The following is a 101,632-nucleotide window of genomic DNA, read 5'->3' as shown; positions in this document are numbered from 1 at the left end:
CGACTGTCGGTGATGTGTGTGTCTGTTGTGTGGGGTGGGGTGGGGGGGTGTCTTTCTGGAACTATAAGATGCTCCAGTTCATCTTGCATACTTCCTGCCTTAGCCCTAGAGTCAACCATTTCTCCAAGGAGCCCTGGTTCCTTTTATTGGAGCATGGTATTAGACACCAAGATCTGGGTCCTAGGGATGCGGTTGGGCAAGTGCTTTTAACACACCACTGTCACGCTGTGCTCCAACATTCACTCTCCATTCCAAGCAAACTTTTCTTAGATTTCCCAGAATTCACCTTGACTTTCCCATCTATGACTTTCTCACCTCCAACCCCAGGCCATAAATCCCCGGGGGGCGGGGGGGGGCTAGGCATGCCTAGGGAAGGTGAAGCACCAGGATTGCCAAGCTTGAGGCCCCGGCAACTTCACAAGACTCTGTCTCAAAAAGAACGGCTTGGAGGGTCTAGCTCAGTGCCTCTGGGTTCAATCCTCAGTATCAAAAAAACAAAACAAAACAAAATCCCAGGGTTGTCATGTGCTGCATGGTTCTCCAGCTGGACGTTGCTCTCTTCTCTGACCTCACAGGACAATCTGCAGAGCACCTGTTTCAGCTTACACTTCTCTGCCCCCGTCTTCATTCTCTTGGTTCTGTCTTGCAAGTGGCCAGTGTCTCTGGTCACTGACTCCCCTGAGGTCTCAAACACAGTGATTAGGCATCCATGCCTCCAGAGCTGGTTTGGAACTTTGCAGTACACTCTTGCATCCTGTAACAAAGTTTCAGTTAACAGTGGACAGCACATTTGAAGGTGGCCCCCAAAGTTACCGTGAAACTGAAAAGTCCCTGTTGCCTAGGTCCATGGCAGCCACCTTGAGGTCTTAGCACAGTGCCTCACCAGTGTGCACAACATACACACTTATGCACAGTGCATAATACTTAAACATGAATGGCTGTTACTAGTTTATGTATTTACAGTCCGTTTTTTTTTTTTTTTAGTTGTAGTTGGACACAATACCTTTGTTCCATTCATTTATTTTTATGTGGTGCTGAGAGTCAAACCCAGGGCCCTGCGCATGCTAGGCGAGCGCTCTACCACTGAGCCACAATCCCAGCCCCTACAGTCATTTTTTTTTAATATTTCTTAGTTGTTGATGGACCTTTATTTTACTTATTTGTATGTGGTGCTGAGAATCGAACCCAGTGCCCCACGCATTCCAGGCAAGCGCTCTACCACTAAGCCACAATCCCAGCCTTACAGTCATTTTTAATGGTAATTTTAGAGTGAATTCCTTCTACTTATAAAAAAAAAAAAAGTTTACCTTGGACAGTCTGCCAGGTTATGGTGGCTGTGGCCTCCTGCAGTTTGCATTTGCCATGTCTCCATGACATCATTTCTCTTGAGCTTCATTTACTCCAACTTGTTTTGGCCACCATGGCCCTAGGAATGACAGGATGTAGTGTGTGTGTGTGTGTGTGTGTGTGTGTACATACGTATATCCCACGTGGCCTAGATGTAGTAGACTTTTCCATCTGGACTTGTGGACATACACTCTGTGATGTTCACCCAGTGACAAAGTCCCCTAACACCATGTTTCTCAGAACCTGTTCCCACTGCTACAAAGGCTTGGCTGTATATCACCGCCCCGGGAAACCTGGCAAGACGGAAAAGTCTCAACTGCTCTGTTCTTTCTCCACCGACCTCATGGAAGCACCAGCCCAAGCTGTGCTTCAATGTGTTCCTCTTATAACCCATAAGAGTGCCTGCCTGCTGGGAGTGGCATCATAAGGAATTTAATTCAGGACATGTCAGTTGAAGTGGGAAATACGATGTGTTGCTGTTAATTCTCTAGGATAATCCCAGGTTGACTCGTTCTTTCAAACTATCTATACCTGCCAATGAATGCCATGTTAAGCTATTTTCCATTTTAAATTAAAAGTCTGATATTAAAGAGGAGTTTTGAAAGACGGAGTTGATAAATCTATATAAATAGGCAAATTTATGTAAATTCATATATAAAAAGTAAATTGGAAGAGCACTTCAAGGAACAAGTGTCAAGAGGTTTGGGGCGGGGGGAATCCTACAAATCACCAAGGCAGTTTCCTTAGATTTGGAACAAGTGAAAAGTAACACAGCAACTGATAAAACAAACAAATAAAAAATGGCACCCCTTTTCAGGAGTTAAGATTGTCCTCAGATCCTCTCAAGATAACCTTCCAGGACTTAGGGACAAGAGGGACCTTACGAGTGCTGGTGTATTCTTCAGAGTCCATATTTTAGTAAGCTTTTCCATCACTGTGACCAAAAGACCCGACAAGAATAATGTAAAAGAGGAAAGGTTTATTTGGGCTCATGGCTTCAGAGGTTCAGTCTGTGGTTGGCCACCTCCATAGCTCTGGGTCTCAGTGAGCAGAACATCATGGTGGAGGGACATGGTGGAGGAAAGCAGCTTGGGACATGACAGCCAGGAAGCGGAGAGAAAGCTGTGCTCACCAGGGACAAAATGTGAACCCCAAAGGCCTACCCCCAGTGACCTTCTTCCTCCGGCCACACTCTACCCACCTACATTGCCATCCAGTGAATCTGTCAGTGGATGTTTAGGTGAAAGTTCTCAGATCTACCTGTTTCACCTCGGAACCTTCTTGCATGGTCTCCCACATTCGCTTTGAGGACACCTCGTATCTAAACCAGAACAGTCCAGATTAAGGAAAAGTGTTTCTGACGGCCAAGACACTCTGCTTCCATCTTACGATATCCAAAGGAGACAGCAGAACCTGGTGTGACCCACTGGCATCTGAGGAAATGACTGGAGGCCAGAGGGGATTATTTTTGATAATCGGAGAAATAATTGTCTTCTTTTCCTCTGGCCCAGGATTTGGGTTTTCTCCCTCTTCTGGAGTGTCGCCTCTAATTCTGGATGCCATTTCTACCACAAAGCTGCCCTGTGAGTTAGCTGAGTCTGTCATGATGGCCTGGATGGTGACTGGTTCACACTTGAGACAGTTTCCGTGGGACTGTGAGCACAGTAGATTCCATGACCTGGCTTCCCCCTTTGGGGAGAAGATATGTAGGGGGCAGCGCTGTTCCTCCCCTGACCTTGTTCCTCTGCCCTCAAGCAGGTGTGGTGACTGTGAACGTCAGGGGGAATGGACATGCTGGAGGAGGTGGAGGCTGGTCAGCTGGCTCCTTCCCCTGGGAGGAGTGGCACCTGGGGATGAGCAGGTTCTTGAAGCTACTCTCTCCACCTTGGACCCCTGACCCCTGGTCCTCAATATACCAGTTTGGAAAGGCCTTGCTCAACTCCTGGCCAGAGCTTCTTGGGAACCATCAAGTTCTAATGATGAATGGGCGTCTGTTCTCAGGAGAATGCTCAACTTTATAGAAACAGCCATTTCCTTAGTTATTACCCTGCGTGTCTATGGACTAGTCAGCTGTCCTGAATTGTGTCTATAGAGTGTCCTTATTTTAGGATAGACGAGACTCCTGGAAGTGTGGACGGACGTGGCTGGGCTTGCTGCCCTTTTTCTTTCTCTTGTAACACCCACCTTATGGGTGCTGAAGGAGGGAGAGGCCTCAGCAGGCTGGGTGGAAAGGAATTGTTGAAATCCACCGCAGCCATGAATGCCATCAGCAGGGGGCGCCTCGGTGAGAAGACCACCACGTGAAGAAGTTCAGGGACTGGAAATCTGGGCCATCACTCTGCTGGCACTGATGCGCTCTTTCTGAGAAGAAATTGGGCACAGGGGGAAAAAAAAAAGAGCTATATTCCTGCAGACTTCCTTTGTTTCCCCTCAACTAACGAGGAATGTGAGGGCTCTTTTCTTTCATTTACAAAGAGCTCACATCTGGCTCCCATTTCAGATAACAATTGGCAGCCTGGAGGCAGTGTGTTCTGGAAATCTTAGTGACACTTGGCTTTAGGCCACTCTGCCTGATATAGTCACCTGGGGGAGAGACCCAGAAAAGATGTGGAGGCTTGAGAATGTAGGGCAGTCTCTTGGATCTGCAAGCGGCCAGAATTGGTCCTGTTGGTCTCCAGCTTCTAACAGGCCTCCATCTCTTTGTTCCTGGGGGAAAGTTTCAAGCACAGAATGCCTTCTGAACTTCCAAAACTTGTCTCTTTTTCTCAACTGGTAAACTTTGCCCCTGTTCCATTCTGAACCCACTCGAAAGTTCTCAAAAATAAAAGCACAGCCAGTATATTTGATTTCATAATAATAGCTGACATTTCTGAGCATTTTCTGTGCATTCAGACCCAACATTTGATACACATTTCTTCAGTGAATGCCCACAAAAGACCCTTGAAGCAGGTGTGACTCTCATTCTGCAGATAAGGTTGAGGAAAAACCAAGTAATCCTCCCAAAGCCACATGACTAAGTAAGCGATCAAAAAAGCAAAATTACTGATTAAGTTTGATTTTGTAGCTGGAGATTTTTAAATATCAAGGTTTGCTATGTCTCCCAAATACCCTTAATTCATTAATAAAATGAGATTGGGAAGATGAAATTGTTTTAATTATCTATTATCAGGTAACAAATACCCAAAACTTACTGGATTAAAACACCTACAATTTGTTATTTCTCGTGATGCTGCAGTTGACTAGGAGATAATTCTCTTTTGCATGGTTATGGGTTGGCAGGAAGATCTAAAATGGTCTCACTCCCATGACTGGCAGTTGGTGCTGGTTCCCAATTTGATGGTCAACTGCTGCTGTTGGCTAGAAGTCCCAGTGCTCCTCTGTATGAGCCTCTCTGTTGCTGCCTGGGCTTCCTCACAGCATGGCGACTGAATTCTAAAAAACGAATGTTCCAGAAAGACACGTCCCATTGTGAATGTGCTTATGAAGCATCCTGCTGGAATATACTTATAAGTGACACATCAACCAAAGTGAGTCTCATTGCCGAGTGTTGGGTTCATGTGGGAGACTCTATAAGGGCATGAATCTTAGGAGATGTGGTTCATGGAGGGACACCAAAATAAGCCTCCTACAGGTGACAGGTGCTAATATTTTGTCTCGCTGAAAGCATTCTTTTATTCCCCCACCTCAAGCTAATAGCAAAGCTCACTCATTAACATTTCAAATTGAACTTATGGACCTTTGCACCTCAATTTTGAAACTTCAGTGATGTTCAGATTGTTGAACTAATCAATCATTAATTAGCCAATTCATTTATGAATGTCATATTCCCTGTTTTCAGCTTAGTGAGAAGAACGGAAGAGTGATAGTTGCTAACTATCCTTTGAAGTTAGCCAGTTGGGAAAAGAGCTATCCAGAAAGCCTTTGGGTTTCCTGCACCCCGACCTGCAAATACCTTTGCACCATTCACCATGCTGAGCTGTCAGGATCTCTGTAGCCTCTTCCTCCTCCTCTACCAAAGCATTGTTTCCAGGCAAAGAAGCAACTTGAATCTTCCCAAACATCAAGTGTTCTTGGGCACTTGCTGTCCTTCTTGATGAGAAACTCTTCCCTGCTCTTATCCAGTGGCCTCGGGTCAGCAGGTGGCACACACACTTGGCCTGGCTACTCTTGCTGCAGTCAGCTCCAGGGTCAGCCCTGCAGGACTCCTTCCTAGTGCCCCCTGCTAGGGTGGGTGCCTCTCATCTGGGGTCCGGGCTTCTTACATCCTGCACAGAAATGAGCAGCTCACAGGCTACGTCCTTCCTCACTCTGCAGACTGACTTTCCACCAGGCCAGAACAAGTTGTCAATTCCCTGCCTTTTTAAATGGTGGTAAAATACACACAATAAAATCTACCATTTTATCCTTTTTAGTGTGCAGTCAGTTCTGTGGGGGCATTCACATGGTTGTGCATCCACTACCTACCTATTTCAAAAGCTTTTCAATATCTCAAACAGAGGCTGTTCCCATTATGCAGTGTCTCCCTATTTCCCCTTGTCCTAATCTTTGGGAATCTCTATTCTACTTTCTGTATCTATGAATTTGTCTATTGAGTATATGGACAAACTATTTGCTCTTTTATGACTGACTTTATCCATTTCTGACTGCCAATAATGTCTTCAAGGTTCATCCGGTAGTAGCCTTGTCCGAATTTCCTTCCTTATTAAGAAATGCATATATTCTGTTGTATGAACATACAGCTAGTGAATCTTCCTATCCCCTGCCTTTAGAAGCCCTCAGTCAAAGTTCCATGAGTGAATGAATGAATGATATATGCTTGAGAGGCTGCGGCTTGCCTGGGCTAAAATCACTCAGGCACATTTTTCTTTCTGTGCCTGGCTTATTTCACTTAACACCATGTCTTTCAGTTCCCCAATATTGTCATGAAGGACAGTACTTTCTTCTCTTTAGATGCTGGATTAGAATGCACTATTTACCATTTTGCATAAATACCACATTTTATTCATCCATTCATCTGTGAGATGGATTCAGTATCTTGGCTATTATGAAGAGCACCGCACTGGATCTGGGACTGCAGGTATCGCTCCGACACACTGATTGTGTCTCCTTTGAAGATATATGCTGTTGTATCCCATCAATAATGTGCAAGAGTTCCTTCTTCTCTGCATCTTAACCCAAGAGTTTCCTTTTCTCCGCATCTTAACTAACCCTTGTTATCTTTCGTCTTTCTTTTTTAATAGTCATCCTAATGGTGTGAGTGAGATCATGGTGATCTAATTTGCATATTCTTAATGATTACTGATGCTGAGCATTTTTTCATACACTTGGTCCTTTATGTCTTCTTTTGAGATCTGTTAGGTCCTTTGCTTATTTTTCAATGGGGTTATTATAATTGTGTGTGGATTTTGGTTTTACTATTGAGTTGTTTGAGTTTCTTGCTTATTTTGGATCTTAGCCACTTAGGAGATATATGGTTTGCAATTATTTTCTTCCATTCTGTGGGGGGTCTCCTCATTCTGTTGACTGTTCCCTTTGCTGTGCAGAAACTTCTAAGTCTGATATGATTCCAAGTTAATCTTTTGTTTTTATTGCCTGTTTTTGAGGTCAAATCCCAAGATTCATGGCCAAGATGGATGTCACTGATATTTTCCCCTATATTTGCTAGTAGTGGTTTTACAGCTTTAGGTCTTGTGTGTAAATCTTTAATCCATCTTGAGTTGATTTTTGCATATGGTGTGAGTAATAATCAATCTCATTCTGCATGTGGACATATAGTTTTCTCAGAACCAATTATTGAAGGGTTCTTTCTCCTTTGTGTGCTTTGGCATTATTGTGAAAAATCAAGTGAATATAAAAGCATGAACTTACTTCTTGACTTTCTGTTCTGTTTTCTTGGTCTATATGTCTGTTTTTATGCTTGTACTATGTTGTTTTGATTCCTGTAGCTTTATAGTAGATTTTGAAATTAAATAGTATAATGTTTCTGGCTTTTTTTCTTTTTTGCTCAAGATTGCTTTATACACCTAAGGTCTTTTTGTGTTTCCATTCAAATTGTTTTTATCTGTTTCTGTGGAAAACTGTAATTGAAATTTTGATAGGAATTGTATTGAATTTGTAGAAAATTTTGGTTACTATGGACGTTTTAACAATAGTGATTCTTTGTGTCCATAAATGTGGGATTATTTTTCCATTTATTTGTGTCTTCTTCAATTTCTTTCCTCAATGTTTTATAGTTTTCATTGTAGACTTCTTTCACCTCCGGTTAAACTTATTATTTTTGTAGCTATTGTAAATGAGATTGCTTTCTTAATTTGAAGTTATTATGAATGTACAGAAATGAAAGTGATTTTTATATGTTAATTTTATATCCTACAACTTTACTGAATTTATTTGTTAGCTCTTACAATTTTATGTTCTTACAAGTTTTCTATGTATAAAATCATGTCTGCAAACAGAGACTATTTAACTTCTTTCTGGATTTGGAGGGTTTTTACTTATTTCTCTTACCTAATTGTCTGGTTAGGACATTCAGCGTTAGATTGGACAGAAGTGATTAAAGTGGGCATCCTTGTTTTGTTTTTGATTTTAGAGGAAAAACTTACAACTTTTCACCGATGTGTAAGATGTTAGTGATGGGGTTTGTACCCATGGCCTTTGTTGTGCTGAGGTGCCTTCTGTATCTAATGTATGGAGAGTTTTTATCACGAAAGTATGTTGAATTTTGTCAGATGGCTTTTCTGCATTTCTTGAGATGATCATATGGTTTTTGTCCTTCATTCTGTTACAGTGGTGTGTCAAATCTATTAATTTATTGGTATTAGGCCATCCTTGCATTCCAAGGACAAATTCCACTTGATCATGTGAGTGATTTTTTTAATGTGGTCTTGAGTTCGGTTTGCTACTATTTTATTGAGGATTTTTGCCATTGTGTTCATCAGGGATATTGCCTTTAATTTTCCTTACTTGTCTGGCTTTAGTATCTGAGCAATGTGATCTCATAAAACCAAATGATTTATCTTTTTTTTCCAAAACATATTCTTTTTTTTTTTAAATAAAGAAAAGCATTATCTTTTCCCCTCAAGTCTGGACTCCACCAATGAAATCATGGGTTATGGAGCCAGAAATGTCTGGAGATGTCACTACCAGGCTCCCGGGTGCTTCAGGAATTTTGACAATTCATTTAGTAGACACTTTGCTGTTTCTCCCCTGTGATGTGATTTGCCACATAGCCCATTGACTCTAAGTCAAGAAGGCTAGGAGGTGACTTCAAAACCTCCGCAGGCCTGGTGGGTTGGGATTTCCTGGATGTGACAACTATGGATACTCCAGTCTTCCAGACCTCCACAGATGCCAGAGAAACAGAAATGGAGCAGTGGCAGGTGACCCTGATTCTAGATGCTGGTAGCAGCTCTCACATCTTTAAGGGAGAACCTGCCAACCCTAGAATCATCTGACCTGGAAACGTTTGGCTTCAGGATGCTGAGTGTCGTCTTGGACTTTTCTCTGTATTTATGTAGAACCACGTGTGATGTCTAAGGATTGGATTCTGAGGGATTCCTATAGCACAGGAGGAAAAAAGTACCCAGTTTATCACATGCTGGGTAGTACTGTGCACCTGAGAGCATTTGCTTATTGTTGTGGTTTAGATATAAGGTTTCTCCCAAAAGCTCATTCGTAAAACAACGCAAGAACATTCAGAGTCAGAATTATTGGATTAAGAGAGCTGTAACCTAATCAGTGGCTAAATCCACTGATATGGATTAACCAGTTGGTTACTGCGGGCAGACAGGATGTAGCTGGAGGAGGTGGGTTACTGGGGGCTTGCCTCTATTCTGTCCCTAGTGAACTCTCTCTGCTTCCTGTTGCCGTGTCCTGAGCTGCTTTCCTCTGCCATGACCCTCTGCCATGATGTACTCCTTGACCTTGGGCCCAGAGCTGTGGAGTCAGCTGGCCATGGACTGAACCTCGGAAACTGTGAGCCAAAGTAAACTTCTCCTCCTCTTCGTTGTTCTTGTCAGGTCTTTTGGTCACAGTGGTGAAGCAGCTGACTCACACACTCACTCAGTTCCCCCATGGACCCCATAGGTAGGCAGCCAGCCCTCTTCCTTTTCAGCAAACTGTGCACTAGGCTCCTCTTTAGCTTTGGTTCCTAGAGACATTGGTTTAGGTCAGTGGTTCTTCCCGGGGACCGTGGGTTCACCAGGAAGGGTTCACCTGTGTCCTTGACTCTGGGCCTGTCTCCCAAAGAGTCTGAGTCAGCACATGGTGTGTGCTTGGCTATGCCGAGGTAGAAACTTCTCCTGGGAATGTGGCTGGTTCTTAGCCTGGTAGTCGACACACACACTGTGCAGTTGACACTTAGGAGGCAGCATAAGTAAAGGGGACACTGGTGATGTGTATTTCTGACATCAGATGATGCAGACAAAGAGTAACCATAGGAAGGCAAGAGACCAGTAGTTGGACTTCACCTCTGGGCTGGGCCTCTACCTTGGGAGGATAGAGGCAGAACCCCTGGATGGTGAGTAGAGAGAAGCCAGCGCCCCTCCTAGCGCCCTTTCCTGAAGGAAAACATCCTGCCTGCCTTTTCCAAAGAGCACAGGGAAGCTTTGGCCATAGGGCTCCTTGGACTCCTGTGGGAGTGGAATTTCCAAAATTCCAGCACCTTCCTAGAAGGGTCCTTGCAACTGCCACTGTCTGCCCTGTGCCAGCATCTAGGAGCCAAGGGTGGAGACTCAGCTGCAGGCCAGGTCCTGGAAGGAGTATGTAGAGACCCCACATTTCTTCAGCCTGTCTTTATGAATGGAGAGGAGGGAGGAACGCTGGGGGTGGGGGTGGGGGAGTTAAAATATCTAGAAACACTTCAGGTAAATTTGACAAAATGCTATTTTTTCAAAAGGAAGCAGGATGTCTATATTCACCAAGATGAGCGTCTCATAGCCCTGCAGGATGTCCATAAACACCTCCTTGCGTTCCTTTAACCCAAGGAACTGAAAAGAGACAGAGCTGAACGATTTGCCATATCCCTTCATTTTGAAGGGGAGCAGACAGCAAGTTGTTTCTCGGCCATACTCCAAGACCCAGTGTTTAAATAATACATGGCCACGCGGAGCCAGGGAACAAATGAATTGTTTTCCTAATAACTGCACTTAACTGCCAAAGGGTGAGCTGAGGTGAGCTGCTCTCTCCTCTGGGGCCTGACAGTAGCCCAGAGCTTTCAAATGCAGCCACTGTCTGCCCCAGGCACAGTCAAGAATAAAAAAAACTGTAATTTAAAGCAGCCCAGATCTTATATAAAAACAAGTTCACGGGTAAGCAGCAGTGGTCCTGCTGCCCGAGAAGGAAAACATCCATTTAAATATTTGATTCGTGTCCAAATTCACTCCATCAAAGCCCTGGCCCCCGCAGCAGTCTGCTGACCCATTTGAGAAACAACACGCACATTTCTGGTGTGCTTGAAAAGTAGGCTCCGCGCCCCAGGCCGCCAGAGCCCAAAGCCGTAACTGGCTCTGAGTATCGCGCATCGGGTTACTCCATCCCAGGGTAACACATGGTCAAGTTCAGCTGAAACTGGAGCTGCTCCAAGTGCTGATGTATGCTGGCTTTGGGGCTTCCTGGGTCACACAGCCAAATGGGGCCTGAGGTTGTGAGGGGGATGGGCTGGGAGCTGGGGGCTCCAGGAGAGCCGGGCTCCAGCAGCTTGGCCCCATCCTTCCCCGACTCCTTCAGCCTCCCTCTTCCTTCCTCTCGCTTTCCACTGCTCTCTTTGGATCCTTTGGTGGCAGATATCCTAATGCTTCTGCCAAAACCCAAGGCAGCCAGCGAATCATCAGCTGCAGTTTGCGAAGCCATTCCATTCTGCGGCTGCTATTTTCATTCAGAATTTTCTGGAATCCCAGCTGCCCTTCACCACTCCCCCACCTCCCCGCAGTGGTCTTGCAGGGCACTTGGACCTTTGAGGTCAGCCTATGGGAATGACCTGGGTCCTCTGCCCCATGCGGGAAGGAGGGACTGAGAGAAGAGGCCGGCAGGAAGCCCCCCGGCTTCTGGCACTGCCCACCCTCAGCTACCTGCTTCAGACAGGGGCTGACATCTGTGAACAAGCCAAGTCAGAACAAACGCAAAGTAATGAGACCAACAAATCTCCTGGCTCCCTCCCCTGCCTGCTCCTGGGAGTTGCCCAGTTAGTGTCAGCTGGATGGAACGGTGGGTGGAGAAGATGGCCCCAACTCCTTAACTCTCCTTCAAGGCTTGGGAAAGGTCAGGTTACTTGTACTTCGCAGACGGCTCTGGGAAAAGCTCCTCCTGATGGTTTCTTAAAAACAAACATTTTGCGGATGGAGAACATTAGAGACATTTTGTCTCCAATATTCAAATATGCATGTCGAGGAGGGAAGCAGACGCGGTGGAAGCTGTTCTTTGAAACACTTTGTTTATTTAAATTGTGGTAAAACATACATCATAGAATTGACCATTTTAACCATTTTTTTTTTTAAGAACACAGTTCAGAGGCATTAAATAGAGTCACAGGGCTGGGGGTGTAGCTCAGTGGTAGAGGGCTTGTCTAGCATGCACGAGGCCTGGGTCCAATCCCCAACACTGGGAAAAATATGTGTATATGATGTGTGCGTGTGCGTGTGCGTGTGTGTGTGTGTGTGTGTGTGTGGTCACATGGCTGTGCAGCCATCACTACCATCCATCCTCAGAACTTTCTCATTTTCCAAAACTGAACCTCTGTACCCCTTCCCCTCTTCCCCAGCCCCTGGCAAGCGCCCATGTCTTTGAATTTGACGACTCTTAAGTGCCTCGTCTAAGTGAAAGAAACAATTTTTTTAAATTTAGAAAATGTTTTGTGGCTAGGGAAGGAATACTTTGAACTCACTGAATTGAAATTTCTGTTCCATTAAGTCCTAGGGAGAGACCCTCCGGGGTCCCCCTTTACTCCCACCACCATGACCAGCTTGTTTCTTGTTTTTTTATTTTTTATATTTTTAATTTTATTGATTTATTTATTTATTTATTTTTGTCTCTGAGGCAAGTCACCAGGCCTGAGGGGATAGGAGTTAAATTGTGTTAGAGTCTGAAATAGTCCCTGAGTGGCTGGACCCAGGCTGAGGCCTCCCAGCTAGCAGGGCAGGGGCTCCGGGGGCGTGGGAAAGCACAAGGCTCTGGAGCCTGTACCTCTCACCTTCCCTCGCTCGGTTCTCGTGTCTCTTCGGCCTTTGACCTGTTCCCGTCTCTCCTGAGCAGGAGACTCCTCCGCCCAGCTCCTGTCTGTTGTGGGCCCCCAGCCTGCCCCGATTCCTTCCCTCTCCATCCCCTCCTCCCCCATCTGGCAGCCTGGCTTCATCCCCCTCTTGTTGAGCTCACCGATGACTTCCCAATGGCCAATCCCACTGGTCAGTTGTGGGCTGAATTGTGTCCCCCCGCTCCAGATCCCAGGATTTACTTGTTGAAGTCCTCACTCCCAATACCTCAGAATGTGGCCGTATTTGGAGATGGGCCTTCACAGAGGTGATTAAGGAATGAGAGGATCATTGGGGTGACCCTAATCCAATACAACGGGGTGTCCTCAGAAGAAGAGGAAACTCACACACACACTCAGACCCAGGAGTGACCCTGGGAGGACTCAGAGAGCCGACTCCAAAGCAAGGACAGAGGCCCAGGAGAAACCAACACCGCCATCTTGGGCTTCCCGCCTCCAGAAATGTGATAAAATAGATTTTTTGTTGTTGGAGCCTGTGCTCTTCTGGTACAGCAGCAAACTAACAAACGGCCACCAGACTCTGTCGGGTCCTGTCTTCTTTGTCTTCTCCTGAGCACACACTTTTCAGGGCCCCTGTGTGTCCCATCTTCTGTTCTGAAATCTCCCACCCACCCATCCTCTTCCTCAACCTGTCGGAGGTGCTGCTGGTCCTGAGGGAACCCCTCCTCTCGGGCCACACACACTCCCTGGGTGTCTCTCTCGTTGCCCTGGCACCACCTACACACACAGGACTGTCCCATCTCCCGGAGCCTCAGAGGAATGCATTCAACTGCTCGCTGGAGATTGTCCACAGGCACCTCCAGCCCAGCGGGGTCGGAACAGAACGCCTGGCCCCTTTCCAACACTCCCAGTTTTCCTCCCACTGTCGTCTGTTCCATTTTTGCAAAAGCTACAAACCTGGCCATCGTCACTGACTCCTCTTTCCTTCAACCCTAACCCGTCAAACACCAAGTCCTGCTGATCAGACTTCTAAAGCATTTTTTAAAAAATCCTTTCCATGGTTCCCAGTCACAGATTCTAGCCCATTCTCTAGTATGTGAGGCCCTCAGAGACCTGGCCCCAGATTTCCTCTGCCCTAGACTCCAGCTCCACCTCGAGCACCACCCTGTCTCACGTCTCTGGGACGCTCTCAGCCATGCCCGCTGCTGGGCTGTGTTCTCCTCGTGGGCCTCACCCCCTCAAACTCCCCCTTTTAGACCCAGCTGAGGTATCACCTCTGTGTCGGGCAGCTTTTCGTCACTGTGACCAAAAGATCTGACAAGAAGAGCTAGAGGAGGGAAAGTTTATTTGGGCTCATGGCTTCAGAGGTTCAGTCCACGGTGGACCAACTCCATTGCTTTGGACCTGAGGTGAGTAGAACAACATGGTGGAAGGGCGTGGCGGGGGAAAGCAGCTCTGTTCATGGCAGCTGGGAAGCAGACAAAGGAAGAAGGGGCAGTGGACAGAGAGAGTTCAAGGCTATGTCCCCAGCGATCTACTTCCTCCAGTCATTCCCCATTTGCCCAAGTTAGCACCCACTAATCCACATGAATTAGTTATCCATCAAGTGGATTAATCCACTGAGAGGTTACGGTTCTTACAACTGCATGTTGGGCACCTCACTGAGTGTTATATCTCCTTGTATCCTTACAAAACCCTGTGAGGGAGGTATTTTCTTATCCCCAGCTCACAGATGGGAAAACCGAGGCACAGAGAGGGTAAGCAGCTTGTCCGGGGCCATCGTGTACTGATAGCATCTGTCATAACATCCGTATCATCACTTTGTCTTGTAATCTGCTTTTATAGCCTCCTACCTAAGTGGTCTGAAGGCTTTTAGGTCCCCTCCCCCCAAAAAAATTCATGTCAAAACCTAGTCACCAGTGTAAAAGGAGCATCAGGTGGGGGGGATTGTTAGGAGGTGATTAGGTCGTGAAGTTGGAGACCTCATAAATGCTGGTTTTAGTCAGCTGTCTCATCACTGTGACCAAAAGACCTGACAAGAAAGACTTAGAGGAGGAAAAGTTTATTTTGGCTGAAGGTTTCAGAGGCTCAGCCCATAATACTGGGCCCAGGTGAGGAAGGGCATCACAGAAGAAGGCTGCTGAGGTCTTGGTAACCCGGAAGTAACCCTTAGCGACCCACTTCCTCCAGCGACACCCTACCTGCCTACAATTACCCCCCAGTTAATCCATATCAGTAAATGAGTCCATTCATCAGGTCACACCTCATAATCTAATCACTTCACCTCTGAACCTTCTCGCACTGTCTCACACGTGAACTTCTGGGGGACATCTCAAATCTAAACCATAACAATGCCTTTTCAAAAGGGACCTCAGAGAACTCCCTTGCCCCTTTCATCATGTCAGGATAGAGCAAGAAGGTGCGATCCATGAACCAGAAAGCAGCCCTCACCAGACACCTGGGTCTGCCAGTGACAATCTTGGATTTACAGCTTCCAGACTTGTGAGCAATAAATTTCTATTATTTATAAGCCACCTTGTCTGTGGTGTTTTGTTATAGTAACTCAAGCAGACTAAGTCACTACCCTTAAGAATAGGATATAATACTTAATTTATTTTTGGATCCCCAAGGCTAGCATAAGCAGTACAGAAAGGAGGAGTTGCCATATAGACCTGAACTGGATAGACTGGACCTCGAAACCTCTCACCAGGCCAACCGACCTGTCAAAGTCAAGACACTCTACCTCCCGGCTCAGGCTCCTCCACTGTCCTGCTCTGCCCCAGGTCTGGAGCTCACCCTAGGTAAATGCTTAGTGACAGAGGGTTCATACATATTCAGGTCTGTCTCTGAGAAAGGACCTCTCTCATGCATAAAAAATATCTTTCCTCTGTGCTCTACCAAACTGCAAATCTCTTTAACTGAATGAAGGCTTTCATTCCATAAGTAAAAGTAAAGAGTTGAAAGAAAACGAAGCCAATCCCACATTTCTCTGCTTGACGTACCTCAGTTCCATGGGTCAGTTGGTTGATTTAGAGACCTGCCCTTCTCTTTATCAATTAATCCCAGAACTCACAGCGCTCATTTCTTCCTCTATAGTCATAAAGAATGCCTGAGCCATTGAGAGGTACACATGTAAATGTAGTTATTTCGTGGAAACCAGTCTGATGAAATCTTTCCTGTATTATTATGTGGTGCAAAAAGAACAGGAGAGGGTGTTAGGAGACTGTTTTAGATAAAATGCAGATGCTTCTTGACTTATTGGTTATATCCAGGCAAACCCATCGTACATTGAAAATATCATGTCAAAAATATTCTTACTACTCCTACCCTATCAAACCTCCCAGCTGAGCAACCCAGCACACCACAGACCACTGGCTGTTTCCTCTTATTGCCTAGGAAAAGATCCAAATTCAAAACAAATTTTTTTCCAAATGTATAGCGCTTCCACAGTATCACATAGTTGAAAAAATCATCATTAAGTCATTGTAAATCAGGGGGGTATCTGCTTAGTGCTTCTTAATTGGAAGATCTTTTAAAAATAAACTTTTAAAAACTTGAAGTCGAATATATGGACAGAAAAGCCGTCCGTCCTCAGTACAGCTTGATGAATTGTCTCAGAGGGAACACACCGGGGACCAGACCCTAAATCAAGACATAGAATATTATGGGCTGGGGAGATAGCTCAGTGGTAGAGCACTTTCTAGATGCTCAAGGCACTGGGCTCAACCCCCAGCGCTGGAAAAAAAAAAAAAAAGAATATTACCACCAACACCCATCCTCCTGTTGCCACTGAGTCTCTCAGTGAACTTCTGGGGGGACATCTCATATGTAAACCATAATGATGCCTTTACAAAAGGGACCTCAGAGAACTCCCTTGCCCCTTTTACCATGTCAGGACAGAGCAAGTGTTCTAATGCCGTGTTCAATGCACATCTACCTGGAGTCCTGCAGCACCAACTCTTTTGTATCTGGTTTCTTTAGTTCAACATTGTGGTCATGAGATCCCTCCACCGACCACAGATATTCCATTTTTGTTACCATAAGGATTCTATTTGTAAATACATTACAGTGTGTGTGTCTGTTCTCCTACTGACCCACATATGCGCTATTATGAGGTACCGCTGCGGACATGCTGGGGCACATCCTTAGTGAACATCTGCATTTCTTTCAGGCCTGTGCCTAGGAGTGGGATTTCTGAGTAACAGAGTCGGCTTGGCCTCTGTGGATACTGCCAAAGGTTTTCCCAAGGCGGTCCAGCTGTTTTCTTGTCTCACCAGCAACATTTGAGCACTTAGTTACTTCACACTCATCAACATGTTAATAATGCTTTTAATTTTGGCCATTCGAGTAGATGTGCGTTGATTTCTTACTATTTCTATTTCTTACTATTACTATTTCTTAGTTCCATTTATCTCATGGCTGACAGGGTTCAGAGATTTTTCTCCCACCCTTCTTCCTCCCTGTCTGAGGGGGTGAGGGGGTGAGGGGAGGGAAGGAGAAGCTCCAGAGACTGAACTAGAACAAGATACATTCCATGTTTTTATAATTATGTCAGAATGGATTCTACTGTCATGTACGACTAAAAACAACCAATAAAATAAACACAATACTTTGCCTATTAGGTGTGTTACAGACATATGTCTCTATCTGTGCCTGCTGTGGTTTGACTCCTAAATGTTCCCCATGGCCCACCTGTTAAGGGCTTGGCCCCCCAGGGAGCTTCTCTTGGAAGGTGGTGGAATCTCTTAGAGGAAGGACCTAACTTTTGACAATGCGGATTCAAGAGGACGGATCTGGATGACATGGTGTTATGTTACATAAGCCCTACCCAAAATATTATTTCATTTGTATGAAAAATCTAAACAAATAAAATTCATAGAATCAGGAAAAAAGAGGTTGAGGTCTTTGGGTCATTGGAGCTGGTGAGACCCTGGCACCCTCTTCTCTTTCACTTTTGCTTCTTGGCCAAGAGGCAAGTGGGTTTGCTCCACTCTGTGCCTCTGCCATGATGTGCTGCCTCACCACAGGCCCAAGGCAATGGGAGCCTTCAAAACTGTGAGCCAAAATAAACCTTTTCTCTTTATAAGTTGATTTTTCTTAGGTGTTTGTTATAGGGACATAACGCTGTTTAATACTGTGACTCCCCCCCCTCTTTTTTTTCAAATATTTTTATTAGTTGTTGATGGACCTTATTTTATTTACTCATTTATGTGTGAGAATCGAACCCAGTGCCTCATGCATGCTAGGCAAGCGCTCTACCACTGAGCCACAACCCCAGCACCCCCCTCTCTATTGACAAAAGGAAGTGACTAATTTTGCTATCATCCAAGGTATCAGTATTTTCTTTTGGGGTTAGTGTTCATTTGTGTGTGAAGCTACCTCCTTTGGAGCCTTTAAATCTCCACATCCCTACAAGTCCCACTGTTCTGATCCCTATTGTGTTCTGTGAAAGGAACTAGCACCTTCACAGAAGTGAAGATCTTCTACTTTGTAGAAAAACAGTACCTTCACCATCTGCCAAAGGCAGGACAGCAATGGAGTTGGCCAACCAGGGACAAAACCTCTGAAACATGGGCCCAAATAAACTTCTCCTCCTCTAAGTTGTTCTTGTCCGGTATTTTGGTTACAGCAACAAAAAGCTGATGAACACACTATCCAACATCTGGACACCCTTCTTGCATTAGAAGAAGGTGGTCCTGATGCAGAAGTGGGGCCACCCCTTGAATCCCATAGGTTCAGGTTGTGGAGAAGGGAGGAGTGGGGTGTCCTTGGGCAGGGCCAGGTCAGAGTTGTGATTCTGCAAACAGACTGGGGAGACAGAAGAGCCTGCTTACATGGCCCTGGGCTGCAGGGCTGCAGGAGGTGGGACAGGAGCAGATAGAGCCAGTAGCAGGAGGAGCAGGATAGGAGGAAAGGTTGTAAGGGAGAGAAAGGGGAAGTCTCCTGTGCTGGCAGCTCAGTGTCACGGTGGGGGGGGGGGTGAGATTGCAGCAAGTGGCTCAAACATCTGCACTGGATTCATGACTCCGTGTTTGGTGTCAGAACTGGCTGTCCAGGCTGTTGGGAACTTGCCCAGTACAGGTCATGGGGCAGAGCCAGAGAGCTCGTAGAGGCGGGATCAGGGCTGCCAGGGGAGTGGGGGCTCCAGGTTAGGGCATGGCATAGGAGGAGCCCGCACCAGCTTACCTCCCTCCCTCCCTCCCTCCCTCTCAGAATGGAGAAATTTAAACACATGATAACAAGCTCCTCCTACAAAAAGAAAGTATTTGCCTGCTGGGCTCAGAACTGTATTGTTAGCAGTTTGCAATCCACTTACTGTGACAGAAAGCAGATCAGCATGTTGTTTGGGATGGGACAGGGTGGGGAGGGTCTGTGGGGAGGGATTACCACCAGCAGAAGGAAAACTTTCGGGACTGACAGATACATACACTGTCTTAATTTGGTGACAGTTTCATGGCGGGGCTAGAGGGGGATGTGAAAATTTGCCAAAATTTGTCAAAGGGTACAATTTAAATATGTGCAGTGTTGTCGTGTTGATGACATGTCAACAAAGCTGCTAAAAAGTGTCCCCCTGCCCCTGCAGATCACATGTGTGTGCTTGTGCAAGCTCATGCACTCTGCCATGGAGTGGCCCAAGTCACAGATGAATCACTCACATGCCAGGATCTCCCTCTCCAGACCTGCCCACGTGCAGGAGCCCTGGGTCTTCAAAGTGTCCTGGCCCCGGTTTCAGTGTGGCTGCCGACACCACATCCAGCTCAGTGTCCTAGAGTCTGTGATGGCCCAGACAGAGGACAGAACCTGCCACGGTTCAGAGAAGCACAGACTCTTCACCTGCATCTAATTCCTCCCCACACCCTCGATGCACAGGTGATCTCTGGAGCTTGTGACTTGAACTTCAAAATCGGCAGCACCACCAGGCGATGGAAGAGTCCCTCCATCCTGAGAAAATTGGAAATTGAGAATGAGGAAGGCATGCGTGTGTGTGTGTGTGTGTGTGTGTGTGTGTTTGTGTGTGTGTGTGTGTCTGAGGTGCTGGGGATGGAGCCCAGGGCCTCCTCAGGCTCGGCACACTCTCTGACACGCAGCTGCTCCCCCAGCCTGGAGAGGTGGATATGGAATCATCAAGGGGATAAACCACATCTGAGGGACCCAGCACAGAGCTGGGGGCTTTGTTCTTGGGGTGATAACCACACACTTTTAGGGAACAAAAAGTATACGTATTTTTTTTTTCTCCAAAAGTATGTTTTTGTGATAGTTTCTCAACGCAGAGGTTTCTAAAGCTCTGAGATTATCTCTAGTAATAAAGAAGGGGGTGGGGAACCAACCCAGTGATGACTGACTCAACAGGTTGCTACTTGCAAAACTTCACAGCAAGGTGTAAAAACCAACAGGTCATTGTTCCTTTTACTGAAAAACATGTCTTGGCCTGGGAAGCTGGGCTTCAGAGGTCACTGCCTTGCTGACCCAGGCAGGATGATAAGGTCCTTGCTTAGCATCTGGATGGCCATCTTAAGTGACAGCTGCCATCTTAAGAAAAAGTTCTGCTTTCCTGTCCAAACTCCCTCACACCAACGTCACCCTTAACCGCCCACATTAGGACCCACCCAGCTCTGATCCCTGAGGCTCCCCTATAAAAGTCCAGAACCCCAAGCCTGTTTGGCCTCTCTCCGTCTATGGAGAGATGGCCTCTATTTTTCAGCTCTGACAGATGAACTCTGTGTGTATCTCTGCCTGGTCTCCGTCTCTCATTTCTCACTTACCCGTCCCTCGTTCCTTGCTTTCCCTTCATTTTGGTGTCAAAACCTGGGATCAGGTCCCCCAGTGTGCCTGCTCCCCTCTTTGAGGATCACTGAGTGACCCAGGGCCCCAATCCAAATTCCATTGTGGGACCAGGCCCTCTATTCTGCCAAACGCCCTCTCCGCACCCACCACCAGACATTTCGGGTAAGATCCCTGTCTCCAGTTGACCTAAATGACCTACAGGTCCCAGGAAGTGGCCATCGATCGTCTGGCACTCCCAGGGTTACTGTATGGTCAGGGGGACCCCCCAGCCACAGCTTTCACAGCTACAGCTGGTCCCTACTGTCAACCGGGTTTCTAGGTGGTCTTTTATTTGGGTTTTGAGAAAAAATGTTCTTGGTGAGACCTGGGCCTTGGGTTAATCTCTATGGCTTCTGCCCCTACTTAGTCCCAGGCAGGTGCCTAAGTGCCTCTATGGGCCCTGCCCCCGACGCTTACTCAGCCTCAGTGGAGTGATGACCCCCTGAGTGTAGCCATCCTCTGGACTGGGTGATACTAGAGGCTGGGGACACCCCTCTCTACACTCACCTTCTGCGTCTCACCACGGGCGGCTCCTCATCCCTTCCCTTCCATAGTTCTCTAGGCTCCTCCTGGCTAACCTAGGGTCTCTCTCCTACCTAGACCTAAACCCCCCCAAAACTTATCCACTTGTGCCATCAGCTCTGGCCTCAATCTCCTCCTCTCTCTAAGCCCTCTCGCTCAACTCTTGCTCTCCCGCACAAGTCCTCTTAGCCCTCACCTCCCCTTTCTTTCTAATGAAGGCGCGGCTGCAAGTGTCCCCTCGGCCCCTCCGCCCTTCTCTCCTCCTACCACGGGCTCACGGGCTGCCGCTGCATCCGGCATCTCTGTGTCCTCTACACGAGGTGGCTGAGGTAGATGGTGTAATCCGGGTTCATGTGCCTTTCTCTTTGTCAGACCTTTCACAGATAGAAAAAGGGCTTAGGTCCAATACTTCAAGTCCCGCCACATAAATGCCCATATGGTCTTGTCTAACACCCTCCTGCCTGAGGAGTGCAGGCGAGTTTGGGAGCAACCTAGAAATTATGCCGATGAGGTACATGAGACCTCCCCTGTCCAACCGACTGTCACTGAAGCAGTCCCTGGTCAGGACCCCAGTTGGGATTATAATTCGCCTGGAGGAATAACTAGTGGAAGCCAATTCATTACTTGCCTCATGGCAGGACTTAGAAAGGCCGCCCATAAGGCTATCAATTATGAAAAGCTTCAGGAAATCATCCAAGATAAGAATGAAACCCTTCAGCATTTTTAGACCCCCTGACCAAGGCTTTATTACAATACACTAATCTGGACCCTGAGACTCCAGATGGAAGACAACTACTCATGACCTACTTTTTCTCCCAGAGTTTCCCCAATATTAAGGTGCCTTGAGAGGGGACCCCTAACTCCCCAAGCTGAGGTTCTGGGAGTGGCCTTTAAGATATATAATGGGAGAGATGAGAAGGCCTGGAAGCAGAAATATCAGATGTCACTCAAGCCATCCATCCGGCCTCAGCATCTGTCCAGTTCCACTGGCCTGTGGAAAGGTCCTTTGTGACCGCCCAGACCCCGTTTTAAATGTGGTTAGATGGGTCACTGGGCTCATACATGTACCAAGCATCACAAGCCTCCAGGCCCTTGTCCTAAATGCCATCAGGAAGGACACTGGGCTGTGACTGTCCTTGAACCCATAGTAGCCCATGGACATCCAGCCCTTCTGGTTCCCTTTCCAAGTCTTAGGACTGGCTGCAGAGGATTGATGAGGCCCAGGTCCCCATCACCTGACCACGACCACCACTCTGCGGGAACCCAGGGTAACTCTGCGTATTTCAGGTAGGCCTGTCTCCTTCCTCCTGGACACTGGGGCTACATATTTAGTCCTCAAGGAGTTCCGGGGGCCTGCCACTCATTCTGTGACCTCTGTTGTCGGGGTAGAGGGCAAACCTTACCAGCCCTTGCAAACATCCAGCCTGGTTTGTACCTTTGGCTCTCTAGTTTTCCACCCACTCTTTTTTGGCCATTCCACAGTGCCCTGTGCCCCATATAGGAAGGGACATCCTCACAAAGTTGAGGGGTACACTCTCCTTCTCCCCTCATAGGCTTCCATCCAGACTCGCCTGCCGCTCCCCCAACCCTCACCCTTACCTTAGGACCATCCCCTATTCCGTCTGCCAGTGCCTTCCCATTAGCCCCCTCCGAGGTGGACCCTACTGTCCGGGATGTTTCAAGTCCTGCCATGGCCTCACGCACGAGCCCATTCACATCCCTCTCAAAACTTTTTGCGGAGGAGCCTTGATCACGTTCTCCCATCCGCTTTGCTCTCTCCTCCAGGGATCTGAGCTGCTTTGGGATCCCGGCCTGCGGGCCCAGGAATATGACCACACGCCTTCTCCCACTCATCTAGCACTCTTCTTCTCATCCACACTCTGCCTCATTTGGGTCAGTGACTTCGCCCTTCCTAACCCTGGAGACAGCAGTGACAAGTCTCCTCCAGAACTTAGATCCTGGCCCAGCACCAAGATTCTCGCCCATGCCTTCCCCTTGGCGAGTTCACCCTGGGTCTTGGTTCTCAGCTCCTCAGCAGAGCTCACGAAAGCCCTGGCCAGGCGCCAAGACTCTCTATGGGCAAAGCCTGGGACTAGGAAGTAGCGGGTGACTCCCTTCTCTCAGTCCCAGACTTCAACTCTCCATGGGGACCCCCCAATCCCATCTGACTTACTTCTCGGCCGCCTCCTCGCCCACTTAGCCCCACTCGGTTTGGCTCCTGATCTAGAGGCCCATCGACCAGTTCAACCTTCCAATCTCCATAACTTTTGCGAGTGCTCAGGAAAATGGAAGGAAATCCCTTATGTGCAGACCTTCTCCTTCCTCCATTCTTAAGCCTTCCTTTTGCTCCTCTTGCTCCCAGCCTGGCTTCTCCTTGCCACTAAAGCTCTGGATTCCTCCAGAGACCGGACTTCTAGACAAACAAGGGACCCAGAGCCCTCCTACATTGTAAAACCCTAGGCCGCCATCTTCCTGGCCAAGGCCACACTGAAGTAAGTCAACAATGACAAAGGACAGACTCAGTAGACTTGATAGACAGGCTAAGGCGGGGGGGAGTGTCAATTTAACTTTCCCCTTGGCTACAACACAGAAGAATGACTCCAAAACTTTCTCTCTCCATCTCCCTGATCTCACATACTCATTTCACCTTTACAGGGCTGAAAAACAGGGATTTGCTTTAGGGGTCCTTGGACTCATGCTAGGGCCACCCTTTGCTCCTGTGGCTTATCTATCGAAGGGTCTTGACCCTACTCTTCAGGGATGGGCCCCTTGCCTACGAATGTTGGTCGCAGCCTTAACGAGTCAAGAAACTCACCTTTGGGGCCCCACTTACCATCCTGGCTCCCTGTCACCTAAAGGATCTCCTCACCTACAAGGGCTTACATTCCTTGCCCCCCTGTCGCCTGTTATTTCTACAGGTTTCCCTGGTGGAAGATCCCCGTCTCACTTTCCACACTGCTCACCTTTAAATCCTGCTACCTCCTCCCCGCTGCTCAGGACTCTCCTCCTCTTACCCATTCATGCACTGAAACTCTGGAGGAGTTACTTCCACATCCCTCCCGCGTACAGGAAGGCCCCTGCTCCAGGCAACATGCACATGGTTCACAGAGGGCTTCCTTCCTTCAGGAAGGAGTTGGGCAGGGTATGCTATAGTCTCTCTAACCTCAGTTATGGAAGTGGCTTCCTCCCTAATAATACATCCTATCAGCAGGCGGAACTGGTTGCCCTCACCAGAGCCTTCACTGTGGCCAAGGGAGCCTCCCTCAGCGTCTACACTGACTCCAGATACGCTTTCCGCATACTTCTCCCCAGGGAAGGAACTTCAATTACTAAAGCCCCCTTTATCTCTGATCTCCTTCAGGCCTCAAAGGTTCCCACGGCCATTGGAACTGAGGATGGCAGCTACGCCCCCTTCCCCAGTAGGCACTTCCTTCCTGACCTCTCTCCTTGTCATAGGCCTATTGCCCCCTGCATCATTAGATTTATTCCAGACCAGACTCAAAGGATCTCTAACCAAACTGTGAACCAGCTTCTGTTACAGGATTTTCAACCTCTCACCAGCTTTGGGACATCCAGAGTCAGCATTGCCCAGCACCTCCTGACCACACCATTGCTTCAATGACACCCCGAGCCCCTTACAAGGGTCCAGACAGGGCCCCTTCCCAGCAGTAAGAAACTACAGAAGATTGATCTATGCCCCTGTTCCTTAAGGGGCCCAATAACAAACAAAAAAGGGGAGAATGTGAGGTTCTTGCTTAGCATCTGGACGGCCATCTTAAGTGACAGCTGCCATCTTAAGAAAAAGTTTTGCTTTCCCCCCAAGGGCCTTTCTGAGAAAGGCTCACCACTCCCTCACACCAACCCCCCACCCTTCACTGCCCGCATGAGGACCCGCCCAGCTCTAATCCCTGAGCCTCCCCCATGGAAGTCCTGAACCCCAAGCCTGTCTTGCCTTTGCCTCTCTCTGTCTATGGAGAGATGTCTTGCCCATCTCCCGGTTCCTCGCTTTCCTTCTCCAGGAGGCACGCGGGCCCTGACCGTTTAATCCGCATCTGTCCATCCCTCTGCTGATGGACAGTTGTCGCCCGCAGTCAGCCAAGGTCTTTGGTGAGGGACCAGAGGACAGCAAAAGGCCCCCCAAGCCAGGACCACACTTGGTCAGCACAGCACTCTAACCATCACAGTGTCAGCCAGTTCCCGGGGACAAGGAGAAAGGAACAGAAAAACTGAGCCCCAAAGAAAACATTGGGAAGTTCTCTCCTCTCAAAAACATCCTGCAGTGGCCCTGGGGTGACCAGAGCCCCAAAGAGAGAATTGTTTGCTTCACAGTAAAACCTACCAAGTTCCTACACTGCACCTAAGAGAGAGGACGCTGCTAACACCTAGGCAGCCCACCCAGGCTGCCTCAGGATGGACCAGGAGAAGCTGAGGTCTCTATGTGGGAGGAAGGAGACCCAGGCTGAGGCGCCCATCTCGGGGACATCAGCCAGCTCCCTTTTGGAAGTCTGGATTATGCTTCTTGAGATGGAGGACAAGAGGCACTTAAACAACAGGCGCGTTTTGTAAAAATCAGTTAATTAGTGTGATAGCCAGATGTTCATCACTGTGACCAAAATGCTTGACAAGGACAACTCAGAGAAGGAGAAGTTTATTTGGGGTGCATGGACTCAGAGGTCTCAGTACTCGGCTGACTGACACCTGCCGCAGTCTGGCTGGGCACAAATCACGAGTCACTGAAGCAGGAACAAACTTTATTTCTGAACTCCACCATCACACTCCACACACGCTCCCCGGGAATTCTCCCGAACACCAGGCAGCTCGTCCAGGAACCAGCAACCGGAAATATCCCTCCTCCGGCACTTCCCCAACCAATGGGAACTCTCCGGGAATCCCCGCGAGAGCTCAACTGGAACTCAACGGGAACTCTGCGAGAACTCGGCGAGAACTCGCTGGCGTCACCTCTCAACCACTACTTCTGGCAAAAATGCCATGCGTCATCCCGACTCGGCTGTGGCCCTCAACAGACACCATCGCTGTGGACTTGAAGTAAGGCAGCACATGGCAGAAGGGTTAGCAGAGAAAATCAACTCAAACTCTAGGAAGGAAGGAAGGAAGGAAGGAAGGAAGGAAGGAAGAGAGGGAGGGAGGGAGGGGGGACAAGGAACCAGGGACAGACATAGTCCAAAGGCTTGCCTCCAGTGACCTCCTAGCTGTTGGGTTATAGCCCTGATAATCCAATATTTTCACCTCTGAACATTGCTACGTTACCTGACACATGAGCTCTTTGGGGGGATATTTTTAGACTCAAACCATAATGAATATTTGATAAAAAATTAAAACACCAAAGAAATTTATTTGGTAACAAGTTTCTCAAGGTCATACCCACTAGAGGTAGGCAGTGTCAAGTAAACCAAAAGCTCGGTGTGTTTTCTGTGCATCTGTAACTGCCCCTCACCACCCAAATCACCAAGTAGTTCCTGCCCTGAATGACACTAAGCTTGAATCAGGAGCATATGCATCCAAATGAGTTTCCTTCCTGAGTTTATGGCGGTGAGTAGCAAGGGTTTGTAGATAAAAAAGGGGTCTATGTAAAAATGTATCTAACTTTATCAGAGCTTGATAGTGAAAGTTTGTGATCCTCTTGGGTCATTTCAGCCCTATTTTGTATTTTATTTAGAGACAGGGCCTCACTGAGTTGCTTAGTGCCTTGCTTTAGCTGAGGCTGGCTTTGAACTCATGATTCTCCTGCCTCATCCTCCAGAGCTTCTGGGATTACAGGTGCCTGGCAGATTCAGAGGAGGCCTGAGGAGAAGTGGAACATCATGGCAGAGGTTATGGAGGAGGGAAGCTGCTCATCTCCTGACAGTCAGGGAGGAGAGGGGAAGGGGAGGGGAGGGAGAAAAGGACCAGGAACAAGATCTACCCTTCCAGGCACACCTCTCAGTGACCTGTGTCCAACTAGGTTCCACCTCCTATAGTTTCTGCCACCTCCCAAAAACACCATCAAATGATTAATCCACCCATGAATTAATCCACTGGTTAGGTCGGAACACATGTGATATAATCAGTTCCCCAAAGTCTCATCTCTGAACGCTGCTGCAGTGGGGAACAGGCTTTCAATACACGATCCTCTGGGGTCATTTCAGATCCAAACCCTAACACATGGCTGTCTATGTCTATGTATATGTCTGTCTGTCTGTTTGTCTCCCTCTCTGTATTTATCGAATATCAAAGTGAGCTCTAATAAGATCTATTCTATGCTTGTATAGTTATATCAAAACGGATCCTACTGTTATGTATAACTAAAAAGAACCAATAAAATAAAAACATAAAACAAGCAAAATGAGATCTGAGACTGCCCAGCCCAGGTGTGTGTATTGCTGTTGCTCAGCAAGTTATCCCCAAACTCAGGGGCTTAAAATAACAGCATTGATAATCTCACAGTTTCTGGTGCAAAACTGCAGGTGTGGCTTGGCCAGGTCTTCCATCAGAGGGTCTCACTCAAGGCTGCTGGTAGAGTTGACCAGACTGTGGCCGTCCTGCCACGTGACGGGGAGGGAGCCCCTTGCAGGGGGGAGCTGGCAGGCTGGAGCGCCTCCCGGGCTGCTGGACCGAGGCTCTGCATCCTTCACGGGCTGTGGGATGGCCACCCTCAGTTCCTGGGCTCCTGGGCCTCTCTTTAAGGCCACTGACTTCCCCCAGAGTGAGCCAGAGAGAACACGTGTGTGCAAGTTGGAAGTGACAGTTTTCTACAGCGGCTTTCAGAAGTGGCATCCCCTGCTTTTCCTGGGTCCTATTTATTAGAAAGACATTTCCAGGTCCCGTGCCCACTAGTGGAGAGGGGACACGTGAGGATGGGAGGATCCGGAAGGGGACTGCAGGAAGCCAATGTAGAGGGTGTTGGCCACACTCAGGGACTTGCAGAAATCAAACCTCTCAAGACCTTTTACCTAACTGTGAGACCCCCACCCTCATGGAAGGAATAGGAGAGTCCATTCTGCCAATTACAGGGTCACACAAAAGACTCCCTTTAGGATTTTGCATTTTTTTTAAACAGAGTTATCAATTTTCCTCTACATATTTTGAGAATAAGCACCTAGGCACACACAAATTGAGAACCGTTATATCTTTCAACTGTTCTATAGTTTTAGTAGATCTCAATCTGCTGCTTTAAGGAATAATTCTCTTTCCTAACATACTTTTTTAATAGGCATTTTGATTTTAGCATAGCTATGTTAGTTTTTGTTTGGTTGAGACTTTCACAGTGTATATTTTCTACCTTTCACTTTTAATTTTTCAGCTTTAGGTGCAGTAATTGTAAATAAACAGCATATAGGTATGTCTAGATTTTCATATGTTAAATGTAACCTGAAAAATATTTGCCTTTTCACTCAAGAATTTGGTCTATTTTTATTTAGTGTGCCTGTAAATATTTTGAGCTACATTCTACCATATCGACAATGTGTTTGTTATTTGTGCAACCAGTTTATGTTCCTTTTCTCACACCTTTGAAACTTATTCTGAGTCAGTTAAGTAGTTTCCATATTCTTCCTATGTTAGAGGAAAAATTCACACTCACACACGACAAACTCTTTGCAAAGTTTTGAGATATGATTGCTGTAAAATTAACCATCTTAAGCATACAGTGCAGTGTCTTTCAGTACATCCACCAGGTCATGTGAACCTTACCTGCACAATTCCCGAACATTTCATTGTCCCCAGATAAAAGCCTGTCCTTGATGGCCCTCAGTCCCTCTCCCAGTCCCAGGCAACCCTTGTTTTCATGGATTTGCCGATTTTGGATATTTCATACAAATAGACTCATCCAATATGCGGCCTTATGTTTCAAGGTTCAGCCATGTTGTGGCATGGATCAGGCCTCCATTTCTTTCTATGGACAGATGACGTTCCATTGGGCATATCCATTCATTGTTTATCCATTCGTCAGCCAATGGCAAGTTGGGCTGTTTCCACTTTGGAGTTGCCGTGCACATTTATGTACAAATATTTGAGCGCTTGTTTTCTATGCTCTTGGATATTTAAATATGAGTCAAATTGCAGGATTATAAGGTATATAAGGTAACCCTGTGTTTACTCTTGGGGAGAACAGCCAAACTGCTTTCTACTGTGGCCACACCTATTTACATTCCTCCCAGCAGTGGAGGAGGATTGCATTTTCCACATACTCAGGGACACTTGTTACTTCTTATAGCCACCCCATTGGTATAAAGTGGTAAGTTGAGATTTTGATTTTTGTTTTCCTAATGACAGTGAATTTTTTTTTTTTTTGTACTATGGATTGAGCCCAGGGGTGCTTAACCATGGAGCCACATCCCCAGCCTCTTAAAATATTTTATTTAGAGACAGGGTCTCTCTGAGTTGCTTAGTGCCTCACTTTTGCTGAGGCTGTCTTTGAACTTGAGATCCTCCTGTCTCAGCCTCCTGAGCTGCTGGGATTACATGTGTATGCTGCCACACCTGGTCAAAAAAGTAATTTTTAAGCCAAAGTTAGAATCATCCAGTGTCATTGCACCAAAGCAGACATCTGTCTGTTCATTCAGAGACATCATCAGGATGTTTCCTAGAGGATATAGAGAGGTCCCCTGGGGTTAGGGTCAGAGTCCACTTTTCCCCTATTGCTAAGCAGTGGGGGGATTAGTTATATATGTGTGTGTGTGTCGGGGGGGGGTGGGGTGGGCTGCTCCACCACTGAGCTACACCCCCAGCCCTTTTTAATTTTTTGAGGTTGATCTCACTAAATTGCTGAGGCTGGCCTCAAACTTGCAATCCTCCTGCCCCAGCCTCCCAAGTGTCTGGGGTTATAGGTGTGTGGCACTGTGCCTGGCTGTGGTTAATTTCTAAATGCTAGTTAGTGTTGGGAAGGCTTGTTGGACTTGCCCAGTTCCTCCAGATGTGGAAATAGCTTGCTGAACATTACAGTTCTCTAGTGTGTCCAACTTCCACTTGTAAACAGTCCTGAATCCTGAGCCACCTAAAACCTCAGATCACCCACCCTGCCCCACAGCACCACCAGTTCTGCCCCTGTAGAACTGTAGGCCCACGGAGTGCCAGGATGGGCTGCCCTTCCTCTTCAGGGCACAGACAAGGGGAGCTGCTTGCCCTGGGTCAAGGTCCCAGGATGCCGGGATCCCAGACCAGAGGCTGTGTATGATTTGATCGGTCTTGTGTGGCCAGGGTGTCCTGAGTTTTTAAAGCTCTCCCAGTGATTCTAATGTGCAACGCAGATCCACAAGCCCTGCTCCCATGAGCATGGTCCCTTTTATTTTGATCTGATTTTGGTGGGCGAGTATGAAGAGCACATTTTTCCCGGGTTCGGATCACCAACAGGCTGTGTGATGATGGGAAAGTTGCCTGACCCCTCTGGGCCTCAGTTTTCTCACAAGTTACATGGGTGCTTTCCATGTCCACTAAGTCCTGGTTGCTCCCCAGGACCTTTGACCCTGCCCTGAGGGCCTCCTTTCTTCTGCAGGGAAGCCTATCCCAGCCTCCACCAGGCATGTTCTGGAGGCTCAGAGATACCTTCCCATCTCTTTGCAGGGGCACACACCTGGGGATAGCGTCAGAAGTCTCAGAAGTTGCCTGTGCTCTGGGACAGAGGGACATGGACAGGGACAAGTTGGTCAAGAAGACACAGGTCAGTATCAGGCCACCCAATAGGTGCAGGGGGTGTGGTCCAGGGGGAGTCGATGGGACTGGCTTCCTGGGGCAGTGACAAACCCAGCCGAGGGAGCAGGGGGTCCGTCCATGGCACTATTTAGTAGGTGAATCGTGCAACACACTCTTCACCTGGGAGAAGCTGTAACATCTGCTCATAAGAGTGCAAGACAGCAGCGTGCAGTGGGTTGGAGCCTCTGATGCTGCCCATCCAGAGGGTATTGGCCAAGCATGCTGGCCTGGCCCTCTGCACACCCCATGGTCATCCGTGACCAAGGGTGGGAGGAGCCACGGAGCGGCCGTAGACAGCCACCCCTTACCTGGACTTCCCTCCCAGGCCTTCCAAACTCTGGTTCTTTTCATTTCTTTAGCTTCTCTGGTCTTGCCAGAGATGTCATAAACTGAGTCAGTTTATCAAGACTTTTTTTGGTACTGGGAATTGAACCCAGGGGTGCTCAACCACTGAGTCACATCCCCATCCCCTCCAGTCCCTCCGGCCCCTGCCTTCTTTAAAAACACAGTCTTGCTAAATTGCTTAGGGCCTAAGTAGCTGAGGCTGGCTCTGAACCTATGATCCTCCTGCCCCAGACTCCTGAGCCACTGGGATTACAGGTGTGCACCACCACACCCAGCTCGAGACTTTTTGAGAGCTCTCATTTTATACATTATATATGAACATACCTCGTGTTCTCTATAAAATGTCGTGTTAGCTTTTCGTCACTATAATGGAGTACTCGAGGGAACTGACTTATAAGGAGAAAAGGTTATTTTGGTTCCAGTTTTGGAAGTTCCAGTACAGAATGGGGTGGACACGTGGCTTTGGATCTCCGGCGGGGCATGCTGGAGGGCCCTGGCAGGGTGGAAACAATTCCCTCTGAGGTCACACCCACAGGGCCCTAAAAACCTCCCATGTAGCCCCATCTTCTGAAAGTCTCACCACTTCCCAATAGCACCACCCTGGGGACCATGTTTTTAACACGTGGACTTTTCTGGGGGGATATTCAGGATCCCCATGATGTGTACTCTCAAAAAATTACATGGGCCAATGCACCAAGTATTTAGAAGAGAGCTGGGCATGTGCTGCCACACTACTGTCACCCTTGTCACAACAGAGGAAGCAAGTCCTGAGTGGCACTAGTGGTCTCCAGACCCTCTGCTTCTTGGGTGGAGGGGACTGAGCAGTCTTTAAACCAGGAGCAGGGAAACACCAGGGAAGAGGACCTAATAGACACAAGAGCATAGTTTGGTTTTGGTGCATATCCCTTTAAGGTTTTAAAAACATAAGATATTGTTGCTGTCTTCAGTATATTATTTTATAAATACTCCATTCTTTTTCTTCCTTCCTTTTTGTACTAGAGATTATACCCAGGAGTGCTTAACCACTGAGCCACGTCCCCAGTCCTTTTTAATTTTTTGAGACAGGTTCTCACTAAGCTGCTTAGGGCTTCACTCAATGGCTGAGGCTGGACTTGAACTTGCAACCCTCCTGCCTCAGCCTCCCAAGTCACTGGGATGGCAGGTGTGTGCCACCAGGAGGGGCTCCGTTCTTTTTCAATAGCTGTGTATTCCATCGGGTGGTCGTTACACACAGCTGTAATCACCCTGTGAGCTGAAAATGCATTTACCACACGTAACCTGAGGCACGCTGCAGGGTGCTGGTGGTTTCCCTGGTGCCTGCTGAGCTGACTGACAGCTGCCACTGCCCAGCCTCACAAGAGTTATTAGATAGACTCAAAAGTCAAAGTACAGTTTCTACTGGCTGTGTATTGTCTTTGCACCATCATGAAGCTGCAAAACCAGAAGTTGAACCATTTCCAGTCAGGAACTGTCTGTAATTACTTAATCAAAACCCTATTGTTGGACACATGGGCTGTTCCTAACTTTTCCCCATTAGGCACGATCCTGAGATGAACGGAACTGCATATAGATCTCTCTTCTCACATTTCCAGTAAGAATTTATTCTTAAGGTGATTTGTATTTAAGGAATTTATTCCTTACAAATGGAATTGCTGGGTCCAGGTTTTCAGTGATCTATTTTGACAGCGACTGTCCAATTCTATAAAATAGTACCGATTTAGACTTCCAATATCAAAGTTTGCATTTCCTTCCACCCTCACCGACTGGGTGTGAATCTCAGAACTTCACCCACGTTGCCAGTGTTCCTCCAAGTGCTTCAGAGAAGGGCGGACAGGGCCTGGACCAGCCACGTCCAGGCTGATGGAGCCAGATTCCTACCCTGAGAATCTACTGGGCTAGTTCCCTAGTGGTCAATTCTAGAAAGCAGACAGAACCAGGGGTCGTTACTGGAATACGGGTTTTGCCACACTGACCTGGCCTAAGCCTGGTCTTATCCCTGACCGATTACCTTTGTGATTTGGGTCAAATGTTAAAAAGGGAAGCTTCCTTCCTCTAAGACAGGAACGAAAATACCTACACTGCAGATGTGGGTACAGAAGAAATAAGTCACAGAGCCAAATCATAGAACTTATGTCTGATATGACATAAATGTATCAGGTTGACAGACCTCAGCAACATATTTTAAGAATATTTTCTTGGATAGAGAAGCAGGCAGTGGTCCCTGGCTGGGGCGGGGGTAGGGCTTTGGAAGGATCTGACTGGCTGTATCCTATTTCCTGCCTGGTGGAGAGTTACACAGGTATATTCATCCCACTAAACTGCACAGACGTTTTAGTACATTTTTCTATTTCACAGAAAAGATCAGAGAAGACATCTCAGGAGAAACCTTGCAAGTGAAGAATCACAGAAACATTTCAAATGTGTTAAGAAATATTAGTTTTATTTAACCAGTTTTCACAGCTGAATATTTATTCTATAAAAACTTTACAGATTGTACAGTTTATATATAGTTCAAACTACTGAACAAAAAGTAGGTCCCACAGATGCAAAAATACTGTACCAATCAATCCAAGTAAAGGCAGATTTACACACTGTACAGTTCTCCGCGTGGTCGGGGCGGGGGTCAGTTCTAAGTATAAACTTCAAAACTGTACAAAAATAAGGTTTTGATTTTATTTCATTCTTCATACATTCAATATGATTGCAAGCCCAGAAGCCTTACTAATAACAGGCGTCTGTCGTCAGGAATCAGTCCCCACTCCTGAAAGGAATGCGCGTCCCCGTCCACACAGGGCACTCTGGGACACTGAACTGTACTCAGGATGTGGTGGAGACATAAAAGCAGAGACCAAGAACATTAAATGTTGAATATAAGGTAGTTCTTTTTTGTTTGGAAAGGAGTTTCTCTATTTAATAGTGTGCCAAAAGAATTTTAACTTATTAAATAAAATATATTCTAAGTGAACCTAAAAATTACACTTTATAAACATAAAAATACTTTTTTTTGGTGTAATTCAATCATATCTGCAGATAGAAAACCAAAAACTGTATATAACAGAGTATTTCTCACCCAGCAACAAGAAGTGCTTATGTAGTTATTTTCCCAAAGGGTCAGAGGAACTATTTAAAACCCACTAAGACTAACTCATAACTTAGATACTCATACTGAGGCTATTCAGTGACTCACTAATACTGTAAAACAAGCTTTCTTGGAGAGAGTGGTTTCTTCATGTTAACTGGGTAAGAACTAGACATAATAAGAAAGAAGAATCAATCGACATCTCAGCATAAATCCTAAGTGCATGTTTATGTCTTTCAGCGGAACTACTTTTCCTTAAAGGTAAGTCTTACTTTTGATTTAGAATTTTCCATCTCTGAGGTATCTGTACCTCTCCCCTTGGAGACGAAGGAACGTCTCAGGTCTTTTTGTATCTCTATTTGGGGGAGGGGGAGATGAGGTTGGCTAATACCCCTTTAGATTCTGTGTTCGAGAAGGAAAATTGTAAAAAAAAAAAAAAAAAAAGAGGAAAATAAACATTATTCCAGACTTTCTATCACCCAAAATGAATACAACACAATTCTCTTTTTATACAGTACTAGCCAAAGGAAACAAAAGTTAGAGCGTCCAAGAGCAGCCTAGTGCTCCCCATTATACTTTTATACTTGTGAGTATATAAGTATAAAATAATGATGTTTGCACAAAGGAGCTTTGTAGTTATTTATTTGAAAGTTACAGTACTTAAAAACTCCTCGATAATAAATAGCCTGGATGTTCCCAGCCCTGCTTCTAACGTGTGCTACAGGTAAACTTGTTTCAGGCTGTGAGGATGGATCGTGGCAACTGGGAGCCGCCGATGTCCTGCTCAGACCAGTTTCAGGGTTGCTGGCTCACGGCCTGCCGATCAAAACTCATCGATTTTCCTCTGTAAGTACTTTAACATGGAGTCCATGCCCTGGGCCGAACCCCAGATTTTCTTCAGCACTTCACACTCCCTCTCGTTGGCCTGCTCCAACTCCATCTTCATGTTACAGCGCACGAGGGCCTTGGACTCTTCCAGCACCTGCAGCGGGCAGCAGGGGGCAAGTTAGCATGCTGACCTCTGCGGGCACTGGCCCTGCGTCCCCACCTGGGGAGACCATCAAACCCGAGCCACTACTTGTTACAAGAGCCAGCAGCCCACCTCCAGGGCCCCCACACACGTCAGGACAGCTGGCCTCTGAACCGGTGGGTTCCACATCTGTGGACTCTTATCAACACGGCACTGAAAATATTTGGAAAAATCAGTGCCTGTATTGAACATGTACAGACCTTTTCTTCTCTCAATAATAAAGGTATAAAACACCTACCAAAGTAGTATTTACAGTGCATTAGGCTTTATAGGAGGCAAATACCAAGGTGTTTTTATATAGGGGACTTGAGCACGCAAGGAGTTTGGTACGGGGAGGCCTGGAACCACTCCTTATGGATGTGGAGGGTGACTCTACTGCACTACTGTCATCGGCAGGTGTGGACCCCTGAACTGGATGTCCACTCCCTTGATACTTTGAGAATACCTGTTGAGCACATTTTCTAAACAAAGTTTAATTTTAATTATGAAGATTGTTCAGATGTCTGGGCAAGTTTAGATGAGAGTTATGGCAGTTAACATTTCATCCTATAATGTGTTAAATGCAATTTGTTAGAAGATTATTATTCAGCACATTTATTAAACAACAACAAAAAAAATAGGCTCACTGAGTGTGGGGGACACTAAGTGTGATTATATGAAGGGGCTTCACCAGCAGGAAAGAACGGTATCAGTGCTGGTTGTGGTAGACATTCAGTGGACACCTTAAATTACTAATTCAAAATGAAGTCTACTCCTTTAATTTGGGGGGATATTCATACGGGGACCAGGTGCACAGGTCTGGGGAGACAGTACCCATTGTGGTCTGTCAGTACTGGGCTGGAAGGTGGCTGTGCTGCGGTGTGGGGGACTCAGGATATACTCAGGATATACAGGTGAAAGAACCAACTGGACGTACCACTGGGTTACACGAGGCCAGTTCCTTGATCCGAACCATGACTTCCTGGGTGAAGGTCCCTGGCCAAAACACCTGGGAGACCAAGCCTTTGCCACAAGCCTCCTGTGCAGTCAGCTTCCGCCCACTGAGCAACATTTCATTTGCCTGAAACAAGAAGCGTTGACGGGGTGTGACACTGGGGAGAAGGCAGCAGGGGAGACCCATCCCCAGAACCCACCACTCAAAATCCAAACTGAGACGGAGATTTAAAAACGCTGGAATCTGCCGTGTCCTCCAGGGGCCACCAAGAATAAACCACGTGCGAGGGCACGAAGAGTGGGGCCTACTGGGAGAGCGGGGTCACCTCAGAGAGTCCCTAAGACCAATTCTGGGGAAGTGAGCCCTAAGTAAGGCTAGGCGAATCAGAACCCAGGACCCGAGCCAGGACTAGGCCAACGGGGTGGCCTCTTCTCCAGACACAGAGCCAATGTTTTGGTGGCAGTGTGCTGGGGGTTGAAGCTTTGAAGGCCACACTGTCACCTGGATATTAAAATGCGAAATGATCCAGGCAGGACCCCAGTGTGTCCCAAATCACTGTGATCTGTTTAAGAGGGCTAACGTGAGACCCACTGGACAAAGCTAACATTTGCTTTTGTTTAAAAAAACCCACATGTATAATTGACACTGATTTTGTCCTGGATCCCAGGTCTCTTTTCAGGTGCCTGGAGACTGTGTGTGGATCGGCTCACACTGTGAGAGGCAAGAAGGGAAGGACGCACCTGACGGGCTTTGGAGTGGCCTAACATGACAACTGCCTGCCCATGGTCATCCTGAGATGACCCCTTCCCCGGTTGGGAAGAAGACCTGACCACGAGCGAAGTCCTCTCAGGAAGGCCTACAGTCACTGAGTGTGTCCCCTGTGGGCCCTGCTTGTCCACTGCAGGTGCAGGCCGTGGGCACAGGCAGTGTGTGGCTGGTGTGTGCCCTTCAGCAGAGGGGCAGAAGAGTCGGGGACGGGCTCCTCACGAGATAGTTTGCCAGGTCCTCAGCTTCTCCCAAAGTGCAGCCTGCTCTACGGCTCAGTCTTGGGACAAAGCTGTGATGTGTGAGGAGTGCTCAGCCCCCGGTGGAGTGAACAGCTCCCTAAGACAGCTTTTCTCAAGGCAGACTCCAGGGCAGCGAGGAAGGAAGCCGGAACGGGGCCCCTGTGGCAGGCTCGGTGATGCGCCCCAGGGTGACTGACTGTTGCTTTCCTGGATTTTGTCTCAGTATACAGTGAAGACAACACCACTCAATCCCTTGGTCAAGGAGGACGATGTTCTCCAACAAGACCCACCTGAACCAGAGCCTGAGCTGGGCCTCCCACACCCAGGACCGCCTGGCCGGGGAGGATTCTCCTCCATCCCTCCCACGGCTGCCTTCCCTGGTCCCCCTTTTCCTGGTTCTCTGGACCTGGGCCCGCCAATCAGAACTGCCCTCCCCTCCTGCAAGCACACTGCCCCGGGGGTCTGTCTTCCTCTGAGCCCAGCTGGCTCTGCACTGCGACGGTGGAAAGTCCTTCCCTAACCCTAGCTTTCTCTAGTCTGGATGGCTGGATGTGCCGGACATCCAAGGGCATTTCTGAATTTACCCCAGAGTATCAACGTTGGGGCTGACCCTGGTGGCCTCACATAGGCAACGGTTCACTTGGTCATTAAAACCACCAAGCAACCATTAAGAAAAAACTAATAGACTCCATCTGAATCAGGGCACCCACTGCCCCCGCCCCCATTTTCACTAGTCATAAAATGGGAGGTTTTAAACTTCTACCCAAATAACAGACTTGCAAAGCTGTGGTCTCTGGGAAATTCACTAGCTGTGGACTGAACACGAGACCCTGGGAGATGACCCACAGAAACAACTCATGTGGTCAGAACTGTCCAAATGTCTACAAGTCACCGTGTGAGACCTGGACCTGAGGAGGAATGCTGGAGGAAGGAGAAACACAGGCCTCGGCCAAAAGGACACGAAGAGGCACAGGGAGAGCTTGGGGGGGGGGTGGCGGAGGGTCTGGGTTTCGACCTACAAGAGCAGCTGTGGCTGGGGTTCTGCCACTTACTCCTGGGGCCGCCGTCTGTAAATGCCCCAGGAGGGCAGCTCTTGTTGGTGAACTCAGGGAAGGACATGGCCATTGACTGGGCACTGCTCCAGCCAAACGCCCCATGAGGACTCAGTGGTCCAAGCTCACAAGTGGGGCCTGTTTGTGGGCCTGGGTCCTTCTTTGTGCTCTCCTCAGCCAAGACTCTGTGTCAGTCACAAAGTGCACAACTTCCCCAAGCATGTAGGCTCCTGGGGGTGGGGTGGAGGGTCACAGGCTGATCTGTGACCTTGCAGAGTGTCTGGAGTATAGTAGGCACCCCGTGAATGTCTCCTGGGGACAAGGAGGTTGACCCATAGAATGGCCTCCTGAGCTAACTGCCATGGTGTGGCTGCACCTGCGGCTAAGCGTCATCTCCCCGGCAGTGGATGGAGGGCTCCTAGCTGGCTCCATGATCACGTGATCCCCTGTGTATCTTCAGTCTTGCCTCAGATACACCCAAAGTTCAAAAAAGTAAGTGCATCATTTCAACAAGAGCAACCCCAATAAGCGCCACCTCAACACCACTTATTTACTTTTTGTAGAGGTTCAAATACTCTGCCTGAAATCTGATGCATTTGCAGGTGTGAAGTGTAGGATCCTCCCTCTTGCTCAGAGCAGTTTCTCTCTGGGCTCTGGAGTCATTCGGGGATGGTATTAACTTTGGTGTGGGGGCTGCTGTGTGTGTTGGAGGAGGCTGACCAGCATCTCCTCAGTTGGGACAACCAAGACAACATTTCCAGACAGACATTGCCCCATGCCCTGGGGTGAGCAAAGTTGCCCCAGGTACATTCTAGGGGAACCAAATGTATCTATTTGTGAAGACCTGTCCAGTGGGGAAGACAACTGACCCAGATTTGTATATGATTTGGCCAAATCCAAGCCATCTACAAATCCTGCCAAGCAGTGAATACCAAGACCCCCATCGCCAAGCAGCACGTGGCCCAAGGGCTCCACTTCCAAAATGCCTTTGCCCAAAAGGTGCCTGATGTCCAAGTTTGCCTGTTTCCCCCAGATCTGCCCTTCCCGTGCACCTACACCTCACAAATATTCTCAGGTCCTACAACAGGAGAGAACAGAATCCTCAGACTTCAATCTCTATAGAGAAACCCAAAATGAGCTTATTCGCATGATGTTATTGTTGATAAGGATTCTCTACACCAGGATTATTATGAAACCACCTACCCACAGTGAGAACTCACTCAAAGAAATTGTAGTGATGACTTGAACCTGGAACCAGGCAGCGGCAGATAGGTGCAGCCTGGTGATGCGGACAAGACGGACAACACAGATGACCGGAGCTTTCATGTGGGAAGCATGGAGCACTCCCTGGGGTGGACAAAAATACGCCCCCAGCCCGGGAAATGCTGGCTGCCCAGCTGCTGGGAGAAGGTCAGCAGGCAACTGAGAGCTTCCAGCTGGCCTTACCCATGGACTGGCCCTTCCTGGGGCTGCTACTGTAGCCAAGTGTGGCGTAACCATGAGGCCATGTAGGCTCCAGAGCTTCGGGGGCTGGACAAGGCTTTGCCAGGGCTGCACCCCAGCTTTGCCCTCTGCCCAACCCTGCTTCCTCCTGCCCTTCCACCGACGATGACACCAAACTCACCAAATCCCACTTGCAAACTCCACCTCAGCTTCCAGAGAAGTGAACTTGTGGCAGGTGGGAATAGAATGAACGCGGGGGGAGGGACTCAGGGGCTGGATGGCTTCCTGTTGGCTGGCAAGGAGGCCCGCTGCTGGGCAGGCAGAGTACCAATGGTGCCCGCACAGGGGCCTTCAACGTGTTCCCGCCTAAGGTAGGTCTGTTAGGGAACCACAGAACGTGGCATGGGACCTCTGGGTGGATGCCTCCAAGCCCTGAACTTCAGACTCCTCTGACCCTATGTGTCCACAGAATGGTCCAACTGTCCCCACTAACAGCACGCTGCCCTGCTTGAAGGCAATGTGGGTTCACTCTCAAGACAATACTGAGACCTGTCCCATCCTCCACAAACTGAGACCCCTAAGACCTGTCCCATCTTCGCTCAGGTGTCAGGCCTGTAACTTGTCTCCTCCCTGACAGTAATCGTAGAGCCAGCCACAAGGTACCGGTGGGGGCAGTGGAAGACTTGTGGGTCTCATTCTAGGGGCATATGGCCCAGGGCCTGACAGGAAGGATCAATGGTGTGACCTCACTCCTGGATAGTGCTGAGAGTGGGGACTCACTCAGAGCAGAGCAGGAGGGCCAGGACAGCTGTGGCTGACAGTGGAGGGGGTGGGATTGGACATCACGTGGAAGAGCCAGGGGCAGGATCACAGGATAGTTCTCAACACCCTGGAGCAAGGTGGTGCTAGTCTCAGAAGGGAAGGATGTGCCTGCTGTGCTGGCTGGGACTTGTTAGAGTGTGTGGCCATGGGGCACCAAACAAACACATGTCAGAAACGTCCACCAGAAGCTGAGTCACACCAGACCCACAGGTGTGAGGCCAGGCAGGGCCAGTGGCAGACGCAGGCTCCCACATTTGCTGCACAGGTGTCCTGCCTTAGCCCATACCTGTGGCCACCGGGGGATTCCCTGTGACTATGCGTAGTCAGTGTGCGGGTATGCAAGCCAAAGGGGAACAGCAACTTGACTGATGCCTTACAGGGCCGTGGACATAAAGAACTGCGATGAGGGGAAATGCTACCAAGTGGGGGGTGCACCTGGAGCAGCAGCAGGAGATCCAGTTAGAACACTGATCCACAGCAGGGGTGGGGGGCCTGGATGGATGGCTGGGCTGTCGTCCTGACTGCAGCCATCCCCGTGAGGACCTGACAGCCCTATGAACTGAGCAAGGGATAGTTTCCACAGCATGGACCCTGAATGCCAAGGTGATTTTAGCTACTGCTGCCTCCAAGTCAGCCTGCACAGCACTGTTCTTAGAAGCGCACCCAGTTGGCACCTGGTGGTGCCAATGGGAATGTCCCACCCCTGCCCCCAGTGTTGCCTGGTAATAGCAGGCCCTCAGGTCTGAGGCTTAGGGAGGGTCTAGTCCACCAGCACAGAGTACCACAGAGCATTATGCCCGAACAGAAGACCCTCCTAGTGGTGAGGGACTTACAGGAGGGGGCTAGGACCACGGGGCCATCTGGCTGAGCCACACACAGCATCTACAGAAGCTGTGGCCTGATGGAGGGTCTGCAGACCAGGGGCAGGCAGAGCACCAAGGTGGCAGTGTGTTCCCTGGGCACAGGACTATTTTCTGACTCGTGGTGCATACAGCACACCCAACACCTGCTACAAGTTGTGTCCCCAGCTGGAAGGATGCATGGCCTGGGGCAAAGGTGAAACAGGACACTCTAGGTCCTGCCCTGCCCAGTGGTACCACTCTGGCTTGAGCAATGCAAGGTGACCAGGCCTGGGCCCGTTAGTAATGACACCAGCAGAATGTGGTGAGGGCACATCTAGCTGAAAAGCAGGATGGCCAAGGCCCGAGTGGCAGCGGGCTGCTGCTTGTTCTAAGGAGGAGATTCCTCCTCCTCACGGGGTTTTTTTAAGGGGGTGGGGTGGGGTGGGGGAGTATTCTACTTTTGGAACACATTTAGGCTTATGGAAACATTATCAAAACGTGTAGGAGTTCCCATTAGCTGGCCCAGGCCTCCCTACATTAACAGGTACCTACCTGTTAGGAGGAGCAAACCCTGGGCGTCACCACTGACATCACACGACTCACCTGCACCACTCTGGCCAGTTTCCCCACTCAAACCCTTTTTCTGACCTGGGATCCCAGGACTGCTTTGAGCTGTCCCATCCCCTGTCCTCCTGGGTGCAATGGTCCACGAGCCTCAGTGTCTCCATGCCGCTGAGACTTCTCAGGAGCACTGCTCAGTACTGCAGACTGCCCCACGGCCCGGGTCTGTCGGGTTTTCCTGGTGACTAGACTGAGCAGTGCACTTTGGCAGGAGTGCTGTGATGGAAGCTGTGCCATCGCAGGTGTCACGCCTGGTGCACTGAGGTCCACAGGCCTGGCTGGTGGATTCTGACCACGAGTCTCTCCTCTGAAAAGCTCTTTTTCTCACAGCCCATAACGAGAGGGTGCAAATGTCCTCTTCCTCCCTCAGGCTCCCATTCCCTCAGTTTGATAGTCTTGGACAGCTATTACCGCCTGACCTCGTCCTCTAGGACTGCCCTGGGAAGAGGGGGATCCCGGCAGCAGTGGGCTGGACTGTGTTGGATGGAGATGTGCCACGTGACCCCGCAAGGGAGGTCTTGCCTCCGTTGTGGGTGATGCCACCAGCCGGCAGCCATTGGCCTCTGTGGGGACTCCCTCAGCTGCAGAGCCACCCTGTCCAGACCACATGGGCTCCAGAGCCCCCGGGTATGGCAGAGCTGCAGTCTCATGTCCTCCCTGTCTCTCAACAGGTGCCCACTGGTCGCCTCCAACTTGTCAACTTCTGGGGAAGCACACCAGTGGCACTGCCCCTTGCCCTAATTCAAGGACCAAGGAAGGAGGTACGTGTGTCACTGTGTTTCTGCGCAAGGAATCAAAACCTACCAAACACATGCTATGGTGGGTTTGTTCACACAGTTAAAAAAATCAAACTAAAATCACGTGGGAAACCCCCTCTTTTATCCTTTGCAACTATGCTCCCCCATTGCTTTCCTGACAAGTGCAAGGTTTATGGGTTATTAGGTAAAGAATTTTTCAGTTGTAAACTCTGTTGTCTGGCTTACACCTAGGGAATTATCAGTGTTGGTTATGCAAAGTTGAAGGCTTCTGTATGAATGGGGTCCTTCTCTAGAGAAGGATGCAAAATAGTATCATAATGTCCCATGAACCAAAATCTCCATTACAAGTGTATTTGATGGATAGTTCCCACAGAATGACACACTGTATTTTGAGAAAAACAACAACCACACTAAATTTCTTCAGGACATTTTCTAGAATGATCTTTTTTTTTTTTTTTAAAGGTACTCACAGATGCTCCTCCCATAATCTTGGGAAACATAACGGTAGAACAGCCATCTGGACTCTGTCCGAAGGTAGTATAGGGTGTTTGAAACCAAGCCTTTTCGTTAGCCCAAACCACATCACAAAGAGGCAATATGGATGCTCCTAGTCCAATGGCAGGGCCATTTACTGCTACAATAATAGGCTTCTTAAACTGAATGAAAGTATTCACGAAGTTTCTAAAATGAAAAATAAATGGGGAATTACTCAAAACATTGCATATTTGAGCAGATGAAAAAAAATCTATTATGGAACTCAGTTTTTACCAAGATGTAAACTCTGTGGAAATCATTATAAGCTGAAATTTGTTGAAGGCCCTCTCCCAGAAGTTTCGAACTTCGGATTTATTTACTGAGTGTCGTAAAGGCTTAACAAGAGCCAGGACACAACCCAGGGGGCAGCTCCTTAGTCATCTGGGAACAACAGATTCATCCTGAACTTGGACTGAACTAGACTGAGTGAGTGACCTGGGGTGTGTGGAAGCAGGATGGCTCAGACACCAGACCAGAAAACAAGAACCGCAGGTCCAGCAGGCACACGGCCACACCCCCTGCTGACCCTTTAGCAGACTCCACTTGGCAGCAACTCAAGGAGAGCAAGACCAGGAGTGGGATGGCCGCCGCAGAGCAGGCAGATTTTATTAAAGAGTCAACACTGCTTTAGGATCTGGATGGAAAAGTAAGCTGCTTTTCAATTTGGGGAGATGGTGTCAGACCATATTGGGAATGAGCACGTTCCTCCCAATCCCAGAGGCTACGCTGAGAAGTTGTTTCTTATTATGACTTAACACAGTGGAGAAAAGGGTAAACATACACCAAAATGAATTCAAGATAATCCCTTTAAGGCAGTTCAAGGTCTAGATTGGAAATGCACAATAAAGAGAGCTTTCACACTGGATGGATTCTAAACCTGAACCCTTGTTAGAACTGAAAATAGCCATCTGATGCGCTCTATAATTCAGCAATTTAAAAAGCTTGAAGCAATCTGTTCAGATTTCTGAAAATCATACTCAGCATGCATGAACAGCTCCCACCCCCAATACTGGCAGGATGAGTGGTGTTTTTCTGGAGGGGGCAGGATGGGGAGGCAAGGAGGGTGGGCATGTATAGGAGTACGTGTGGAGACCAAGGCAAGGAGGGGTTACAGAGCCAAGGAGCTTGTTAAGCTCTAGTCACTGCAAGACCCCCAAGGTCTGTGGGATCTTTGCATTGAGCAAGAATCCATTCATTCAAATGAATGAGCTTGCTAAGACTTGCTAAGTGAGAAGACCTGAGGCATTGTCACCAAGATCACATGGGGTCTACTGATACAGAGAGGGTCAGGAAACCTCTTAGCCAGGCTCTTGAAATTAGCCTGGAGAGTCTAGGAGAAGCTACTTCAGTTGTGCTGCTGTTTGAGGCTTTGAGATGGAAAGACATTTCTACCCTCAGTTACTGGTGCCCCTTGGAAAGAGCTGCTGACTTGCCCCCATGATATGGAGCAGATGCTCCCAAAATATGTCTCCTTCAATGCCTGGAGTAGCTCCACATACAGGCTCAGGTGGAGTATAACATGCCCCAGTGCTGACATCTGGGAACCACCAGGGTTGGCAGTGACATGAAAAGGACCATAAAACCAGGGTAATAATAAAATGATTCTGTAGAGAAACGGTAAGAGGAACTAATTACTTCAAAAACCCGGCTTCTAAGGAGATGAAGAAAAATCAGAACTGGGATTTTAGCAACCTGCTGAATTTTTTGCAACTGAAATTTTATTTTGATTTTTGCCTGCAATAACAAATTCAACTGAAACCGAAAGCTCTTTTTAGGAGGGGACTGAATTCACCAGCACACTCTAGAGCAAAGATTTTCTCTTCTCGGAGGAAACTGGCCATTTTGTATGTGAGCTCCACAATACCAGAAAAAAACATGGTCTGCCCAGAAAATTGTGTTGTCAACAAAATCCTTGTAGAAATGCTGTGTCTAACAGAAACTTCTCAGGGCCACTGAGAACTCAGCCTTGTGACTACAACTCTCCAGGGGTAGGGAGTGGGGACAGCCCTCAGGCCTGGACAGGACCTCAGCAGCCTGCATCAAAGGAGACCAACGCTTGTGCTGGGTGTAAAGCAAGTATATTCAAAACTAAAAACAAAACACACAAGTGTGTGAAATGCAACATTTAACTGAGTTAAAGGCTATGCTGGGGAAGGCAAGGAAGGAAAAGAGATGCCATAACATTAGTTTTAAAGATTTATAATTAAGTACATTTACCAATGTATAAACATCAAAAAGCTAGATATTCACCTAAGGTAAGAGACCAGGAATTGTTTGGGGAAAAGAGGCCAAGAGGGTTTCAATGGCTAGTCCCTGCCATTTCTCAGCTGAGCTATTCATAAAATTCCTGAAACTGGAAGGACTGAATGGGGAAGAGGTCAAGATCGGGTGCTTTGCCCCTCCTTTGTTCCCTCTCCTGTCCTCTAATCTGGGGACAGAGCCCCTCCCCTTGGGCTCCCTCCTTGGTGGGGCAAGACACCTAGCTCCTCGAGAGAGGAAGCTGCTTCCTTACCCACCACCTGAAAGGAAGCTACTGTTCCTGCAGACTTCAAAAGCCTAATGACATAAATGGATTCCTGGTCATTCTGTGTTTATCACTAAAGAGCTGGACACTTTATGACAATGAATCTGCAAACTGGTTATCACCAACAATTCCAATAATGGAATTAGCTACCTGGCAAGCTAATGTTTAGTCCAATCTTCTTCTTTTGGCATTGCTATGATGAGGTCCTTTCAAAGTTTTAAGAAATTTGAGATAAGACACATAGAAACAACAACAATATATATATTATACACACACACACACACATACATATACACACATATACGTATGTATATATACAGAGTAAGCCAATTTTGCACATATAAAAATTAATTTAAATGCAAATGAGCAAGAGAAAGGTTAAGTGAATGTGGTGTAACTAATTGTTTTTCTGATCCTGCCAGAGTATATTAAGAAAAATTGGCATGGTCAAAAATGTATTCACTTAGAGTAAAACCAAGCAGGTTTCCTGGAAGTAGGATTTGGCTCTTTTGCAGAACACCAATTCAGTTTTGTGGGGAGCAAGGAGAGCAGAACGGAGTGGGGGCGGTTGGGAGCAGAAATGGGAGTGGGGGCTCATGAAATTAAACACTGAAAGTCATCTAGAAGTCCAAGAAACGAGATCTCTAAACCTGTCTGGACCTGTCTTTTCTTTGTTGTACTAGTCCCAATGTCACAAGCTGTGGCCTCTGCCAAGGGCAATGCCACAGCGGAGGGAGCAGTAGGCTGAATGGCAGAGACTCAGTGGCACTCAGGGCAGCACCACATGGGAGAGCGTCCCTGTGGCTCCAAAGGCACTGGAGGACAAACCTCATTTTCTCACTGCAGCAGAGCCACCCAAAAGCACAGTACTAAGGGTGAATTCAGTGTGATCTCGCAGAAAATAGTCATCATGGGAGGCATAAGGAGTCTTTAATTCATGCAATTTACCCTGGCGGGGTGTGCTGGTAGTGAGGGTTAGCTGCAAGTAGTCACAGAGGTTCTGGGGCTCTGTCGCGAGAATCGTGCATATCAATCAAGAAGTTTAATTCAAATTAAATAATCTAGTACTATACCATAAATCTGAAATTATTTAGGAGAACAGAAATAATACTTACATTATAAATTTCAAGCTATTTCTGAAAACAAACAAAAAACTATCACGATAGCCTGAAGATGGCAAAGTACAAAAGATTAAGGAACAAATAACCTCCTGAATGCAGGTGTATACATAGATTGGTCAGAAAATTATGAACTATATCATGAAAGGCCAAGATATACCCCATAACTAGGAGGCCTGGGGTTCCAGGAATCTCTGGTGGGCTGAGTGGGTAGTGCCCATGAAAAGCCCCTTGGGGATCTGTTACAGAGAGATACCCAGACCCACAAAAACTGAATGGTTTAGGGGACCAGAAAGCCCAGTGCCACAAAGGAGTGCTCGGAGCCTCAGCCTGTCAAAGCTCAGTAATTATCAAAATCTTAGCTTCAACTCTGTGAGTATCTGGGGCTTTGGAAGAGATCCAATCCACTTTATTGCCCTTCTGCAAGTCTGCATCTCTTATCCTTTTTATCCTTTTATAAATTAAAAAGGCAAAACCCCTTAGGGGGTCACGTAGGGATATATCCTTTTAGGCTAGAGATACGAGCCTCCCTGGTTAGTGACTGGTCTCATTCATTTCATATAATTCACCTCTGAAAAATTAGATACTTTCAATTACACACATTGCTTAGTATTATAAATGAGAGGATGTGCTTACAGCGGAATTGGTGATTCTAGGGGGAGCTTTTCGTACTGTTATGATACAGTAGTGGAAAATCCAACAGAGGAAGTGGAAATAGCTCAAAGTCCTACAGTTAGAAAGGAGAAAAGTGAGCTGCAAAAAGCAGCACATGGTGTAATCCATTTATTTAACAGAACTACAACAAATCTGCATTACGTGTGTGTATATAAAACATACAATTAAAAATGCTGAAGTCAAGAAAACGACTGTACACCATGGTAACTATAGTTAACAACACTGTACTGTATGCCTGAAAACTGCAAGAAAGTAGATTTCATGCTCTCACCACAAAAATGGGTACATGAGACAATGCAGACATATAACAAAACATTATGCTGTAAAAAAGAATGAAATTATGGCATCAGTGACTAAATGGAAATGGAGAATATCATGCTAAGTGAAATTAGCCAAATTCAGAAACTCAAAAGATTGAATGTTTTCTCTCATATGTGGATGCTAAAGTTAAACAATGAAAAGGAAGAGAGAAGGATGATATAAAGGACCAAATATAAATTAGTAGGCAAGCAAAATAAAGTCCTGTGGAGTAGAGGAAGGAGAATTGGAGAGGGGAGGGATGTGGGAGGGAAAAGGGAGAGAAGTTGGGGTCATGAACTTAAATTGATTTCTATGCACGTACGAATTTGTTAGAAGGAACCCAATTACTATGTATAACTATAAAGCTCTAATGAAAAATTCATTAAAAAAAAGCGAACATAAAAAACACCCACTATGCTGTACACCATAAGTATTTGCAATCTTTACTTGTCAATTACAAAAAATAAATCCTACGAAATAAAAAAGAAATTGTTTAGTGGAAGGTTGTGGAAGACATACAAGTGAAGAGTGGGGTGGAGTGAGAAAGGGGAGTCTTCCTCTCTCCTGTGATCCAGGCTCTGTGCAGCTGGAACAAGCCGCAGCGAGCGGGGTCTGCACTAGCAGAGCAGCTCGCCATGCCGCACCGAGGAGCCAGCCTGTCACAAAGCCCACCAAGGGATGGTGGGGTCTGGCAAACTAGTAAGTCATTATCTGGAACCCAGAGAACGACTCTTTATTCACAGGCCGAGGACAACAAATAACGGAAAGCCTGCCGACACATGATCCTGCAGAGTCCTCTGGTCACTGGAGCCTTCCCGGGCACTCTGGGAAGGAGCCAGCCTGGAAACTGGTTACCAGCCCAAGGCCAGCAGGAATTTTTGCCAGGCCCACAGAAGAGGCAGGTGACTCATTCATTCTGCTGCTGTGCCCCCAGAGGCGAGAAGCCTGTCTGGGTTGCTCTCGCAGAGACTGAACACTGAGCACAGAACACCCCAGCCAACATTCACCACACACCATTTCTGCATACCTGATCGCTTCCGCCATTTTAGTGCTTTCTCTCTTCCTGTCGTCTGTGAGACGCCGTATAAAATAAATAAAGTCAAGACCGCAACAGAAGACGCTGCCCACCGCGCTGAGCAGCACCAGCTTGCTGTCGTCCGCAGCGGCCGTGTTCAAAGCACTCTGGACTTCTCTCATTACCTGAAAGTCACCATAAGTTCAAGTGGTAAAGAGCATTTGGGTACAGAATCCCACAGCATTTTATTATCAAATAATCTAGGCAAGGAAGATGCATTCCCAGCCTGATGGAGTTTGTTACACCCACCAAGACTAAATAATTCGCACATTTCTTATTTTCTATAACTGCAGACTGGGATGCTGGGAGTGGAGAATAAATATGACTATGTAAGTAATTAGAAATAGGGCACAGGTATTTAAGACAGGTTATTTGTATCACCTTCCCATTCTGTGGCCACTGCGGCTGTCAGAAGATAAGGCAAGTCACACATGGTACCCAACGGGTATTTCTACAGTTTGGACAGCAGGTGGCATATTCAACCAGTTCAAAGGAACAAGTTCAGTTCTGTTTCTTGGTTGCTCTTTCACATCAGCCTACCAACCTCAACGGTTCGGTGCAGCAGCGCATTAAGTACAAGCACTCAGCACGGGAGGGAATTTCAGAAGGGCAGAAACTCATTTAAAAGGATCTCTCTGAAGCATTTAAAAATAACCAGCGAGGGGACTCTGCAGTCTAAAACTGTACAGAGAGGCCTGGACTGGCTTGTTAAATGACCCTGGCCAGACACACAACTTTCTGTACTCTGGTTTTCTGTTTGGAAACAACTTGCCCAAGCTTCTCACAAGGACAAAACCACCGACCACCAGAAGTAAAACTTTGGTGCAGTACAGAGCGAGCCCCAACACTCTGGTCCTGATACTCTGTGGAATTAGCTTTGACTCCAGCCTCCTAGGTCTTTGGAGGCTGACTTTCTAGGTACTACCAACAATGAACGGGTGGCCGTTGTGTTGGGCTATGCTGAAGAGTATCTGTATGCTAGGATGTCACCCCCTCCCCTGAGCCTGGGACCCAGGGCATTTTAATCTTGTTTGAACAACAAAGAACCTGTTAAGAGTCTGATGACATCTAAGGCAAAGCACACACACAAACACTTCCCTTGTGACTTCGGGGAGGCTGTGTGGGCTCCCGTGTCCCCCATGTCCTGCAGATAAAGAGCTCCTGAGCTCAAAGAGGAGCGAAGACAGGGGTGTAGCTACTATCTCCCTGTTTGCAGCCACGGTTTGCACAGAGCTCACACACCCAAGAGAACTGAGTGGACACTCGGCACAGGCCTACTGTCCCCATGTCACTACAGCCAGAAGTATGAAGAGGAGCAAAGCTGTCAAAGTCACCTCTGCTTCCTACTTCTGGTGGGCATCGTGAGATGGCCCAGAAGGAGGTCAGAGAGAGCACAGAGAAGAGCGTCAACTCAGCAAAGCAGGCCGGGAAAATGGGGGTGTGGAGAAGCATGAAGCACAAATCAGCCCAAGGAGCATCTCACCTCTGGATTGAGTGAGTTATTCTCTGATGATTTTGTGGATAACAAGATGTGGGTGAAGCCATCCTGCTTCCTGACGACAATATCTCTGTATCTGTAGGCACTCTCTGTTTGCCTCACACTGAAACGCAACCGCTTGTCAAAAGGCTGGTCTCTTCTGTCGTCAATAAATTTCCTTTTCCCAGCCGTCACTCCTGTAACAGACGTCTGTATGTTGGTTGTCCCATTGGCTGTTAGCGCGTCCATGAACGGAGAGGAACCTGCCAAGAGCGTGAAATCACAGTGGTCTGTGATGTCCTACCACCAGCTCGCTCCCACTGTCACCTCTGAGCTAGATTACAATGTTCTGCCAGCCCAGGACTGCACAAAAATCAAGACCTTCAGAAAGTTGGCTTTTAAGGTATTTGTTTCCTTCAAACAAGGAAACCACCCACTTACTTATCTGGCCTAAAAGATAAAAGATGGAGAGATACTTACTGAAAGGAAGCTACAAAATTTGAGAATTTTGAAGAACAGAATTGAAAGAGAATGGGTTGCTTGAAGAGTACCTATTCTAGGTTTGAGAAATCTCAAGGAAAAAGGAAACTAATTCAAGAAAACAGAGTTAAGGCCATCTGCCATATAGCCCAAACTCCATTTTCTGAATGTGACTGTACAGACACGTGTACGCAGGCACCTGACTTCCCAGGTCTGGAGGGCAGAGTGATGGCTGCCATTTCTGACCACTTCTACCCCGGGTGCACTGGAAATTAATGATGTCTTCCTTAAAGTGGTACTTTTTAAAGAGCCTTTTAAGTAAATGAAGCCAGCTTCCTTCTCTTCCACCACATAAAGTATTCCACCAATGTTCCCATGTGCCACGGTTTCTCCATCAACAATTAGCCGTAAGATAGTCTCCTGGACTTAACATTTCTTTTTATTTATTTGTTAGGGATGAAACCCAGGGTCTCAGCCATGCTAGCTAGGTACGTGCCCTACCACTAAGCCACATCCCCAATTCCGAACACTCCCCCCCTCTTTTTTTTGCAGTGCTGGGGATTGACCAGGTGCCTGGCACATGCTAGGCAGGCATCCCACTGAGCCACATCCCCAGTTCCTAACACTCTGAATTATAATAAAAGCCAAGGGTTTCAATTAATAGTTTATTGGAGTTACCAAGATGTCAGAGTAAGAATTTAAGTATTAAAACAAATAATTATTCTACTATATATATTAACTCTCCAAATATTATCTAGCATGGTAATGAATGTAAGTCTTTGGGGAAAAAAGGAAAGAGATTATGAAAACTACATCAGATTTTATTAGTAAAATTAGCAATGGTACAAGTTTTCTGAAGAAAAAATTAAAAAACTAAGAATCAGAAATATTCCTTCCACAGTAAAAGAAAGTAAGCTATTGCCACCAAAAGACTAATAAATGGTCATTTTACAGAAGTCAAATAATCTCTCCCATAAAACAACTTGGCTTTCATTCAACTGGTAAAATGATAATATCTACTTTAATCTTTGAAATGAAAAAAATTCAATCCTCTGAAAAATTTAAAGAGGTTATAATACATGTATATGTTTTAAGAATCTAAAAATATAAACATATACGGTTAAAGGCCCCCTCCTGCACCCACTATTGGCCCTGGGCCACTGTGCCCCAGTCAGCCCCTGGGGGTGGCTTCTCAGGTGTCCTTCCAGTGTCCTTGTCTATAGACAAGGAAATATAAATATGTATTTCTCTTCCCTCCCTTTTCAAAACTACAAATGATAGCACACTAGACAGTGTTTTGTTCTATTTTATTCTCTGCATTGAAGTTATTCTTTTCTCAGACTGCACAGTAGTCTACTGTACGGATATATCAGAATTCATTTTTCTAATGCACACTGGGATAAACACTAATATTCAATGATTTTTAAAATATTATAACAATCCTGCAGTGTGCGGCCTTGGCCATGTCATTCCAATGCTGGCAAACCTAGAGGGCAAGCTCAAGTGCTTCTAACTGAAAGAGCACTTGACATGATCTACCTGTCGGACGGGATGCTGCCAGTCCTTCTGAGGAACTTGGGAGAGATCCTTTCTCTTTCTTTTAACCTCTTCTCTTCTGCGAACCCTCCCTGTCTGGGTTTAAAGTGCTCCCCAATCTCTTCTGCCCACAGACCCTCTCTCACCGCTCTCCTGGCACTGTCCTTCCCTCCCACACCTCTGCACCTCACCTGCTCTGCCCCTGCTGTCCCCACCTCTCTCTCTGTCCATTCCTGGACCCACTTCCAATTAAAAGCTAGAGTCAACACAACCAAATAACTTCTGAGTACAGAAAAATGGGTCATGGATGTTCTGAGCCTCTGAGCTGAGCAGGAAAGGGAGAGAACTTGGTTTTATCCAGGGTGGGTCTTCAGGGTCGGAGATGGCTACTGGGGACCGGTGCCCAGAGAGGATGGCGGAACTGACAGGCAGTACTCCAGAGGGAAGAGCTGAGGGCAACTGAGCCTGCTGCCAGCCAGCCGGGGAGAGCCACACCCAGAGCCAGAAGACCACCAGGGCTGAGGGTATTACGAGAGGTGGAGAAGGGAAGGAAGGTAATGCAAGGGGAGGTCAGGGGGCACACTGCACAGAATCCAGACTACAATGAAACACAGACATAACATGTTAAATGAACACCATAAACATTCAAATCAAGAATATGCTAAAACAGCCGCGCATGGTGTCTCATGCCTGTTATCCCAGTGGCTCTGGAGGCTGAGGCAGGAGGATCACATGTTCAAAGTCAGCCTCAGCAACTTAGCAGGACACTTAGCAACTCAGCGAGACCCTGTCTCTAAATAAAATATAAAAAACATCCCTGGGTTCGATCCTCAGTAGTTAAAAAAAAAGAAAAGAAAATATTATGTTAAAATACTGGTTTCAGGAAAACTGAAACACGACTGAAGGTGAGAGGACACTGACATTTAGGAGAGGCTGACAATAGGGACTTTTCTGGTCTAAAATACAGATCATGTTAGGAACAGTCAGGTTCAGGGGCAAGCATGAAGGCCACGTAGCCTGGTGCAGGAGGGATGTGACAAGGAACACGTAGACAGGCTGGGCCTCTGGCCTTCTCAGGAGGAGGGCTTCTTACAGACCACACCTGAAGGTGTGCTGGGTCTCAGAGTTACTTAATCCAACTTTTAATGATGCTGTTTTTCAAAGCACAAAAAATTGGTCCTGGCATCAGAGGGGCAGTGCTGTGGCTGTGGTATGAACGTGAATCCCCTCCCCATCCAGACCCTGAAATCCTCTGGGAGCCTCCACTAGACACAAGTCCGCCGGCCCCACACTCTGAATGGAGCTGACCCCTGCTGGAGCTGCGCTGGCTCCCACAGGTCCTCCCCTGCTGGCAGTCACCACTCTGAACTGCTCTTCCTTCTCACAGCATCTTTTCTTTCTCCGTTTGAAAGTTTTATTCCTCTCCCAGCAATTTTGCTGGTGGCTTCCTTCTACGGAAGCAGGATTTCTAGGACACGAGGTCCACACGGCCATTACACGTGAGCTTCAGAGAAAGCCCAGCATTTTCTGAGGCAGCAGTTCCTAGGGAGCCTTCTGTGGTTCTGCAAATTTAGAAACGGATTCCTTTTGGCTCATGCTGCCCAAGACGACTGAACTTGGCTCTTGGCTGCTTGTGTGAAATCTGTGTTCGCTCGCTGTGCCACTGGGGTCCCTGCTGATTTCAGATTCTGATCTTGCTGGTGCCTCAACTACCACACCCTCCCCAGTATAAGGCCAGGGACCCTGTGTCATCCGTCTGTGAAGAGCACGAGACAGGAACCCTGCCCCGCTCCCTCTGCTCCTGGCCTCATGTATGTCACTCTGAGCTCATCCCAGGGGACCAAGCCACATGTTCTTACAACAGCTGGGTCTGTGCCCACTTCAAGATCTTTGTGCTTGCTCTTTCCTCTGCCTAGAATATCCTGTCCTAGAACTTCAAATGGCCAGTTTCTTCTGTTCATCTGGAGGGCAGTTCCAATGTTAGCTCCCCAGACAGACTTGGATGTCCCCATCTAATGCCAGCCCTGTCTCGTCACCATTTCACATTACCCCGTTTTTCTTCAGAGCATACCTAAAGCCATTTCCTTCTCAGTGTCATCAGTGTGCTCCACCAAGCCTTGCAGGAGCCAAGACCCCCTGCTCATCTCCCTCACCCAGGTATCCCCAGGAACTCAGTGAATAGTCACCGAATTAAGAAATGAAGTCCTGCCACACTCTTGCCTGTAATCACACTCAGGAGGCTGAGGTAGGAGGATTCCAAGTTCAAGGCCAGCCTTGGCAACTTACTGAGACCCTGTCTCAAAAAATAAAAAGGACTGGGGACGTAGCTCAGTGGTAAAGTATCTTTGGGTTCAATTCCCAGTTTAAAGCAAACAAACAAAAACAAGTCCCTTTAAAGTCCAGATCCCTTGATCTAGAGATAAGATGACTTGCCAGATGTCACATAACCAACTGCCACAAGCCAGAGTAGGGGCAGTCAACTCTATAGTCAGAGAATGACTAAATGGGAGCAAACCCTGGGACCCAGGGAGAAATGTCCTCCATGAAATAAACTGTGTGGACATTTGGAGTGATTCACTGGAGCAACAACTCTTACGAAAGCAGGAGTCCCAGTGGCCTTGAGAACGGATTGTCCCTTAAGGATGAGGACGCAGAGACCTCCAATGTGTTTCCATGGGTTATCAGTATAAAATCCAGAGAGAAAAGAAAGGAACTCATTTAGTAGCTCTTCTAATAACTGGTTTCCTTTTAAAGTACTAAAGAGCCAAAGATATCATCAAACATGGTCGGTGTGTTAAATATGGCTTCAAAAGGTAAAGTCTCTCTAAAAGTGCCTTGACACGTGCCTCGGGTCTTAGGAGAACGGAAGGACGGTGCCTGGCCTTCTCGCCTCCACTGATAACTAGGGAGCTGGACAGCGTGTATGCAGCGGCTGATCAGACGCTGGGCACAGGCAGGGCGGGCTGCTGAAGCCACGGGCCTAATGGAGCACCCAGCCTTCTGCTGGGAGGTGACCTCCACGCTGCACCTGTAGGGAGGGAGACCCAGGCAGTTTGCAGAAATGTTGCCCTCGAACGTGGGGACCCAGGAAGCTACAATTTTGGGGGCAGTGTCTGGGAAAGGAGGGAGCTACACATAATTAAGTTCCAGAACTTGAGTCTTTCTTTGCTGAGCACCAATGCGGGTATACAGAGGGAGAAATTCTACAAGTCTGAGCAGGGAGCAAGAGTTCACAAAGGGTCCTCACCAGCCACAGTGAATAAACCTCATGGAACTCACGGGGCATTTGTGGAGAATCCAGGGAGGCACATATTATCAGCCAAACTAATCTAGATCTAGAATAAAGAATACTTTGAATTGTACCAACAAAGCTTAAAAATTAAGCCTCGTAAGGATCCAACTGATGTAAGTTATAATTTTCTACCAGAACAAATCTAACACTTTTTCAAAGCATACAACAAAATCCAGCATCCTGAATCATGAAAGTCATAATTTTCATCAACCAACCAGATATGGACAGGCAAAGAAGCAGCAAGACTAATGACCAAGAGTCAATCTGTTAACAGAATAGACCTAAAAATGAGAGTGATGGAATTAACAGAAAAGGACATTTCCACAAATTAGTAACCTCAACTTGAGAAGATTAAGGATGGAACAATAAGTTGTAAATGGGATGGGAGAGAGCAGGCATGGCAAGTTGATGGTCCTTGAGGTGCAGTCAGACCTCCTGCACCCTGTTGGGACAGCACTAATTTACTACAGCTGCTCTCCTTTTTTTTTTTTTTTTTTTTTGTACTGGGGACTGAACCCAGGGGTGCTTAGCCACTGAGCCACATCCTCAGCTTTTTTGTATATTTTAGTTAGAGACAGGATCTCACTGATTTGCTAAGTGCCTCACTAAGTTGCTGAGGCTGGCTCTGACTCTTGATCCTCCTGTCTCAGCCTCCCCAGCAGAACCGCTGGGACGACAGGCGTGCACCACAGCCCAGCAGCTGCTCTCCTATTGAAAGAAGAGGTGGAAAAAGTCTTTTCAGAACATGCCCCAGGCAGCTAGGACTGTTCAACCATGGTGGGCACCTACACAAATTGGTATATATTTGCCTTCCCACTCCTAGATATATTTCTGTAAAATTTTACTTATATTATACCTATTTCTTAGGGGATATATTTCAATAAAGAGCTACATTTTCATACTAATGAATTAAGATTGCAGACTCTTTTTTTTTTTTTCCCCTCCAGTCACAAAGCAGGCAAAAAGCACAGACAAATCATTTGGCCCCTACTTCATAATACAAAGTGACATCTCTACCTTCTGACCCACAGAGATCCAGCTAGCTCCCAGCAAGTGTGAGCTTTGCAGATACTATCCTGTTTGCTAATGGCAAACACTGGATCATACTATGAAAAAATCTCTGCCTCTTAATGGCTCTTACTCTAGTAAAGGCGGTGGGGTTGGGGTTGTGGGACGGACTAGTCGGCTGTAAAGAGCATTGCTCTGTGTTTATGCAGACAAGCATTAGTAGTCATTGTATCACTGTCTGAAATATCACTTTATGATCTGTGTTTTGGATTTTAAAGATTCCAACCAAATACAGTTTCAGAGCAACAATCCTCAAATGTTGTTTTAGAAAAAGAGCGAAAGAGATATAGAGATAGTAAGAGAGTGAACACATACACACGTGCAGAAAAAGCTCAAGGATTTCAAAGACATGAGCACTGTGTGGAAATGGAAGATTAGAAATAAAAACTTCACTGGATATTTAACAGATTGGATACTACTACAAAACAAAAGATCAGAGAACTTGAAGACAGCAATAGACTATTCAAAATACCTCATGGAGAGAAGACAAAACAACGAACAGACCTACCAAGTAGTCTAGCATACATATAGTGTGAGTTTTTAAGAGTGTGTGCCAAATATCTGCAGAAATAATGCCTGAAAGTTTCCCATATTTGATGAAAGCCAGAGCCTACTTATTCAAGAACTTAACAGATCAGGATACACGCACAACCTAAACTAAGGCATGTTATAAGCTGCTAAAATCTGAAGAAAAAGATGACAAAAAGGTGGAGGTGTACTATAGATAAGACAATGGGAGAACAGCTGTGTACTATCATTAAAAAAAGAATATAATACAGAAAAAAATGGAATGTATCTTTTTTTGTTTGGTGCTGGGGACTGAACTTAGTGGTGCTTTACCACTAAGACCCCTAAGCTACACCTCCAGCTCTTTTTATTTTTGAATCAGGGTCTTGCTAAGTGCTTAGGGCCTTGCAAGTTGCTGAGGCTGGCCTTGAATTCACAATCCTCTTGCCTTGGCCTCCTGAGCAGTTGCAATTATTACCGGCGGGTGCCACTGAGCCTCGCTTGGAATTGTATCTGTAAAGTATGTGAAGGGGGCGAGGGCAGGGGAGATGAACTTAGACAGCAAACAGCCAGCATAAAGGTCCTTCAACAACACAGGACAGGTCTGTTTTCTCACTGCCATGTCCTGAGCTGCTTCCCTCTGCCACATCCTTCTGCCACGGTGTTGGGGCTCACCTTGGGCCCACAGTCATCCTGGGTTGACTAGTCATCTAGGGACTGAGAGGTCCGAAACCACAAGCCAAAACAAGTATTTTCTCTAATTTGTTCTTGTTGGGTCTCTTGGTCACAGCATTGAAGGTCACTAAAAATGAAATTGGTCCTGAGAAGGGGGTTGCTGCTGTGCCTAACTGACCATATTGTTCAGCAGCCGTAGATAAACACAAGACTGAAGAATACCAGAGCAGAAAATATATGGGTAAAAACGAACCTACCCAGATTGCATATTTAGTGTAAGTTCCTAACAGCAGGAAGTAGAAACTGCTTGGCCCACTCACAGAAAAACAATATCTCCACTACGTTCCTATCGACCTAACAAAACCAAATAAAAACCTGTATCCTATAGAAGTATATTAAAATAGCTTCAAGAAAATGATCACTGTTAGAAAAATATGAATTATCAAGACTGATTTCTGATGTAGAAATTAAAAAGGAAAGAAAAATAATCGGGGGGGGGGGGGTTAAGAAAGGGAGTTATAAAGAATTTATTCTGTTAGCTTCCCGTTACTGTAACAGATATCCGAGATGAGCAACTTGCAAGGAAGATGTGTTTGATTTGGCTATCAGTTGCGGAGGCTCCACCCAGGGTCACACGCGGTCCTGTGACCTTTGGGTCTGTTGTGAGGCAGTACTGACCGTGGTGGGAGCATGCGGAGGAGCAAGCCGCTCACCCAAGAGCAGCTGGGAAGCAAAGCAAGAGGAAGAGAACACAACCTACAATCCCCTGGGGACACGCCCCAGTGACCTAAGGCCTCCACCTCCTCCCAACAGTGCCAAACTGAGGACCAAGCCTTCAACACACAGGCCTTTGGGGGACACGTAAGATCTAAACTATAGCAGCTTCTTAGGACCATTTTGGGGCCAGGCAGGTTATGAACAGTTGACTACAACAAGTGACTTCAGAGAACAGGGCTAGAAGGAGAGCCAGGATGCATTCTGCAAAGGCAGCTTCAATGGGAGAACCTGACACGCACTGCCAAGAGCGAAACCACACACTGATTTTGGTTATTACACCATCACCATCCTATTTACCAATGGTTGATCGTCTGCGGCAAAGGGCATTTTAAGAATTGTGAGATATCTTAGTGCCAGGGGGAAAAAAAAACACACCGAACAACAGCTCTTCTACTTTCTAGGAAGTGTTCAGAAAACAGACATTAAAAATCCATCCAGAATTGAACTAAAACTAGGGTCAACTTAGCCTTCAAGAAATACACACAATGAATAAGTAGAAATCAATCCTATTTTACCAAGGAACATTTGAAAAAAAGGAGTGGGGAGAGAAAGTGCTATGATTCTAGTGGACACCAAGTCCCGTTAAGCTCGCTGTTGTTCCCAATTTTAATTCTAAGATTTCCAATCAAAATCTCTGGTTAAGATTAAGCAAGAAGACAAACTAGGAGACTTTGAAAAGACTGATGAGTAACGTGTACCTTACTAGTTTTCTAAGTCTGCGCAAAGAACACAGGTCTGATACAGAGAAAGCTGATGGACTAGAATTAGCTCCCCAGTGATCGTACCTGCATTACAGACCAGATTATCTGGTATAAAAAACTATAAAGCTGATCATTAAAAAAAGTTTTATTTAATAAAAAACAGCACAACATATGATTTTCTAGATGAAAAGAACAAAAAAGGACAGAAGAAAAGCTAAAGAAAAATTCAAGTACAGACAAATTGAAAACTTCCTCAATGAAAGGCTATTTTTTACATTAAAGCATTGATAAAAATGGATTTAAATGTAAAGAATAAAATAGACCTAAAATATATAACACACTTAAAAGGTGTACAAAGCAAACTGAAATGATGGAATTAAAAACACCAAAACATGAAAAATGGATTTGAAGGAAGGAACCATCATCTACTTTTAGATTAGGAAAACTTATGGCAACTAAATCAGTGATAGTGAAGGGGATACAGACGTGAACCGGCACATTGTTAGAAAGTAACTGTGATGTACCAGTCAACTTCTGCCCACGTAATTCAACTTTCATAAGTTTACTTCAAAAAACTAAAAATTATATGAGGTCTTGTTTTATGTACAAAAGGTATTCACATAACTTTTCAATTCCAAAAAAAGAGCTATCAAGAGCTCTAAATTTAGTGCCTGAATGTAAGGAAACAGTCAAATTAATCATAGGTAAACGACAATATTATGTATCTGTTAAGATTTAAAAAAAAAATCCAATAAGTGCATTACAGCTGCTACCATTTACATTAATACCACAAATGTTGAAGTTTTATCATAAGTCATTTCTAGGAGTCCACACGGTGCACCTGGAACTGTGTGCTGGGCCTGCAGACCTGAGAGCTAAGCCTGTGTCCTCCAAAGACAAGAAGAAAGAAGTGAAAATAAAAGATGACCAAAGGAATGCGTGGAGGGGGAGAGGTCGACCACGTCTCCATGCCAGTCTATTAGGAGTGTAAATCATAAAATTGCTAGTAATGGCTCCTTTTTGTAGACAGAGATGGATAATTCTTGTATCTTATATTTTGTAAATTTCTGTGATGTTATTACTGTTATGATCAGGAAGCCACTTGAAAAGATACTATAGCACCCCAAATCCAGATAAAAGTTCCTGGATGTTGCTTTTCATTAGGCAAAGACAGACTGGTATTTCCCTATCTGTGAGTTTAGGATTGTTTAATCAAGAGTCAGCAAGTTTACTATGCTGTGAAGGCAGACTTCAAAACTATTCTTGACCATCTCAGATATTCATGGTCATTAATTTTCTTTAGTCTAAAGTTGGACTCAAGAACTATAGCATCTACAGAAACCCATCTTTGTAGAGTTAAAATACTGTCATTCAAAAATTTCAAAATACTGTCATTCCCATATCCGCCCCCCCCCCAAAACCCCAACAATTTTATAATCTGCAAACTGAATTCATTAAGGGTATGTTTTCATATGGACATGGAAATACAGATAGGGTTTAGCACTTGTCTAGTGCACAAGGCCCTGGGTTCAATCCCCAGTACTGCCCCGAAAACCCAAAACAAAAAGGTAGGCTTTAAACACTAGTGCCTCTTTTCTCCATGACATGTTAAGTGAACCCTTTATAAATAATTATAAATCTCCTCTGCTCCAACTCCTTTAGTTAAATAAATTCCCTATTCACAGGGATCTCCGAGCTTAAGGTGACAAATGCTCATTCTCAGTCACCTTCAAGAGAGGCAGTGCTACCTTAATGTTCTATCCAACACAAGTGATATGCCCAGACAATGAGTTATATCGCGAATTCCACGTGTTTATGTGCAATTATCTGGAGAAACTCAGGGAATGTATGACTGCTCCCAGCTGCACCTGGCTGAAAACACTTGAACACACCTTAAACCGCTGTGCCCCGGTGCCAGCTGTGACACTTTGCTTGATTTCAGATCACTCTCTTTCCACCACCTCACAGTACCTCACACTGCAATCCTTCCAACATCCGATTCCACAAGCAAACTGCTCATCTTTCCCAAGGCATGCTACCACAAAACCCCTTTAACCAGTGAAACTGTGCTGTTTCATTAGTGTCTTGTCTTGCATTTTTGATGTGCCAGTGATAGTTCCCTCCTCCCTCTTTTTTGCAGTGCTGGGTATAGAACCCAGGGCCTCATGCACGCTGGGCAAGTGCTCTACCACTGAGCTGCACTCCCAGTCCTAGTGACAAAGTTTTTGAGTGCCATGTCCCTAACGTTGTTTCCCCTTAAGCCCTGTAGTTTTTAACTGAGCACTGTGAGTGGTGTGGAATTTTCAGGAATGCACACATCACATGACAGCAAACTGACTTATACAGTACCAGTTGTTCTTTTTCGCTTGATTCAAAGAAAATTCATTCACAGTGACATTTTAGACCTGGTCCTAAAAATAAAGTTATCTGATTGGTGATATGCCTCAGATGTCATAAACCAACTAGCAATAAGAAAGAAAAAGAAAGGACATTCCGAGTGCTGGGTTCTCCACGGACCCGTCCTTCAGGAGGAAGGGGCTGTCAAAGGGGCTCTGCGCAGACCCCACTGCAAAGCAGGCTCCTCCTCCAACAGGAAGGAACTGGGAACAAAGCGCTTCCCCAGCTTGGGGCCAAGGCTTCTCCATGCTCCCACTGCCGCAGAGAGGCCTGCGGGGCCTCGGGGTTCTTCAGCAGGAAGCGGGGCTCTGCTTCCTCTGCTGGGCACCTTCTCCCTGTTCTCAGGGTTCCCTTGGCCCCTAGTCCTCCCTAGTTCTACCCACCAGACACACAACTGGCTACTCCCAGACCTTCGTCTCTATTTGGACATCGTCTTTGTAGTTTCAAGCTCATTTTCAAGGTGACTGTATCCTGTCTGTTGGAGAGGACACCTGAGCTTTGGAAGGGCCCTGGGACCTGGAGCGCACCTGCACTGCCCTGAGGGACTCAGGAGTTCCTGCTCATACTTCAGGCCAAGTCACTGAGCACGGTCAAGGCTTCTTGAACACCACTCCGGGGCATATCCTGCCCCACCGGACACAGCCACTTCTGATGACAGCAGACCCAGTGCAGCAAATGGGAGGAAGGGCTACACTGTGCTGGCCCCACTTGGGCTTCTCCCCATAGGTGTGCTAGAAACCACAACAGCCCACCACATCAGACGCGGCCCGGGCCTTGTAAAATTGCCAGCCACTCAACACAAATGCCTGAGCAGTCTTGCTGTTCCAGCAGCTACCGCCACTGGTTTCCATGTCGGGTCCAGACCAGAAGGTCTTCTTCTAGGTCACTGTGCTAACCCTGGAGCTGTCTAAGGGTGCTGGATGGGTGCTGGGTGGTCTTTCTCTGGACGTAGTTTACACCACACCATGGTGCCTATTGAGCTCTGTGATGCAAATGCAACTGCATGGCTACCAATCAATAATTATTTATTTCAAACAGAATAAAATACAAGAAATTAGAGATGGGGCAGTGAATCATCTCTTGGAGCGGGTCACCTTGGAGAAGTGTGAGAAGGCTGCTTCGGTACTGCAGTGCCTCTGTGTGCCAAGGACATCTTTTGGAAAGCACCAGCTGTGCTCCCTGAGGGTTCCAACCCCTTACTCATCTGGGCTCGGAAGGCACCGACCCCAGTGTAGTATCTGACACTCGAGGCACATCTGATAAGTGAATAGCTCTCACTGGCCCAATCTCACGCACCTGCTTTCTAAGAATCATCACTGTCCCCCTCCCTGCTCATCACCACCCAGGGTGGCATGTGACACAGAGGGAGAGCAGGACACTAGGTAAGCAGCCCAAGTCTCCCATTAACAATGGCAGGGGTCATGTCATGGGCCTCTGGTGGCCTTTCTGGCAATAGAAGGAACAAATGCCTCACCAGCCTGGGCTGCCCACTGCCCTCTGCACTCACAGCCGAGCTGTCCACCCCTTCCTTAGGTGTCCCCCTCTGCGCTGCTCTCCTGACCTGCAGATTTCACGGTCCTTCTCCTGAACCTGGACTCCCCACCCACCTGGCGGCTTCTCTGGCATCTCCTCCTGCTACTGCTCTCGGCCACCGGCCAGCCCACAGCCAGAATGACTCCCCTCACACCTGTAATTTAAGTGCTTTCCCTGTGAACCAAAATGTAAAACCTACTAAATCTAAACTAAGATGAATAGTTGAGGTTTCTGTGACTCAGGTCTCTTTCTAGCATCCCTGGTGTCACTTTGTGACAAAGATCCAGGTGCCACATTCCAAGACAACTGGGCCTGAGACTCTGTACTGTATGGCTCCTGGCATGGTGTCAGCACAGGGGGAAAGAGTTGCAAATAACATTATTATTATTACTATTATTATTATGGCATCAGGGATTGAACCCAGGGGCGCTTAGCCACATCCCTAGACTTTTTTTTTTGAGACAGAGTTTCACAAAAAAGGTTGCTTAGGGCCTCGCTAAGTTGCTGGAACGGCTTTGGACTTGTGGTCCTTCTGCCTCAACCTCCCAAGCTGTTGGGATTACAGGCATACGCCACTGTGCCCGGCACTAATAACTCATTATTTAAAGAGCAAAAAGAAACCTAAGAATGGAGGATGCATACGTCATTTTAGTCCATGATGCATACAAATAGCTGAGGAACGCCAGAAAGAGACGGAAGGCAAACAAATGGAAAATAAAGAAATGAAGACATTAAAAACCCAAGAGCACATAAGCACTTCAGAAACCAACAGGAAAAACACACGCTGTAGTTTCTTCAATTAAAATGATTCACTCTAATAGCTAACTTTTCATAGAGAACCAGTCTAAAAACAGCATGAAAAGCAGCGAGGAGGCTTAAACAGAAAACACCATTTTGAGTTGTAAAGGAAGTATGACTAGTGAGACTAAGTAACTTAAATCAACTTCAGATAGTTAATTATGATTTCCTAAACCTAAGTAAGACCAGCCTGATTAAGCCCAGGGATACCTAATAATGCTGCGTTTGATGTGTCAAGTGCAACATGTGCCGTCTACAGTGGGGGTTCTCGCCCTGACTCAACAGAACCACTGGGGACTTTTAACAAAGTGCTCCTTGGGCCATGTTGGCGGCCACCTGAGGATTCCAGGTCCTCTGCCCACAGGATGCCGATGCAGGCTGAGGCTGAGGACCACAATTCAGAGTCAGTGTGTTTGACACCGTTTACCAGTGGAGGACACTTGAGAACATTCAGGTAGGCCCAAAACAAAAAAATCAGGGCAGCAAGACAGATCCGAGTAGCAGTAACACTTCCTCCAAATCAGAGGAAGGAGTGTTAAACTCCAAGTAATCAAACAGATATCACAATGAAGAGATGGGGAAATGGACGCTGGGGGCTGGGAAGCCAGCAGGGAGCTGTGAAGTGGCTGACACCAACACTAACTTTCCTTATCAAAAACTGTACCCACAGAAGCAAGCTCAGGATTTCACAGTGCTATCGTCCTATGTGGAAATACTTCAGTGGTTGGTTCTTTTACTTCTTGTATTTGTAATTTTTCACGATTAGTGTCACTCAGGAAAGCAGAACTGTCCCCGCTGCGATAAGCCACAGGGAGAAAGCATTTCTGTGTTACTTGGCGTGTTTCTTTGCAAACTCCCCCACGAAAGAGAGGAAGCTTATCACGTCGGAGCACTGCCTCCTCTCTGCCCTGGTAACTAGCGCACAGCCTGGTGGCCCAGCACGGGCTTTCTCCCCGTTTGTGGAAAAACAGTCCCTTTGGCCCTTCCTCCCAGGTTGATGCCAGAAGCCACAAGAGGACTGCAGCTGGGAGTCCTTAAAATTTAATAAGCTGTGAGCCATGTGCTGGAGTGACATCAGCACTTGGCTTCACATTTTCTGGCTCTTGGAAGATCTTTCACATCCTCTCTTCCAGGGCCCAGTTTTTAGTTTTCCTGGAAAGGGGGTGAGATTTGATCACCTTAATCCCTCCTCATTGCCTCCAGAGTTGTGTCCATATTATTTAACTTCTGCCTCTAACCCCTACGAGACCGACTCAGACCTGTTCTCTTCCATTCTGGCTTTGTGCCCTAAACTGTCCTTGGAGTCCTCTGAATCGAGGCGTATCTGGCCACCTCGGATTTTTGCTGACTGGCACAGTACCTTGATTTGCCATAATCTGATTCTTACTATTTACATTCAGCAGATACTTATTGAGCAACTACTGCATTCAAAGCATTTGAGAACCAGTTACAATCCCAAGTCCATCAAGCTTAACCAGCATTACCTGGGAGTGTTCCTAACCTTCTTGAAGACCCTGCTTGTCATTAATCACTCATTTCCCCATCTGGTTGTGAGCTTGAGACTTGAGCTTAAGACACTCAAGAATTCGCTGAAAAACTCACCACCCCTGGGGTGGGGGAGGGTAATTGGGGAATGAACCCAGGGTGGTTCTACCCAGCCGGTCTACTTTGTGATTTGAGATAGGGTCTCACTAAATTGCCCAGGCTGACCTAGAACTCAAAATCCTCCTGCTTCTGCCTTCCAAGGTACTGGGATTACAGGCATGTGCCACCATGCCTGTATTTCCCTGAACAACTTCTTGACCGTAGGGCAATAAAAATAACTTGACAATTTCTGTTTTTCCAGGACAAAACGTTCTAGTTGGCAATATCACCATGAACTATGCAAAGTTCAGGGTACAAGGAGAGCCAAGCAAGTGTCCTTGCCAGAGTTTTTAAGGTTTTGTGGTGTAAAGGTCAGTGGTCTGTTGATTATCATATGGATGAGAACCCTCTGTCAGTTTTAATCTTCATTTTGAGTTATGCTGAGCTCCTCAGAAACCATTAATCCTTAAGGGGATTTGGATTCCTAAATCTAGAAAAGCGATCTTTAGTACCCAAAGGAAATGTAAATGCCCATCAACACAATGAAATTAAGCAGCCACAAAGCTATCAGCTATACCCAACATTGTACAATCAAAATTTAAGGGCGTTGAGGAGAATAAAATTCTTAAAAGTGAACTATCATTTGAAAAAGTTAATGGACAACTTAAGAGTCTTTAATTATAGATGCAAATTCAAGCTATTAAGCTTAGTTTCCTTTTGAAAAAAATTACTAGGCAGGGGCTGGGGTTATGACTCACTGGTAGAGCGTCTGCCTTGCACTGGGTTCGATCCTCAGCACCACATAAAATTAAATAAACAAAATAAAGGTATTGTGTCCATCTACAACTAAAAAAAAATTTTTTAAATTACTAGGTAATATATAAACCCCACCATTCTAACTAAGCATACCAGTCTAAGTTGCTAAAGTAAATTCAACAAGATAGTTGATAATTCAAATTTAGTTCATTTTATTTCTTCAATAATACTTTGCAAATAGGCCAAATACTGGAGAGAAAAAGACCCTACAACAAAAAAGACCCATCAAGCTACAGAAAACAGTCATCCTGAAATACCAAAACCGAATGGAAAACCATTCAGACCTATCCTTCTGTTTAGGATGGAAAATAAAGGATTAACAGGAAAAACACAGTGAAAATGTAAGAATGACTGGGTTCAATCCCCAGCATCACACCCATACCTACATACACACACACACACACACACACACACAACAATAAGAATGACATATCTACATGCTATAAGCTCTTATAAATAATAAAAGACCATATTGTTGATCATGTCAATAAAACTTTTGTTCCCAGAAATTATGATTCCATTTTACCTGATACTCGTTCAAATTTCAACGATTTTCTTCACAATGTTTATGTTGTCTTTTAGAACCTACCAGCTTTTACAACTATTGTTTTAGTGAGGTAACTAATCAACTGTAAGCTAATTTCAAATCTTAGATTTTAAAGGAGGATACTATCTTGGTGAGATACATACAGAATAGTGAAAAATTAACTCACAATTTATATTTACTATATTGGCATAGTCTAGGCTAACATGTTCAGTGCTAATTTTCCATCCCTACTGCAAAGACACCTCTTGTGAACCAAATCTTCAAATAACCCCTTTGGAACTATATTATTACCCACAGCAAAGTCATGTTCAAGGCTTTGCTGATAAGCAGTTTAATTCATCAACATCAACAGACTGAGAATGAAACTTGTTATCTACGTTTTTCATCTTTTCCAGGTGCTACCATTTCTATCAACTTCTTGAGTATTCAAGTAACAGAACACACCACGGGACAGCAATAACTTCTCTCTTCCACCCCGCCACCTATCTCTAAATCAGAAATAGTTAAAACTGGAATAATGCCTGCGTTAACTTTAATGCTCTTCCACACACCGACACGATGACTCTTGACACTCAGCTCCCTCTGTGTTACTATATGTTATAAATGCTGGGGGCAGAAGAGCCCATTAAGCTACAAAGGCCAAGACTACCCAAAGCACAGGGCCCCCCATCAAGGCAAAACCAAAGGTGAGAACCCAGAAAACAGTCAGTTCTGTGGTCAGTTCCTGAAAGTAGGCCACAGACTTGACTTCTGGGGTTTCTAGAAGCCAGAAGAAGGTTGGTGATTTCATTAAATAAAAAAAAAATTTTTTTTAAAAAGGAGGGGGCGGGGGACTCAGATACAAACACAGCTATGATTTAAGACGACAAACTGGTACTTCTAAGATCCATGAGAAATCTCTCCCTGGAGTTCCTTAAAAAAAAAAAAAAAAAAAGTCAACATACACACTCAGCCACCCCAAAGCAGAAGGAAGGAAAAGAAAACTTAACCACAAAAGCCAAGGGCTTGGCAGGTTACAAACCCAGAAGGCTCCTCAAACTGCATAAACCAATTCTTCCCTTAGCATTTCTCATACATACAGAGCCATTTTTTTTCCTTCCCTAAATAAAATCTCACCCGGACCCACAAAAACAAAACCAAAACAAGCAGAGGAACTCTGGTGGGTGGGGGCACCCACGGAGACCCAACGCCCAGCTGTACAGGTGGCCAGACCTCCTTCAGAGGAGCTGCCCAGCAAATGGGGAGAAACTCACTTCCTTGGATTTATGAAGCACCACAGAGAATGAAAAGATGGGACTCCATTAGTAAGAAAGACTGGGGAGGGGGCTGGGGAGACACCTCCGTCCTCACAGAGCTCAGCTGTTTGCCCGGAATGAACTGCCCCTCAGGATGAACGGTCAGAATCGCCAAAGGAGAAGGCCGGACTGGAGAACAGAAACTGCCACCAGCCTTGTCATCTCCTGGGCATGCTTCGGCTGGCCTTTCAGTTCGCTTTCAGAACACAGGAACATGGTCTTTGTTTTACCCACAGTGAACTTCTCAAGAACTGCCTGCAGTTATTCATGACATTCACTCAATCTTTAATTTTAGGTTTTTTTTTTTCCCCAGTCAAGATTTCATCACTTGGGGCTGGGGATGTAGCTCAGTGGTACAGCACTTGCTTGGCATAAGTGAGGCACTGGTTTGATCCTCAGCACCACATAAAAATAGATAAAATAAAGGTATAAGAAATAAAAAATACAATAACCTTAAAAAGAAAGATTTCATCACTCCAGGACTACTTCAAAGAAAATTTACTCATAGGAACAGATTTTTATATAAAGAATACCCTCAAAGTTTAAAAAGTCTGGCATGCAAAAGAGAGGGATATAAGAAAATATGCCATCCAAAAGATGGCCACTCCGAGCATGTCTACGGCTTTTTTCCTTTAAATTTCTAGGTACTGAAAGTGTGAAGCAATCAAGTTAATTATTCAGATATTACAAGAAATATATATGTTTACCCAACTTCTAAATTAACAAAAGCAAAGGGCAAATACTGTCAGGGCCACAGTATGCCCACAATGTACATGATCTGAGGAGCACGCATGGTATGCAAATCTGTGAGCTGTGGATTCTTACACACAGACCACATGTGGGCACGGCATGATGGCAAGGACGGGGCCAGACCTCTGCAAGCTGGCTCTGCTTCACCCTCTTGCCCACTCTCACCTACGGATCCATTTCCCAGTTTCCTGCCATGAGCACGGTCTCTTCTCATCCTTTCCCACATGCTGAGGACACAGAGGGTCAGCTGCAGGGCTTCTGCTGCTGAACTGGAATATGTCAGCACTAGGGCATGAGCTCACCATCTAAGGGCAGCTTTATAGACCACACAGCAGTGGCACCAGGCCACATGAGACCCAGCTCTGGCTCATCCTGGATGATGCCATCTGTGGTCTCTGCTCTAAGAAACCAAGTCAGAACCTGCTCCAGTTAGAAGCCCATTCTGTAAACCTCACGTTCTACTGCTACAGAAGTCCCATGGGGAAAGCAGATGAAAACTCAGAAGGAACAGAACTGTCAATGGGTAAAAAGTTGATTGAAGAGCTGAATAAACTAAAAATACAACTTTGTTGAACTCGGTGAGCTGAGGTTGCAAGATAATCAAGAGCCTGAATCCACAGAAAGATGGCTCTATGCAAGGAAAGCTGAGGCACGTGGACCGTCTCCACTGTGGAGAAGGAGGAAGAAGAGAGACCAGCCAAACCCTACAGACCTGCTAAGGGTGGAGGGAGCCAGCCTAAGTGTACAGACCTGACTCACAAGGAAGACTTGGGCTCCGCACAGCAGAGACAGCCTCCCTGTGGGAAAGGCATGAACCTCCTCCACCTCCCATCTGTTCTTTCTCTCAGGCCTCTGTGGGGGAGGGGAAGAAAGGGAGCAAACCCTGCTGACCCATTAGTGCTGAGGAAAGGGCAGTGTGGGGAAAACCTCTTGAGACCTGGGGCAGGGGAATAGATTCCAAGGCTGAGGTACAGAGCTCTAAGCCTGAGACAGAACCAGAAGACCAAAGAAGCACCCCGCTCCCACTGCCCGCTGTACCCCCACCCCAGTCCAACAAGAGCTAAGTAAAAACCAACGGCTGGCTCCTGCCAGGAAAAGGCAAGGGCACACACTTAGGCTGATAGCTGCCAGCAGGCCACAAACATTGAGAAACACTCTCCTGCAGCCCGGCCTCCATCTGAACCACAAAGCATCTTGGGAGGAATCTGCAGCTCAGATGCACTGAGGGCAATCAGGGAACACAGTAAACACAGCTCGAGATTGACTGGCTGGCTGCTGGAGACACCATGCCCAGGTCTAGACATAGTATTATGTACCTCAATCTCTCCTGCTTGTTGGGTATCCACCAAAATTCTGGAACCCACAGAGATCACTTTGAGAAATAAAGCAATCAACAGAACTGGAACTCAGCAGTGACTTGAGATTATGGTATATCATATTGGACTTCCCCTAGGAGATGTTCAAAATAGACTGGAAGAGGTGGACAACTTGCACGAACAGATGGAGAATTTCAGCAAAGATACAGAAACTCTTAAGAAAGAGTAAATATTATGGCCAGAAATAAAAAAAACAAAACAAAACATGGTGCAGAGGTAAAGAACTCATTCCTCCAACTCCACAGATAGGTCAACAGAATTAAAAGAACAAAATGAAAAGTCCCACGAGTTGAACAGAGTACCCAAGACACTCTGAGAACTCTAAGCAGAATTTAAAAATACGCATTCCTAGGCAAATCATTTGCAAATCTCTAAGAACCACAGTGAAGTCTAGAAGGGTGCCAGGTGGAAAACCCACATGACACAGGAACAGAGGCTGACCACAGACCTCTCATCAGAGCAGCACCTTTGAAATACAGAAAGAAAACAACTGTCAACTGAGAAATCTACCCAGTACAGACTGACTTAAAAAACAAAGACACAATTAAGACTTCAGGAAAAACAAACAAACAAACAAATAAAAGGCTGAGAGAATTCCCTCATCTCAGTAAAGATATTAAAGATTTGAATAAATACACTTACATTTGTCTAACTTATACAAAAAGGACTAACAACTGAAGTCCAACATAAAATTTCCAAATGTTTAGAAACTAGCACACTGCTAAGTACAGTGACCCACGCTGTAATCCCAGCAGCTCAGGGGACTAAGGCAGGAGGATACCAAGTTCAAAGCCAGCCTTGGCAACTCAGTGAGGCCTTAAGCAACTTAGTGAGACCTGTCTCAAAATAAAATATAAAAAGAGGGCTGGGGATGTGGCTCAGTGGTTAAATGCCCTGAGGATCAATGTTCAGTACTCTCCTGCCCACCACCCGCAAATAAGTACAACTATAGGAAAATAAATTAGAGCATAAAATTGCTGAATAATAAAAATGTATATCAAAACATGTGGGATGCCACCAAAGCCTTGGGAAGCAGAAAATTTGTGGCCTTAAATACATATACTTAGAAACAGCTAAGAGCCCAAAACATAAATACTCATAGCAGTAAGTCAGAAAATAAGCAAGTAAAACCTAAAGAAAATAGAATGGAGGAAATAAAAGCACAGAAAACAATGAAATAAAATAACAGAATAGAATCAACAATGACAGAAAGCTTCTATTATAACAAAACTGACAACCCCCTGAACAAAACAGATAAGTTAGAAAGGGGGGCAGAAAGAACCAATGTCAAGAATGAAAAGAGCAGACACCTCTACAGAACCCAAAGAGATATTAGAGAGAAAGTATTAGGACCAACTTTATACAGATTTGAATATGAAGATGCAGTTCCTAGAAACACAAACTATTCTAAGCTGACACATGCAGAGACACAAAATCTGAATGGGAGTGACATCAGTGAAAATGGTTAAAGACCTTTGAAAATTCTCTTTTCCACATAGCAGTGAGAACACTGTTAAAAACAGGAAGAAAAGGGAAGGCAGAGAAAGGAAGAGAACTTCAGAGGACGGGGGTGCCAGCCGGGCGCACCGACATGCACTGGGGACCCCAGAAGGAAGGGAGAGCAGAAATACTCATCTGAAGAGACAGTGGCTCTTCCAAAGTCTGATGGCGAGACATTAACCTGCATATCCAAGAAGCCAGGGAACTCCAGGCAAAGTCGACTCAACAGACCCCCTCCAAGGCACAGCAAGATCCAAGTGCTGAAAGCAGGAGCCCAGGACAGAACCTCGAGAGCAGTGAGAGCGGCCCCTCCTGTTCAAGGATCTCAGTAAGACAACAGCAGCTGGTTTCTCAACAGAAACCACAGCGGGCAAATGGAATGTGGCAACGTATCTAAAATAGTGAAAAAATAAGACTGTCCACCAAGAGTTTAATATAACTAACCTTCAAGAATGAGGGAGAAATTAAGACATTTCTAGATAAACAAAAACAGATTCATCACCAACCCGACCTGCTATACAAAAACAGGAGACCTTTTGGCTAAAACGAGAAGACTCTAGATAGTGACTCAAATCCATGAGAAGAAATAAAGAACACTGATAAAGGAAACTGCAGAGGTTAAATATAAAACACAGGATAAATGTGCTTTGGTTTATCCTTCTCCTACCTTATTTAACAGACACCTATATAAAACAAAACGACTCTGTGTTGGGCACATACTTGTACAGCGACGGCAGCAGGAGGAGGGAGGAGAGAATGGAGTCTACAGGAGCAAAAGTTCCATATGCCACGGAACTTAAACTGCTGTTAACCTGAATTGTATTTTCATAAATTATCATGTTGACTTTAATCTGCAGAACAATCACTGAAAACAGCTAAAACTACATAGTATTAGTAAAGAAAACATGAAGGAAATAAAGTGGTGTACTAGAATATACTTATTTAACACAAAAGAATGCTTTAATGGGACAGGGGGCTTGGGGCATGAGTATATAGAAAATGGCAAATGTAAATCCCACTACAGACACATGTTGTTTAATGACAGGATTAGGTTGCGAGAAATGCATCATTAGGTGATTTCACTGTGCAAACATCACAGAATGAATTTCCACAAATCTATGTGGTACAGCCTACGAAACCAAGGGTACATGGGTACTTGAAGCTACACCTGGACAGCATGTTACTGTGCTGAATTCTGAGGGCAATTAAAAAACAATGGTTAAGTATTTGTGCATCTAAATATATCTATGGGCTGGGGCCTGGCTCAATGACAGAGCAAAAGAAAAGGTACTGTTACACTACAGTATAAAAGATTAAGAAGAAGGGAAAAAGCTGGGGGGGGCGGGTTTGGGAGGCTGAGGCAGGAGGACCGTGAGTTCAAAGCCAGTCTTAGCAAAAGCAAGGTGCTAAGCAACTCAGTGAGACCCTGTCTCTAAATAAAACACAAAATAGGGCTGGGGATGTGGCTCAGTGGTCAAATACCCCTGAATTCAATCCCTGGTATCTACATATCCCCCTAAAAAAGAAAGAAAAAAAGAGTACACAGCTCAGGCACTTTCCATAAAAGGAGCTTGAATGTGAAGGCCCAGGCCATTACTGCACATGGCTGCAGACTTTATGATGACCACACACTTAGGCCACACTAAATTCATTAAAATTTTTAATAAATTTTAATAAATTAATCTAGGGCTGAGGTTGTGGCTTAGTGGTAGAGTGCTGGCCTAGCATGTGTTAAGCACTGGGTTTGATTCTCAGCACCACATATAAATTAATAAATAAATAAAGGCCCACCAACAATTAAGAATATTTTAAAATAATAAATTAATTAATTAATCCGAGCTTACTGTACTTTAAAAATTTAATACCTTTTTACTTCTTTGTTAATAACACTTATCTTAAAACACAGTGCAGGTAATAGGGATTTTTTAGCTCTGTTACAATTTTGAGACCACTGTCATATATGTGATCCATCAATGAATGAAGCGTGCACAACTCTAATTACATCCAAGGTGATGAAGCAGCCAATCCACTTAAAAGGCAGAGATGGGCAAAAGGAATGAAAAAACATGATATCACCCTATGCTGTCTACAAGGGACCTACTATAGATTCAACGCACAAACAGGTCAAAAATAGATGAATGGAATATGATTGACCATGTAAACATTTACCAAAAGAGCTGGAATGGCTATACTAGCATCAGATAAAACTCAAGACAAAAAAAATATTACCAGAGGAAAACAAGATGGGCTGTATTTTTATAGTAATAGAAGGCTAATATATCAAGACAACACACACACACACGTATAACAGAGACCTAAACTCAGACAGAACTGGAAGAACTAGGGTACTCAATAATAACTGAAGGTTTTAATATCCTGATTTCAATAAGGACATTGCACCAGATGGAATGAACAGGATTGGACTGAAGATGAGCAGGGAAAAAGACGACCTGACGGGATCCACAAACAACCAGACCTAACAGACAATCACCAAACACAACCATACACTCTTTTCCAGTGCACATGGAAGACTCTCCAGGATAGAGAATAAGCTAGGCCACAAAACAAGTCTGACTAAATGTTAGCGGTCTGAAATAATATAAAATATGATCTCTGAACACATGGAATAAAATTAGAAATCAGTAACAGAAGAAAATTTGGGAAATACCTCCATTTAAAAAATTTCCAACCACTGGCCTAAGCTTCCATCCCAAGAAACTAGAAGAGTAAACTAAACCCCAAACAAGCAGAAGATATAATAAAGAACAGAAATGAATGAACCAAGGAGCAGAAAAATAGCAAAACAACAACAACAAAACAAAACAAAAACCCAACAACAACAATAAAATCCAAAGAAACCAGAAATTGGTTCTTAGAAAAGGTCAATAATATTGACAAGTCATTAGCTAGACTGGCTAAGAGCACTTAAAAGTTTGGAAATTAGTACTGAAACAGGAGACATCACTACCAACCTTACAGAAATTAAAGAGTTATAAGGGAACCCTATGAACAACGGTGTGCCAGTAGATTAAGAATACCTAGACTAAATGGGCAAAGTCCTACGAAGATACCAACTACTAAAAATGACTCTAGAAGAAATAGAAAATTTAAGAAACCTTTAATAAGTAAAAAGATTAAACTAACAACAGCAAAATTTTCCACCAGTCCAGACCAGAGGGCTTCTTTAACTGTTAAATTCTACCAAACATTTAAAGACTAAACACCAGTTCTTCAACATTCTCTTTAATAGGAGAAAACACTTCTGCACTCATTTCCTGAAGCCTCCTATTCACCTGATACCAAAACTAGACAAAGACCTCAAAGACCTGAAAGCTGCAGAGCAATATCCCTTATGAACACAGATCCAAAAATCAAGAAAACACCAGAGAACGGAATCCAGGAGCATATAAAAATGATTATACACCTTGACCAACTTGGTTTGTCTCAGGGATGCAAGACTAGCTCCACAAAGGAAATAAATGTATTAAGACACATGAATAGAAGTGAAAAACCACATAACCATCTTATAGTTGCAAAAACGTATCTGATAACACCGAGAACGCATTCCTGATGAAAGCACTTGACAAAGCTGGGCAGAAAGGAACTTGGTCCACCTGACAGAAGGCCTCTATGAAAACCCCACAGCTGGGACCACGCAGCCATGTAGAGTGTGACGACAGTTCAGTCAAGAGCAGACTGCATGGCAGTCTTACGGCAGTTCCATAAGATCGTAATGGAGCTGAAAACCTCCTACTGCCAGTGTGTTTTGAGTCACTGTAAAGTAGTAGTGCAAGGCACTACTTGGGTTGTGGAGATCCTGTTGTGAACAGACTCACTATGCTGCTGGTTGTACAGTAACACAGGATGCACAATTATGTACAGTGGATAATACTTGATAATGACGACTATGTTTACTATACTTTTTGTTATTTTAGTATGGTCTTTCCACTTCTTAAAAAGTTTGCCAGCAGCGGCTTCCTATAGCCCGTGTCTCTTAGCCCCATCAAGAGACCACGTCCAGTGACTGACCTAGACCATCTGAGTTTCTGCAAGTGTACTCTAGGATGTCTGCACAACGCCAAATTTGTCTAGCGAGGCCTTGGGCTATGTCCCCAATGTTAAGGATGCAGGATGTACTACTGCCACCGAGGGATGAGCCATCCCCAGGTTCACGGTTTGGCTCAGCTTGGTGTTTTTTGCATGACACTGGGTACACTTTGCACACACCAACTCAAAGGCAAGTGTAAGGTCCTTATTACAAACCATGTCCACTCTCCGTCCCGGGCCCCAGCAATGAAGCTGTCCCTCCTCACATACTTGCTGCTCTTTCTCATCCCTGCCCAGTCTCCCCTGAGTTACACCCTTCTTCATTGCATTTGAAATTTCAAAATGAGTATGATTAAAGACAAATAATAATGGTACTTTTAATTATATCTTGAAAAATCATGTAATTTTAACTTTAATCATGTGATATCAGTGAGTGTTGAATCTTCTTGCTTTCCACAAACTTAAAGCAAATAAATAAATATCCCACCCCACGCCTAGGACAGCATTACACAGGAAATTTCCAAAGCCAAATGGTCTTGCAGCTTCTTCCCGCCCCCCTCCTGAGACTGGGCCGGGGGGGGGGGTCTTCACACTCCCTAACACTTCTGCAGGTCTTTTTATGTCTGTTTTCCCCATATCACATCTGTCTTCAGAGCCCTTGCACCCTGCATGTCCCCTCCAATCATCTTTCAATGCACAGCACCTTTTCAAACACACTGGCAAAGAGGCAGGCCTCCTTTTGGTATGCACAGAGACGCAGGACAAATCAAATTAGTGACTGCTTTATCTTCTCATATTAACTGGCACTTCATCTTTGAAGATGTAAATCACTGTCTGAAAAATACCAAATATCTCCCAGATCTAAAAAGGGACTCTTTCACAGTTATTAGAAACTGATTCTTAATGAGGACTTCTCAAAAATTTGACATCAAAATAAATCACTGAGGTGGCTCTAAAGCCCACTGTGGCTGAGTCCTTTGATAAAATTCTAAAATCAACAGTTTTGAGACATTTACATCTACATCCCTGTGAGATCTGAAGAGCTTATTTAAGATGCAAATTTTTATGTAAGACGTTTTTATATTAAAACATATATCTAAATATTATTTAATATTTGCCACGTCGTTTTCTTTAATTTCCTACATGCTATCAATTTCAAGACCAAAGGTGAGCCATGTGGTCACCAAGCACTTTGGTTTCCAAAGGCCCTCTTCTAGTTTCAGCCTCCTTCAATACATTTATTCTCCCCAGTTCTAGGCCATGTCAAATTTTTGGAAAGAATTGTATCAATTCTATTACATGGTTCTTTGAAAACCAATCTATAACTCAGAGGGAGTACTATTCCCTACACAACTACTCATGAAACACAGTAGTGCAGGTAACTTTCTTGTTTTCCTTCTTTTTATTCTTGGTGTGGTGCTAGGCCACAGTCCCTGGACCCTGCAATTTACTTTTAATTCTCTGTGGCAAAAGGAGTCAGGCACGATGCTCACCACCCGCTGCCCCTTCTCTCTCCTCATTCACCCGCCTTCCTGACACTGCCACAGCCAGGTTTCTGGGTTTTTTCCCTCTGTATTACGGTCACGCGTGACACTGAGCTCTGTCGTCACGCATTCACATGATGTCACAACACGATCAGGCGGACACCGCTTCCCAGCACTGGCACCTGTCATTTCTAAAAACTACGTTCAGTGCTTCTGCTGACCCATCAGTCTGGTGGGGTTCCTTGTGCTTCGTGCCATCCCCATTTCAAGGCTTGTCCCACCAGAATGACCCTGGGAAGTCCTAGTCTCTGTCCTCCCAGCCCCACTTGTCCTGAGATGACCACTAACCTGAACTGCTGCTCCCTCTCCAGCATAAGGCCCAGCAGATACCTTCTAAGGGAGCAGGAGGGCGAAGGCCTCCTCCTCACTGGGGACCTGTCTCTGCCCTCCCCATCCCCCCTGCTGTGGACAAACCCTTGGGTGTTGGCCCCTCGTTAACCTTCCCTCCCTCTTCTCCTGGAGGCGGGCAGACAGATGGCGACCCTGTCTACTTCCTGTCTATCTGGTCTAGAGGGCTGGAGGTGGTGGCAGCAGGAGAGGCAACCTTCCTATCAACATTATTTTGTCTCCAGAGAGTACATCTGAGAACTGCCCTATAATCAGAAAAGGGCGCTACGCAGCTCCTCCCTACACCCCAAAACACACTGAAACAACCCTTTGGACGCCGTCTTTCTCTGAATCCCACCCAGCCCTGCTGTCTAATAAAACAGCCCTCCCTACGGGCAGGCTCTATTCCACACTTCCAGGTTCCTGGGTTCAGAGGGGTCTATGGACGAGTCCCCGTGTGTGGCCCCTGTAACCTGACTCATCACCCCATCCTTAGGATCTGCTGCCTGACAACTAGAGGCCTAATTTGCTGCCCACTGGCAAGCCAATTTTCTAGACGAATCATTCCCTTGGCTTCAGTGTATTTTAGTTTGCATCTGCCTTGGTGTCTTCACTTGAAAAAAACCAAACCCCAAACCATCTAATTCTGAACAGTAAACTGCCTTCAGTCTTTTTTTCAAAAAGGTCTAAAGGTGTCAGGAACACTCTGCCCCCTGCCTTCCACCCAGACCATCTCTTCCAGCCCTACCATTGGACTGAACCCCATGAAGCCTTCCAGGCCCATGGGGATGCCCTTCCCCTCTTCCTGCTTCCGTGGGGCTCAACCAGACGCGCCCTCGCCTGGAACCTCGGGAGCCCTTCTCCAAGTCGCCAGGGGCATTTACACGCTGCCTCCCACAGGGTCCTGTCACTGGCTTCTCTCCTCCCCAGCAAACACCGGCTCCTGGACACAGACTAGTTACACGGTCACGTGTGTGTCACCAGTGGACCTCGTGGTTCTTGGCACAGAGTGTCCCGTGGGCTTAGTACACCAAGTCGGAGGACAGTGATTGCCACATGCAGAGCCTTCACTCCTTCATTCCTGGGCACTCGACCAGGAACACAGGGACAAGACCACGGAGCCTGCCCTGGCAGGAAGAGAAAGATAAGAAACCAGGACCACAACTTAAGAACGCCGAGCAGTCAGCCTGGCTGGCACTGTTGCCGAGGCGGACTGGGTATGGATGGTGCCTAACCTGTAGCTGGGTGGATGCTGTGGAGTGGCAGAGTGTGGCCGAGGTGGGGGGAAAGCTGGGGGGAGTCCAGGGGTGCCAGCTGGGCTGAGACCCGGAGGAAAAAAGCTAACCAGATTTTTAAAAAAGGGAACACGTGTAAAACCCTGAGAAAAGAGAGAAATTGGCCAATTTCATACAGCACAGGAAGCCCAGTCCACTGGAAGCAGTGAGAAACGCAGGGCCAGCCCCCAGGCCGTGTGGGTTCCGAGCAGCAGTATGAGTTTATCTCAGGTACATCAGAAAGTCAGGGAAGAGCCCCAGCAATATGTCAGTGATATGACTGACATATGCTGAGAAATAAAAAATGAATTGAAAAAAGGCAGTGAAGGATGTTAAGGCCTGGGTGCTGGCAACGGTGAGAGGCTGCAGAGGGCGTGGGCTCGGGGCTGGCTGCTGGGGGAGGAGGTGGGAGAAGGGAGCCTTGGTGCTTGGCCTGGGTGACTGAATAGAAGAGAGGGGCCGGGAACTGGCCTGGTGGGTACAGTGCTCATGGCCAAAGGCACCAGGTGGAGAAGTGAATACAGGGCGGAAGTGATCACATGACAAACACACCTCCTTCTAATATACTCGCTCCCCTCCTTTCTGGCTGGGTTCCTTTAAGAGATTTCCCTCGTGCCCACAGAACCACAGAGCAACAGAGCTGAAATGCAGAGGCACCCCACCCCATGACCCAGCCCTGCTCAAGCCCAGCAGCCTCCACTTCTGCACATGGGCACGACATTTTTCAACCCTGGGTCCAGGCTAAGTGAGGAACTCTCTGTGGATTAACCAGGCAAGCAAATCTCGCAAAGAACACAGCATCTCAACACAGCAGGAACATGACCATGAAAGGGAAAGGAGACTTCTACTGAGTGTTTGTCGCAGTACAATTAAGGAGGGCGGAATATCTGTACGTGGACGGACAGAGCTGCTGGAGAACTTACAGTGGGTCAGATGGGTATGGGCTGCAGGCTACACTGATCAGAATTAAAGCTTGTTTCTGCCGGGTGGAGGAGAAATGCAGAAAGACAGCAGTGAGCTCAAAGGTGGGACGTTACCTTGCAAGTAGCAGCAGGTTTTATGGTAAAGAAAAGAGACTCTGGAACCGTGGAGAGTCAAGGAAGCAGCCTGCTGGCCCACAGTGTGCCATTTACCATGACTGTGGTCTGAGAGAACTGTGAAGGTGTGTGACACTGTCCCATGGTGAAGGACAAGAATCAAAAGGGCCCAGGCGACTTATTTTCACTAAGGAGTCAGCTTAATCTGAAAAGCTAAAAGGCAAACAATCTAGGCTAAAATTAAATATTTCCTTAAGCAAATTTCTAAACCACACAGTTAGTTTTAGTCTGTATCAGTGCTTCTCAAATTTGGGTCCAAAACCACGCCACAGTGAGGTTAACATGGCCTTTAAACCCATGCCATTGTCCCAGTGATCACTTACATGGACGGCACCGCCTGCAAGGACAGGCTCCCTCCCCTCCACCAGGGTATTTCCAGCAGCACCTACACCCTTGGCCTGAGCCACAGTCCATGACAATCCCTGAGAAGGGACGAAGATAGAGCAAGGAATTCAACATGTCGCTTCACAGATGTCCGGATGTCCAAAGCTACTCAAAATCCACTGCAGAAGGCTGACCTCAGCACAACAGACTCAGAATACAAACAAAAACCTGAAAGCCACACTTGCTAAGTTTTTATAAACATAATCTAAAAAATTACATGGTGATTTTAAAATCAAATTCTGAGCTCTGTTATGACTACTTAAAAACCATACTAGAGCCACACGCTGACACAGGGCTCATTGCTATTCTTCCATATATTAAGGAAGTGCGTGCTAAAACTGCAGCAGCATGCTCTGTGCCATCCTAAACTCGAGTGTATACTCACCTGAGTGGAGCTTGGAGCAGCGACAGTTTCTAATGTGGTCTTGTGATACAGTAACACGTAAAACTCTCAAGACTATGGAAAAGTGCCACCCAGGGCTGTCATAGCAGTGCACAGAGTATATAATCAAGAAAACCCAGTGTGTAACTGCTTATTAAATGCATATTAGAAAATCCCTGGTGAAACTGGAAAATGCACAGATCAGATTGTATGCTAGGTAGTTCTTCCAAATAGTTCATGTGATGGGGGAAAGAATGGTTTAGACCACTTGTTGAGAACACATTACTAGAAAATGGCATATGGAGTACCCAGCAAGTAGAAAACTGACTAGGGCAAGCTTTCTTCCAAAATAAAACCAAACCAAACCACAACAAAACAGCCTGGGACTATTTCACCCACTCCTCCAGTTGCTGTCATAAAGTTGTGGCAATTCAGGTAACAGAATAAACAGCTTGCCACAGTTTTAGAACTTTTGTTCTATCGAATATGGTTCATCGGAAATAGTAAAGTCAAATTTAGGACAGGGATCAGGAGAATCTATTTTCTACTTTCCCTTTAAAATCCTTCCAATACTAGTTCATATCATGGGATCAGCAGCACCGTACCTAAGGTGACACCTTCCGAGCTGGCCTGGCAGCCTGGCCCTGTCCCTCCCTCCCCTCCCAGCCTGGCGACTTCTTAAGGCAGACACACAGAGGCAGCCATGCAGCACAGCACAGCACTCAACGATTCAACATGGCGACACGGCGTTTAAACAGCATGGTCCTTGCTGATAATGTTCACATGACGCTTTCCTATAGAATTCCTACAAAACCCAAACATCATTTAACTTCTGGAGGTAATGCCAGGCTTTGCTCAAAGTATCATCCAAAGAAGAAAATGCTAGAATTATATTGCTACCACGGGATACATAACTTAAAACATCAGCAAAATGAAAACTAATCCCCATCTCATTTAAGAGCTTCAGGTTTCAATGTGTGCTGCATTCAATAAACATCACAGCACCCACCCACAGGTCAGGCAGTTTCCCTTACCTGATAAAATGCAATACTCTCCCCACATCACCAACATAATTAAAATTGTAGACTCTCCTCCTCACAGACCATGTCAGATTACTATTTGATTTTAAGAATTTACCAGGACTAGTTATCTTTTACAAGGACCTTCCACATGACTATAGTTAATAGTAGAAATGGTGCTATGACTATGGAGTGTAACAGTATTTTCTGTTACTATAAGGAAATACTCCAGTTAGAAAACTTTTCAGGTTGCATTTCAAGGGCCTGGCACTGGCATTGGATTGGCTCGGCTCTGGTGATAGCCGCATGGCAGACGGCATCAGGGCAGGCGTATATGAAAATGACCACACAGCCAGACAAGAAGCCAGGAGGAGTTTGGGAAAATCGGGACTCACAGTCCCTACATAGAGAATGCTCCCAATGACCAAATCCCTCCCACTGGGCCCCTGCCCCACCTCTTAGTACCACCACACTAAGGACTGTGATATACCAACATTCCGATAGCCACACTGTGGTGTGAATGGTAATGTAATGGTAAAATGTAATGGTAAATGTGGTGATTACCGTAAACAGGGGCTATAAGTTCTTTAGTTCAGAACATGCTAGAACAGGGACAATGGCCCAGCCAATGGAAGAGCTGTCGTTATCTTCCTAAGTCTATTGTGCAAATGGCGGGGGCTCACCCAGAGGTCAGCTGGGATGTCACAAGGACTAACAGGTCTGCTGGGATTAAACATCTGCTTTACTGCCTGGACTTTGTGACGATTACTTCTCAGCATGAGGGTCGGGTGAGGGGAGTTACAGGACATGCTGTGCTCTAAATAGATGACAAGGTCCTAGGCAACACCTGCACTTGTCCCTTGAAGCACAAGGTCATTTACACTCCTCTCCCCTTGCCACACATATATAAAGACTTACACTGCAGCAGAATTTAAGATGACCATGACAGAGGTAACTGGGCAGAAAGGGGGTTATTTTAAGGTATAATTGAGAATCCAGAACGTTCCCATTAAAAACACTAGCAACTCTTAAATAATACAGTGGGGGGTGGGGTGGGCAGCAGTTATCATAAATAAAGCTGATAATGAAGTATCATCTCCCCAAAAAGGGAGTTGCGGGGGAGGCCCAGCAATGAAAGAATGAGCAGCAAACCCATCTGCCCCGAGAGCAGGCGTGCAGCTCAGGAAGTAATCTGGAATAACTCTCACTCTGGAGGGAAGGTTTAAAAATGTTCTCCTAATATTCCCTATTTTGAATGCCTCGGTGGATTCTATTTATGGTCCTAGACAGAGAAGCCATTACATTAGATCCTTATCACTAGGGGAGATGGGTATTTACTATATTAGGGTAATTACTTTTTTATAGAGACAGTTTATCTCATTAGATGTCACCACCCCAGCAAGAGCAGGTCTGTGCAAGGATTACTTCATTACAATCTCCTTAACAACGGTCTGGCACCCGGCTCTTGCTCTAAGGAATGCTGCCCACCCCTGCAGGGCAGAACTTGCAACACCACAAAGCATCTGGGCCTCTGGTGTGCGGCCTGCGGCTCTGTCAACTACAAAGCCATTCAAATGGCCCCATGATCAGAAACTCAGGTTCTTAAACATCTGCCAGCAGCCTAGAAGCTACCAGAAGTCAGGGGCAGTGTGTTTCTGAATTGAGACTTCTTGGCACACAGCAGGTGTTCATTAAGCATGATGAGAGGGCATGGCTTCTGGAAATGTCCTCATGCAGGAGTGGCTGTCAGTATACGGCATGGGACATAATCAGAACCTCAAAACAAAGTTGATATAAATGCCTGATAATCAGAAAAAAAAAAAAAAAAATTTCTGGAACTCAGAAGCCACAGAAGATAGTTAATCAGGAGCCCAGAACTTGGAGAGCCTCATTCCTGGGATACCCAGAGGCAGGCGAGCACCCCCAATCCAGGTGGGGGTGCTCTTTATGATTCCTTTTGTATGTTGAAACCTAATGACTCTTTGAACTAGATTTTTCTCAGATAAAACAATGTAGTATTAATCTTCAAAAAAGGTACTTATGAAAAGCATGTTAAGAAGAAAATGCTTCATCTGTGCCAGTGTGGCAGGGAGTGGAAAAACAAGGATGGCACGTCTCAGTTCTCCCTTCCAGGAAGGTCCTGTGCATGCTGGGGTCTGCTGGGAAGAGGAATACATCAATTAAAAAAAAAAAAAAAAGTGTAAGTGCAGGAGGGACGTGGGGGCAGGATCGTAAACCCGCTGACCTCATCTAATTACGAAAAGGTCCTCCAGGTGCCTAAAGCTGGGGTGCAGGTGGCCCTGGGCAGCCGGAATCCCACATGGGCCATCTTGTGCACCAAACCAACACCCTCCGTGAGTGCCGCAGCAAGCGGTGTCCCTTAGGAGTGTCAGAAGAACAGTTCACAAAGGCAAATGAGAAGAAATGGCCAAAGAGGCAAAAGGTGAACAGAGAGAAGAGTGTTCTGGCAACAAGGATCTTAAAAACCAAGGATGACATGAACGGTTCTGGTGAGGATGTGGAGAACTGGAGCCCCTGTGCATCTCCCGTAGGAATGGGACAGCTGCTGTGGAAAACTGTGCAGGTGGGTGCCGTGGAGCACGCCTGTAACCCCAGCAACTCTGGAGGCTGAGGCAGGAGGATCGCAAGTTCAAGTCCAGCTCAGGAACTTAGCAAGACTTTCAAGCAACTTAGCGAGCTCCTGACTCAAAAATAAAGAGGGCTGGGGATGTGACTCAGTGATAGAGCACTCAGGGTTGGATCCCCAGTACCAGGGGGTTGGGAGGTGTGGGGATTTCTTCAAAACTTAAGAGCAGAAGGACCATACGACCCAACAGTTTCACTGCTGAACGTTTATCCAAAGAATTGAAGGCAGCAGCTCGAGTAGGTAGCTAGCTGCACACCCGTGTTCACAGCAGTGTTATTCCCAACACCGAAGGCGAAAGCAACCCAAGTGACCAGGATGGAGGAATGGATAAACGAGATGTGGCATATAACACATCAGGGAACACTATTCAACCTAACAAGAAATGAAGAGTCTACACAGAAAAAACTGCACGATTCCACTTCATGAGGTACCCAGGAGTGGTCAACTCAGGCGGAATGCAGGAAGGTGACTGGCAGGGACTATGGGGAAGGAGAGGCAGTATTGACTGGGTATGGAGCTTTTCTTTTATAAGATAAAAGAGTTCTAGGGGCTGGAGCTATAGTTCAGTGGCAGAGTGCTTGCCTTGCATGTGTGAGGCACTGGGTTCAATGATTAGCACCACATAAAAATAAACAAATAAAATAAAGGCACACTGTCCCTCTACAACTACAAAAAAAAAATTAGGGAAAAAAAGATAAAAGGATTCTAGGATCTGTGCATGACAAAATAAATACATATAATGTCACTGAACTGTATATGTAAAATGTTTAACATAAAAAAAATTTAAAAAGAGGTCAGGGGATGTAGCTCAGTGGTAGTGTGCTTACCTGGCCTGCGCAAGGCCCTAGGTTTGAACCGTGGTGAAGGGGGTGGGAGGGATGGGGCTGTGTAGCAAAAAATCTGAAGATGTGGTGAACCTTCATGTGACTAGAGTGTGGCTTGTTAGTTGGGATGGCACAGAGCCTTGGGCACTCTGCCACTGAGCAACAGAGCAATGCCCCCAGCCCCAGGAGGGCTGGTTCTGGGGGAGTCTGAGCGCCAGTGCAGACCAGCGGCCCTGGTGCTGAGTGTCTGTGAGAGAGGAACGAGCCAGACCAAGGGGCGATAAGCAGGGAAGGGAAGAGAGCTGGCAGCACTGAAGTGAATTCTCCAGAAGTGTGGCCTAAGAACAAAGCAGAGATCAAGGTGGCAACAGATTTTCTTAAAAAAAAAAATAAATAAATAAAATTCTCGCAGAAAAGGGACTAATGGGAACTCCAGAGGCTGAGAAATTAAGATTGCTGGTTACAAGATGGGGATGGGGTGGGGGCAGGGGCATAAACTGAACAGAAAGAAGCAGGTGACGGGCATCTGCACCTGAAAACCATTTTTCCCCCCTGTAAGAGAAAATCATTCCCAACTATGGAGAGGACACAGTGGGAATGGGACTTGGGGATTAGGGTGTGTGATTTGAGCAGGCTCCTTCCCATCTTTCTGCCTGGTGTATTTCATCACTTGGTGGCTGTGACAACAGGGGTAGGGGGCCTAGACACTGCAGGTGCACTGTGAATGGCAGCCATTGCTGGGAGGACAGAGGCGGCCCTGCTGGCCTCCCCTTGCAGGCTGAGTCCTCTGAGGTTACGGGAAGAGCTAGAGAGTGACTCAAGGCCTCAACTCAAAAGCCCACCTCTCTGAGGGATGTTGGAAGAGGACCAGGAAGCTGGTCAATCAAAGCAAGAGGGGACAAAGGTTGGAACACAGGACTGGACAAGGAAAGGGCTCCCAGGAGTGCTGCTGGACACCGCCCTTTGCTTCCAGGGGCTGCAAGGGGAGCTGGGCTGGGTCTCGGCAGGGCAGGAAGGTGTGGGGAATCCTCGTGGGAAGCTGAGCACTAGGGGAACTGGATGAAGGCAAAGCCATGAACATGACAGTGTGTCACCAGGTCAGGAGGTGGGTGAGAAGGGGCAGGAGCCAGCTCAAGGGGGAAAAGGACCGTGAAGGCTGAGGCTGGCGTGACAAGGAGGAAACACATGGAGACAGGAGCCCGGGTTACTTCCCCCTCCAATGACCAGGAACCCTAGGAGCTGGGACAGATCTGCTGGTCTGCAGCTCATTTTGAGACTGCGAGCTGTGGAGGTGGATCCATCCGGGTGAGAGGCTTGACAGTGGTCACTATCAAACTCTGCCTGGATGCCGTCACAGAGAGGCCTTATTCACTGGAACTTATAAAAGATGTCCTGTAACGTTAACTTTGTTTTGTGGTTTTAGGAATCACTTCATATTTACCTCCTCCTGTTCGATAATTTCTTAATTACCCAGACAATCTTTTCAGACTATGCAAACACAGGATGGAAGCACAAGTGGTAGAAATTCCTCCAACAACTCATTCACGCACACTGAAATGTAGGTTAAGCACCTGTTCTGTGTGAATAATTGGACTAGACAATGTAGGAGATTCTAAAGATGATTTGAGACGTTAGTCATGATACTTTTCCATTCCTACCATCTGAAGAGTTGGTGTATGTGTGCGTCTATTCTGGATCTCTCTGAATCTTTTCCATTACATTTTCCATTTTCAGAGATTCCACCAGGGAACTGACTCTCCTTCACCAGATGTAGGCGTCCCAGCCACTTTGTTCTGTTTTGCAGTGCTGGGGTCTTGGTGTGAACTCTGCCACTGGGCTGCACTCTTCCATGCCACCTAAGACTTTTTTTTTGCACAAAGCAAGAGTTTGGGAAATTTTGTTCCCTAGCATCTTCCTTCAAGAGTTCCCAATAAACTGTCTTTCAAATAGCCTCTTTTGTAAGGAAGTGGCTGACTGATAAAAAGTGACATGTTAGGAGAGGATAGGTGCAGTGCCTCTCCCCCCAAAGACAGGACTTGAAAATAGAGTTAAAAATACAAAGTGCAAAGGTAAACACAGAGCTCAGTCTCCGGCCCAGCTGTACGAGGAGGATTAGGTTGTTTGAAAGGACTGCTCCAAAGTGGAGCTGCACATTCCTCAATATTATTATTCATATGGCTAGTATCTAACACTCGTGATTATTTCTCTAACTTTGAAAAGTAGTAGGTTTTTAATGCACGTGGCATATTTGTTGTGTCGAGCCTCTTGACTTCTATGTTCAGGTCTGCCCAGTACCTACTTCCACTGCCAGTGGCCCTGGAATTCCCTCAGGGAATCCCAACTCCCTTTCTAGATTAGAGTTTAGAAGTTTAGATGAAGTTGATCTCTCCTTTTTAACTTCTTCTTCTTCTTCTTTTTTTTTTTTTTTTTTTTGGTGGTATGGAAGACTGAACCTCGGAAGCTTTACCACTGAACTACATCCCTGACCCTTTTTTATTTTTTTCAGACAGTCTTGCTAAGTTGTAAGAGGCCTTGAACTTGTGAACGTCCTGCTCGCTTCTCAAATTAGTGGGATTACAAGCATGCACCATATGCCTGGCTCCCTTTTTGAACTTCTGAGGGGAAGTGCCTTTTCTGTCTGGTCTGCTGAGAGGTCAGACACCCTGACAGTATCTTGATTCCAGGTGGGAAGGGTCTACCTGCACTCAGAGGAGGTTAAGGGCTGCCTCTCTATTTTTTCAGGCCCTGGATCTTAGTTATATAAGACAAAAGATGCATTTGACTGTTTGATCCAATTTGAGTTTAACTATGTACTTTGAAAAGAGAAAAAGTCCTGTCTCACATAGTACCTATCAGTAGTATGAACTGTACTTACAGAAAGTCACTTGAAACCATGTGACAACATTATAAAGAACTAGATGGAAGTCAGGAGTGAGTTCTCTACCGTGGATCCTATTCTCCCAACAACTCTGCTGAAGTTACTGTTATCAAATCACTTTCCCTTTCACAACCAGTTTCTTCTATTCAGCAGCATTCTCTGAATTAGGAAGAATGTTGGAGGAACTCAAGACAAGCAAAGGCAACACAAGAGCCTGCTCGGGGGTGAGAGCATGATGTACAGGACTGCCTGTGTGCACAGATGCCCCCACCCCTCAGATACAGGATGCCACTCCAGGAATCTTCTAGAAGAGCAGTACCCAGCTGCAAATGACAGCAGCAAAAACAGGAATACAGAAGATCTGTGGGACTTGTAATAGGTATTCAGCTCCCACTGGTATAAAAGCAAATATCACAGCAACGAGAAAAAATATTAAATTCAACACAAAAATGTGACTTTCTTCTTTTGTCCCTGAACCAAAGTTCAAAAGGAACACGAATTATAGCTAGAAATATTCCTTTGACATCTGCCCTAAAGAATCCAAATTTCTCTCATACTCCAAATTAAAGCAGTATCTTTGGTTTTAAATATGTATTTTTAGTTGTAGTTGGACAATACCTTTATTTTATTTATGTATTTTTATGTGGTGCTGAGATGGAATCCAGGGCTTCGTACGTACTAGGCGGGCGCTCTGCCGCTAGGCCACAACCCAGCCCCTAAAGCAGTATCTTTTGGTGTATGCAAAATGCAGCAAGAGGGCTGGGGTGTGGAGCCCTCATCTCAGTGGTGGAGCGCTCACCTAGCACACGTGACGCACTGGGTTCCATCCTCAGCACCACATAAAGATGAAATAAAGATATTATGTCCCCCTACAATTAAAAAATAAATATTTAAAAAAATGGAGCAATAACCATAAAATTAATGCAAATTAATTTGTGGTTTTCTAGTCCCTTGAGGCAGGGACTAGTCAGTTGTAACTATGGAAGTATCAGCCTGTGAGTAGGTCAGGACTATAAGCCAGGGACCTCTTTTGAAGGGCACCCTTTTAAGTACGCACACTACAGCTCAAGCACACAGAGAAGACTGTGTAGTCCCTGGGCAAGAACATGCACATTCCAGAAATCTTCCCATTTTGAAAAGGGTAAACCACCCAAAAGGAAAGTAGGTAAGGGATATACAAAGGGAAGTAAGAGAAAAATGCATGCAAATAGTCAACGTATTTAAAGTTTCCCTAGTTTAAAATCTAAACGAGATATCATTTTCTACCTTCTCTGGCAGATACTGAAAAATGGACCAAACATCTGTTAGGAACAGGTAAATGAAGAGTCCCAACCTCACAGCTTTCTGAGACAGCAATGTGGCAAAATCTATCAGACTCTCAAATCAGCTATGGAGTCTGCGTTAGGCTACTGTTTACAACAGCAAGTTGCCAACAAACTCTAAAATAGTTCAGGGGAAAAAAAAGTGCCTCCACATATACGTATGTGTGTATACACACACGCCTGGGCAGAGGGAGACACGGGACAGAGAAAGCAAATAAGGCGGAAGACAAAGGCCTGGTGACTCTGGGCGAAGAGAACCTGAGTGTTTCTTGTACTGGTCTGGCAACATCTCCAGGAACATGGAATCATACCTATATAAAGGTAAAACTTTGAGAGAAATGACATATCTTAAAACAGAGTGTTCTCTAAGACACGATGTTAAATGAAAATGAAGGATCATGTATCTAGTATGATCTCATATTAAAGAGAACACACACAGAAAAAGGTCTAAAATGATACCCAGCTATTAATGTTCTCTCTGGGGCACCCAGTATCCTGTGGAGAGGAGGTAACAAGTTCTACGTTTTGCTCAAAGTACTTCTAAAGTACTTGTGTGAACATCTGTGGCACTTATGCTGCTACTTCTGGTTAAAACAAGATGTGTTAACATTCCTGCAGCTGTAACATCAATGGTGGGGACCTTTGAAATGTCTACAGTGCGGCTCTCACAGACTAGGGGCCCCTGTGGGATATGAGTGTGTGGGCACCGGGAACCTGGGACTCTGGTTTATGACAATGCCCAAAGCCATACCAAAATCTTAAGGGCAGGACTAGGGGCACTAAATGGGCGGGGGAGTGTCCAGCCCAAATCCGAAGTGCTCCTGCTGAGAAATACTATTTGTTACGGTTTGGATGTGAGGTGTCCCCCCCTCACACATCTCCCTTATGAGATGATGCAAGAAGGCTCAGAGGAGAAATGATTGGGTTGTGAGCGTCTTAACGCAATCAGCGAATTAATCCCCACAGGGATTAACTGGGTGGTAACTGAAGTGACAGGGTGTGGCTGGAGGAGGTGGGAATTTGGGCATGGCTTTGGGTTATGTATTTGTCTCTAGCCAGTGGAGTCGAGTGTCTCTCTCTCTGCTTTCTGATCCCCATGTGAGCTGCTCCCCTCTGCCACCCTCTCCCGCCATAATGTTCAGTCTTACCTTGAGCCCCAAGGAATGGAGCTGGCCTTCTGAAACCATGAAACCTCAAATAAACTTTTCCTCCTTTAAAATTGTTCTGGTCAGATCTTTTAGTCACAGCAGCGAAAAAGCTCACTAAAACACTGTTTATATATGTGTGTGTGTGTGTGTGTGTGTGTGTGTATAAAATCTGATAAACAAGTGACCACAAGTCTTTTAGAAGAATGGAGTTAAGTGATTTGTGTGGATATGAAAAAATATCCAAGATGTATTACAAAATGGGGGTGGGGGGAACAATCCTAAGAGAAACCAAACCACAAGTTGTAGAACATATAACAAGTATGTGCAGGTTTCTACATATTTAGACCATTTTTAAAAGAAGAAAACTGTTAACAGCAGTTATTTCTAGAAAGTAGGTAGGGATTTTGTGTGTGTCAACGATTAGGTGTTTTTTATTATTTTGTGATGCTTGTTAAAATCTGTATTAAAAATGATCAAGCTGGGTGCAGTGGCACACATCTGTAATCCCAGTGGCTTAGGAGGCCCAGATAGGAGAACGGCAAGTTCAAAGCCAGCCTTAGCAATTTAGCAAGACCCTGTCTCTTAAGTAAAATTTTAAAAGGACTAGGGATGTGGCTCAGTTGTTAAGTGCCTCTGGGTTCAATCCCTAGTAGCTCTTCCCCAAGTCAAAAAGCCTAAAGACAATCTTAAATCAAGATGCTAGACTTGGGCTGGGGTGTGGATGGTGGTAGAGCACATGCTTATTAGCATGTATGAGGCACTGAGTTCAATTTCCAGCATGAGGAGGGGGCGGGGGGAAGATATGCAAAGTTAAACAATCTCAAGATAAAATAGGATAAGAAACTAAATATATGCTATAAATGGAATTATTTAACAGCATATTTTTATTTACTTTCCACTTTGCCAACCAAACATAAAACAAAATACAACAGAGTAAACCTTGGCAGGCATCAGAACACACAGAGAGCTTGCTGGATTGCTGGGCCCCAACTTGAGATTCCAATTCAAGAGGTGAAGTAGGGCCCAAGAATCTGCAATCTCACAGGTTCCCAGATGCTGCTGGTCTGGGTACCACCTATGAGAATCACTGGCATTAAAAAAAAGAGTCAAAACAACAGAAAGTTGAAACAACAAGAGAACTAAGTGATCACATCACATTCCAACTTAGTTTCTAGGCTAGAAGCAGGGTTTTAAGGGCTCACTGGATAAGCATTGCCCAGAGTCCTAAAATCCTTAATAATGTCATAAAACATTTTAACAGTACAGTAAGGATGGGGGCATTCTCTGAAAAGTTTGGTGCCTACAGAGTAAGAAAGTCAGCGTTTAAGCCTGGCTGCCACAGGTGCTGGTCAAGAGCTGGCTGGTCTGTTCCCTTAACTTCTGCAAAGGATCAGGCATGCCACTGAAAATGTGCCACTTTGTTTTAAGGACTGTTTTGAGTTGAAGGCAAATGAGAAACTACAGCTGGAAGAACCACTGTACCCTCCCCCTTTCTGCTTAGAAGTGGGGCATAAATTTCCATTTACAAAAGCGTCCTCCTTTTCAGAACCAGGAAAAGAACCCTTATCAATGGAGGTGGAAATGAGATGAGTCTCCATGAACAAACCTTACTAACAAGTCCTTATCTTCATTAGTTTGCTCAGATATTTACCTTTCTCAATTTATATATCTAGAACCCAAGCCCTCGGTGCCCTGTCTAGTCACTTCATTGTTTATTGTCCTTTGTTAAATGGCACATAAACTCTTAACTCTAGCCACTCCTTAGGGAGTTTCCTCTTTTCTGTGGCAGCCTAACGCCCAAACACATAAAATTAAAAACATCAATTCAGCGTATAAGCCTTTTTTCCTCCTGTTCTCTCTCTTGTCAGTTCAGTTTTACTCACAGGCCCCCATGAACCTACGAGGGGAGGGAAATGCTTTTCTCCTTCCCTCCACTTCTTAGGCTGGTCCAACTGGTTACGTTTCATTCACTGTTGCATAAAATTGGAGATGTGACCACAAAAGGGGAGCTTACACTTCAATTAAAACTACATCACATGCTTTGGACAGGCTTTAGGCTAAAAATAAATGTGAAACCAGGTATGAAAAAGAAATATGAAGAATCCTTCCCCCCTCCAAAAAAAACCCCCACAAAACAAAAAACTAGGACTATGCATTCAAGATCCAGAAACATAAGCACTTCTCTAGTTTAAAGAAATCTGAACTGGAAAGAGTAAATGATGATTCCTGGGTGTGCTCTACGTGAAACAGCACCCCAGTCAATGGATCCATACTTGAAAGGCCCTGGCTTTCCAACAAGTGGCAAACACAAGTATCCCCTTTTGAAGGGCCTGGCTATACAACCGTGGTTGACATAAAAACCATACATTTATAAGTTTTAAAATAAAATGATTACACTTTGTTTGTATGTTTTCAAGATTCCTGGGGACAATCCACTGCTGGATCTTCTCAACGTGGTATTGCGTCTAGTGAGAACTCCGCACTAGAATTCTTGAGCACACCCAGGTTTGGGGACCACTGAGCTGCCCGTGAGAAATGGAAGAACCTATCTGCACTGGGTGGTCACATGTTCTACCAGAGGACATGGGCGATGCACACCGGGGTGGGGCGGGGAGAGAGTGTCTATGTACTTGCCTAAAAGGCTTATTTTCTTGTGGTGTGGTTTGGTTTTCAGCTTCTGAACTGTTCCATGTTTAAGCAGCTCTGTTCCTTGGAAGGACTAAGTGAGCACTTAGAAGCACTGAGCATGGGGCCTGGTACACAGAGATACCAACTGCTTGCTGGTTTCAAATTGAGACCTTTCTGGATCAAATCCTTACAGACACTTTCAATTGCTTGTCTGCTCTAACGTGGCTTCAAACATCTGCTGTTCTCAAGTGGACATTTCTTTTGTGACCCCACTGAATGGCAGTTGCTACTGGACACTGGCCTCCTGAATTCTTAACCTCCCCTGGGGTGAAGTCAGTTCTGACTTCAGAACCTCAACACTTCAATGAAAGCTACATCACATGCTTAAGGATTCATCCCTAACTTACTGATAAAGAGGGGTAATAGGACGACAGCTGCATTAACTGCATTTTTAAATTTCAATGGCCCTGTGGGGTGAGGAGCCTCTACATGAACCTGATGATCTTGGAGAAAGGGGAGCCAGATCATCTGCTGCCAGCGAGAGGAAGTCGCACTCCAGCCAGGATGCCTAGAGCAGGCTCTCCTGGGACCTTCCTTTGGTTGACATGCTCATGGGACAGAAGGTGTGCCAAGGGGCTTCCAGTCACCTTCCTGCTATGTCTGCTGGCTTTCACTTGAACATCTAATGGCCAGCTCCACATGATAACACTGGTGAGGTTTACACTTTTTTTTGGTACCAGGGATTGAACTCAAAGGAACTTGACCCCTGAGCCACATCCCCAGCCCTATTTTGTATTTTATTGAGAGACAGGGTCTCACTGAGTTGCTTAGAGCCTCACTTTTGCTGAGGCTGGTTTTGAATTTGTGAGCCCCCTGCCTCAGCCTCCTGAGCCACTGGGATCACAGGCGTACGCGATGGTGCCTGGTCTCTTTTATTTATTTTTTCAAAGTTTTCTAATAGCATTTTCTCCAAATCCTTACATATGGAATGATGAACAATTGTATGTTTGAACTCATGAAAGAACAAAGTCATGATAATCCAGTTTTTAAAAGCAAATTGCTTCTTTTGTAGGATTAATTCATTCGGCAATTAAAAGAGCAAAGATTCATCCCTAACTTACTGATAAAGAGGGGTAATAAGATGACAGCTGCATCAACTGCATTTTAAAATTTCATTTGAGTGAAGCAGTGTATTCATCTTTTAAACCTTAGCTTCACACTTAGAATAGTTAGAAAGTAAATGTCCATGTGGTTATCTATAAATGTCCCAGAAACACCCACCCTTTTGGTTCCCAGACACTCAAGTATCTGTTGTTTTACGTGGCAAATATATCCCTCGAGTGCACATGATTACTGTCTTGAACAGGAGATGGTTCATTTCCCAGCGACTCTACCAGTATCTGCTTCAATTAATTTTAGAAAACAAATCAGTTTTCTTATCATCTCTAAAATTAATCTGGAAAGTAGAAACAAACAACCACTTTAAAAATGGGTGAGTGTGGCCCAACAATCCACCGGAGCTTCACTCAGCAAAGGGCAACACGTGGCTTCTTGGAGGTCTTCTCTGGCCCTCGTTCCTTATAATCTTGGTTGCATTTCTCCTCGAGTTGCTCTGAGCCAGTAATGGGGGGCAGGGACAGCACAAGGACTTGTCACAGTCTCTTCAGTAAGCACCCATCCTCTCAGAATCAGTCACACACAGGGATCTGCAGAGAACCCCCCCATTCAGCCGCCCCCCCCGACACACTACCCCCAAGGAGCTTGCACTTGTGCCATGGAGCGGCGAAGCACCCGGGAAGCCAAGGCCCTGATCCTCCTAGGCCCACCTAAGAGTCCGCAAGTGGCCCAGCTGCCCAAGACACTACTGCTTTTGTCATCTTGTTTATTCATGAAGGACACTCCAATGGCAGGAAGGATTATTCTCTAACTTATAAATGTGCAAGTGTGACTTCAACACAGGCTATGCTACAGGGTATGCTACTCACCACTGTCCTATGCCCTCAGCCATACACAGGACGCAGGGCCAACAACCAGGCGGAAGGGAGCAAGAGGGGATGAAGAGGACAGTAGCTTCTGGAGAAAGGCCATGGAATGACAGCATGACTCCCACACCAATCCCCCTAATGCCACAGACCAGGAGAAAATAATGGAAGACTCTATGCTTCCAAGTCCCCTGTGGTTTTAACCAAAGCCACCCTTGGGACTTTTTTGTTGCTGTTGCTTATTTGTTTGTTCCTACAGGAAACTGGAACATGGGCTTCTGCTGAGGAGCCTCAGTGTGAAGGCTAAATGCATCGCGGCCCACAGGAACACCTGTGCAAGAGCAGTGACCAATCAAAGCTGGCCTTCCAGGTTCTCAGCAAGGACCATGGTTCTCAACCTGGATGGGTTAAAGCCTTAGATCCACAGGTCCTCCAATAAAAATGTGCATACACACAGCCTCTGTGACCAAGAAAGGGCCCCCAATCTTCTGAAGCCTTTATGTTTCTCCAATTTAACAAAAAGCCCAAACACGATGACTTCCCAGAGCCAAATCGGCAAGCCTTAAACCAGTCTCTTTCAATGACCCAACTCTGCCTTGTTGCAGGAGCATGGCCAAGACAAAACACGTGATGGTGAAGCAATGAATGAATCAGTGAATGCGTGTAGCTGTCCTCCAACCAAAACTTTATATACAGATGCATGAATTTTAATTTCTTAATTTTCATGTGCTAGTAGATATTCCTCTCAATTTTTTTCAGCCATTAGAAAATGTTAAAACATATTTACCTTGAAGGCCATAAACTAGATGGTAGGCTGGCGGGCTGTTAATCCCTGCCCAAGTCCCTGACTGTGGCTCCAGAGCCCCGCTTAGTACCTGACCCTGGGTCATCAAAGACGGGAGGCTCTTGACTAGCAGAGGCAGCGCACCATGATAGGGAGAACACCGGAAGAGGGATAGTGGCACACTCTCCCTCCCTCCCTGGCGCCTGCTCTCTCCACGAACATCCTGCTCTCTGGACTTATCAGGAAAACAGAGCATGCTCTCAGGTGACTTATGAAGTCCCCTGCACCTCTGACCTTCTATGAGCCTTCCTGTACAAATAAGTAAGAGAACTGTACCCATGAACAGGCTGACCCAGAGGAAGGCACATCCGTAAACAAGTTCACATGTCCCAGGTGAGGGTCAAACTGGAGCAGAGGAGTGGCAGCATCTGGGTCAAGTGTGAATCTGAAAAATGCTAGCAAGGTGGTGATTTCCTGTCTAGAGGGAAACCCCCCATTTCTGTCTCTATCCCACTTGGCTGCTAAGCAAGGGTCAGGCCAAGATGGAAGCTTGCCGAATGCCCCACAGCAAGGCTGTCGGGGTACAGTCTCCCACTGAGGAAAGCAGCTCCCCAACAAACCGATACCTCTTTGTTTGGCTTTATACTATTCTAGTGGGCGGGGGCCGAGGGAGACTCACACAGATGGTCAGAGGCAGATTAGAAAACTGCAGCCCAGAGAACAAGGAGTGAAGAGGGCCCAGGAGGAGGCGCCCCACAGCCAGGCAGAGAATCGGCTCCAGGAGGAAGAGGGAGTACACTGCCCTGGTGCTGAGGGAAGGCAGGTGAGGGTGGGGGTGAGGGTGGGCTCACAGGTGCTCAGAAACACGTGTGCTACCCAAGGCCATGGGGGAGGGGGTACTGGATGGAGAGGACAAGAATGGTGGGAAATGGAGGGAGCTGTCAAAGGCAGGAAGCAGAGAGAGAAATTGGGGGGCGGTGCATAGTTCAGCAGTACAGTGCCCACTTAGTGTGCACAAGGCCCTGGGTTAAAACCTTTGCACCACTACCCCCCCATCCCCCCCAAAAAAAGGAAAGGAAAGCTATGGCAGGTAAAGTGAGGCAGTTCGAGGCCTTGGAGGGGAGGAATATGATGGAATTCTGTAAACGCGGATGACCAGGAAGGTGTGGGCAAGTGAGGGAGAAGTCTCAGGTGAGCCATCTTAGGAGACGGGCAGCTCACAGTATAAATGATGAAGCTGCAGAGTCTAAGAGCAGGAGCAGGGGGTGAGAGGAAACCCCCCATGGTGCCATGTTGAGCAATGGGATCCGAACAGAGAACCCGAGCAAACTCCCACCAGGAGTCCCCTAGGCTAGTGATGCCCTCGATGAAAGGCACTTAAGGTTACTCAAGAAGGTGTGCAAAATAAGGAGCACAGCTTCTAAATCTATAATGGCCATGCTGAGAAACTACAGGTGGGTTCTTAAAGATGAGACCTACTGTAGAGGTAGAAAGGTAGGTAGTTTCAGAAAGGAACTTGATGCAAAGAAGTACCAACCACAACGAGTTTAGAGTGAAAAACTGTTCAGAGTGAGTCAGTGGGGGGACACAGTAGAGAGCGCAGAGACAACGAGTGCTGATTAAAGAGATGAATGCCGAAGACTTCAGGGAAAGAGAGTGAGTGAGTCGGGAAGATCTCCCAAAGCCTTCAGCAGACACCTGTGCAGGTTCCCAATTTCTGTGAGCACAAGTAGACGCTCTGAAAGCCGTCCACTGGGATCCTGCTCTTAGGCCTCTAAAGAAGGATGTGCCCCCTCCGGGGTCGCTGTCCAGCCAGCAATGGGCAATGGCCCACGGCAGCCCACTGGACACTCACCTTTCCCATTAACAGCTAAGCCAGTGGCCATGGCGGCAGTCACAGGGCCAGACACCTGAGGCACTAGTGGGTGTATTCGGGGCCTGCTCCCCATCCTGGCTCGTTCTGCACCGGGCCCCAACAAAGCTCCGACAGGCTTCTCGGCTGCTACTTCCGGTGCCACTGTGTCCTCCACACCCTGCTCCACGGGGTCCAGTTTCTCAGGGCTCTCGCTCTGAAAGCCGTCCACCGGGGTCCTGCTCTTAATGGGGCTCTTAGGCACAAGGATCTTGATACCTGACTTTGCAAGGTCCATGTTCTTACGGCTCGAGGGAGATGGGGATGTGTTTTTCCTGAACTTCTGGCTGGCAGCGAACAACTGGCTGTTTTTGGCCTCGTGGTCTTTGCCGATTACGAGGGCCTTTGGAGAGGTCTTGGAGAAACTGCTGTTGGTGGACCTGGAAATCTGCTTCCTGGCATTGTTGGGAGAGGTCCTGTTGGTGCGGGTCAGGGTCCCCTCTCGCTGCCTCTCGGGGTGGCGCCGGTTGAAGTCATGGATGTACTCCTCACAGTTCACCAGGTGCTGCTCCGGCTCCCACGTGTCGTCCTCGCTGTCATAGCCTTTCCACCGAACCAGGTACTCCGTCTTCCCCTTCTTGTTTCTCCGCTTGTCCACGATTCTCTCAACCTGATGGAGAAAAGAGAGAGTCTTAATAAGAGCTTATGCTTTCAGAAAGGTACAAGCTTAACAAGGAAACATCAAAAACAATAAAAAGCACCATAGATCATGAAAACGATCTTTTCTTCCCAACCCCAATCATCTGAAAATAAAACAGTAACAGAACACTTGGGATTTGGGCTATTTCCTTGAAGTGGAGTTGAACAAAAGGCTTGAATTTTATGCTTGGCATGTGTGAAGAGTATACATATATCAAAGCATTATATCAATATACATGATTTCTGTTAATTATTGGGCAAAAACAAATTTCAATGATTATACAATAATGATTTATCAAAATAATTTTATTTTAAAATGTATTCTTGCTTTAAATATCAATAAGACATGAATTTTTATTTATCAGCAAAGAGATGATACATGGATGTGCATCGGTGGCTTGTTTCTTTGTGATGCAAAGGGGCTCTTTTTATTTCTACACTGAATCCTGTCCACCTGAGCTGGTTTTCAAAATTGTGACTGGAGCAGGAGGGGGCATCTGCAGCCTTGGGCCTGGTCCTCCTCAGGTGACCAGCAGTGGGCAACAAGCAATGAAACACTGTGGACTTCCCATGGTGTGGGGTTGGCTCACTGAGCAAATGTAATTGGGATTATAAATATCATTCTGAAGCACTCCCCCAAAACTAAAAAGGTAGTTTATGATAATAAAATGGTCCAGGATAGCCAGGTTATTTATCTTCAAATCTTGGTTTTAATTTTATGAAAGTATCTTTAAAGAAAGATGCTATTAATCTCTGAATTTAATGATCGATATGTTCTGTGCCAAACTGTGTAAAGTCACACACCCTTGCTTTGTAAGTATGTTATTACCCTGACATGTTCTACTACCTTAACATTCTAAAGGTAAATGGGAGATCTTCTACAGCTTACATGAAGAAAAAACATTTGACACGATGCCCTCATGTTATTGCAGAAATTTAGAATCTGTGGTTATATCTGCAGTTAATGCAAACTTCTCTCCAATCAGCCTTCTCCATCAGGGACAGCATGTGGCTCACATCTTGAGGCGGAGGCCCACAGCCAGAAAGCAGCTCTTTAACAAAGGTCTGAGCCCTTCAGTGATCAAAAATATCAATGTTTCTGGCAAATTTGAAGGTTATATCAGATGACACGACAGTGTACCTGACTTTGATACTGCCTAATGACGCTGGCTGATTGAATACAGTGTAGATAACTTTTGCAGAATGGGAAAATACCCACCCCCACCATTCCCCTGTTCTTAATATGTCAAGACAAACTACCCAGTACATCCACTTAAGATATAGAGAATTAAAGCCATGAATTGCAGAAAAGCCTACAATTCAATGCACATTACTTCCGTGCAAAAAGGATTAAGAATAGAAAGGCCTTGTTTCATCGGGAGGCAGATTTCACGCCTAACAGATCTCCCGAGTCAAAAATTAATGTCAGATCAGCATGAGCAAGTCCACACAGTCCATAACATAGCAAGGAGAACTTTAAAATGTTTTTTCTCCCCCTGCTCCTTCACTTGTGAATAGTTTTGCATAAAGGTACAAGCATTTAAGTAAAAGATGTATTTCTGGAAAATTTCACACAAATTAATTTCATGGCAGCAACAGTTTAAAAGTTTTAAATGCAAGGGGTAAAGAGATTATCTCTGTGGGAAAACTATGTTTAATGTTTTTTTGTTCCCCCTAAATCAATTTCCATTCCAGAAGCATGCACATTAAATCAGGGTATCCCCTTTCCCTGTCCTCTATTTCCTTAAAGCTGTGAAGCGAGGGTCTGGGGGGCGGGGTATTGGGTGAGTCTCTCTTCCTCCTCCTCCTTACCCTAGTCTCCCGGGATTACCTCCTTAAAGGGTCAGGCCCCACTAGGTACTGTACTATACTGCTTCCTTCTGCAACTGACAGGTAGTACAACAGCACTAGCTTTGGCAGGGTGTGTGTGTGTGTGTGTGTGTGTGTGTGCGCGCGTGTGTGTGCATGCACGTGCGTGCACGGGCATGCACACGTATATATGTATGCTCAGTGGTCAGAGTTTTTACAGATGTAGAAAGAGAGCAATGGTAGATCACGAATTGGCTCTTTATGGAAAGTGCCAGTGTTTTAGTCAACGTTTTACGTTTGTGGGCCACACCATCTCCCAAACACTCAGCTCAGCCCCTGGAGCAAGGACTCAGGCACAGGTTATACTTAAACAATTAGGGAGGCATTAAACAAGAAAACCCTACTTATGGACACTGAACTTTGAATTTTGTTCATTTTCATGTGTCACAAAATAATATTCTTTAATATTATCTGTTAATTTCTTTAAGTATTTAAACATAAAAACCACTTGGAGTCAGCTGTGGGCTGTAGTTTGCTAATCCTGCATTAGACCATGATGGCACAGGAAGACCTTCAGTTGCAGACAGGGTGCACCACTAGGTTCTTGTGGTAGACACTGGGTGCGAATCAATGGAACACACACAGGGACAAGGAAACAATACATGAGACTGTGAAGTGGCGCCGAGCACAGGGTAGGAGGCTGTGGTGAGCCGCTTCTGCCGTTCGTGCAGACTATGGTCGCCATTACAAGATGGCGCTGGCTCCGCTGTGGTCTGTGACAAACAACTCCTAATTTGGGAGAGTTGGCGCATGACTTTTCATCACCCTATGAGAAAGCTCCACGTGGCAGCTTTGCATTGGGGCTTGAGATGCTTTATTAAGGCTGGGAGGGGCATCTGGGGGAGAAGAAGATACATTAATCAAGGCCTAAATAAACTGCTGAAAGAAGATTCCTGAGTTGCGTCTTCCTTGCGGGCAAGGGGTCGCGACAAGTGGTGCCGAGACCCGGGAATCAGAACTTTCAGCAGTCAGGGGTGGTGCACCGGATTAGTCCCAGGTAAGTGGGATCCGCGACCAAAGCGGGGTTAGTCCCAAGTAAGTGGGATCCGCGACCAAAGCGGGGCAGCAGCTGCA

The 101,632-nt window shown here is 46.2% G+C and overlaps 1 protein-coding gene across 1 annotated transcript; it reads right to left on the bottom strand.

Moving 5' to 3' along the window:
* Window positions 1-33,347: 33,347 nt before the first annotated feature.
* Cdyl (chromodomain Y like) lies at window positions 33,348-98,794 on the bottom strand. The gene is made up of 6 exons (XM_015494168.2): window positions 97,994-98,794; window positions 50,226-50,482; window positions 48,695-48,867; window positions 42,987-43,197; window positions 35,954-36,097; window positions 33,348-34,989 (listed from the first exon to the last, which is right to left on the bottom strand). The coding sequence occupies exons 1-6, from the start codon at window positions 98,286-98,288 to the stop codon at window positions 34,831-34,833; spliced, it is 1,239 nt and encodes a 412-aa protein (XP_015349654.2). The 5' UTR covers window positions 98,289-98,794; the 3' UTR covers window positions 33,348-34,830.
* Between the last annotated feature and the right edge of the window lie 2,838 nt (window positions 98,795-101,632).

This window comes from Marmota marmota, unplaced genomic scaffold (genome assembly GCF_001458135.2).
Source record: "Marmota marmota marmota unplaced genomic scaffold, marMar, whole genome shotgun sequence".
NCBI classification, from domain to species: domain Eukaryota; kingdom Metazoa; phylum Chordata; class Mammalia; order Rodentia; family Sciuridae; genus Marmota; species Marmota marmota.
This window is presented reverse-complemented; position numbering and strand designations above follow the sequence as displayed.

What these genes read in the sequence shown, in the direction of transcription:
- Cdyl (XM_015494168.2), bottom strand. Translation starts at nt 98,288, where the DNA reads ATGGACCTTGCAAAGTCAGGTATCAAGATCCTTGTGCCTAAGAGCCCC. An exon ending in CTTAGCTGTTAATGGGAAAG is followed by an intron (nt 50,483 to 97,993) that starts GTGAGTGTCCAG and finishes CGCTCTTGGCAG; the next exon opens with GTTCCTCTCCGTTCATGGAC. An exon ending in ATAACTCACTCAATCCAGAG is followed by an intron (nt 48,868 to 50,225) that starts GTGAGATGCTCC and finishes GGTGACTTTCAG; the next exon opens with GTAATGAGAGAAGTCCAGAG.